At 44.1% G+C, this 144,179-nt stretch overlaps 1 protein-coding gene across 2 annotated transcripts; it reads right to left on the bottom strand.

The window, feature by feature from the left end:
- Nucleotides 1–27,729: 27,729 nt before the first annotated feature.
- LOC144752186 (adrenodoxin-like) lies at nt 27,730–98,036 on the bottom strand. 2 transcript variants are annotated; one of them, XM_078640123.1, is made up of 5 exons: nt 97,799–98,036; nt 66,976–67,103; nt 41,169–41,298; nt 30,962–32,665; nt 27,730–30,749 (listed from the first exon to the last, which is right to left on the bottom strand). In XM_078640123.1, exons 1-4 carry the CDS (start codon nt 97,966–97,968, stop codon nt 32,545–32,547), a joined length of 549 nt encoding a protein of 182 aa, XP_078496249.1. In that variant the 5' UTR covers nt 97,969–98,036; the 3' UTR covers nt 27,730–30,749; nt 30,962–32,544. The 2 variants fall into 2 exon arrangements, with proteins under 2 accessions (XP_078496249.1, XP_078496250.1); XM_078640124.1 differs by having other exon boundaries at nt 27,730–30,859; nt 97,799–98,029.
- Between the last annotated feature and the right edge of the window lie 46,143 nt (nt 98,037–144,179).

Below are 144,179 nucleotides of genomic sequence, written 5' to 3'. Positions count from 1 at the left end.
TTGTACAAACAGCTACAAGGGACTTCCATGGGCACCTGCTTTGCTCCCAGCTACGCCAGCCTCATGGTGGGCTGGTGGAAGAAGCAGGTGCTCTCGAATGATAAAACTGAGAAATGGATCTAAAATGTGATAAAATGGTTAAGATATATCGATGATGTGTTCTTTATATAGGAAGGTAATGAAGCAGAACTGAATGTATTCATTGGCCTATTGAATGAGAACTTTATTAATCTCAAATTCACTAAACATTACAGTAAGGAAACAATCAACTTCCTTGACCTTAAGCTTACTGTAAAGGAGGGCACCATCTGAACCAATCTTTTTAGATAGAAAACTACCAGTAATTCCATTTGTATGCCGTGATGGAGCGAGGTTCAGAATAAAATTTTGTTCTGACTCGCAAAGTTAAACTTCCATAATATCATAATCGTATTAATCAGTGTATGTTGAAAAGTACTAATCAACCTAGTTTTAAAATGCATTACGCGACACAAGGGACTAATTTATGTGCTCTATGTTGCACTTGCAAGTGTGTTGAAAATAATAAACTAACTGTTAGGATCTTGCTTCATAGAACTGTAAGCTTGTTGCTAGGAGCTTAGAATGTTATAGTCTGAATAGTGAGCATAACAGTGGGAGCTGTGGAAGGAGCTGGAGGTCTCTTTACTTCTAACCATTAAAGAACACTTTTAATCATCATTTCTGCATTGGAGTCATTTTACATTGGCGACGAGGACTTGAACTCTGGCAGGGGACAGAGAAAACTACAACGTAACCTCCACCCCTGGATGATACCATTGGATTCTGGTATACATTTCACTCCTCCATTTGGACTTCCTATTTTTATTCCCATTCATGGCGGTATGTACTTCTCCTTCTTGCTATTCTTAAATTGCTGCTGAGATCCTGAACATACCCGTCTGTTAAATAGTTCAATTGCCAGCGCAATAACTGCTAAGCGACAATTTATAAGAACGTTATTGACTGTGAAGCGAAGCGTTTTACTCTGCATGATTCAATTGCCAGCGCAATAACTCTAAGCGACAATTTCTAAGAGCGTTATTGACTGTGAAGCGAAGCGTTTTACTCTGCATGATTGGAGTCTTTCACATAAAATATTGGGAAAATGCCTGCTGTTTTACTTCTACGACGGCAACTCAAGTGCATCATTTGAAATATCAGCTGCATCGCCTGCGCGTGCTTACCAGCCGACGCCGTTGCCATCGCGTGATCTTTCTTGTGTCTTCGAGCCTTCGCCACCGAGCCTTCACGTCATCAGATGAGGCCGACGCTGACTTTGTTCACGTAGCTTCCCAGGTCAAGGGACGTCAGCGTCAATCACGTAACTCCTGCGTGGCAGCCATCTTGGTTATCCTCGGCTCGGCTTCACAACATCACTGTTAACGCGGAAATAAACGGAGATAACTGTGTCTCGTCACTGTCAACGTGGAAATAAACGGATGGGCAACGAGAACTGAGACTGTCAGAGGAATCATAAGAACTATATAAAGGTTATAAGGAAAAGGATTATTCTTCTTTATTTACTTTGATTGTCTTTCCTACTAATTTATTTGGCTATAGATTACTATGGGTGATCAGACTTTCTCAACACCCCCTTCCTTTTTACCCTCTCCCGGTGAACCTTCCATACCCTGGAAAGAATGGAAGAAATTGTTTTTAAAATATGTCTTAGCTTCTGGGGCAGACAAATATAGTCCTGTTCGTAAACAGGCAATATTACTTCACAATTTGGGAGTAGAGGGTAGGAGGTTATATGAAGACTTGCCTGAAATTTCTTTGGGTGTGGGTGATGGGCAAGCTAGTAATGTATATGAAATGAGCATGCTGATGTTGGAAAAAAGGTTTATTGCTAAAATTAATACTGTTTTGGAAAGACATAAGTTTTTCTGTCGTGCTCAGAAATATGACGAAGATATTGCGACTTATGTAGCAGCTTTAAGGGGGTTGTCTTTGAATTGTCAATTTAAGGATCTTACTGATTCCCTGATTCATGATCAGATTGTCAGATGCACCAACAATAAAAGAGTGAGGGAGAAACTGCTTATAAAAGATTGCACTTTGGAAGAAGCAATTCAAATTGTTAAAGGTCTGGAGAATACTGACTTATGGATTAAGGAAATGGAGATATTCCAGTAACTGAATGCGGGGTCACCCTATATGACCAGACCATTTTCTTAAGCTCCTCAGCCCACGACAACCCATTCGCTAAAGATAACTGAATATTCTCCATCAACAATCTATTAATCCTTTCAACAAGACCATTTGCTTGAGGCCTAAATAACGCAACCTTCTCATGACAAATACCCATACCATCCAAAAACTCCTTCATTTCTCTCGATACTAATTGCACACCATTGTCTGAAACCAAGGTTTTCGGTATGCCTTCATTTAAAAACGTTCTTTCCATAAAACTTATCACCCTTCTAGTATCAATGTTCTCTGCAGACTCTATCACGAACCATTTTGAATGATAATCCACAAGGACCATTATAAATCTATTCTGAGCACCCAATTTATAAATCGGACCCAGGAAGTCAATCGCCAGTTTCTCCCAAGGACGTGCTGGAAAATCAACACAGGAAAGAGGAGGTTGCCTAATAATTTTCGTCTTATCACTTCCAGCACATGCATGACAATTCCTGACTAAATCATCTATTTTACCATCCATGCCCGGCCACCAATACGATTCACGGATCCTTCTCTTGGTCATGTTCCTCCCCAAATGACCTTCATGCGCTATATTCATAATTTTGGACCTGAGCTCACACGGTGGCACCAACCTGTTCCTTCTCCACACCTTACCTTCAGAAACACTCAATTCAGCTTCTACATTGAGAAAACCCTTTAGACGAGTGTCATTAGAAGATTCCTTTGACCATCCTCCAGAAACATTTTCTATAACCGAAAGAAGCATTTGATCATTTGCCATGGCAGTTTCCCATTGTCCTTTATCAAATGCTAGAATCTCATCACAACTAAACAATGGATCATTGATTTCTGACTCACCATCCACCAAATTTATAGGCATTCTAGACAGATAGTCTGCGATGACGTTCTTCTCTCCCCTCATATATTCCATTTCAAAGTTGTATTCAAGCACAGATAAAATCCATTTAGATATTCTAGGAGTGACATTTCCCTCCAAGCCTCTTCCTCCTTTAAACAAATGCACAAGGGGCTTATGATCTGTCCGCACCCTAAAAGGTAAACCCCAAAGAAAATACCTGAAATGTTTAATTCCCCACGTACAAGCGAGAGCTTCCCTCTCAATAACCGAGTAAGAGACTTCAGCCCCCTGAAGTCTTCTGGAGGCAAAACCTATAATTCTTTCTACACCATCAGATATTTGAGAGAGAACAGCCCCAATTCCCACAGCACTCGCATCAGTGGTAATCAAGGTTTTGGCTTTGACGTCAAAGTGACCTAAAGTAGGTGCATGTAGAATTCCCATTTTCACACATTTGAAAGCATTCTCACAAGCTTCATTCCACACGAAAGTTACACCATTCTTCATCAATTGTCTCAAAGGCTCAACCACATTCGAAAACCCTTTGATGAACTTAGAACAATATTCAGCTAATCCCAGAAAAGACCTCAGCTGATCTTTAGTTGTTGGTGTAGGAGCATCATTGATTGCAGAAACTATACTTTTTTAGGTTTAATCCCTAGACCTGATATCTCATGGCCGAGATATGTCACACTATCTCGCTTCAACTGGCATTTTTCCTTTTTTATTGTCAACCCATTGGTTTCCATGCGTTCTAAAACTTTTGTCAATATCTCATCATGGTGATGACAATCTTTTCCAACTACTAACACATCGTCTTGAAAACACAAAACATTGTCAATTCCAACTAGCACTTGCTGCATCACTCTTTGGAACACCGCTGAGGCCGACGCCAACCCAAACGGCATTCTGCAATAACGAAACGCCCCCAGCGGTGTTACAAAGGAGGTGAGATGCCTCGACTCCACATCCAAATCTATCTGGTGGTAGGCTGCAGACATGTCAATTACACTAAAACACACACCACCACCCATGGCACTCAACATTTCAGAAATGTTTGGTAAAGGTTGCCTATCAACCCATATATTTTTATTTAAGTCGCGCAAGTCCACACAAAGCCTAATTTTGGCTCCCCCATCCTTAGGCGCGACCACAATGGGAGCGAGCCACTCAGATGCCTCAATCGGTTCTATAATTTTCAGATCAAGTAATTTATCTAATTCTTGTTTAAGGGGTTCTCTCATTAAGTGTGGCAAATTTCAAACTTTGTGAACCACTGGTATTGCTTTCTTCTTAAGGATAATTTTGTGAGAAAATCCTTTCAATTTTCCTAATTTATCTGTAAAAACATTAGGAAACTTTCCCATGACATCAGTTTCAAAAGTATCAACACTTAGAACAGAAAAAGAAGATACTGGTTTAATTGCATTCGGATTTAAGATAATTCCTAGGTCTTTCTGGTGGCGCCAACCAAGCAAGTTGGACCCTTGCTTAGTAAGATACACACGTCCAAAAACCTTGTTATTTTGAAAAGTTATTACCATCCACTTGAGACCTAGGATATCTATAGTCTTACCACCATAACCTACTGCTTTTATGTCTGGTGCACTCCAAGAACTAACATCACAATCATTCTCCCAAATTTCAACATATGCATCCTTGGACAATAAAGTATATAAGCTTCCAGAGTCTACCAACATGTTAACACATCTGGTCTGAGGATGCTTAGGATCTCTACAATCAAAATTAATTAAGCAATGTGGCTTCTCAAGCTTATCAGTACTTTCTGTAGCTACATCAACCAGACATATGGGTTTCTCTGTGCAAAGGCAATCTCCATCCTCTAACCCATCTACACACAACATGAGTTTTTCAACGTTTTCACAACAATCGTCAATTTCATTAACATATTGTGTCTTGGCATTACAAGCCTTAAGTATATGTCCCCTCTTTCCGCATCCTCTGCATATGGCATTCCTAGCTGCACAACGTGGACTAGACGCAATATGCCCAGGGGCACCACATCTATAGCATTTCACTGGACGCAAGTTATTATTTTTGCCAATATTAGGAGGACGGTAACCTGGAGACTTATTCGTAGTTTTAGCATCAAACTTCCCAACTTCCTTAAGAATTTTAGTCTCATCCACAGAAGCTTGAGTCTGAGAAGACTTTCCATTAGCTTCAGCTTCTCTGAAAGGACGTGAGCCAGGTCTGAAAGGGGTTCCGGGTTGGCTGAAGAACAAAGAGTGTGTTTGGATTGACCGTTCGGCTGTGAAAGATGGTGTTATCAAAAGGCAGTGTGGTTCTGCACTTTCATACAATTTAAGAATGAGGGTGAAAGATTCGGATATAAATGTTGGTGATTGGGTTGTGACGAAAAAAAAAGGTTTTGTCATAAAAGGGGAAAGCAAGTACTCATATCCTAAACAAGTGAAATTTGTAAAAAAAAATGTTCTCATCTTAAATGATGGTTCTGCATGGAGTTGTGGTAATGTTGCAAAATGTAATTCCCCTTGATTTTAACTCTTTTTACTTTTCTGTATTTTCTTCATTTTTAGCTTGTATTAAAAAGAAAATTTTCTTGTGCTGTATCATATTGTAATGGGGGAGATGTGTTAGGATCTTGCTTCATAGAACTGTAAGCTTGTTGCTAGGAGCTTAGAATGTTATAGTCTGAATAGTGAGCATAACAGTGGGAGCTGTGGAAGAAGCTGGAGGTCTCTTTACTTCTAACCATTAAAGAACACTTTTAATCATCATTTCTGCATTGGAGTCATCTTTACACTAACCTTGTCTATTGTCTTTGTCAGTATTAAATGCGGCTGTTTAACTAATGGCATGTGCTTATTTTGTGTGCTTATGTTATGTTATGTCTTTTCGTCTTTATGTGGCATCAGCTCATGGAGGATTCTTTGCTGCCTAAATGAAGAAAGTTGTTATAAAACGCAGCTTTGTGTGCACAGCTAGGTAACATAAATTAATGGGTTAATAATTAGCAAAGGGGGTGGGTAACAGAATGGCTCTCAATTCTCTAATTAATTAATGTCTTGTGTTTGTTTGAATACTAGTTACCAAGGGAGAGGATTAAGGCCTAGCGTTTTAAAGATGGTGTTTAGAATCCTGTCCAGTGTGGAGCCCTGCACGTTCTTGAGAAGTGGAAACTTTTGCAATATCGACAGTTGTCAAAGAAATATGATGAATAACTTTTGTGCAGGACGTGCTCTGAGAGTGACAAAATCAAGGACCGGATGCGGCAAGTCTGCCAAGCTAAGGAAGTAACGGACTGTTACTTGAAGAATGTTGCATTTCCGAGGACGCCGAATGACATGTATTTTGTCGGACAATGAAGTCAAAGAAAAGGCTCGGTTTTGGGTTGAAAACGTGATGAGCTGACATGGACTGACATCTGTCAGCCAATAGGAACTCTGGATGGCAAGAGAAAGAATACATTTTAGTGAGATTAGCTAGACAGAAAAGGTATAAAACTTGGCCCCTTTGACAGGAGGGCGCTGCTCGCTTTCCGATTCCTGAAGGGCGTGTCATGCCGTTGGACTCTTTTGGCGCATGTAAGGATAATAGGCCCAAATGATTTTTCCCTTAGAGGTGGAGCAAAGAATAGTTAGGGAAATAGCTTGAGGGATTGGAAACTGTTATTTTGCCTTAAAACATGCTTAATGATTTGCTTTAAAATGTCAGTCTAATTGATCATTCCTCATTAAATGCTGCTTATTTGCTAATAAAATAATGATTTATTAAATAAAATGCTTTTTCTTTAAAGAATAAAGTTAATAAATTAGATTTTGATTTGACAAGCTGGTCTTGTTTATTCATGGTCTAGTTACCATTAGCTGATCCATTTACCTTAGTGACTTAATTAAAATGATATTTGCATAAAAACCATGGTAAGAGTTGATAAACTGCAGATGTGTATAAATGTGTAAATAGTTTGTGAATAGGTTCTGATTAATTAGGTCACATGATTCAGTTGCCCAAAAATTGTCTCGTTAGTTTATGGGCCTTGTGAGTGATTTATGATTAATGGTGAGTATCATGGTGTTGGGTAGCGTTGTTGAGACAGTTTTTCTATAGGGGCGCTGGATCAGCCTCTAGCAGCCACCCACCTAGCTTCATATGGGGCATACCCTACTGTGAGTTTTTAAGAGGTAAGAGAAACTGTAGCACTGCCTCTGCATACAAACTAAACATGATATGAAAGTGAGGTTCCGAGAAAGAGGCTACCCAACTAAAGCACTGAAGCAGGCGGAAGTCCGAGTAAGAGAACTTTCGAGGGATGAGATCCTGTCGAAACAAAGCTCTACCAAAATACCTAATGAGAACAAATTAGAACCCGTTAGGTTTAGCACAAGGTACAAAAGCCATGCAGAACAGTTGTGGGAAATACTGGAGTCCAGATGGGGGATTTTACGACAGCAGCCTATCTTAATAAACAAAGTGGGAACCAACACCTCTATGACATACAGGAGAAGTACCTCACTTAGGGACATCCTTGTACATAGCCATCTCCAGACCAAAGAGACTAACTGGCTAAAATAAACCAAAGGTTTCCGTAGGTGCAGAAACTGTACATTTTTTAGACACGGTGGCAACGTAACTGAAGTTACCATAGAGAGAGTTAAAACTACATGGAAGATCCCAAGATTAATTACCTGTAGTACTAATTTTGTGGTGTATACCATTGTGTGCCCATGTGACCTTTGATATATTGGCTCTACAACTTATCCGGTGGAAAAACGGATCTTAGAACACTGGACTGCCATAAGCAAAAAAGACTACAGCTATAACACAGCCAGGCACTTCACTGATAAACCTGATGATGATTGGACACAGGCCAAATACTTTGGCCTTGACTCAGTTAACCTCAACCCCAGAGGTGGCAACCATCAAGCGACCCTGCGCAGATTAGAATCCCGTTTTATCCTGCAAGCCGGCACTAGGTTCCCAGGAGGGCTCAACTTAGATACACACTCACCTATAAAATAGTCTTGGGTGTTACCCGATTTACAAGCTGTAGGCCTCACGCATCGAAACCCCTCCTCCCCTTTTTGTTTACTTTCACTTTTTGTATCAGTGTGTTAGCACTGTATTCTCGTAAGAACCCTTTTAATTCAACATTGAGAGATAGTACTGTTATCACAGGATGTTTTGGAATACATATCTGACATTGGACCTCTGTGAAACCAATGGCATGAATTTTTCAGTTACTGTGCAGATGCAATTTAGTGATTATTGTATCATTAACTATGTTGTTTACCTCTTCATTGCAGGTATACTGGGCTGTGGTTATACTTTGGACTGATTCATCTCCGATAGAGCTATGCGCACCCTGAGTGGAATGACGACCTCGGTTATTCTCCCATCTCTTAGACACAGTAGTCACCTAGAAAAAGCCCATCTTGACCTAGGCACCATACTATCCCACATTAATAAGTTAGGTACTATACCTTCATTTTAAATGCTCATGCATTCGACCGGGCACAACCGCGCGAACCTGGGTCTCCCCCCATGAATACGTTGGGTACTATACCATAATTTTGGGTGCTCTTGCACTCAGTGGGGCGCTTGTGGCTCATTCCAGGTTATGGACACCAAACAGTAACAAACCCCATGTCTCCGTTGACAAGGGTATTACTCCAAGCACGTCACAGTTAACATTCTGCACCTTTTCCTACATACTAGCGGGCGAGCAGTTCTCCCCGTATGTGAAGTACACACCACCTATGCTATATACTTACAACTAGACCCTTAGACATGCTGTGTAGTTTAACAATAATGAGGTATACAAATTTACTTATCATTGTTCTTTCTATTTTGGGATGCAATATTTCTTATATGTCTATGTGTTTGACACATGGTGTTCACGTTCACTAAGTTTTTGGGATTTATATAAGGTCTGAGGTGGGATGGGGTCAGGTGACCAAGACCACGGACATGGTCGAAACTTGTCTTTTTGCCATGAAATACCTGATCAGCGGGCTTGTGGCGTTGTTTCCGTCTTCCCTCGAAGCATTTGGAATATATCTATATTTATATTCATATATATTGTTTGTATTACAATCCTGGTTCGTTTCAGCTCTCTAATGAACCTTGTTCACAGGTGAGCTAAATCTGTATTTCAAATGACCACAGAGATGCTTTTATGCATGAATCCCAGACTGCCATGTTCTTACGTACTCCGCTGATCGTGTATTCCTTTACAGTGCGCAATGAAATCCAATACAACAATTAAATAATCTCACACAGTGGCATATTGCACTACCTCTATGGGGAGCAGGCAAAGTTGACAAACATGTCATCTTCACAAACTTGAAAACTTGTGAAAATCTTAAAAATTTGCAGATGAAATTTTCTTTAAGCACAACACTAGAGATATCATGTAATTTGTAACGACTATCTCTAGTCTAATTGTGCAGTCTTGTGGTACTTCGTGCACAAATAAACCAATTTATCTTGGACATATTAGTAGTTACACTATTTTATTTCCCATCAGTCCATAAACATCAGGAACACATTAAATTGACTACGGCGAATAGGTGATAACCATTAGCAATCGGAAGCAGAAGTGGCTGGGAGCAGCGAATGGGTGAGCAAGTGAGCTGGGAGCAAAGAGAAATGAGGGGTGAGGAGCCTTTGACCCGGGCCTGTGCCAACCCCGCCGAGCCGCCCCGCGAACAGTAGCGGAAGCTTGGGGGTGATATGCGTATTGCAAGAGAAGGCGGCAGGCTAGTACAGCCTAGATCAGAGTAAAGCGTGGAGCGACAAGTGTTGAAATCTAGTTTGTGAACTGAACATCATCTGCGCCATCTTGTCCATTTCCTCAGACTCACGCACAAATATGCACAGCAGCCATTTTAGGTGCCATGGCCTCTCTGCCTACTGCCGATAGCCAGCGCGTCTCTCCCCCTCACTCCCCGGCCTTGCAAGCATCCCCCACCCGCGCCCTGACAGCCCCCGGTCTCTCCTGCTTGGGCCCTAAACGCACCTCCAGCGCGACCCTGCCTCCGAGCCACATCCCGTGCTGAACCCCCACACTCTTTCATCTCATTCATAAAACAGGCCCTTTGATAACCTCTTCCTCCTTGCCCGATTGTCCGGCCTGATCCCAGGCCATCACTTAGCCCAACAGATGCAGTTTATTGCCCCTACAGTAGGACCTCGCCTCACATCAAAGGAGCGGGGATTAATCAATGCCCTCACACCCCTAGATCCGACCGATCGCCCGCATTTCTGTTCCCAGCGGAATGTCTAGCTGCGCGATAGCCATCATGCTGAGATTAGGGGTGGGGACTCCTACTGTAGATATGTGTGGGAACGGGCCTGAACCGGGGATTCCAAAGATGCCTTCTTCGTACTTCAAAGCAATACCACGGATGTCACAAATGTAATAAAGCCATAAAACTGTGTATAAGAGGCCAGGCCTCAGAGATGCGGTTAGAGCACCTCAAAACGATACCTCGTTGTCTGATCTGATGTGTTCTGCTCTGTCGGAAATAAACTCCTGTTTCCTGCCTTCCAGTCTCCAGCGCCTGCCTCTTTATTTGATAATCGTGAGTTGGGTGAGAAGCGGCTAACGCCGGGCAAACCTTGAAAGGGGTAATCGACCTGATCTGCCTGAACCCTTTGTTTACAATTGGCGTCCCAAACGTGGGGCCCATCAGCGACACGTGGATCCAGTGGGAGAGGTCCTGACGACGGAGTGAACGACTGCAACGATCGGGAAGTGCACCTGCCCGATAGACCCTCGTCTGGCAGCCGATCATCCGAACTTCACTGGTTCCGAGCAGACCTCTCTCGAGTGATCTACGGTCCTGACTGGGAACCATCAGGAGTGCCGCGACAGAAGATAGAGGACGATCGGGCGCTGGAATCGGAAGACAGGAAACTGTCCATGCGGTCCGGGTAAGGTCGTGTAACACGACAAACTGTGAAATATTTGATTGATTGATTGGAAAATACTAGTATTACTCTCCGAATTGTTGGTTCTCTTGGAGATTCTCTGTCTGCAGACGGAGAGGAATAGAAAGTATTCTCTCTTCCTTTGCAGGTAGTGAAGGGTAGGTAACGCAGGCCTTTGCCCCCGTTGTAATCCGTCGTGCCTATCTTTCTCCCCCACTGATTGATTGGTTGCCCGAACATTGTTTGTTCGAGGATTGCTTTCTCGAGAATTCTCGGTCTACAAACGGGGAAGGATAAAAGTATCCTGTCCTCCTTTGCAGATAGTGAAGAATAGGTAACGCAGGCTTTTGCCCCCGTTGTAACCCGTCGTGCCTATTTCTTTCTCGCCACTGATTGTTCGATATTGGTTCTTTGGAGGTATTCTCTGCTTACAAATAACGTGGAATAGAGATATTCTGTCTAGTCTTTGTAAGCAGTGAAAGGGTAGGTAGCGCAGGCTTTTGCCCCCGTTGTAACCCGTCGCGCCTATTTTATTCCTCATTTGATTGATTGATTGTTTGCCGAACATTGACTGTTTGGAATTGGTTCTCTCTCTGGGTATTCCCTATTTGCGAATACTGTAGAATAGAAATATTCTGTCTAGTCTTCGCAAAGTAGTGAAGGATAGGTAGTGCAGACTTTTGTCCCCATTGTAACCCGTCATGCCTATCTTCTCCCCATTGTTCAGTAGTTGGTTCAGCCCGGACCGCTTATTAGAGGTGGATCATCCGGCTCCTCTGGAGGGCACCCCTAATAAGGATATGTTTTTAAAGTATGGACTAGTCGCCGTAGCTTATTGTAAGTTATGGCATAAATATACTAAAAAGGATCAAGAAAGTCAGTGGCCACTGATGGGATCCTTCGATGACGCAAAAATAAGCGTGCTGGAAACAGCCCTTTGTAACAATAAAACAACGCCCACTATGCTTGATAGTTTCGGCATGTGGCGCAAAGAAACAGAGCAACGAAAGAAAAGAGAAGAAGCAAGAATAGGAAAAGAGTTACGAAAGGCAGCCCACCTGACCGCTAAGAAACTAGAAGAAGAAATAAAAGAAAGAAAGGAGGCCAGACAAAAGCAGGAATCTGAGTCGGCAGGCCAATGCCCTGTTAGGACCCCCTCTACGCTCTACCCTGAGCTACCCTCCAAACAACGGGCGAACGATGAGTTACCGCTAGGTCCTCCGATCATCTACATGCCCCCCCCATATGCCCCCTCCCAACCTCTAGCACAGCACCTGCCAGCTCTGAGTGCAAATGAGAATGACCTTGGAGCTGGTACCCCAGCCCTCACGGCCTCCGCACCGGCCGCATTAGTAACGACATCAGATGAGCTCGAGGCTAGCAAGCAACCACCAGCCAGACTGAATAGATTGAGCAAAGATGTGCGGGATGGAATTGACAAGATAGTAAAGACACTGGTAGAACGGAAGGAGAGAGAAGAATACACGATAGATATGCACAATTCACATGCCGGTAGCCACAGACGGCATTTCGTTTTATGGTTTAGCTACCACACCCTGAACGCATATGAGGATAGGTATCAGAATCAGGGTCCTGCTAAATTGACAGCTTTATATAGAAAAGTCAATGTTGGAGACGAGGCTGAGCACGACGTGACGGACCTCTTCATGCAAACGCTTGAGGTCTTCCGCCACCTCATGGAACAGAAACCAGAAGTTAAGATTACAGTCCCTGACACGACTGGGTCCTCATCAGAAGTAGCCAACACTATGATGCCTATCAGAGAAGCCGCCCCCTACTGGGTTCCCCCGCGAGGTCAGGGAACAAACGACGATATCAACCACGCAGATGCGAAGGGGAGGGTTGTGTACAACTGGGTTTATCAGCCATGGGATCGGCAAGATATTTTAACTTTTAGGCAAACCCTGCCTGATTTGAGAAAGAACCCGACAGCATTTTATACCGAACTAGGTACAGCCTTGGGTTCAACAATAATAACTCTAGCGGACATTGACTTGTTTTTCGGGTTATGTCTGCCGGCTGACGTGTGGAAGTGGTGTCGGCCGCCAAAAGGATGTCATCGACGTATTGTATCAACACCACTCCCTCCGGTAGCTGAACGGCGTCCAGCTGCCTCTTGAGGGCCTGGCTATAGATGCTGGGACTTTCTGTGTAACCTTGGGGAGCTCTACAAAATCTATATGAGCGGGATTTTAACGTGAAGCCGAAAAGGTAGCGGCTGTCTGGGTGGATGGGGATGGAGAAGAAAGCCTTCTTGAGGTCTATTACAGTGAAGGTGGTGGCTGTGGAAGGAATCAGGGTCAGAATGGTGGCGATATCTGAGACTACAGGGTACTGAGGTACAACTACCTTGTTGACCTCTCGAAGGTCGATGATGAAGCGGTACGCTTTCTCATCTCCCTCGCCCTGCTTCTTCACAATGGGTAGGATAGGGCTGTTGCAAATGTTGCTGACTACTTCCTCTACCATTCCTGCCTCTACCAGGGACTGGATTATCATTACCAATGCCTTCTCACCTTCGGGCGATATCCGATACTGTGGGAGTTTTGGGAGTATCGCATCTTGGCGAACAGTTATGCGCACGGGGTCGATCATCATTCGTCCTACGTCAGCGTCAGTCTTAGCCCACAGATACAGAGGTAGAGAGTCAAGTAAGGACGCGTCAGCGTCAGAGATGGAGAACATGTGTCGTGCGGGACGAGGTCTGAGCAGAGTCGGGTTATCGTACAGAATGACTCGAACTCCGTCCTGTGAACACATGATAGTAGCTCGGAAATGCTTCAGTAAGTCAAGTCCCATAATGGCATTGGGGGTGTTGGAGGAAAGCAAAAACGTCGTGTCAGTGGGGTTACTGTCTAAGTCGAAGGAAACCGGTGCGGATAAGGGGTTAGTGGAGGGCGTTCCATCAAAGCCTATTGATGTTATGTGTGAGCCAGACAAGGGTGCCCTTGGAATCAGTCGTTTAGATAACGCACTACGTGTCGCGCCAGTGTCTACCAGGAATGGAGACTTTGTACCTAGGACCTTAGCGGTGACATAAGGACCTTGCTGGTCAACATAGAGCTCGACTGGATCCCTTCCTTGCCCTTGGCAGTCCTATGCAAAGTCGCGGGCATTGTCGCAGTCAGACTGTTGGCACTGATTCTGCCGGGGACGGTCAAACGTGTTCGGTCTGCCAGATCTGTCATTGTTGGTGTCGTAGGTGTGCCCTCGTCCCTGCCCTCTAGTCCTGGGGCCATTCGTCATGTCCCTCGTCTCTTTATTTTTAATCATTTCCAGAGGAACCGGACATTGAGACTTCCAATGGCCAAATCCTTTGCAAAATGCACACTGGTTCTCATCGAGGTCTGTTCGTGGAGCGCCGGGTGTGGGTGTGCGGTCTCTAGGGGGTGGATTTCTAGGGGCATTCGACTGGTAGTTTCCTCTATACTGTTCCCTTCCTGTCGTCACTCCTTGCAATTGAGCAATCATCACTCGTTCTTTCAAGTCCTTTTTCTTTTTCTCTGTCGCCCTATCGTTCTCGTTCTTTTGGTGTTCGTAGTACTGAGCCATCTGAAGGATAGCTGCAGGTTTGGAGGCCCCCCAACTACTCTCGCTCGTCTGTAACTTTTGGGAGACCTCTTGCGATAGACCCTTTACGTAGTTTTGCACGAATAGGTGTTGTCCGGTTGCAGTGGTCATGTCTTGGCCACTGTAGTCGGAGAACACCGTCGCAAATCGGGAGAAGTATTCTGATACGTCTTCCTGGGGTTTCTGACGGCAAGCCGTGACTATCGACCAGTCTACCTTCTTCTCTGGGATCAATGTCTTTAGTTTCTGAACTATTTTGTCCGGGAGTTCCAGTATGTCTTTTACAGGTTTCTTTCCGGGCTCTCGCTGTCTATCTAGTTCACTGAGTTGATTCCAGGTATGTCCGAACAGATCTGTGTGGTCGGTTTTCCGGATTTGCTTCCACACGTCAGCCGGCAGACATAACCCGAAAAACAAGTCAATGTCCGCTAGAGTCATTATTGTTGAACCCAAGGCTGTACCTAGTTCGGTATAAAATGCTGTCGGGTTCTTTCTCAAATCGGGCAGGGTTTGCCTAAAAGTTAAAATATCTTGCCGATCCCATGGCTGATAAACCCAGTTGTACACAACCCTCCCCTTCGCATCTGCGTGGTTGATATCGTCGTTTGTTCCCTGACCTCGCGGGGGAACCCAGTAGGGGGCGGCTTCTCTGATAGGCATCATAGTGTTGGCTACTTCTGATGAGGACCCAGTCGTGTCAGGGACTGTAATCTTAACTTCTGGTTTCTGTTCCATGAGGTGGCGGAAGACCTCAAGCGTTTGCATGAAGAGGTCCGTCACGTCGTGCTCAGCCTCGTCTCCAACATTGACTTTTCTATATAAAGCTGTCAATTTAGCAGGACCCTGATTCTGATACCTATCCTCATATGCGTTCAGGGTGTGGTAGCTAAACCATAAAACGAAATGCCGTCTGTGGCTACCGGCATGTGAATTGTGCATATCTATCGTGTATTCTTCTCTCTCCTTCCGTTCTACCAGTGTCTTTACTATCTTGTCAATTCCATCCCGCACATCTTTGCTCAATCTATTCAGTCTGGCTGGTGGTTGCTTGCTAGCCTCGAGCTCATCTGATGTCGTTACTAATGCGGCCGGTGCGGAGGCCGTGAGGGCTGGGGTACCAGCTCCAAGGTCATTCTCATTTGCACTCAGAGCTGGCAGGTGCTGTGCTAGAGGTTGGGAGGGGCATATGGGGGGGGCATGTAGATGATCGGAGGACCTAGCAGTAACTCATCGTTCGCCCGTTGTTTGGAGGGTAGCTCAGGGTAGAGCGTAGAGGGGGTCCTAACAGGGCATTGGCCTGCCGACTCAGATTCCTGCTTTTGTCTGGCCTCCTTTCTTTCTTTTATTTCTTCTTCTAGTTTCTTAGCGGTCAGGTGGGCTGCCTTTCGTAACTCTTTTCCTATTCTTGCTTCTTCTCTTTTCTTTCGTTGCTCTGTTTCTTTGCGCCACATGCCGAAACTATCAAGCATAGTGGGCGTTGTTTTATTGTTACAAAGGGCTGTTTCCAGCACGCTTATTTTTGCGTCATCGAAGGATCCTATCAGTGGCCACTGACTTTCTTGATCCTTTTTAGTATATTTATGCCATAACTTACAATAAGCTACGGCGACTAGTCCATACTTTAAAAACATATCCTTATTAGGGGTGCCCTCCAGAGGAGCCGGATGATCCACCTCTAATAAGCGGTCCGGGCTTGCACAGACATAATATCGACTCCAAAATATCGTTTGGACAAAATATCGAGTAAAAAATATCGTTTGGACAAAATATCGACAGGACAGAATATAGACAGCCAAAATATCGTTTTTAAGGTAAGTGAAGTAATATCGTTTTTATTTTTAGGGTTCAGGGTCAGTTGTGGGTTTTTGGGTAAAGGGGTATTTTTAGGGTTCAGGGTCAGTTTTGGGTTTTTGGGTAAAGGGGTATTTTTAGGGTTCAGGGTCAGTTTTCAGTTTTTGGGCAAAGGGGTCTTTTTAGGGTTCAGGGTCAGTTTTCAGTTTTTGGGTAAAGGGGTATTTTTAGGGTTCAGGGTCAGTTTTCAGTTTTTGGGTAAAGGGGTATTTTTAGGGTTCAGGGTCAGTTTTCAGTTTTTGGGTATTATTTTATTATATTTTGTTACTATATATATGTTTAATAAATATGAAATAAAAAAATATTTATTTAACTTTCATTAATTATTTAATTATTATAAGTTAATTTAAGTAATTTTAAGTATATTTTAGTAATTAATTATTAATATTAATTTAATTTAACACTGTTTTTAGTAAATACGATATTTTTTACAACTATATTTTTGTAAACGATATTTTAAACTCGATATTTTTGTACTTACCTGTTTGTAGATAGAAACTCGATATTTTGACTGTCGATATTTTCTCAATGATATTTTTGATGGTCGATATTCTGTCCCTCGATATTATTTCAGTGATCCCTCAGGACATCGGTGCAAGGAATTGGGCGTAGCGAAGCAAGGTAAGGTAAGGTGCGGCGGTAGAAGAGCTAACAGCCGGTGCAAGTGAGCCCTATCAGCCACTCTCCCTGCCTGGCACCCCACTCACCGGCCAGCAGACGATCCACCTGGCAGGATTGAATGTGGCTGGCAGGATTGAAGGTGGCTCAAAGGTGAGCCAAGCCACTTCACTCATCCTAGTATGGTAGCACCAACAACCAGACTTGGAGAGCACCCGTTGCATGAGACGCTCTTCCTCAGCAGGACAGCAAGCCAGGCTAGTGCTGTGGTTCCCTACGTCGGGAGGAACCGGCCGGCATTAGGCCGGTGTAGCTTGCTCTTTCTGTGGTGACCACCCTGCACCCTGACAGTTGTGTAGCAGATCTTGCATGAGGAAATCTTCCATGCATTGTGGAAGAGCACAACTAAATATTGCAACTGACTACCACAGTACTAGCTCACTTATTATGCAACAAGTGCTAGGCGCCCTAGTTTATAGTAACTGCTGTCCTTTAGCTAAGCATAGAACATCTGGTAATCCAACTTATACTGGTAAAGTTGTAAGTGCACGGTCATGCCCCTCCCTGCACAGGTAGTGTGTGTCAGAACACCGAATATTTCCAAGCCGGGTAGGCGCCTTCCCTGACCAGGAGCTTTAGCATTTGCCTGATTCAGCAATTGTATAGTTTAGCCAGCAGTCACTTCAGCATCAAAGTACTTGGGCATCCAAGATACTTTTATTGTCAATACTGAGTATATTCATACTTTGTCAACTAAACTACGTACTGGTGAAAAGGAACCCAAGATCAGGCCAGGTCAGACTACCATATGCCCCTCAGCAGATCCACCAGAATAAAAAGTCCCACAAGAAACTGACTTCAACTGGAACAGCAACAATTAATAAGTCAACTGTGGCAGCGGGCCAGGCGAATACTTTAATATCACCCCTTCAAACCCTCTTTGGGAAATTAGGCAATATTGGAAAATTAACATTTTTTAAAGATCCAGCTGCAGCTATCTTCTCCAGAACTGAAAGTATAACCCTCTTATTCCACAAAAACCAGACTCTTCTACAAAGCGTATGTACCAGCGACAAAAATCCAATGCAAAAGAGGACGCACATAACAAAATCAAAGCAACAAGCAACTCACAAAGAAACAACATAATTGCCATGATCCAGGTGCAGGTTCAGACCTCAAAAAGCCATACTGTGGCAACTGAATTAGATCAACAACTTCCCCAACTATTTACTGAACATCCAGCTTATAATATTGTACAGACATAGGCTATGTCCAAAGGATCAAATTATCTATAATCAACAACAAAAAGTGTCCTAAACCAGATCAAAACCTATTGCTTAAACATGGGAGATGGCTCTGTAATTATCCTGGGTCTGCAAAAATAATGGAAAACGCTGATCTTATAAAAGCCCTGGAAATCAAAATCATTAATCAGTCTAACAATGAAGAAGCATTTGCTTTGCTGTCAATAGAGATCCTGAGCCAATCTCCCCGACCGTATCAAGCATTCTCAATTAATTCTTTAATTCCAGTCCTCCTACCACAACTATGGAAGTTGATGATTTTAAATTCGAGCACAAACTAAATGGCAAAAGAAACATGCTAGGAAGACGAGAAGGAACGCCAATCGTCCATTGCAAAAACGCGATTACAGAAAAAACCTAGGGGCATATTATCAAGGGCCGGTGTTAAAATTATCGCTGTTTTATCGTCAGGAAACTGCCGATAAAACGGCGATAATGGGCTTGATAATACGCCCTTGTTAATTCCCATAGAAGCCCATGTTCTGGTGTTAACCCCTTCGCTGCGGGGGTTATTTTCCCGCTGTGCTGGGGGGAGAGGGGGCGCGCACGGCGCCCGCATGCTCATGGCGAGCTGAGCTCGTCATGAGGCACGGCGCTCCTGTGCTCATGACGAGCTCAGCTCGTCACAGGTGCATTACCTGCCGTGGAACGCTGAGCACAGCAGGGGAATTATCCCCGCATGCGAGCGTTCCACGGCTCATGACTAGCTGAGCTCGTCATGAGCACCAGAGCGCCGTGGCTCATGACGAGCTCAGCTCGTCATGAGCATGGAAGAGGTTAACATGGGCTTCCATGGGAATTAACAAGGGTGTATTATCAAGCCCATTATCGCCGATAAAACGGCAATAATTTTAACACCGGTCCTTGATAATATGCCCCCTATACCCTATGTTCACTGTCAAAGAGAAACTTCAATCCCGCCAGCAATAATCATCCCAAAGGCACCCATAAAAGCTACAGTTACTGTGTCACCTGAAGGACAAGTTTCAAAACTACCCTCCATGGATCTATCGGAAAAGTTGCCACTATTTGCTGACAGACCAGGTACTGTGCAGAAGACCCAGAAAATAAAAACTGACATGCATGGTCAGAACATGCAAGATCCGTCTCTACCAATCATCTCCACGGTCACGGCACTTGAGCCACAATACAAACCAGAGATTATCTCAGAACCATCGGATACATTGCAATCAGAGCAAACAACCTCTGACAAGCAATGCACAGTGGAAGAAATTGAGCAAATCAGTGTAGACAGGTCACATAAAATCCAGCTTACTGACAAATGTAACATCCTCCAGAAACACAAGAAGGAATAATTCGTACAGGGTCATGTCTATAAGCAGTAACTCAGCAACTGTCTTAAGAGTAACAATGGTCCTTTCAAACAACTGCAGAACAAAAGGACATGAGCGCGCATTAACAACAGCACAGGCAGATAGGATCATTTTGGTTGCTTACCGCCTATTAGAAGGCAACTCCTCTGATAAGCAATATTACGAACATCATGACAGGTACCTCCACGTAAGCAACAGAGAAATGGTAAAAGCTAATACTTATAAAACAGAGAGAATAAATTCTACAACGCAGTTATGAAATCCCAATTGGGAATCATCCCAAAATCCCTCAGAGCTCAGACCTCTTCCCCGATACTAATAGTGACTCCTGGCAAATCATGGTAACACCTCAATAGGAGTCACAAGGAGATATTAAACAAGGCTGTTCACATAGATAGCTACTGTTAGATGTGGGGGTCTCTAGTTGGCAATGGTAGGTACTTGTGACAAATAGGGACCCATGCCTCTAGTCAGGGTAAGGGGGTACACTCCTAAAATAACCCCTGCTTACCCCCTTGGTAGCTTGGCACGAGCTGACAGGCTTATCTCAGAGGCAGTGTGTAAAGCATTTGTGACCACATACAGTAATCCAGTGATAACAATACAGATGGACACCACACAGTTGTATATTAAAAATAAGTATTCTTTATATAGACTTAACACAAGACCACAAACGACAAAAATCCACAATACTTTACTTAAAATGGTAGTTTTAGCTTAGTTCAGTACAGTTCTTAAGATGCGACACTTTAAGTCAATGTACCTTACGATGTGTGACGCTTCCACAACAAAAGTGTTGCAGCGATGGAAATGCGACAAAGTTCCGGTGCAAAGAAATAAAGACGTGAAGATCTTCCAGATGCGGCATGCTTCTCCGATGATGTGAGAAGTCTCGGTTCGATGCGTCAACTGCAGCAGCGACACCCTTGTTCAGCGATGCGACGGCAACAGCCTTGGCTACGGCACTCTTCTCCGACGTTTGCGAGACGCTTCCGCGCAATGTGACAGCTACTGCGGCGACATCCAAGATGCGACGTGAGCAGCTCCGAGGGCGGCACGCTTCTCCGTGGATGCGAGGAGATTTTCTTGATGCGGTGCAGTGCGACAGCTACAGCGGCGGGATCCATGATGCGACGGCAGCAGCAGCGATGGCGACACGCTTCTTCCTCTTTGCGAGACACTTCTCTCGATGCGGTGCAGTGCGACAACTACAGCGGCAACATCCAAGATGCGACGGCGACACGCTTCCTCTTCATTGCGAGATGCTTCTCTTGATGCAGTGCAATGCGTCATCTACAGTGGCGACACTCTCCTTCGGATTTGCGACGGCAGGCGCTGCAACGGCGTCACACTTCTTCCTCTTGAGTCTCACTTCCAGCTCTTTGAGACACGCAGTCCCTCAGAAGGCCCAAAACAGCAGCAGGCACTTCCAAAGAACTCTGGGAAGTTGGGGTTTGAAGTCTGTTGTCCCTGAGACTTCAGCAGGAGGCAAGCTCTGTTCCAAGCCCTTGGAGATCCTTCACAAGTTGAAAATAAAGCGCACAAAGTTCTTTCTCCTTTCTTTGGCAGTCAGACAACCACTGCAGGTCATCCCCCAAGCAGCACTTCAGCTTAGGGATAGTCTTTCCTCAGTTTCGTCAGGTTCCTCTCCTCAGCAAAGGTTTCTTCTTGTAGTCCAAAAGTGATCTAATTTCTTGGGAGCAGGGTCCCAAATATTTATACCCCAAAATCCTTTGTCCTCTGAAGGCAGAGGGGCCTTTGCCCAGTCCAAACCAGTTCTGGAGCACTCTGTTTCCATGACTCCTTCTTTCCTTTCACAGTGCAGGGCAGAAACATCAGACACCCCACAGGAGGTGGAGCCAGTATTGTGGAGGAAAGGCACAGCACTGGAGCACTCTGTTGACATGATTCCTTCTCTCCTTTCACAGTGCAGGGCAGAGACATCAGATGCACCACAGGGATGGAGCCAGCACTGTGGGGGGCAGGCACAGTCCTATTCAGGTCCCAGGTGCAAATCCTCCCTCCTATCTAGATGCAGATCTCTCTATTCACCACTGGGCTGACTCATTCTGTCTCTTGGGACCCACAGCCCTGTCACTCAAACTCCAGACAAGGAATACACAACCTAGCAGAGGCAGGCTTGGATGGTTTAGACAAGAAAATACCTGCTTTATAAAAGAGGTATTTTCAAACACAGAATATTAATAGTAAACCAACTTCATTAAATGATGTATTTAATCATTCTGAGTTCAGGCCAACTAAACTCGAATTTATACCATGTTCCCTGAGTCAGTTAGGATTATAAAATGTAATAATCTAACTTCCCATTCTGGCCTATGGAGAACAGGTAGCCTTGCAATCAATAGTGAAAAACGAAAATAGATGTCATTCACAATTAGGACATGCTAAACACACCAGGGCATGTCCTACCTTATACTTACAATGCACCCTGCCCTTGGGCATACCATAGGGTGTCTGATATGAAGAAAAGGGAAGGTTTAGGGACTGGAAAGTGGGTGCACTTGCCTAGTCAGCATGGCAGTACCAGAAGGCACACAGGCCCTGCAATGGCAGACCTGAGACACACATTTACTGGCTGCTTCTGTGGGTGGCACCACCAGTGCTGCAAGCCCACTAGCAGCATTTGGTTTACAAGCCCTGGGCACACTCAGTGCACTGTACTAGGGTCTGACCAGTAAACCAAATCAGCCAATCATGGAATCACTAATTCATACATCAATTTACAAAAGGGAGAGCATATGCACTTTAGCACTGATCAGCAGTGGTAAAGTGCCCAGAGTCATAAAACCAACAAAAACAGGTCAGACAAAATAAAGGAGGAAGGCAAAAATTTCAGGGATGACCCTGCCAAAAGGGCCAAGTCCAACAGCTACATTATGCCACATCAAATCAACTGATTTAATATCAGCTAGATTCCTGCCACTCGTAAAATAAACCTTAACGTTGTGGAATTCGGAGGAGAAAGTCATTCTAATAAACAGTGTAAATAAACAATTTGAATTGTGAGGTATACATCTTTCTAAGCCCACAAAACAGTGCTATCCATCTCCCTTGCTAACCTTGGCTCAAAGGCAAAGCATCCACACTGGTACCTCCCCGGTATATTTGATTTTATAGAATGCTCGTGGCCCAAAAGGTAACAACATCAAATCAAACGAACTAGCAATAGATGAAAACCAATGGCACTGGCTGGCATGAACCTTAAATGCAACAAATATGCAATGACCGGCAAACCAAGTGATAAACAAACTGAATGAAAACACCTTTAGTATCCTCTCCTAGAACACCTCAGGAGCAGAGCTTAAACTTACAGATAAGGTATTGCAAACCACCTGGGGCAAATATGAAATTATAGCCTTGCAAGAGACCGGGCTGTCCTGCCCGCTGCAACTAGCTGGCAACACTCTTCACCAAGTGGACGCAAATAAAAAAAAATCAGTTTGGATGGCCTAAAGGGGGTCCATCAGTCTACATATTAAATGCATTAAAGGTTGAATCGAAGCAACTTTCAACTATAACCTGATATTTAAGCTTAGCCTCCACCATGACCATTAGAAAACACAAGTAATTTCTTATGCTATGAACTATATATTCCCCTTTTCCCTTCTTCCCTCCCCTTCCTTCCTTCCCTCCCGTATATTTAGTTTTCCTTTGATTGACGATAATACTCTGCGATGTAATTATTTGTGACTGCTTATTTTTGATTATTCTCACTCGCTTGCATGTAATTTAATGAATTACTTTATCAGTGTTTTGTATGTATTTCTGTGTTTTCTCCACTGTCAAAATTCAATAAAATCTTACTGAACTAAAAAAAAAAAAAAAAAAAAAAACACGAGTAATTTTGTTTAATATCTACGCTCATCCAAATGCACAGAAAAAATCTTTCTATTTAGGAACTTACTACATTAGATAGCCGAAGTAAGATTCAAGACTTCCACTTGGGAAATAATGATAACAGGCAACTTCCATACGCATCTAATGTATACACCGATTGAGGATGGGCATTTGGCATCCGAAAATGACATTTGGGCAGTTCATCCACATTTCAACCATCCCCAAAAATTACCTAACCGAATCGGGAAAGAATTGGTCACAGCACTGGAACACTGGGTCCTGAGGGTAATTAATGGCAGAACAGAAACAATAATCCTCAAAATTTCACACATTATGAACCAACATCAGGTCAATAATTGATCATACGATTCTCTCCTCACAGCTATTACAACAGCTGAGAAAGTACAAAATCAAATGCTCGGCAGATAGTGATCATTCATATAAACATCTGGAGATCAGCCTAAATCCTGATAGACATCCTTTGGCACTCGCAGTAATCGGGGGAAGGGAAACAACAACGTTGATACAATTAATGTGGTTGCATCATTCACTACCAAATTTTGCCGCCAAGGCGCAAGTGACAATGTAGGATACTATAGCCTCATCTGCCACTCCAATAAATGCCTAGATATGTTTTACGACACAACTGCTAATGCATGCTTCAGCATTACCATCCAGAGCAGGCCAAATATCCCAACGGCCGGGGGCATTGATGAAAAAATCCCTGGATCTAAGAAAAGACCTGAGAAGGGAAATTAGGAAGGTCAGGAATCCTGGTACAGCAATGATTGCATGGGAAAACTCTGGCAAGAGAGGAGACGAAAGTCCGAAGATTTCTAGGCTAAGCTCTTGTTCAACTGTAAACGATCAAATACCAGAGCATTCTGGATAACAATTTAAGACATTGGCAGGGAAAGAAGAGTTATAAACCCCTCATGTGTCACAGAAAAAGACTGGGTGGCTTACTTGATGAAGACCTTTGCCAGTCGAGAGTGCTCCTTAGTGCATGAAAATTGTAAAGTAGTCGAATCAGACAGTGTTAAAAACCCGGTAATGTCGCCATGGAGCAGTAGTCCAACTCTCCGGCATACTCACAGTGCATACCGTCAAGAGTGGTAAAAGTTATTGTGGCTGGTAGAAGCGACAGGACGCCAGGCCCTAATGACATTCCACAATCTATATTCAAGCAAGATCCTAAATACTGGGCCAGCCCGATAATGGCACTGTTGAAAGACGTGGAGTCCATGCGAATAACCCCAAAGAATTGGAGGGGATCGATAATAAACCCAATTTTGAGTGGGGGGATCAAGCAAATCCAGTGAATTACAGGCTAATTGTGCTTACCGGTTAAGAAGCCAAATACTATGCCTCGCTAGTCCTGGAAGATGTACCCAATTGGTCTAACACCAATAACTTGATCCCACTCCACCAGACAAGGTTCAGGAAAGGTTATGGTGTCACTGTCAACATACTAGTAGTAACAACAGTTGCTGCAAAATGTAATCCTGGAAGAAAAAACTGCTTCTCTGTTTTATAGACCTAAAAGCAGCTTTTGATCGAGTCGACAGAGCCCTATTGGGGGGAAAAGTAATGCGGTGCGGCCTTTAAGAACACAGCCTTAGAGCTATTGAGTTATAATACACTGATACATGGATTCAAATCAAGGTGGCAGACGTAACAAGACTGTCCAGGCAAATACCTACAGCCATTGGTCTCAAGCAAGGGTGTGTTCTTGACCTGCACCTGTTTTACCTTTTCATGGCTGATCTATCGCCCCAGCTCGACCAGGTAAATTCTCACCCTCCGAGATTGGGAGCATTGACCATGACACACCTCTCATATGCTGATGTAATTGTACTGCTGAATCATACGAAGGTGGGTCTCCAAAGATCAATCGAAGTACTTTCAGTATTTGCTAAGATCAATAAATTATTAATTAATGCAACTAATACAAAAACAATGTCAATATGGGATAGACCGAGCATCCCTCTTAAAATCAAACTAGGAAATCCAAACTTAGAAGAGGTTAACAATTACAAGTACTAAGGCTAGCAATTTGATAAGAAATTTAACTTCCAGACACACAACTAGTATATGGTGAGAAAAAAGCAATGCGTTAACTCACGCCTTTTGTGCTCTTGCCAAGAAACCCAATGGGCCTTCCTTTTAGCCCCTGTTAACAATCATTACTGCAAAATTGCTACCAACGCTGGCCTAGACGAGTGTGATTATGCCCCCCAAAGACGCGCAAATCCTGAATAAACTCCAAACAAATAGCTATAAACATGTTTTTGGGTTTCCCAAAAACAGTTCACCCGCGCAAGTCCATCTCAAATTTGGGCTAACACAACTAAGCATGGCAAGAAGATATCACACTATTAAAACTTGGCACAAAATTCGAATCAATTGATCTAGCCCTTTGGTCTAATGGCAGTCTTTGAGGAATGATGCAAACTCTGATGATAAGGTGCTAATAGCTGCTTCGATCTCCCCAACCCAATGTCCCCTTGCAGCCCAAGAATCTGTTGGGGGTCCAGTCGCGGCATCCCACTATCCCAGAGGTAAGTATCCAAAATCTGTTGATCAACATTATCCAGTTTGTTATACACCCTTTGATAAAAGGAGATACATTTCTCAGCTATCTTTTGCGGGTGAGTATGATCACCCTCATTATCCCCCAGAATACACTTTATAACGCAGCTGACAGTTTTATTAGATATCTGGTGTGCCAGGAGACGGCCAACTCTCTCATCATATTCATACTGAAATGCTTTGTGTTTCTGATAGCTAGCAGCCACCTTCCCAGTTATCCCCCTTGATTAAGCATTTGCAACCTATCATTTAACCTCAGATATATGGACTGTTCCAAAGGGTCTCTGGAAAGAATTGCCTGTGCATGCTGTATTTCTAAATTCAAACAGTCCTACCAATATTGGACCAGTTTGACTTGCCACGTTTCCTTTGTTTAAAGATAAACCAAAGTGTTAACCTCCTAATGTATGCTTTCATACAGTCCCACACAGTGGCAGCTGTAGAGGTGCCTTTATTAATTCATATGAAATCTATCAGTAAAGTTTTTAAATAGCCCTTGTAGTCCATATCAGCGAGGAGATGGCGAGGAATTGTAAATGGATGCCGCCTTCCCACCCACCCCCTTCTGGCAGAGTCTGCATAGTCAGTATGATAACATTATAGTCAGAGGTAACTGTAGAATATATTTCAATTTTAGCCCCCTCTAGCATCTACACTTTTACAAGTATCATTTAGATTTGCGAATACTACCTATGGGGAGAGAAATAATAAGTGTACCCCGGTGTAACAGGGAATACTGTTCTCCATGCATCCTCTAGCCATGCAGCCTCATTAGTTTCATGATTGAAGCTTGGGTTCTAGTCATACGAGTAGTTGCTTGGCGGTTAGTAGAATTAATATTGTGCTTCATTACACAGTTAAAATGCTGCATGACAATCAGATCTCCAGGCCAGTCCAGCAGTTCTATGCTTAAGTAATCAAAGACCATTGGATCTTCGATATTGGGACCATAGAGCACACAGATTGTATATTTCTGGCCATTTATTGCTAGCCGGGCAATAGCCCACCTTCCCCTGCTGTCTGCAAATTCTGATGTCTGTTGTCCGGTTCTAACTATCAAGTTTCTGGCCTTCATTATAGCCACCCTCCTGTATGGAAATTGTTTGTGATGAAAAAATAATGCTGTCATACCCTATTTGTTTAAAAACTTGCCGATCCTTATATGCCAGATGGGTTTCAGTTATACCCAATATGTGTGGTTTATAGACAATTAGCTCCTCCCACATTAGACAGCACTTTCTAGCTTGATTTAACCTAGCAACATTCCAACACATTCATTTCAAGCTAACCATTGAGGTACTCTAAAGTTAACAGCTCCTTACCTATCTTCAGTGTCAAGAAGCTTCCCTGGCCCAGATTTGTATTATTACTCTTATAATTAAGCGACAATTTTAATGCAACACAAACATAAATAATTGTCTACTACAGTATGATTTTATATTTTAATTTGTTGATTGTCAAATATTATTCTATGAAATCAATAATTGAAGTGGAAATGAAAATTTCTCTGAAAACTGGCAATAACACACAAATTATTGAATTTTAATAGCTTCCCTTTTAAAATATGTAGCATTTGGTAATATTGTGATGATTTCTATTAACTTATAACAATAAAATTGACTCAGAGACTACAGCATATTTACAATATGGTTTTAATATATTCTTTTCTCCGTACACATAAGCTAAAAAAATGCCATCTTTATTTTGCTTTTGCTGTATACATGTATGTACATCACACCACATATTCATTACACAACAATTAGAAAACTTTAGATGAAGATACTTTAGTCATATATTTGTATTTTTCACTAATATATATCTATGAAAGAGCTCATTTTAAATGAAAAAGCACACTTGAATTGAATTCACACCAGCGAAGTATAATGGTTATATGGTAAAATATATAAAAACATTATTCAACATTATTTGTAAATCAGTATAACAAGTTCTGTTAATCTAGCGCTGGTGACGTGTACAGTGCAGGCCAAGAAGTGGGATGTCATTTCATCATTCTGAAGCTGACACTTGCCCTCTTACATAGAGCAGTGTAACACCGAATACACTGAAATACGTTATTTCAGGTGTGTTTCCAATTCATTTTTAAGACAGATTCCCACTGACAAATTTCACAGAATTTCCATACATTCTGCTTGGGAATATCCCAAAAATAAACTTAAATTCAGAAAAGAATTGTTAACAAACCCATGCAAAGAAAGTGAGGAACACAAAAGGTTTTGGTGTCAAAAATTGCCATATTAAAAGTCAGATATCCTGCAGCACATTGACATACACATTAAAATGTTTGCAATATTTATATATTCCAATCGACCATGTGGATGTATTGGAAAAGGAAGAAGAAACAAGAAAGAGGTAAGAGAGGTGTAGGGAGACAGACAGAGAAAGAGAGTGTTCCCTTCCCTTCCACCGATTTTAGTACCAACTTAGTAATGCAGTAGACATTGGAGCACATGAGTTGTACCTTCAACATGTTTTAGCATTCATACAAGCCAAACTGGTCTACTCTTTGTGGTAAAGTCAATGTCAGGCACATTCCTAGGTCTGGTGCACGAGAAGCTGCAGCTTGTAATGTACTAGGTGGACAGCTGATGTATTAGTGTGTCCAAGTGTTTACATTGTGCAAATGTTTGACATGCATACCCTTTACTAGGGTAAGTAATTGACTTGATTGTAATGGCTTATACCTATGGGGTGATGGTTTGTGGTATGTGATTGGGTCTGTTGTGCAGGAAGAACTTCCGCTAATTTTTATCATACATCCACATACAGAACTTTCTTTTTTGTGGCAAGGAAAGATGCAAAGCTATCGTTTAGCGCCTGAGATCAAGAAGGGTGGCTGTGATTGGCTCTTTGCATCTGAAAATTATCCAGAACATCAAAGAGCTTCCAGTGAGGAGACAATATAGGTCACACCACTCTATAAATTACCGAACTGTGTTTATTTACAGTTTTATATGGTGTATGAACTACTTGTTAGTGAGCACAACATTAAAAAATAGGATTTCCTCTTACAAAGAACATATATAATAACGTACCTTCTAAATGTGGATAGGAGAAGAGGTATGTTAGAGGGGACAATCCAGGCTGGTCCATAGTTGGCTGCAGAGACATGATACTGATTTCACAGAGAGTGATGGAGCAAGAAGATGGCTTACACATGGAAAGAGACAAAACAACAGAGATATAGGTCTAATGGGCTTGAATGTTTGAATAGGTTTTCATGTTTATGTAAAGATAAAGCACATCTTGACATCTAATCAAAGTTAGATGGCTGCCCCTGATTGTAAGCTTTTGAGTTTTTTTAAAATCTAGTCTTGTGAGTTATTTGCTTCTTTTTTTGTTTCACTGTTCAGATATTTTGGCTTGTTCGATCACAGTTATTCAAAATATAAGATGTGAATGGCTCTGAAGATTATACATAGCAGTTTATATTTGATCTACATTGTCCATTAGCAAACTGCTACCATGATCCACAAATCAATTATGTTATTCAATTCTCAAAATGAGGGTGTCCACGGTCAGACTTAAGGTCTTCTTTGTCTTTTCATGCCAAAGTAGAAAACTTCTTGCCAACATGTTTCATTCCAATGGTATAAAACCAAGGAACTTCCTCAGGGCTTATAGTAAGTATTCCACTATCTATTAATAAAGAGATGCTCAGACGGAAATAAAACAAGCGTGAAACCTGTCAAAATCACCTTCCAAGAAATGCAAAATCAGTCAATGATATAGGTTCCTGTCCATAGTCAGCTATATCTCTTGACTTCAAAAGGATCCTTGGCTCACATGTGACTCAAGGCCTCATGTGTTTGACATTTTGTACAGTGTGGGGTCACAATAAGTAGTAAAAGCACTAATGTTGTTACTCTGAATAAAAATGATTTGCCTACTCAGTAAGGGAAATGACTTGAGTTTGGACCAACAGGCAGAAATTAACCGGTGTCAGAAACAATTTTTAGGTATTTGGGGTGAGCAGAGTAGCTGTAGTTGATTGAATTGTGTGGTTAGCTTGTGGTTTCATTCAAAAGGAAAGCTTGATCTAGACACCAATAAACTCAACTGCATTTCTAAGAAATGGGTAGAAGTCATCAATTTACTCTTCAACTAACCAGGTCTGTTGAAATTAAATTTGCGATGTCTGCAAAGAAGAACTCGTATTATTATTTTTATTTTTAGAGTTTAACTCATCGTACAGCCATCTATTCTCTTTTCCCTTCTACATTTGCCCCCTTTATTAATTTTGGCACAGCTTTGCTAATGAACTTTAATACCTAAACAATTTCCTGAATTTCCCCAGGGTGCTTTTACAACAAATGGAAATAAATAATGTTGTAAATACACCAGACAATAAGGTCCCTATTGTGCAACATGGCACATATTTGCAAAATATTAATGCCCAGGTATTAATTGGACTGGCCCTCCTGCAGAGCTTTTATCTTGCTCTGAGAATTACCCTTCACTACACTGATTCAAAATATGGGATAACATTTGGGTTCACTTCTAGAGTAGTGTTCAAGTGACTTCAATCACTATTCTGGACATGCCCTCAAATATTATCCTGCATGGTAAATAGTTCAAAGTATATGAGGTTTGGTACACACATAGGGGCTTATTAGGATAGCGGATTTTCCGCATCCTCTGGGCCGGCGGAAGCCACCGCCGGCCCGGAGGATGCGGAAAATCCGCTGCGGACCCCCCAAAGACCCACCGGCACATTAGGATGGCTGGTGGGTCCTGGTTTCCGTCCGCTGCTTTTCCGCCGCGGTTGGCTTACAACCGCGCCGGAAAAGCTCTAATATGGTGACGTGTCTCACAGACACCGTCAGCCAGATTAGGATGTGAAGTGAAACATGCTTTTCCGCGGCGGCATTTCCGCCGTGGAAAAGCATGTGTAACTTCACTGCGGGGGCCCGTTGCGGGCCCCCTAGGTGAAGGGGGGGGGGGGTGGGGGGTGCACATGGGGGGTACCAATGGTACCCCCTTGCATTTGTATGCAGAAAGCGGCAGGCACCGCGCGGTGCCTACCTCTTTCTGCATACAAATGCAACACCTGAATTTTGACATTGCTGCGGGTGCATCTTGAAGCCGCACCCGCCGCAATGTTAGTAATAGAGGATGTGACCGCCAGGGTGGCAGTCACATCCTAATCGCACAGGAGGGAACGCCGCAGCCCATGCGGACGTTCCCTCCTCCTCAGTGATCGCGGACGGACGAAAGTCCGTCCGCGATCATAATCGGCCCCATAGTTAGGAAGGAATCATACCTGATGACAAAAGAGTCATAAAGTGGTACAAGCCTAAGCAGGTAAACAGAGTGGGGCGATGGTGTGAGTAGTGCATCTAACCAGATAGACAGCAAGTACTCTTAAAATGTCCTGAGAAAGGCTAAGCAATTTGTTTAAAACCTGCCATATATGAAGTAAATAGTAGAAGAGATGGACCTAAGGGAGTGTTTCTTCACACACCCCAGGGGTAAACGTGAGATATGTAATGACAGAAACAAAGTTGTACAGGTTATGCACAAACTTTATAAACATTATTAGACACAAAACCAATCTCCTTTGACCTTACATTTTTGGGTTGTGTTGAACTGCCCCACAGAAGTAGGTGGAAGAGAAGAAATGATGGAAACCTTTAATGTAAGATACCCTAGAGCTACAAGGTATGCAGACTATTAAAAGTAGGACACTTATGGCTTTGTCATCAAGTCAATATTTGGCGTTATATTTTTAGGTTGAAATGTTGACAGCACTGAGTGAACAAAATGCCCACAACCGAATGATTTTGGAATTTTTAGTGCAGCCATACAACTAGGTCAGGGTATATATTGTGTAATATCTGGAATTTCACATAACGCTTACTATGCAAAATTGCCCAAATAATGGCATTATGCCACATTGCACAATTATGCTGCATTTGCAGAAAGTTTACCTCGAGCACTAAAGCAAATTGCCAGAACACGAGTGGCTGTTGCTCGCGCCAGTTGTTATTTCATGCTATATTTTCATTGAGAAATGCCTCCTTGCTTCAAAAATTGACACAAGGAAAATTTTACAATAACATATCGTGTTAAATGAAGTGTTTGCATTTTGCATAATTATATGTATTTTTGTGTGATTTTCCCAAAACTTCACATAAATGCAAATTACGCATATTTTGCACACCCTACAGACATCTTAGGATTTCCATTATCCATTAAAGATGGCCCTTGCTAAATTTCACAGGTTTTCATTGCTTTACATCCACAGCTCGAGCTTTCAAACTGAATTACACCTGCCTCGGCTTTTCCAAACCCTCCTACTCTTCTAGTTTAAACGCCCTAGCCAGTACAGAACTCCATACTGCCTTGTGCGCTTAGGCACAATGAAAATCCAATATACTGCAGGCTTTATGGCGACCCTCAGGACAGCCTTGGAAGTTCCAATGGACTTTGATTATTGATGGCTCTTTTGTCCAATCTCTGCCTCCCTCCTGGCATCGGCCACATCAGTGGGAACTCGCACCGTCAGTCCATCCATCGCCTTCTTCATGCACACCTGGCAGCCAAGCCGAGACCTAAAACAAATTAGATGTATTAAGAATTTACAAGCCATGGAGTATCTTTCCAGTTTATTGGCTAACTAGCAAATACATTCCAAAAATGAATTACATTTTGTCCAAGATGATAGTTCTCGTAAAGCATTTTAAGAAATCTACGGTACATGCTGAGGTTGAGATGCGCCACATATCACTGAGCATTGTGAATGACCGCTGACACCGCTGACACCTGGTTTGAGAGGTCTAAAATGAGTTAAGCACACTAAAGGTAGCCTGATCTTCCTACATTTTTCCATTGAAGACTGGGCTTCTGACATTACCACAAAACTCATAGGAGCATATTTACTAACATTTGAGACAACACAGCGCAGCAACCAAAGTGCAAGGATGTGGGCGGGAAATCATGCATAGGTTTTTTTGGAGGAGCGGAGCTTGCCTGGCTCTAAGATGGCCGCAAGTTAGAGTCTCTCTGCCAACTTCGGCGTAAAATCCTTTAAAATTCAGCTCAACAAGCATGATTCTTACCGCACTACCACTGTAATCGGCTGCCAGTACCACTGTAATCGGCTGCCAGATGAGGTGGTAGCTTCAGGATCGGTGGCGGAGTGCCCACGTTGCCGCCGCACTACGCACGTCACAGCCCTGTGCCTTCGCTCAAGAAGTGCAGCCAGCCCGGGCACCGGAGTCTGGAGTATACTGGGAGGAAGCGCGCGGTTGTGCAGGGGAAGTCTGCTGCAGATTGAGGCTTGCTGGAGAGCTGGCTGCCGGGGCTACTCGATCCAATGGCTCCATCTACCCCGAGTGACGCCATCGCCCGGGCTGGGCCTGCACGGCGACTGCTGAGGGGAGCGTTGGAGAGGGCCTCCGCTCTGGGAGACCTGCCGAAAACTGTGATCCTGGATTTGTGGTGTTGAATTGCCAGGTGTGAGCAGAGGGCGGGGCTACGGCCCGACTGCTAATCTGTCTCCGGCTGGGCCGGCCTGTGCCTTGGGACAGTTTTCGGTAGGGCTCGGTAGGTTGCTCGGGTGGGTCCACCGCGCCTGGCCTCGCTAGTCTGCTTGGTGGGCCTGCGCCCTATATGAGTCGATGGGAGGTCCCCGCCTTTAAAATCACCAGCCCGGTGACTCTTGCCCTTTGTGGGCCTCATGGGGCTGGTGGAGGCCAGGGCTGCCTTGTGTGTGACTGGGGAGTTGTCCCCCCATCCCCCACTGGAACTGCTGTTCCTGCAGAAGGGCCCCAAACGCATAATACACCGGTGGGAAGCTCATATCTCCGCTTCCAGTCAAAGTGTGAATTTTCGTGCTAACTAACCCACAGCAAAATACAGGGCGAGGGTTGCGGCCCTCTCTCATTGCAACGCCAACAACGCCAACATACATTCTGAGAGGTTTCAATAAGGGAAAATTGAGAAATCCCAAATAAAACTGCAGTGTGAACCAAGGAAATCACAAAGGCAGAATGAACAAAATAAACATGCCTCAGAATCGGGTTCCGAGACGCATGACTCTCCCTCTGATCATGACTTGAAACAAATCTTGGCAACAATACAACACAGTCTGAACAAGATAGATGGGACAATTGATGTGTTAACCTTTCATATGGACAGGATGTCCAAAAGACTAGACAAGCACACTGAATGTTTAGATGCTGTAGACAAAAGGGCCTCTGATGCTGCAGATACCCTTAACACTACTACCCTCTCACATACTGCCATGGATAAACAGCTTTGCCTAGTGCGAACTAAGGTGGAGGATTCGGAAGCCTGATCAAGGCGGAATAACATTCGAATTGTAGATATTGCAGAATCCACCAATATCCCCAATATGGAACTTTTTGTTGAACTGCTCGCTGCACTATTGGGAAGGGACAGCTTTTCCACTATATTCATAGTGGAGCTGGCGCATCAATCGCTTGCCCCCAAACCGGTCCCTGGTGCACCGTCACGCCCAATCATAGTGAGGGTCCTCAACAACAGGGACCACGGCAGTGCTCTGGTGGCTGAATCCTTAGCCTGTGCACTACGGGAATATCACAGTCACAGAGGACTATGGTTCCCGGGATACAACTTAATAGTTTCAGCTTATGCTGGTGATACTTTGCTATAAGTCCGTGACCCTGAGACACATCTTAACCCCATACTCTCTGAAGTTGTGCAGTTTGGGCAGCTATCAGGTCTTAGAATCAATTGGACTATAGTACTAGCGGAGAACTATGGGAAAGCCATTTCTAAGTTAGAAGATGATATCAACAGATGGATAAGCCTGCCACTCTCATTGATAGGACGTATCTCACTAATAAAAATGATGGTATTATTTTATTCCTTTTTATAAACATTCCCATGTTACCGCCATGAAACATATTTGATACCCTGCGAACACAGCTGATCAGGCTAGCTTGGGCTGAGAAGCAGCCGTGGGTAGATGGGAAACACTGACCTTGCCGTACTCTGCGGGGTGCCTAGGTCCCCCTGATTTAGAGTTGTATTATCGAGTTGCACAGGCCTCCCATGCATACGGCTGGCTACATGGACAGCAGGACCTACGCCATATGCACAGAGAGAGGCAAGCAGCGGATCCTTACACGCTTCCACAGATTCTATTTAAGCCCCCAGTCCGACGACATGGCATCCTAGACTCCTCAAAGTCCACTACACATGTCTGCCCAAAATTATTTTTCCGGGGACTGAGAGGCAGAGACAGCACAAGAAACTGCCAAGGAGCAGGTACAGCAACTCTCAGCACGCCCGAAGAGGTGATCACTGATCCCTAAAATGGTACTTTTAAGGCCTTTCTCTATTCTAGAATAATTATTCTATGAATCCGACCTGATACTCAAGGTCAGCACACCACTCTTTCTTTCCTCTCTATTCTAAATAGAGATATTCGGTCCTGAAGAAAGCCAACTTGACCCATGCGGGCAACCTGTGGCTGAAACATGTCGACCTTTTTATGGACATAACTCAGTGCGGAAGCCCCATAATTCAGCATCCTACGCATGCCAACTCTTTTAATTAGGCATTCTTTTCCAATATCAATTAAACTGCCAACACTGGTTTTGAAGCCTTTTTAATTATACACCCTTCAATTTTCTGTTTTTGATTACTGAATCACTACTGTACTAACCAGTGGTTCACCTCCGGGTGGAGGAAGCATACAATCAAACCCTATGATGATGCTGTCACGTTGCTAACAACAAGGCGGAGAACCAAGATATACCGCCTATCGAACCTTTGTACGTGAATGAGGGTTTTTAATCGGCACCTGAACCGAATAAGAGAATAAGAACCCTGGTTACTCAGGACAAGTGATCCTTCCCCCATTGATTTTTTTGTACATTGCAACCAAGGAAGCTGAAAGGATCCCATACTTTTCCTTCTCCCCCCCTCCTGATAGAAAACCAAAATGATTAGAGTCACAAGCGGGTGCTCTTATGTATTCACCACTAACGCCATTGGACTGGTGCTATTGGTTCTCAACAGGAAGGGAAAAGGATGCGCTCCATACACTGAAATTGCTGGCCATACTCAAGTTGGATGATATTTTCCATGATGGGGTTGTTAGCAGGTGGGACGACTTGACTATAGGGAGGCCTGCGCTCTCGACATTAGACCAGTTTCAGTATCTCAGAGTTAGACATGCATGGCATGAGTTACTTGGTGATGATATGCAGGAGCCAGTTGCAATGCCTATGTTTACACATATTATACGCGCAGATTCCCCAGCAAAGCTGATAACTGTACTTTATTCCCTCTCACAAGAACCTAAGAAAGCTCAATTCCTTACGGCCCGGCAAGAATGGCAGACAGATCTAGGCCTGATGATAGATGATAATTGCTGGAAATACTGCTGCGAGGTTACGAAGCACATATCTTTGAATGGTAGACACCGGTTAATACATTTAAAGTATATCAAAAGGATTTATTATACTCCCTAAAGACTGTTTCGCTACAGTCTGCGTGAGACTGCCCAATGCGATCATTGTGCAGAACTGGAAGCTTGGTCCTACACGTGGCATGGCAATGTCCTGATATTTTAGCCTTTTGGGGAAAGTTTTCTCCGTCTTGAGTGAAGTTATGGGAAATGTCCTAGAACCAAGCCCACTACTAGCGCTATTTGGCTATGATAAGGAGATAGATACAAGCTGTAGGAAACTAGTGGCAATGGGCCTATTACTCATCAAGCGTAGAGTGGCTATGCACTGGACTAAAGGGCCAATACCACTTATAACAGATTGGGAAGCTGACATGCTTTACTGCAATACTCAGTCAGACACATACAATGAGCTGTTACCGCCGCAGTGCCGTCCCAAGGGCTTCTGGGTGTATACCAGCCATACCTAATTGGGAAAGAGACAGGGGAACCTGAAGGCGGGAACAACTGAGTTGGAGCACTAATGGAAAGTACCTGATATGTTGTGTAGGCTGCTTTCCTTAGTTTCAATACTTAATTTGAGCCCAAGGTTACCGCCCCCCCAGTGGCATTGCTTGTCCCTCCTGCATTTTAATTAGTTCCAGACCAATACTATGTTTAATATGCCTATAATGAATGCCATAATTAATGCACAAACTGTAGATGTTGTAACATGTCCAGACTCCATTGATACCTGAACAATCATTGTTGAATATGCTCTGTAAAACTCAATAAATAAAATTAAAAATTAAAAAATCATAGGTTTTGTAATGGGAGGGTACATTTTGAAGATTCCAGTACAAAATACTATTCCTACACCTACTTTAAGAATGTTCCGTGTCTGTATGTGTGCTGTACTATCCAGCACACAGGCAAAGATGGAAAAATTTGGAGAAAAGAAAACACTTCTGCCATGTTATGCCTGCCTTGAGGAAATGTAAATTTCTGGTGCAAAGGCCTATCTACCTTTTTAGTAGATAGGGCTTTGCATCAACATCCATGTGTGGGTGTATGGGAATGCCCATGTGCCAACAATGGTACGCCCTCTGGTGCAAAACAGCACAAAGTTGTACATAAAGCTACTTTGAGGCATTTTAGGGGTACTTTCCAGCAGAAAATAAGTTTTGCCCTGGAAAGTAAATTCCAATGTTATACTTTATGCCGGTTTCCGACACTTTTGTGATGCAAACCATGCCAACGTGTTAGTAAATATGCCCCTCAATCCCGATTCCTGCACAATCTCCTGTTTGTGCAAGACATTGACTCTCAAATTCAGAATAAGAGTCAAATACTGAAAAGTCTTAATTCAGCACACCGTCTATCTATTATCGCAATTCCTACACAGTACAAACTCCCTTCATGCTCAGGCACCATTTACTAAGGCTGATACCCAATGTTAAGGTATGATGACTATGGGCCATGGAGGTAACATTTCTGCTAATGCAGGCTTGAGCAGTTTAACTCCAGATGAATCATATTTGGCTTACTGCTCAATTTATAAAGATCTATGAGGCCTGTGATTTGTGTGTTTGTAGCTCAACAGGGCATGCTTAGTTTTCAACAAAATGGGGCACCATACTGCTCGGTAGTAGATAGCTTAAACTTTATAAAATTAAACAATCTGTATTACAGTAAGGTAGACTCAGGTATGTGATGGTAACATTTAACAAGTCATATCCAAGGCTACCTGAAGACATAGTGAGACCATAGAAATGGTAGATGGGTTTGCTTCATAGGTGTATTTTAACAATAAAAACAGAATAGGGGATATAAATGACAGGTTAGGCTAGGTTAGGTTAAGTTAGGCTATGCAAGGCAAGGCATTCTGAAAGGAGTCATGCTGAATAGTCTTGACCCCACAACGCCAATCCCTGTTCAAATTCTGCAGTTAGGGTTGAAGCAAGTTAGGCGCATCCTCTGGCACGTCAACTATAAGAAATACAATGAGGTCTCCGAAGATGCCAGCTAACGGAGTAAGAATCAAGCAATGATTTTAAGGCTAGGACTTTAAATAGTCCTTTCATGGAAAAGGCAGCAGTCCAACTCCATTGGTTAATAGGTGAACCCCAGATCACCTTCCTGTCTCATCATTGGCATCGCCTCAGTTTTATTGGAAATCAGTTTAAGACAATTGCATCTCACTCAACTACAGATCCCTCTCCTGCTCTGTAGAAAAAGAGAGGGTAAAACATTCAGCCTGCAGTCCTGTTGGACTGCAGTCAACTTGAGAAACATCTTGAGCATAGATAGTCAGGAATCATCCACCCTTGGTCTTCACCGAAGGCTCTTTTCTGTGCCTCAGCTGTACTTATCTTCCTTCCCAAAATATCCTTCTCTGTCAGCATTATATTGTCCCTTCGGCACCCCAAACCTGCAGATGCTATGACTAACCTACACATGTTTGAGCAATCCTGAGGGTTTGGGGAAACCAAGCAGATTACTAGCTGCTTACATTGCTTCCTAGCCATCCGACAATCATCTTAGAGGCAGGAAGTTCTACGCTTCTAAACAGTGGGTTCGAAGAAACATTAGAGGCAGAAAGTAGAAGAAAGCAAATACAGAGAGGTTGTGTCAAGAAATAGGGATATCTAATCTATTCATAGTGCCATTGTCCATAGGCAGTTGTGTGGTGCAGGGCTGCAACTCTTGTGGCCTCGGTCCACTAAGCCATGTCCATTTCTGTTGCAGGCAGAGGGAGCATGCATGGTTGGGAACGTGTGTGTGGATGCAAAAAGGCATCTGAGGGAAGGGTTTAGTGTCATGCCTGGGCTTCAGGAAGGTGTTCTTCAAGGACTTTGTTTCGGAGAAGACAATATATCAGGTAGGAAAGATGAAAATCAAGTATACTGCCAAGTGCAGAGTATTGTGTCGAAAATTAGCAATATAGTAATACATACATATTTTTACGTGGAGATACATACTCCACTTCTGCAACTATAAAGTGCTCTAAATGCTTGTTATTATTAGACCTAAAGTTAATGTACCCAATTTACCAACATTGGAAAAGGCTGAGCTGGTTTTGCTGGGATTCATACACGTGAACCATCGTTAAGAACTTTACTATAGTTGTGATTTCTTTTTTTCATTTATTCTTTAAAAAATAATGTATAAATTAATTAAATATATTTTAATTAATTAATTACTTAATGCACACTGAATGTGTTTTACCACATTATTTTATTAGTTCCATGTTAAGAATACTTACATTTAATTTACGTTAATATGTTACATATAAATAATTATCTTTAAAGTTGAAGAAACTTTAAAAACTTTTCACTACACTTTCCCAGAGGGAGAACCCCAGCACAATGGTGGAGGTCTCTGCCTATGTGCAAAACGTTACGAGTAATAACTCTACACTCATGAATCCCACTGTAGGAGGCTCCACTAGGGGTGCGGAGGCATGTAAGTGTAGTCGTAGGAGTGAGTTTAAACTGAGAGACAAACGCTGAACAGAGAAAGAGCTGCAGAATGGTCAACAGATGCTGCAGCCAAACAGGTCTGTATTGCAAGTGAATAATGTATTGCGAGTGAAGGATCTATTACGAGTGAAGGATGTATTGCGAGTGGAGGATTTATTGCGAGTGACGGATTTATTGCGAGTGACGGATTTATTGCGAGTGACGATGTATTGCGAGTGGAGGATGTATTGCGAGTGGAGGATGTATTGCGAGTGGAGGATGTATTAAGAGTGAGGGATGTATTACGAGTGAAGGATGTCCAGGACAGCAGGTCCAGTAACACTCTGAAGGAATCAAGTGGCTGAAGCACAATAGACAGAATTTCAATAGACACTTCTGCTTGGAGCAATCATCAAAAAGGTGGGGATTCTGAGGAGACAATGCGCATAAATTTGCCTTCTGCCGCTGCCCTTCTTCAGGGTGAAAGAACTAATATTTAGACACAGGAGGGGAGAATGAGAAGACACTGGGATTTATTCATCATTAAGAAATTGAACATTAATTAAGGATTAGCAAGGGATGATGCACATCTGAACGTGCACGTAGTAAGTTCCTGAGCGATGGTGCAAATTTGAGCACGCTCTAGTATTTGATGACTGAAGGTGTAAATCTGATCATGTACAAGGATTACTGACTCAGTTCCAGATTACACAATCTGGAACCATATTTGAAATTAATGAATGATGATGCTAATCTGAACTTCCATTGTGAATTAAGGAGTACAAAGGTGAACATTTACTAAGAGTCACTGAGAGCCGATGCAAATCAGAACATGCACTATGGATAACGAGTGAAGGGAAAATATGGAAATGTAGTAAGAATTACTGAGTGATGGTGCAAATCTGCCCATTTACTTATTATGGAGTGATTGGAAAATCTTGTACTAATACAAATATTTAACACTCTATGTTGAATTTCTATCACAACAATATCAACATGTATCACTATATTTATGTTACCTACTGTTCTAGCAATGTCTTCACCTTCCTGTGTCTAGAGACAAATCAAAACCCAGACCTCTAGAACTACTGGCTTTGTCAGTGCTTGTTTCGCTTCTGGTTATTCCCCAAACCACATCCCAACATGAAAGTAAACTCTCCGACAAAGGTTTAGAGAAGTTTATCCACAAACAATTAGGCAGCTGCCACCTACGTCCCAGTGAGTCCGTATGCCAAGTCCAGCATGTCCATCTCCTCGTCTGTGACGGGGTCCAACTGGTCATAGATCTTCTGTTCGAATATGAGATGGCAGGTTGAACAAGCCAGAGTCCCTTCACAGGCACCTGCGGCAAGAGGAAGCAAGAGCTGAGTAATTCTTCATCAGAAAGGAACTTGACAGCAGAAATAACACTCATGCAGACTGGAAAAGTGTTTTAGTGGAACCACTCCATTCCCATTCTTGCCACATGACCAGTATTGTAGAGGATACGTTTGGGAAGCACAACACCACAGAGGCACCCGGCCAGTTGGTAAAAGGTCCACTTTTACCTTGAAGGTGGAGAGAGGCATTAAAAGAACAAATCATATTTTGCCAAAATAAACTGTGAACCTGAAAGTTGAACGAATGGATGGGACAAGTATACCTTCCGTGCATCATAAACAAACCTATCCATCCCATGTACAAGGTGACCTACCCGTTCCATTCCTCTTTATCCATCCTTTCCTGCTTTCATCTGCTGACCACTGTATATAGCAGGCCTTCGATCAATCCTATGTCTTCCAGCCTTCACACACCCAGAACCTCGGGTAGCTTGCTTGCACGTGGACCAGAGCTGACATGTCTCCCCACGTAGACTTATTTTGCTTCTAAACCCTCATGTAACTAAACATCAACATGATATTTTATTTGTCTATCTTTTTCACATCACACAGAACCTCCAAAGGTGTCAATTGCCCTCCAAAACATCTGAAGGCTTGGTGTTATCAAATATACCTCCTTAGCCAGATAAGGCAGATAATCAGTATCCTGCCAACATAACGAAGGAAAATTATATCTTTGTGCCTCACCCATGGCAGTTTCCATACAAAATCTTCTCTGCTCCATTGTAAACTCCTTCATTGTCCCATTGATGGAGGTTGGTGTTTTAGCTCAACTTCATTCTTTCAAGGGGCAGTAACTGGGTCCATTTAATTTTTGCTTCTTGCAACAAACTCACTCACTCCTCCAAGTTATCTTTACTTTTTTTTTGTAATCCTAGAACCTCATGTACAAAGGTGTTTTGCAGCCTCTAAGCCTGTGATCTGCATAAAAGGAGGGTTTCTGACTGAAAACCACCTTTTTACAGTGCATGAGGCTGTCATATATGGGTTGCCCAGCGCAGCATCCCAGTGCAGGTGGGAGGGGAGAAATATTGCTCAAGGTGATTCTCAGGTGCACAGATTTCCCATACACAGTAATCTTTTGGACTTGTGAATAGCTTTTGAGACCCAATTAGGAGGTCTGTAGAACAGACGCCATTACCCCATTTGGGAATCACAATTTAATATATCAATGCTTCACAACCACAATTGCAGTCGCAACCCAGTGATCAGATATCAACACCTCAAAAGGGGTGGTATTTGATTTGCAATGGGGAATTTATATTGGTGGGACAGCTCCCCTTTGGGAATCATGTCAAGCAACTTCGGGGAAGTAAATAAACTATTGCCTGGTCCCTCCAAAAGTGTCTCCAAATGGGAATGTATGGAATACCTGAAGGTGTTGAAGGATCCGACATGCACTCTTTCTTGAAATCTTCAATCCCTAAGATTGTTGGCCTGACAGACATTTCAACTCTCAATATTCAAAAAGCCCATCACATAGGCTCTAAGATCACTTCTTCAAAGTGTTCATTTAAAGCTAGAGGTATCATAATTCTGTTACTGGAGTTTACTTATCTAATCAAAGTCCTTTTGCAGCCAAGCAACAGAAGCAAATGCTCTGGTCTGGTCTTAAGTTCTTCTTTTCCTAAGATGTATCAATAGTAATGGCAAATAGAAGAAAAATATTTTTAGACGTAAGTCCAGAGCTGAGATACATGAAAGCTAGATTAGGGTGATGATGGTGATCCGTCAATGTGATGATGCAAAATATAAAAAAATCATAATACACAACACATTTACTGATTAACGACACCAAAAGCTGAAAGAACACTTTGTTCATGTTAAAGACAGTGACACATGAAACGGCGACAAGAGTACTAGAAGCACAGTAAACACATACAAAGTAATACTAATACATATAAACGAGTGGCACTAATGAGAAATACTTATGAAAATGGTATTTATTAATGTTTACTGATGAATCAATGTTGTATTAATAGAGTGGCCTACTGGCCATGTAGAAAAGTCAGTGCAAAAATGTGTAGAAACATGGTATGAACTTGAAACTTTGCATAATACTGCTAGAGATGCTATAGTTTAAGAAAAGTGACAAACATTTTGTACAGTTAATTAAGAAAATTATATACTTATATGAATATTTCAAAAACAACTGGGGTTGTAGGGTATTTCTAAGCTTGGCTATTTTTATCTAATAATATGTGGTGAAAGTTCTACTTTATTTCTTACTTCAAATGATATATTTGCATTATATTTGGTATTAATGAAGACTTTAACTCATATAAATGTGGTCTGCCATCTTAAAGGGTTCTTTCCAAATGTGCTTTCTCTAATGCGGACAGGTCTCTTAACCTAATACAATGGGTCTTTAACACCTTAACGGCGGCAGCAATTTTGCGGAAGTGCGGCACTTCCGCAAAACGGGCGGGGCTTCGGCCATTGGCCGACGGCAGCACTGGGGAGGTAGTGCTGCCGTCGGCCAATGGCGGACGGCAGCACGGAAGGGGTTAATAGTAAATGAATGTTGCATTATTTGTTCAGTACATGTGCAACTTTTCAACATTCCTAAACGTTTTTTCAATGTTCACAGAGAATTATTCCTGTGAGAACTGGATTTCAGCTGTTGCTCTAGATGGAAATTTTGCATTTCCTTTTTACAGATGTGAGGCCCATGTGGACTTTCAAATCTCCTGTTTCTATGACTGTTATGGGAAAACATATTACTGTTGCGAGTATCCTAGGTGATGTTATGTGAATCTGAATATATGACAATCTTTCTATGATGGTGTGATGCTACGTCACAAGGACTTTGTTAGAGACTTTATAAAAGAAGAAACCCCAGAGGAGGGGCAGTGCTATACTTTTTCTTTTCCCCTTGAGGGAGGACGCTATGTTGATCAACTCTTTAAGAACCATCCTTTTACTTATGGACTGCCTTGCTGAATGCTACAGTCAGTATCAGATGGACTCACTTTCTTTCCGAACAAATTAATTTCATATGACTTTTCCCTATACTGATGGACTAGCCCTTAATGGACTCTAAACCTGAACCCTTTCTAATAATTTTTTCTTTAGGATTTTGAGCTGCTAGGCGATCAAACTATCCTTCTGCATTTAATGGTAGTGGGAATCTAGGTTAGAACATTTAGGACCTCATTATGATGTCGGTCGGTGGTCCCGACACCGCAACTAGGATGTGACCGCACATGGTGCGGTCGCAAACTTCCATTTTACAATGGGAGCTTGAGTTGCAGTCCGAAACTCCTTGCAGCACAAGTTCCCATTTTAAATGGAAGTTTTTGCACATCCCTGCATCAAGTGGCAGCACCTCTCGGTGCCTGCTACAGAGTGCAGGGATAGGGCAACAACTGTAAGGTCTGGGGAGAAGGAGGCCCTGCTGGGGGCCCCCAAAGTCACTTTCCGACAGCCTTTCCACGTCAGAAAGGCCGACATGGAAAGGCAGTCGGAACGCGACATCATAATCAAGACTGTGGAAACACTATCCTTAAGGGATTATGAGCGGTTACTAACTAGCCGACGAACTTATTGAGCCAGCCAGAAGCCAGTTTGCCCAGCCGGTTTACACTCCGGCCGCCAAAGTTGTAATTCAGCCGTCGGAATGTTAGCATTCCATGTCAGTCGGAAAGCCTCTGTCCGACATCGAAATACGGCCCTTAATGTTTTGTTCTTTAAATGACTATAAGCAAAATCTAAAAATCTTATTAATACACTTATGAATGAGGGGATTTGCTTTGTAAAACAAAATTCAACTGCTTCTTTATTTGTACGGATATTTGACTCAACGAAGAATTTTTGAAGATAGAATTTGCGCAAATTTACCAATTTAGGACAAATGTATATGATATGATCAATAGTTTCAAATGTGTAACTACACAGATGACAAGAGTTGTTGTTCCTGCGAATAAGATTCCAAGATTTCACAACCTGTGCCAAAGGGATGTAGAATCTCAGGAATTTTCTTTTCATTACAGCTTCTAGTTTGGAATCAAGATAACGTTGCTTGCAGTTGAGGTATGATTTATTAGGTCTCGGCTAAGCGCGCGGAAGCGCGTTCTCGCCGAGAACCTTTTGTCGCCGTGTCTGCTTTCCAGGAGACAATCCTGGCCGCGCGCATCGCCTTGGAGGCGATTTGAAACTGTCACGCGCACAAGTACGAGCGCTCAATTGACACACACACACGAGCGCCCCTGCACGCATGCACGCACCAACACATACAGAGAACCCACCCCCGCCGTCGCATACACACACACACACACACACACACACACACACAAGTGCACCGAGACCCCCCCCCCCCGCCCTTCGGAACTTACCGGCCCAATCTCGGGGGACTCCACTCTCAGCACGCGGCAGGGGCAGGCACCATTCACGCTGCAGCTCTTCAACACTTGCGCAACATCCTACTGCGGCCCCGGGGCTCTCCACCGCTCACAGGAGCCCCGGGCCGCGAGACACATTTCCTCCGCCTGCCTCCTCTTCCGGTCCGAACGCGGCCCGCCCCCGTCACAGGCGACCTTGCCTGATTTCCGGTGCGGCCGCGGCAGGATTCCGGGGGCAGTAAGAGTTATTTTTAAGCTCCAAGACCCACGCATGCGCACACACAGAGAGACAGTCCCCACTGTCTGCTCTCCCCATCACGGGAAACAACTAAAAACAACATAATCCATTTTAAATATGCAGAGATGGGAGATATGCGATTTACATGAGTGTGGCCGTTCTGTTCCGGTTACCTGTTTAGCATGGTTGCACAATGACGCTTGTATTGGTCCTTTTCAGTGGACCTCACACACTGACCGCCCCCCCCGCGAGCTCGGCATCTACAGGATACACAGGATGGCCCCCCCCCACCCTGTCCACCTCCAGCCCGGAGCCCCCTGCAGCCCCTGCTTCCCGGCGCTGCAGAGCGAAGCCCCCGAAAGACGAAAAAAAAAACATAGGCTTTCGCCGGCGGGCAGAATAATAAAGGTTTAAACTTGGTGCCTGAAGGGCTGGATTTATATGGGTAATGCAGGACGCCCCAACCAGCCACCGTTTTGCTTACAGGATGTGGTACCTCCTTTTGGGCCACAGCACTTTTGCATGTTTCCTGTATTTACCACAAACACCACCCTCTCTCGCAGTAGAAATAAAAATAACGGGATAGGAAAATGCACATTCCCGTGTCCTCTGTCCCGCTTTGTTGAGCAGTGCACCCTGCACCCCCACGCCCATTACTCTCAGTACGGATCAGACAGGGCAGTACCTGCAGCGGGGGCAGCAGTTGCAGGCTGTGGGTGCTCCGCTCTGGATGCCTCTTAACACCTTTATCGCGCGACTGAGTTTGGTGCTGAAGCCCCCCCACGCTCAGACAGGACCCCCAGGGTTGTTTATCATGAGTGCCGTATGGAGGGGGCTGAGCGAGGGGACGGAGGGGGTTCGGGGCACTCCCTTGAATGCCTCCCTGGCAGCCTTGCTCCACGGACTGTACTTGGTGCTGAAGGCCTACCGCTTAGATCGGACGTTCGTGGTTCCAGCGCCTGGTGAAAGCGCCTCGGTAGGGGCGTGGAGGTGTGGCAGCGCCCAGAGCCGAGGGCCCGTTCTGGCGGAAGGGGAGTACACGGGGGGGGGGTCTCTGACAAGATGGAGTTCGGCCCTGAAGCTTTCCCTCTCACCCCCACACCAAGTTCGTTCATTCTCCAGCGCCTTGTGAAGAGCCTTCGCGAAGGCGCTAGTTGAGGCCCCGCTGGCAGCTCACACAGCCGGGGCCGCTGTCATTACTAATTTAAGGAGCATGAGTGTTCGTCACAGCCTAGGTCGACCTAGGAAACTACACGCGCTGCACCCTCGTTTAGAGATGAGAGATTGTTGTTGAGTTGGTTACCAATTAACACATCTGTTTTTATTGGGATATGTTTGCTGACATTTATGGAGTATCAGAAACCCGAGAGCATGGGTAGAACCAAATTTAATCGGCTGGGAAACGGTAACTTGAATAGCAAGCACCCTCAGCATGTCTGATATCTTTTAGAAAAAAAAATACAATAGCTGAAACCCTGTAGGTGGTCTTACTTCCAACAAGTAGCATTTTTTTCAGGTCTTTGCGCATTTGGTTGTTTTTGCACAGAGCCGTTGGAGGTCCTCCTCGTCGTCTGCGCGTCAGTTTCCCTAAAATGAGAGAAAACATTTTTTCCCTGGTGTGCTCCTTTCCAATGGTCATATTCCGCTGCTGCGTTGTGCAGCTTCTCTTCTGGGGGCGGGCACTGCCAGCCACGGTGGTTTCCTAATGGTGAACTGTGCTTGCTGCACATCATGTTAATCGAAAAATCTGAAATAGTACTGTTTGATATGGCGATCGATAGGTGCCTGTGAAAGTAAACCCCGTGGAGCCTGGGGCGGGCGCCCCCTGTGCTCGGAGCCCCTTCCGTCCCTATGTGAAAGGGGAGCCACGCCAGTGTTCAGGCTGAGGGAGGAAGGGGGGGGAGTGTCCATATAATCCTCCAAAGGCGCAGTTTGGGCGGCCACCTACCCAAATAACTAACGTGCCGAGAGTGTGATCGTTAGACAGGAAGACAATCCCGCGAATCAGGCGCGCCGCGTGGATGAATGAGCGGCCTGGTTAAAAATAGCCCAGGCCCTCGTCGTCAGAGGCGGGGGCACTGGAGCTGCATAGCAAGCAGCTCTGCAGAGGCAGGAGGTAAATAATTGACACGCCGTCTGGCGAGGAGTCTGCTCGAGCCAGGCCTCTCGCGTGGCTGTGGGTGAAGATGATGTGGGGGTCCGAGGTGGGGTTTGAGCGCACTGCTCGCGTGTTCTTTGCAAGGGTGGGTTGGGTTAGGTAGCACCTGTTTTAAGCGTGCGGCTAGTTCCTCGGTGTAGACCAGGTGTCCATATATTATCTCCCATGGATTCTCGTCTCACTGCTCTCACCTGGTCTTTGTGCACCACAACCGCTTGAATGGGGCACACACACTTTTCCTTCTGTTTTACCCCGTTTCTACTTCTGTTTCGCTTATCACTTCTTGCTCCCGCCCTCATTCACCATGTCCTCCTCAGTCATGCCTTCTTCCTTGCTCTATTCACCATGCTGTCCTCTCCTCTATTTATTATTTTTTGCTTTGCACCTCACACTCCAACACTGGTCTATGCTTCAGCGCCCACAGTCGTGATCTTTCTTTCTCCCATTACCTCCCGACCTCTCGGTCTGCTGAGATCTGACAGTAGTTCCTTAAAGAACCACTCATTCTCTTTGACAAAAAGTGTCAAGCAGTCTTCAGAACTGTCTGTCTGTTCACAGTCTGCCAATAACAGCTGTGAGCAACAGCATACTCTTGCACACACTCTCACTGCTCACCAATTCAGTGTGCTAAAAAATGTATGCAACGCATTGTCAAACACAATGCCAATAACTCAAACTTAATTGCTGCGAGACCTATTGCATTGTAAATGCTTGTTTAGTAAGTTGCTGTGTTTGTAATTAAGTGGTGACTTCAAATTCCCAGTGTAGCAATTTAACTTCATTTTTTTTTTTTACCGGGTTCTTCCATTCAGTTTGGGGCATAGATAACAGAATTTCCAAGGCTTGAAGATTGTGATGATGAATTACTTTATTAACGCCATCCAAGTTGAGGTTAGCATTTTTATATCTGTTTTGTTTCAAGTCCTCCAGAATTAATCCTTGTATGGTGAGGCTGTTGGCATTAACAAAGTCACATAAGGAATTCACTATTGAAGCTTTATGAAGCCTCTGCAAAGATTTTATGTTTAGTTCTAGCCTTATTTTACTTCGCAGGGTCGAGGTTTGCAGTTTCAAATGTTGATGAATATTTTGCATAGAATTTAATTTCAACTGTGTTAATAGTTTTTGATTAAATAGCAAGGATGAATATAATAAAAAAAGGGCTAAGTTTTGATGTTAGACCCATCCTTTATTGACTTATTCTTCTTCCTCTATTTCACATTGAAAACACACTCAGAGCTTTAGCAGTTTCAATCACATTTTGCTTCTTGATTTTCAAACAAGCTAGACAGGAAAGTCCAAACTCGATGTTTACTCCCCTAGTATGCATAGCTGTATTACTGTTCTATAATTGTGTTTCCCAGATCCCAAACCACTGGTTTTACTTTTTTGTTGAATGTTACAACTTTTGGTCTTGCAAAGTTGAGATGTAAGTCATTTTCTAGGTTGTAGGCATTGAGAGTAGACAGCTGAAGCATTAGGGCTTTTGCGGTTCAGGAGAGCAAGACAATATTGTCAGCATAGGCCAGACAAGTGATGCCATAATTGCTAAGGTTTGAAGGGAGGCCATCTAAATACTTTGGGAGGTATGAGATGTACAGCAGGAACAATAGCAGGTCCAAAATACAGCCTTGTTTAAGGCAGTATGAGGTATACATTTATGGTGACAGGATGTTTGTTGAGATCAGTTTAACTCTTACCCAGGTATCCTTGTGTAGCTCTCTTCTAAGAGATGAAATAGTGCTCTACTAAGAGATTAAGTAGATTTGGATCAATATCCCAGTTCAGCAATTTGTTCGAAATTTTGTTGAGTTTTATGTAGCGCAAACTAGACCAGAGACATCGGGTATCAGAGCACTTTACATAGCACCAGTTTCGTTACAGAAGGACACATTCGTTTTTGTAAGGCACGGGGAGATTAAGCGATTTGTCAGAATCACAGGATGTTGAGCGTCGTTGCCGAGACTCGAACCCGGTTCTCTAGCTTCGAGATTGACTGCTCTAACCGTAAGGATACATCCCGCCCCATCAGGAAGTTGTTCAGGCATGCTAGTAGCAACTCCAAATGAGTGCCATTTGCTGTGGGTAACATGATGCATAATAGCAGCAGTCATATGCCAGGTAGGCCAAGGAATTGGTTCTAGCACCACAATCATTAACCCAAAGACGTGCACAAGTGATGGTGGAAGTTTCAGTTGTGGTAAGACGTGCTCCTGCTGTTCAACTGAGATATGAGATTGAGGTTGATATTAAGGATGAGATTGAGGATGAGATGAGATGGGGTAGGTCAGAAAAGCATCTCAGAGACCAAATAATTGTTAATGTCAAAAGCAAAACAAATCAAGAGCAGTTATGGATGTTAGGTGACTCTAGTCTGAAGGATACCTTCTCTAGAGTCTAACAGCCAGATTCATCAACCAAAATTGCGATCGCAATAGCTGCGAATTAGCTATTGCGATCGCAATTTAATGAAAAGCAATTCATGATTAGAAAAAGTTAAAAATTGCGAAATCGCTAAAAGAAAATTGCGAAATCGCAAAATAATTAGCAGAATCTAGGAGGGACCCCTATAGCGAATCGAACTTTGCGAGAATCCATGGATTCTGCGAAATATTTTGCGAACTCGCAAAATAATCGCTAACGCAGTTCATGAAAACTCGCAAATTGCGAAAATTCAGAAAATCGCTATTTGCGACACGCAATTTAAGGAGAACCCAAACCAGGTGGTAACCATGGAGAAAAAAAATTAGAAAAAACATTAACTAGCCACAGGTGCAGGCCTGATCAAACACACTCCTACTGTGTCTTAAGGAGACACAGTAGGAGCATGAGGACTCTCATAATGCCTGGACTCTACATGGTGGTCAGGCGGCGAAGGCTCCAGCAAGGAACAGACGCAGGATCCAGGGGCGAATATTCCGCCAGCGGATCACCCTTCTGAGCCAAACTGCGGAGCAAATCTACTCCAAGTACCGCCTGAATGGGGCAATTATCACTAACCTGATCCGGGACCTAGACCCCCTGATGCAGCACCCAACAAGGAGGACCAATGCCGTGCCCACCCATGTCCAGGTCTTGTGCAGCCTGCACCTCCTGGCCTCCGGAAGCTTCCAGGGGATAGTTGCTGTTGCAGGGGGGATCTCCCAGAGCACCATGTCCCGCTGCCTAAGGAGTTTCCTGGAGGCAATGCTGACCCGGCTACACCATTACATCACATTCCAGACCATCCAACAGGACTTGAATCAAACCAAGCTTCATTTCTACAACATTGCGCAATTCCCACATGTAATAGGATGCATTGACTGTACCCACATCCACATCTGCCTACCTGCACAAACAGAATACATGTACCGGAACCGCAAGTCCTACCACTCCCTGAATATCCAGATGGTGTGCAACGCTAAGACAATCATCCAGGACATAGTGGCACAATACCCGTGGAGCACACATGACTCCTTCATATTCCGGCACAGCGGCATGCACACATGACTGGCCAGGGGAGACTTTGGTGAAGGACACCTACTAGGTAAGTACACATGCCACCAAATAGTACACTGTGACCATGTAGCTGCGCATAACAGGCACTCACCCTCTGCTCCTTTCATTCAGGTGACAGCGCCTACGGTCTCCGTGAGTACCTCCTCACCCCATACCTCAACACTGCAACACCACAGCAACGGCGTTACAATGCTGCACACATACGCACAAGAAATTGCATTGAGAGGACATTTGGGCTTTTGAAGAGCCGATTCCGCATACTTCACAAGACTGTTGGGGCCCTCAAATACGAGCCTGAGGTCTGCTGCCACATCGTGGCCGTGTGTGCAATACTCCACAACATTACTACCAAGCGCAGGATACCTGTAGAGATCTCTGGCAGTGAGTCGGAATGGGACAACCGCCCACCTGCACATGGGCGTCATGCACGCGGGGAGAATCCTGCAGAAGGACACAGGCGCCGCAACCAAATCACTATTAACTGTTTCTAGTGCACCCACTCCTCTCACCCCACACTTCACTCATGCATGACAATTGAAATAATGACATGAGTCAGATTAACTGGTACTGAATATATGTTATTGTTTTGTTCACAATAAAGTGGCAATTTTTCACACAGTAACATGAGAGCTATATTGAGTCATATGTCCCCATGTATGTGAGGAGGGCATGCTTGTCTCAGCAGCATGGCCCTTCATGGTACAAAAGAAATGGTCAATGAGGCCTCCGGGCGGACGCTCCCAGTCGCCTTTCCAGCTCTTCCTCAGCATTTGCCCGTGAGGCAGCAGTGGGCCTGGTGCTGCGGCAGGGTACTATCACCAGTGGCACCGATTGGCTGCTGTGGCTTGAATTTCCCTCACTTGCGTCATCCCCCCCACCTGCCTGGCCATGGCCAGTTGCCTGCAGACCCTACACTGCAGTGGTAACTTGCTCCAGTGCCCTTGCGACATCCTGGCAGCATTGGACCATTTGTACTTGCATGGCCAACGAGCGTCGTGAGAGTTGGGAGGTGGCATTCCCTATGATGTAGTTTGACTGCGTGTACGCAGACAGGCGGGTCGGCAGCTGGCGGTGGCGGCGCCTGTTGACATCCCGCTGGGTCAACATGTCCTGGGTGTTGTCCTCCACTGCAGCGGTCATCCTCTCCATTCTGTCTGAGGGCTGTTCAACATTCCTAGCGGTCTTGTGAAGCTGTAGGTGAATTGCTGCGAGATGACGGGCCTGCTTCTGGTGTATGTGGAGCATACAGCGCTCAATGGAGAGGCCAGGTACCCGCACATTCACCCCCCTGCCAGCGCGTGGTGTTGTGTCACGCGGCTCCCTCACCAGTCCGCTGGACTGTGTTCTCACAGTGGCAGTGCGCCGGGTTTCTTTCCGTGCTGCAGCTGTTGTTGTCAGTCCCACTGGCATGTGTGTCACACGCTGCGGTTGTGGCGCGCCCGTTGTTGCTGAGGTGGCACTGTCCACAGGGGCAGGTGGTGGTACTACTGCTGGTGCTGCAGCTTGCCCTGATGGTCCGGGTTGAGGGGAAGGATGGACGTCTTCCTCGGTGTCCTCGGGATTGTCATCTATATGCAGTGCCTCGCTATCAGTGCTGGGTTCTTCAGTGCCACCTGTGATGTAAAGTGGACGTTGATTAATGACATGTATCTTGCACATGGACGGTTGCTACATGCATGCAGGCTAACATTCCCTGACTGGCTTTAGGATTGACTCTCACTGGACAGGTCTGGCTGTATGGGGCTAGATGGAAATTGTGGTGAGAGTACATGTCCCACAATGCAATAGGGCTTTTCTGGTGAGCATGGGCTGCATGACTGGGGTTTCTCATGGGTTGCTCTGGGGTCATGGCCATTGTTAGGGGACAGGGTCGCCGTCGCATGGCACTTACCTTGGGAATCTTGGGTGAGTCGGGAGGAGTCCAGCTGGGTTCCCCCCACGCATGCCTGGGTGTTCAGGGTGTCCTCCACAAGGTCCTCAAGTGGGGTGTTGGGTGGGACAGTGGCCTCTCCTCCTCCTGTTGCGACACGCTCCCCAGCCTTTCTGCAATCCTCTCCTTGGCACGCCCTCTGAGGTCGTACCACCTCTTCTTTAATTCTTCTATGGAGCGCTGGGTCACTCCCACGGAATTTACTTTGGCGCGGATGCGCATCCAAATCCTTCTTTTGTCCGCCTCAGGCACCCTCCTTGAGTCCTTCACAAAGAGCCGGTCATGGTCTTTGCTCACTCCCTCTATGAGGTATTCTAATTCTTGTTCAGAAAACTTTATTTTGCATTTCCATTCTGAGGAACTGCCCCCTGCTGCTTCCTGGGACATTTTCTGCAGTGGGGTGTCTCCTGATTTTGAGCTTGAGGTGGTCTGGAGTGGAGCTCTGGACAGTGCTGCTTCCACTTCAGGCCCAGTATGCAGAATGAGGGTGGGAACTGCCTGCTTCCTGGTTGTGATGTCATCACTGTGCTCGAAATGTGACTTCCCATTTTTGCGATCTCGCAATTAGCGAGATCGCAATTTGCGATTTCGGTAATTGCGAGTTCGCAATTTCAACAAGGAAAACGGCCGATTCTGCGAATTTTATGAGATTTTGGGGAAATCGCAATTGCGGCCGATTGCGATTTGCTTTTTTTAATCGCAATTTTTCATGCATCCCATTCTGCGATTTCTAAATTGCGATTTGGTATTTCTCGCAATTTAGAAATGGCAGATTATGGGTTTGATGAATCTGGGGGAAAGCAATTAAACAGTCCAAGAGGTGGCTGAAATCTCTTAGTGAAAGGAAATTGGATTATAAATGTGGGGATGTTTGTTGTATAAACAATTGAGTGGTCAAGGAAGAGGGCACTTTCAGGAAAAGTGAAATACAATAAACCTGTTATAGGTGCTCAAGAATGCTGTTCGGGTTGCCTCGACTGCTCAGTGTTATAGCGTGTTCTCTGCAACATGCTTAAGGGCATGGAGCTTCCAAGATGATATCTTGATGTATTTACAATGGGTGTATTTCACCCATTGCAAACAGCCTTAATCTACCGCAGAAGTGAACATACATGAATGATTTAATTCTGATAAAAAATGTACAGTAGATACGTACATACTGCGTTATTGTCATTATTTTGAACTGTACGTCTGTGTTTAGGCGTGTGTGATATTCATGCCCTATAATTTCTTGGGGTATTACGTATGCGACACTCAGTACGCTGAAAAGTAACCTATGAGAACCTGACAGAACCATTTTTTGTCTATAATAATATATCCCCAGGTTCTGAGGGACACAGGGTCACCCCGTTTTGTTATTTGTATTCCAGGAATGAAGCAGACGACATGGGGAATATTGTGTGTACTAGACTTCAGGAAAAGGGCTTACTTTAAAAGAAGAGAACTGTAAATGGTTTTGTGAGCAAATGGACTATTCGGATCACACCATTTCTGATGATGGCACTAAGAGGCACTTGTTTCCGCGGCAACCAAGAGTCCTGCACTGGACAATAAGGAAAAGTAATTATAATTCTCTGGCTTGTGTGAATATTAGAGTGAAGGTGTATGTAATGTTGCTAAGAAAATTATGCTGCTGAGGAAGGTGGTGCGAAAATGGCAGATTTTGAATAGGCACAACTTCAGTACAGCAAGAGGTATTTGATCCCATAAGAAAAGTCATGGTTAATGTCCCCACACTTTCTTTATGGAGAAAAACGGATAATCAATGTGGATGCAAGCATCAAGTGGCAGGAAATTAATCTTGGAATGTTGCTTTTGAATCTGGGACATTGCCGGTTGCCGAACGTAAATGCAGGTATTTAAATGCAGTTACTTGCCTGTCTATGGGCGATACAGCATTTTAAGAACTACATTTAGCAGAGGTAGGGGGGGGGGGGCACATTTTTGATTTAAAAAATGGACCACAAGCTTGTAGTGGGTATGCGATCATCAGAGGGAGGTTGGGATGCCTTTGCAGTTACTGCTAGACTGACATCTCGCTTACAGGAATTCAATTTAGAAGTTTAATGTGTTTCTGAGAAAAAGAATGTCATGACAGACTTTTTGTCCATGCTGCCCATTCATCCACCAGAGGGTTTGGAAGAGTTTAATGAGGAGCGTTATGTAACCACTTTGGCAAGTGCTGCGAGTGTTTTCTCGTGGAATTTCTGAAGCAGTTTGGCTTGAGCAGATATGCTTGTTGCGGGACTGAAGTCTGTCCGTCTGTGGGTAGAAATAGGTTAGACTGGAGACTGACGAAGGCCTTTAGTTCAAGGATGAGAAGTGACTTCCGCCGACTGGATTAAGGGAAAAGTTGCTTGAGGCAGCTCATGAAATTGATTCTGGCTAAGTACAGGTATACAGTACCATTCCATCAAGACCAATAATTATATGTATCCCAGTGAATTAGATATACAGGTAGATGCATCAAGCATTTTTGCGAGCGCAAACGGTGCGAATCGCAAAATTCGGCTGTTTGAGATGCATTAAATAATTGCGAGTTCTCAAATTGCGATTGCATTTAAGGAATCGCAATTTGCAATTCCTTAAATGCAATGCATGAACCATTCCAAGATTGCAAATTCGCAATCTGGGGCCGCTATTTACCGCGAAGTCAAACTACGTGGTAAATAGCAAAAACTTGGAAATATGCCCTTCAGTGCATTTTTCTAAGTTGTATGTTACACACACACACGTCCTTGGGACATGTGTGTGCACAACACCAGTGAACATTACCATTTCAGGGGTGCAACAAGGTGTCCTTTGGACACCCTGGCACCCTTGAAATTGCGGCACATTTGCGATTCGCTAATTGCTAATCGCAAATAAGGAATGACTCCCCATTCATTCCTAAGGGCCTTTAGGCCCATAGGAATGAATGGGAAAGCCATTCCTTATTTGCGATTAGCAATTAGCGAATCGCAAATAAGGAATCAGTAGAAATCGCAAATAATATTGCGATTCCTACATGCATCCCGTTTTGCGACTCTTTAATAGCGAATCCTTAAAATTCGCTCTTAAGGACTCGCAAAACATAACTTTGATGCATCTGGGGGTTAGCTCCCAATAAGTAGGATAGCCTTCATTTTAAGCTGTGAATGTAATTTAAAATGTGCGTCTCTCTGGCGTGTATGCTCAGGAAAATTCTGCCTATTCGCTACAAACCTGCTTAGGTACATCAACAGGTTAGAATGAACTATACAAGTGTTAAATCCCCCAAGTATGCATGAATAACAAAATCGGAATCCGCGATAGGACACCTCTGTTAAGCATTACACCCAGAGGATATCTCTTGACAAATACTTAGATTGAACAATACCATTCGATTTTAAACGATGCACAACAGCTAGAGGATTGCAAAATAAACTCTAGCTGAAATCCAACTAGTAAAACCATGAGCATTTCTTTGTGCATTATGCCTCAACAAATCAGATACATGATACCTTAGCCATTATAAGATGGGGCACAGATAATTATAGTTGGGGCTTTAAGTGGGCCGGGTCTCACCGGTGCTGATCACCTGCAGGTTTTTAAAGGGGGCTTCAAAACAGGTCTCTATCGGGCGCTGTTTTGTGTCCTGGCACAGGCGGTCCGTTTTTTCCCCAGACTGCCGTGACAGCAGGCACATGGATGTGTGCAGCTCACAGTGCTCACTCTTCACTAGTGGAGAAGTTACGTCATGACATCATGCCAGGTGAGTGTTCTCGGGGAAAGGAAATCCTTCATTTTCCCTCTGGATTTCTCTTCTCTTTTTGAAACTCAGGATCAGCAACAATGTCGTGGTGTCACCTGTGCTTTAAGTGGAAGCTTTTTTAATATTATATAAAAGCTTTAGTTGCTGCTTATTTATCTTGTGCAACTAACAACCATTGACAAAACCAATAGTTCTGACTTGTTGTAGGTATGGTGTTACTTGTTATATCATATCTGGATGCAATGACAGAAACAGCAAAATACAAGTCGGGCGGCACACTATTGTAAACACAGATTTTTAGCTTATGTGTTTTAAGCCACGCCCTTAATTACATTGCCCACACCCCTTGAGAGACCCCACAGTTTTTCATCCCACTTAAAGCCCTGAGTATAGTGGAAACCCTGCCGGTTAGCAGCGCAACAGTCCAACTATTATCTCTATTATGATTTAACTTCATTACGTAAACGCCCTTCGTGTGCATACGCCTATCGTTAATTTAAAAATAAACTAGCGTCCTCGCTACTTGGCTCTTCACAGTTGAAAACGCGCAAGTTGGAGACATAACCAACTGAGATCTGCACGACAATGCCAACGGGTAAGACAAGTAAATCCCCTTCTTCCTTTTTCTATTCAGGACAGAGTCTCGAGATCACCTTAGTTGCTAAAATATTATTTAAATAAAGAGGTCGCCATTTCTTGTTATGAATATGTTTTACATTTTTTGTAGGATTGAAACTTCAATAGGGATAACAAACACTAAAGCAGTCCAAAGTCTCTCTGCAAACGCAGGAAATAAGCGTGATATCTATTTTATAAAGAACAATAGAAAACAAACATAAGAAGGTAATAAAAATACATTATTGCATCCCTCCACGTTCAAAAAACATTATTGTTAACTTATAACTTATTATACAGCAATATGATGTTGGAACTATAGTTCCAACATCATATTGCTGCATCTGAATCCTCTGTCACAGTATGGTGGAACGAGGATTATAACTGGTATTCAGACCAGGACATATTGAGTATCGGTACTTTCAGCAAGAATGAGAGTTCAGAAGGAAATCAACCTCATCCCATAGTGGGTGGAAATAAAGGTATAGAGGCATGCAATCACTATGGGAACTAGACTGCATACATGCACTATCGCTAAAGCATGAAACCACACATTGGAATGCTACACATTTCTTTTTGTGCCCGTTCACATTTGATGGGGTATAAGGTAAATCACAGTACACAACTATCTTGGCCAACACATTTTGAATGTTTCTTCCTTCTTCCTCCTTTTTTATTGTTCTGAGATAATTTCCTTTCCCTGGAATTTTATCTTATTCTATTTTTGGTGAGGGTTACACTAGTTGAGCAGCAACAACATTGGTGTGGATATATTGAGTTTCGTGGATATGATTAGACTGGCCAATTATAAAAAAAAGATTACATTGTTTACAGATATCCCTGTAGTGGTGCAATCTAATTCATGAGATACCATTACAGTTGGTCATGAGGAAGGTGGAGTCTATTCATCTTATCCACCGAAACGATCGTAGACCGAACTCCATAACTCCAACTTACAACACGGCAACGGTTGAACAGATAAACACGTTCCGGTTGTTATTAAAAAAAGTGATTGGAAAAATAGCTGGAAAAAATTATGAATCGCATAAGTGTGGGAATGAATGTGTGTGCCTGTGAAGAATGAGTGGTTTGGCTCATGTGGTGACAGATTGCAGTTATGATTTAGTATAAAAAGTCTTTTTATGAAATAATTAACATTGGGAGCTCAAATTCCTTGTGTCTTAAAGATTGAAAAGATGGTATACATACATGAAAGTAAATGAACGACTACTCTGTATTGTTTTACACTGCATAATAATGAATATATTGTTTTAGCACTACATATAGGTTATCTAATTGTCTATGGTTTCAATTCCACTATAATATATCAAAGAAGATAACATTTCAAAAGAAATTAATAGTATAAAAAATAAAAAAAAAATAAACATCATTTCAAATGATACAAGGAACAAAAAGTGTAATTGATTAGATCTTGTACATTGTGGCCAGTGTTGGGAGCCATTACAGGCCCCTATAAAAGTAACCTAGGTCAGATGGGAAAGTTTAACAAAAAACAAATTTTGTTGACTATTTACCCATAGTCCCAGACCTCAAAAAAAGTCTTGCATAGTGTACCTTTTTTAATAAAGATGTTTTACGCAGTTGTTTAACAGTAGGTAGTTGCCTGGACTTGTAGTTCCTTCCACCCACCAATTGTTGTATTTATTTTCTACATCACTCTCTTTTCTTAATTGATACCCAGGTGCACTGAGCTCAAATTTCTTTTTTAGCCTCTCTCTGGTTGGGGCAGGCGCATTATTGTTTCAAATGGAAGCACAAAAACATTTGGTTTTCCAAATGAAAAACTCAATAACTTAATAGTTCAAGTCTCTTCAACAACAAAAAAGTTGTCTTAACCAATGCGGAAAATAGTGAATGGATAAACTGTTAAACCTGAAGAAAAAAGCTAAAAGACTGGAGTCATACGCTCAGATCATGTTAGAGTACCTGAGAGCAGGGATCATCCCTTCGGGGCTAAGAGTAAGAAATGTCCCTGTCCTTTTCACAGAAATATGTAAATGTTTAGGGACATGATCACACATAACAAACAGATGTACCTGGGGGACTGGATGATTCTGATTGTCAAGACTGCTAGAGAAGTGGTTATCATTAGAAATCAAGAAATTTTAGAACTAAATGACTGAGGAATGTCTTATGAAGAAAAAAAACTGAAAAAGTAAAAAAAGATATCAGGTGGTATCGTCAGGAAAAGGCCTACCATACCTCTCAAAAAATTACTATCAAGAATGGAATAAAGAAACAGGACACAATGACCACAATAGATCATCAAGGAAAAAGGAGGTCATTTTCGCGGACACATACTCCTCAGAATCAGAAGGAGAACACTCTGGAACCTCAGGGAATACTAATTCAGATCAGATACTACCCAAGGCTAGACAAGGAATTAGACTGCCCAATTATGAACAATTATATTATTTACAGATATCCCGGTAGTGGGCCAGCCAATTCATGTGACACCATCGCAGTTGGTCCTGAGAAAGGTGGAGTCTATACATCTTATCCACCAAAACGATCATAGACCGAACTTCATATCTCCAACTTACAAAATGGCAACCGTTGAAGAGATGAACACTTTCTCACTGTTATTCAAAAAAATGATTTTTTAGTTGGAAAAAATCACGAATGGCTAAAGTGTAGAAATTAATTAGTGTGCATATGAAGGATGCGTGTTTTTTCTAATTTGGGTACAGATCGTGGTTAAGTGAAAGTTAATGGACTAGCTTGGAAAGACTTTTTGGGTTCTTAATTGTAGTTGTACCACATTACTCCTCACAACATCAGTCCATTTACGTTGCTTACAGGGAGGGAGCAGGCCTCAAAACAGTGTCCTTAGTGGTTTCAAAGTAAGATAACTAGTGCAGGATTTGGACCAAAGCAGGATATGGGTGCGGATAGATTTGAGAATGATAAGGATAGCATTGTTGCTAAAGAGGAGAAAATGAAAACATGGGATAATAAAAAAAAAAGTTTCCGCTAAAGAACCTGATTTTGTGTTGCGGGACTGGGTCAGGATTCATTAATCAGTATTTGTTAAGAAGGGATCTTCCAGGTATGGCAAACCTTCTGCAAGTGGTAACTGGTCATCTACAGAGCGTAGTGACTCAGGATGATCTAGTGTGAAATGGTCATAGGGTTGCAAGTGTGCATCTGTGTGGGAGCCTTTACCTTCCAATGAGAATTCTGTAACACCATATGAGGCAAATGAGTCTGTTCCTCTTGATGAGTCAGTAACTTGTTCCTTGTCTGATTGAGGAGTTGCCGGTTGTAGTAGGCCGTGTAGAAGGTGAATCTGTGGTACACACTTTCTGAAGGTTCTATTGGTGAAAATGTGAACTTAATGGCTCGCAACCGAACTCAGCCTTAAAAACTAAAGGATTGTGTTTGAATATTTATTAATTCGTACTCTTTCGATGCTATTTCCATTCTTCTAATTATGTTCTGTGCATTTTCCTCTCCAGTTTTGATTATCTATTTCCATTTTATGCTTTATTTGTTTTTTTTTTTTGTTGTTTCTTCTTTTGCTGTCTTATGGGGGGAAGGGGAATGTACCACATGCAGTTTCTAATGCGCAGTTTCTATTCCTTGTAATTGGAATGTTGCGCATCTGGGCTCCACACGCCCTGCTCCTCGAACACGCAGTAGAGAAACACTGAGTTCTCAATTTGAATAAACAGCTCTACCTGGATCTCCAGTTTTTCTGAGTTAAATTTCCACAGAGTGCCTTGTGTGTAGATGCAGTCTGGGTTACAGCAGTATGTGTGCTATCTTGTTCTGTACCTGCAGCCAGCTCAAACCGCCCACAGGAGTGGCCCTCATAATTCAAATTTCCAAATTCTCATTAGCACCCCTCCCTTTGCTTTGAGCTCTGATAGCCGCCACAGCGGAGTACTTGTAGGGGCACACCTTTATTTGGAAAATCCAAGAGGCATATTTTGTGTTCTCATTTGAAACTCTTTCAGTTGCAACTTAAAGCACAGAGTCCTAAGGAAAGGAAAGTAGCATGACTAACACATTATCTCTTTGCATTAGCATTTCAGCGATTGCTTTTGAGCCCTGAGGACAGCTGCTTTCTTGGCTGCCTATGAGAAGGATTATTTCATACGGGTCTGGTAATGCTAAATAGAGGCCATGCTACTTGACTGGTTTAGCAACCTTTTAGAGCACAGTGCTGATCACTGAAGGTGAACCATGAGTTTTACATTATTTGGGTGATTTTCACTTGATTAGGTGAGAAGAAGGTCCGGTGTCGTGCAAAAATATGTTAGCGAGTGTGGAGAAGGTGGCAATTAAACAGGTGTGCCAATGGTGCTAGCAAAATCGAACATCCAGTCCGAATTCTGATAATCTGGCATAAAATTGTAAGAAAGGAGCCAAGTCTCTCTAATGATAAACAAATTCCAGGCATTTATGAGGGGTCTCCTAAGGACACAACATAGCGCTTCATGGACATATACATTTAGCATGTAATTTGGTGAAACAAGTGATTAGATAAGACTGGGGTTGAGATGAGATTGAGGATGAAGTGAGATTGAGATAAAATGAGATGGGCAAGATAGAAAATAAGATGAAATTGAGGATACAATGAGATGTAGATTGTAGGGCTGAGATAAAACGTGGATGAGTTGAAATTGAGGATGAGATCAAATGAGTGAACGTAATGTGAAATGATATTGATCACGTGATGAGATAAGATTGAGGATGAGTTAAAATAAGTGAGGGCTCTCCTGAGGACACAACATAGTGCTTCATGGACATATAAAGTTTGCATGTAATTTGGTGAAACAAGAGATTAGATGAGACTGTGGTTGAGATGAGATTGAGGATGATGTGAGATTGAGATAACATGAGATTGGGCATGGTAGAAAATAAGATGAAAGTGAGGAAACAATGAGATGTCGATTGTGGGGTTGAGATAAAATGTGGTTCAGTTGAAATTGAGGATGGGATCAAATGAGTGAACATGATGTGACACGATATTGATCACATGATGAGATGAGACTGAGGATGAGATAAAATGAATAAACATGAAGTGAGATGATACTGATCACGTGATGAGACTGAGGATGAGATATAACGAGTGAACATGAAGTGAGATGATATTGATCACGTGATGAGACTGAGGATGAGATAAAATGAGTGAACATGATGTGAGATGACATTGATCACGTGATGAGATGAGACTGAGGATGAGATAAAATGAAATGAGATTCATAATTAAATGAGCTGAAATAAGTTCAGGATGACATGTGATGAGCGGAAATCACTTCAGGATGATATGAGCTCGGAATGGGATGATATAAGCTAAAATGAGATTAACTGAAATGTAATGAGATGAGCTGAAATGAGTTCAGGATGAAATGAGATGAGCTGAAATGAGTTCAGGATCAGATGAGATGAAATGAGTTCGAGATTAGATGAGCTGAGATGAGATGAGTTCAGGATGGGATGAGATGAGCTGAAATTAGTTCAGGGTGAGATGAACTGAAATGAGTTCAAGATGAGATGAGCTGAAATTAGTTCGATATTAGATGAGCTGAGATGAGATGAGTTCAGGATGAGACGAGATGAGCTGAAATGAGTTCAGGGTGAGATGAGCTGAAATGAGTTCAGGATGAGATAAGATGAGTTCGAGATGAGCTGAGGTGAAATGAGTTCAGGATGAGATGAAATGAGATCAGTATGAGATCAGATCAGATGTAACATTTTATGGTAGAAGACTAATGAAAATTAAGAATTAGAGTTTTTTTTAGTTTGCCTTGAAACGTTTGAATTTTTAAAAATATTTGTTAATTGTCAAGTTTATTGTACCAACAGCCCCAAAATACACTCCTATGTGTGGTGCTTGTATGGAGAGATACAAAAAGATATATCCAATGATATGTTTATGTAAACATGTAGCACAGATTGCATGCTTGACAGAATAGAGCAATGAAGAGCCTTAGGTTTTAAGAAAGTGGTCTGGTGGGTGATATTTATACATTAACTCGAGCTGGAAGGTCTGCAGGACTTGGGCGGTCACATTCAAGGGGAACCTGTCAGATCTAAAGTTGACACATAGCATGTCCTTGGAGTCTCCAAAGTACAGAAGTGCTGAGTCGTGATACCTTATCTCACATTGCGCAGCAACTGATTTATGCCCACTAACAGCAGTTGAATTTTGTAAGACAGCGGCAGCATTAATATATTTAGGAGATAGTAAGGATGAGCAACTGTGTTACAAGGTTGCAAAGTACGTCAAGGCAGCCTTGGCAGCCAGACTCAGGGGAAAAAGGGACTGATGAGCACTTTAGACTGAAGAGAGATGATACAGTTGCCCCATATAAATATTTACATATTTTATTATGAATACATCAAATATCCACTGGAGTAACAATCATGGAGTAATTCAAACGTCACTACATTTCCATGAAACCTGTGCCTCAAATATAAGGAACTATATTAACCCCTTGTGTGCTAGTGACGAGCTCAGCTCGTCATAAGGGACGGTTGAGCTGCCCTCATGACGAGCTGAGCTCGTCACAGCCGTTGGAACGTTCGCACGCGGGGATAATTTCCCAGCTGTGCTGAACGTTCGAAAAGGGGTGTGGCTGTGACGAGCTCAGCTCGTCATGAGGCCAGCTCCGCTGTGCCTCATGACGAGCCGAGCTCGTCACCAGCACAGCGACGCCGCGCGCAGCCCCCCTCCCCCCGCACAGCGGGGGGAAAACACCCCGCAGCTAAGGGGTTAAATCTATCTAGAAAAATACCCAAATAAGTCATTGCTGTTCTGCCAGTCTCATGGACCACCGTTTGAGTGAAGATCTTGCGCAACAGTGAGCCAACAGTGAGCCACAATTTGATGCAGCGATCACACTCTTGAGGGAACAGTGGCTACTACTGCTGCTTCAGAGAGGTGGGACAAAAGCAGTCAGGTACCATGAGTATGAGATATGTACAAAAGCTGTTTCAGGGGATTCATTTGGAAGGGATTCACAATTCTGGGCTTCATTGCGAGGTCCCATTATCTCTCCTGGTGCACCTGACACCCCCCCACCAACTCCCCCTCCACATTCGGCTTCGTTCAGGGGATAACAAGTGGGACCGTGAGGGCTAACACCAGAACCTGGGCTGCTATGGGAATTCACAAGGACATATTATCAAGCCCATTATCCCGTTTTAGCGGCAGTTTCCTGGTGCTAAAGCCGCGATAATTTTATTGCAGGTCTTGGTAATATGCCCCATAGTATACTCCTCTTAAGAATAGAACAGCTCCTCGTTGTCATCTGCTTCTGCACCAATAAGGAAGAGGGAATCGGTGAGAGTGGAGGAACATGTATAGGTTTGGCCAGCTCAGGTGGAAGGAACACTTATTATACTAGTTAGGGAAAAGACTTTGAGAAGATTAGTTCCACAAACTCTCAACTGCTCTGTGAAACCAAGATCAGAAATGGAAGATGGACAAATGCAGCACAATGCTTTCAAGGTGTGATAGAAGTCCAGTCCAGGCAATGTCAGTCATGTACCTTCTGCTTCAATGTTCTATATTATCAACCAGGAAGCAGACAGGGGACAACCTTCACAGCTGCAACTCAGGGAATTAACGCATGTCCAATATACCTACACATTTTTGGAAACATTGAATTGGGTGTATCATAACTAGACTCAGCGGGCTTATAAATATTCTGCATGCAGGATTGTGTTTGAATTGCAAGATAACAGGTATTTTTCTTGCCTAATTTAAAAGTATTATATCATTGTTAGCAGTAATAAGGGTTGATTCTGCCCAACTTTACAGACATGTTGCATTTCAACAAATCTACTTAATTCAGACATCACCCCGCCTTATCGTTTAGCGCAACACTCAGAAAACGTAATGGGCACAAGGAAAATGCGCAGCCTATGCACTGAGGTGCCACGGATTAACTTTGCAAATACGTTGGGCCTCATTATGATGGCAGCAGGACTTACGTCCGACCGCCATCATATCGAAGACGGGACCCCGCCGTCTTGCTGTCGGTGATCCCGCCAATGAGGTTACAATGCGACCACCTCCAAGACGGTCGCAATGTCTATATTTTGTATTGTGGCGGGTGCTGCAGGCTGTAGCACACACTGTAGTACAAAATATAGACATAACACATATCCCTGCACTACGTGGCAGGCACCATGCAATGCTTGCCACATGGTGCAGGGATATGTAGGGGGACACCATTGGTGACCCCAAAGCCCAAAACAGAGGGCCAGGGAAAAGGGGAGCCCCCAATGTCCCTTAGAGGTCGTAGAAAGATGTCTGAGAGTTCTCTTCACTTGGCGTTGTTGCCTTCATCTACTCTGAAGAAGAGGGAACCTATTTACTGTCCTAGATCTGCAAAACCAACATTGTTTCTTCTTTGGAAAACCTTCACTGCATCAGCTCAAAGGAATATGGCATTCTTTCAATAAGTTTACACTTATTTAAGTAAGAACACACTTCCAAGTCAGTAATTTTTAGAAAACTGAACTTCAGCAAATATGAACCTGGCCCACTTCACAGCAAAACTAAACCGTAGCAACTATGGAAAATATGAGCATGAGAGGCTTGTTTTTAAGGTAATCATGTTGGCTCATGTCATTTACGTACATTCCTAGATTGTGGTAAAACCACACTATCCCATGTTAGAGAGGTGTACAAAGAAAAGCAGTGTTTAATGACCAATAACAGTTGTGGATATTCCAGGAGAGACCACTATAAGCACAGATCTGTGGTAGGGCTGTAAACAGATGTTATTCACAACTCTTTGGTACTGATATGTATCTGCTTGAAAGAAATCAAAATTGCTATTACAGTGAACAAATTCTATCAACAACATCTTACACAAACCTATACTTTTCCTACTCGTGGGTCAAGCTCTAGCCAAAACCTTGGCTTTGGGCATGCTTTCAGTTAAGCTGACCTTATCCTAAGGAACACATATATCATATCCAAAGAATAAGGCAAAGACACCTTACCTTAGTGCTCAATAAAGATTTGTGGATTCAGTAGTTGGTACCAACTGAGCTTTGGAGCTTCAATTTGGTGACTGTGTCCAGAACCTATCCACAATTGGAGATACAAGGAGCATAAATAAGAAAAACAGGATACAACTTACCATAGCCCTCAATGTCCAGGTTTTGCTTCATGACCACGTCCAGTAGGCTCTCCCCCTCGCTGGCAGCGGCTGTGAGGCACTCTCCATCCCGGTTTATGAAATGCACCGTGATTTTATCCTCAGATGCGCTGCAGAGAAAGATGCAGCAAGTTAGACGATGCAAATCAAAAAGCAGTGTCAAACCTAGAGACTGGTACCTATGATGAAACCTAGAAATTTAACGCTCCAATAATTCATCCATTAATACTGGGTATCACAAAACAAACATCTACAAAGTGATGCTTTTCTATTTCTTTGGCAGACACTGGTAGTATTTAAAATTGGTGCTGGTATTTCTAAGGCACAGTCAGATGTTAGCAAGAAAACGTCCATTATGTCCTATTGAGAAAGTTAACAAGTGATTTATTATAAAGTTCAATTGAGTTCATTTATTATAAAATGCATTCGAGTTCCATCTGTGGCCCATATATACATTTCAACATACAAAAAAATGTTTAAAGTGCATAAAATGATATACAGTCCTTATAGGCATTATGGTTAGGGTATTTATGCATGACTGGAGTGTCCATTTGCCAAATTGAAAAAGTTGAGTTAGGGCTTCATATCTCTTTAAGTGAGCCTTTGTCTTTTGTAGTAAAACTCAATCCACGTATTTGGCTTTGCTCTCAGTGAGAACTCCTCGAGTATAACGTTGATATGTTTCAGCCTACAACATTTCAGGTCTCATCAGGACAATTTACAAGGGCATGTGTATAAGTCTATATCCTGTAATTGATCATCCTTAGTCTGGGTGATGGGCAGTAAATTAAAGGAACAAAAATTGTGCAGAGCAGTAAGGATCCCTTAAAAGGGGCAAAGAAGCCCTCTCGGTGGCGCCTCCTACGCTAAGGCGGAGGAGCAACGCCCCATTTCTTTTTGAGTAGTGCAAAAAAATAAAAATATAATGATAATAACAAGTGTTATCATCATTTTATTTTTCTATGCCACTCAAAGCCATGGCCGACTTTGGAGAACCCTGCCATAGATGCAAGAAGGATAATTAACCATTTAATGCCCATCACCACTAAGACAGAGATCTTGACCTGTGGACAGTAGCACAAACACCAGCCTACGAACATAAAGCCAAAGAACTTGATGACCCTCCAGCTACATCAAGTTGAGTGAGCAATCTAGGCTCAGATCTATCCCTGATACGACATACCAACAGAGTCATAAAAATATCTTCTCCACAAAGAAACCACTAAGACAAATCTTCCCATACCTCAGATATTGACTAAATCTAGAAGATAACCTCACACTCAGGATTTCCAAGTTCAAGTGTACCCCGGTTCATAATATGCAAAATACAATGTATCCAAAATGGTGCAGGACTCCCCCTCCCCTCTACTTTCACCTTAAGAAAAGATTATACCAGTACTGGAAATATTCCACTTGCTACCTGCTGCTATAATAATCAATGTTCAAGGCACTTTGCATTGTCCACAGAGCCTCTCAACAAAAGGACCAGTTTATCTACAAATTAAATGTTATCAGTACAAACTAAAAAATACAGTGTGCTCTAGGCTAGCACTATGAATCATTATACTACCTTACAATAAGAAATCCAAGCAGGCTCCACTTTTGTGGTACAAGCCATCAAGTTCTGGAACTCATTGCAAGCCAAGATTTGAAGTAGATAATTATATCAACGGCTGACACGTGGACAGAACCCAGAACAATAAAACCTTTCAGAAAATATGCGTGCACTAGAGAGCTATGGAACAATCCCAAACAGTACACAATGTCAAGAAGATAGGCACCATACCCTATGTGTCGACCTCTGCCCACAAAAAGTCTCACAATAACCTCAAAATAGTGAAGGAATATGGTATATACCCCCATCATAATATACGACTTACAACTCAAAATTACCAGCTGATACTCTACCACTGAAGACATGTGACCAGTCGAATGCAATCTTGGACTCCAATCAAAGTGCCAACTTCACCTCACAAACATAGTAAACAATGTCCGCTCTACCTCATATCTTCAATCCCAAGATGGAGAACAGTAACGCTAGCTTTTCTGAGCGTTCTCCCAGCCTCAATCTGACATAATTAATGTCACCATATGATGTCATGTACTAACACTACTTGATCCCTTTTTAGGTCAAGCTAGACAGCGCATTCGCTGTCTCTTCAGGACCTGATGTAATCAGTCTGTGGGCTTCAAGTCCATCCCGTTTCTTCCGATTGCTTCTATGCCAATGTCCTTTAAAAATCATTGCTTGCTAATGGTCAGTCCTGCCACTTTGTCCCTCCTTCCTCTCTTCTGTTCCACCCGCAAAGCAGGGGCTTAGTACTGTCTCCTTCCACTATGGTTCTTTATCTGTTCTGTGGAGGACTATTATTTTCTTGGTGTTCTGCTCTGTTACTGTTTATCTGTGTTTAGCTTCAGCGCCCTAGCTGCTTACATTCAAATATAGCATTCTTCCTCCCACCTCCTCTTAATGCCGAAGTTGTGTCACAGCTGCCTCCCCTACCGTGGCTCCTGCTTGTAATTTTTATCATCAGGCTTTTTGTACATTTCAATCTCCACCATCATTTGGGCTTTTTTCTAGCTGGATATCTGCTTGGTTTTGGGCTTCCTTTAAAGGGGGATTGGGTTTGTTTTTTTAGGATTTGCCTGCAAGAGTTTACATCCCGCCCCTCTCTTTCCTGGCTTTTCATTGGTTCCTGTGCAGGCCACTCACTTTACCTGAACGAAACCTCTGCCCCAGACATCGCAATGGCCATCCCCGATGGATATAAGATCTCCCACAGAGACCGCGCCAACGGAGTCGGAGGAGGAATCGCCATCATCCACAAGAACACCATCAAAGTCTTCACTAACACCGACGACACCCTCACCATCGCCGAACACATGCACTTCAAGATCCACACAGACCCCAAGACCACCCTCAGAGGCACTCTCGTCTACAGACCACCTGGCCCACGCCCCCAATTCTGCAACTCAATCGCCGACTTCATCAGCACGCACGCACTTACCTCCGCCAACTACATCCTCCTCGGCGACCTGAACTTCCACCTGGAAAACAACAGCAACTCCTCCACCCTGGTCGACAACCTTGCCACCCTCGGACTGAAACAGATCGTCACAACCCCGACCCACACCACCGGCCACACGCTCTATGCCATCTTCTCCTCCAGCCCACACGTCGCCTCCGGCCACGCCTCCGAGCTCACCTGGACCGACCACCACTGCATCTACTTCACCTTCCAGAAACCCGTCACTCACCACCGCACCCCACAGATCCCCCGCCGACACTGGGGCAAAGTAACCAAGGAATACCTGGAATATCACCTCGCAATCAACCCATCGACCAGCCCCACCGACCCAGAGGAGGGGGCCCGCACCCTCAGACACTGGATAGAAAACTGCACCAACACCGTAGCACCAGTGCGACTACCCGCAGACAGAGACACCAGCCAGAGACCCAGCTGGTTCACCCCAGAGCTCCTGGCCTCCAAGCGCACCTGCCGGAAACTCAAAAACATCTGGCTCAGCGATAGAACACCTGCCAACCACGCAACCCACAAAGACGCCAGTCGCAACCATCACCGCCTCATCAGGACCACCAAAAGAGCCTCATTCAAAGACCGCCTCGACAACAACGCACACAACAGCAAAGAGCTCTTCAACATCGTGAAGGAACTCTCCAGTCCCAGCTCCTGCACCAACGACATCCCGCCGTCGCAAGCCCTGTGCGACACCCTCGCCGCCTTCTTCCACCACAAAATCACCAACATCCACAACAGCTTCAACCCCCAGATGAACCCAACGAAACCCACTACGACGAACACACCCAACCCCACCGACCACGACCTTCTGACCACATGGACCAACGAGAGCACCGAAGACATAATCAAGACCATGAGCACCATCCAATCAGGCTCCCCTTCGGACCCTCTCCCCCACCACATCGCCAACAAAGCCAACAGCCTCATCGCACCCCACCTGAGTAAACTCATCAACCTCTCCTTCGAAACCGCCACTCTGCCTGAGAGCTGGAAGCACGCCGAGATCAACGCCCTAGTAAAGAAGCCCAAGGCGGACCCGAGCGACCTCAAGAACTTCCGGCCCATCTCCCTGCTCCCGTTCCCAGCAAAAGTCATCGAAAAGACCGTCAACACCCAGCTCAGCCGCTACCTAGAAGACAACAGCATACTGTACCCCTCCCAGTCTGGCTTCCGCAGCAACTACAGCACCGAGACCGCCCTCATTGCCGCCACAGACGACATCAGAATCCTCCTCGACAACGGCGAGACAGCAGCCCTCATCCTCTTGGACCTCTTCGCCGCCTTCGACACCGTCTGCCGCCACATACTTCACACACGCCTCTTCGATGCAGGGATCCGAGACAAAGCCCTGGATTGGACCACCTCCTTCCTCACCGACAGAACCCAGAGAGTCCTCCTCCCCCCGTTCCAATCCAGTACCCCCAAAACCATCTGCGGCGTCCCGCAGGGATCGTCCCTCAGCCCGATGCTGTTCAACATCTACTTGGCTCCCCTCGCTCGCATCGCCAGACTACACGAGCTCATCATAATCTCCTACGCCGAAGACACCCAGCTGATCCTCTCCCTCACCAAGGACCCCCTCATCGCCAAATCCAACCTGCACCAGGGTATGAAGGCCGTCGCCGACTGTATGGAGGCAAGCAGGCTCAAGCTGAACACGGACAAGTCGGAGATCCTCATCCTAGGGCCCAACCCCTCAGCATAGGACGACTCCTGGTGGCCTCCATCCCTGAGAACCCCCCCACCACCGACCAACCACGCACGCAACCTAGGGGTCATCCTCGACTCTACGCTCAGCATGACCAACCAAGTCAACGCAGTCTCCTCCTCATGCTTCCACACCCTCCGCATGCTCCGCAAGATCTACAGATGGATCCCAACAAACACACGGAAAACAGTCACCCTCGCCCTCATCAGCAGCCGACACGACTACGGAAACGCCCTCTAAGCCGGAGCCCCGTCCAAATTCATCAGCAGACTCCAAAGAATCCAGAACGCCTCCGCACGCCTGGTCCTAGACGTCCCACGCAGAGACCACATCACCACTCACCTGAGAGACCTACACTGGCTCCCCATCGACAAAAGAATCACTTTCAAACTGATGATCCATGAACACAAAGCACTCCACAAGACCGGCCCAGCCTATCTCAACAGCAGACTCTCCTTCTACGTACCCAACAGGATACTCCGCTCCGCCGACCTTTCCCTGGCGGCCGTCCCACGCATCCACAAAACCACCTCCGTGGACAGATCCTTCTCCCACCGCGCCGCCAAGACCTGGAACGCCCTCCCACTCCTCCTACGACAGACCACAGACTTCCCGGCATTCAGAAGACTGCTCAAGACCTGGTTTTTCGACCACTAGCTGCAGCTCCCCCCCTCCCCACCCAGCGCCTTGAGACCCTAGTGGGTAAGTAGCGCGCTTTACAAATTGATTGATTGATTGACCTCCAGTTTCATTGGCTGTAGCATATTTTCGTGCACTTACCAATGGTTGTTTAGTATTGCATGCGTTATTGTATATGAAATCATTATGGTAACCGATTTTACAGACATTTTGAATTTCAACAAATCTACTTAATTAAGACATACCCCTGCCTTATCGTTTAGCTCAACACTCAGAAAACGTAATGGGCACAAGGGAAAACGCCCCGGATTAACTTTGCAAACACGTTGGGCCTCATTATGATGGCAGCTGGACTTACGTCCGACTGCCATCATATCGGAGACGGGACCCCCTGTCTTGCTGTCGGTGATCCCGCCAATGAGGTTACAATGCGACCACCTCCAAGACGGTCGCAATGTCTATATTTTGTATTGTGGCGGGTGCTGCAGGCTGCAGCACACACTGTAGTACAAAATATAGACATAACCCATATCCCTGCACTACGTGGCAGGCACCATGCAATGCTTGCCACATGGTGCAGGGATATGTAGGGGGACACCATTGGTGCCCCCCAAAGCCCAAAACAGAGGGCCAGGGAAAAGGGGAGCCCCCAATGTCCCTTTCCGCCAGCCTTTTCATGGCGGGTTAACTGCCATGAAATGGCCGGCGGGGAGGGAGATCATATTCCCTACGGCGGTGTCTGGCAGGCACTTCCACCATTGTAGGGATTTCAGCTCCCTCCGACACGCTGGCGGGCTCAAGGAGCCCGTTGGACACATGGTGTCGGTCTTTCCGACCACCATTGTAATATGGTGGGCGGTAAACATGCTTACGATGGCGGTGCTCACTGTCCTCGTAATCAGGCCCATTGTTTTGTGTATTAGAATGTGAATTGAAAGCAGACCATTTCAGCCGTGACGTAGCAGAATATTAACAGCCACAACCTGCTTGACAATTGACCAATTGTGGCAATAAAATGGCACTGGGCACGAGCCTAGCCAAGCCCCAGCTTATTCATAGAAGCTGCAGCTGTCGCTCGCTCTGCTCTGCGCGCCTCCCCTCCAGCGTCTGCTATGTATGATCTTTTGGTAACGTATGCCCTACTTACAGCTTTTGTCTACTCCAGCCGCGTAGCTAGGGGGGGCGAGGGGGGGCGGTCCGCCCCAGGCGGCACTGTTTTGGGGGCGGCCATGGCCGCGCGACTCTGGTGGCCCTACGGCGGCCGCGGGAGTAAACAGAAGTGTGTCCCGGCGTTGCGCGCATCAGAAATATGACTAAAGGGGAATAGTGTGAGGCGGCAGCCTATCACCTTTAGTCACACTTCTCGCGCGCGCAACGTCAGGAGAGGACGCAGTGACGCAATTCTTTTTACTCTCGCGGCCGCCATCCAATAGCCACTCAGTGTCTAATAGTATGGCGTCGATGCGTGGTGTCACCCGCCCTTGAGACTCGGTCTCACAATCCTCATTTGCGCGGCAGTGGCACCATCATGAGAGGCCTGGCTGCCTGGCTGCATCGGGCGCTACGTGCAGTCAGGAGACAGCTCAAGAGCCTGCACCTACAGTCACTGACGCTTCGCAGTGAAATTTAATAAGGTACTGTGACTTATTCTCGTATTTATTTCATTATTTTTTATTTATGCCTATTTATATAGCGCGGACTTTACCCGAAGGTGTCAGAGGGAGCGCTTCACAATAGGAACAGTAATGATACATGAGGAGAAAATTACAAGTGAACAAATTACAAAAACAAACATTAAATTACATGAGGCAAAAGTGACAATTGTGAACAAACAAAATACATGAGGTTTGCAAACGGTGCATTACAGGAGGAAAAAGTGACATGTGTGCAGCTTACAAGAGAAAACAAAGTACAATTAGAGGTATAATACTGCAATAACTGACCGACAATCAGGCACAAGAAGAACAAACATTACATAGGCAGTGGTGGCTCTTGTGCAAGTATCAAAAGCAAACAAAATGTGAGAGGTAGCAAATAGTGTGTTACAAGAGAAAGGTGGCGTGTGCATGCATGTAGGCTTTCCTCATGAATGTATTAAGAGAACAGCGCCAACATCATACTGAAAGGGGCACTGGCTGCAGCCCCACGCAGATCTGGTGGGTCTCGTTTTGTTTTGATTGCTAGATGATTCCAGGCGGAAACGGGCAGCTGGATTATTTTTACCGAATTACCCTGGCCTAGGCATGTCAGTTGCACAGTGGAAATCCTAGGGGCAGAAAAACCACAAATATAAGAGAATCGTGGAATTCCTTATTTGTGCAGAGCCTGGGTAGTCTTCATAATCAGTGCAATATAGCCGTAATATTTAGTGTAGGGTGACAGTAATAATAATAAAAACAAAGTAGGAACAGACTGGGCTATATGGTCATTGCCTTGTGGCCATTGAAATCAGTGCAGAGTGGGCAGCATCTGCAGTCTTGTTAGGAGTAAGGCCACAGTTCTCTGCCTCTCCCAGACTCAAAACTAAAAGTTGTTGTCAATGCTGTGGGTTTCAACCCTGATTGTTCAAAATATTGAATATTGAAATATTAACCTGAAAATCGTACTTTTTTGGGCACAGAATGTTGGCAAAAATGCTTCCTGCATATGCATTCCTGTCACCTGCATTAAGTTGGTGTCACCCTCTTTTTATTTCTATTGACCCACTCAACAAATGAAATGCCTTCATAGACTTTAAAGGGGTCATCTGCTTTTCAAACCTACATCAGTCTCTAAAAAAGTGTTCATTCTCCATTCATCATAATGGGATCACCGTTTTATAAACCTGACTTCCCCCGCATTTTGGGGTCAATATGTTGACAGGCATGCATATGAATATGAAAATTGGGCTATACTACATCCCTTATTTGAAAATAAAGAAAGTAACCCCATCTCTATTTGAAATTATGCAAAATAAAAGAGGCAAAACATAGGGTTGCACAGTTATGAATTTCAGGCCTAGTGCACAAAAGAACGCCCTAAAATTGGGGTTCGTTTCTTGCAACCAGTATGTAATTTTTTGAAGCAATTTATGTACTAATGGATAGTTTTGCAAATTTCTGTTCTGAGGGGATCGCAGTCTGACCTATCTCATGAATATTAATGAGATAGATCACAAATTGTGGCTTACTCTGATTTGATGCCATCACCGGGATGGCGGCCTGCTGGGCACAGACCGCCAAATCTGTGTTTGCATCTAAATAAAGTAAGCTTTTTGGGCCAGATGTAGGTAAATTCAATTTAGCGAGTCCTTAATAGCGATTATTACCGAATCGCTAATACGGACTCGCTAAATTGAATGCAGGTAGGAATCGCAAAAATATTTGCATTGCATTTAAGGAACCGCAATTTGCGATTCCTTGAATGAAATCGGAAAATAAGGAATCGCAATTTTTGCGATTCCTTATATTGCGAGTAGGTTTAATCTTACCTACATTGCTCAGATCCAAATTGCGATCGCAAAGGCTAAAAATTTGCACATTTCGGCGTTTGAGGTCGCTATTTGGCTTCCTACATCTGGCCCTTTGTTTCATGCAGCTCGTTCTCCTTAACAGGGTTGTGTGTAAAAGTTTACTCTTTTCAAAACGTTTATTAGAGAGTTGTCCGGGATTCCCTGGACCACTGCATACCCCCCAATAAACTTTTATTTTAATTCACAAAGGACAAGGGGTCCCCTTGGAACTCCTTCCTGTTTGCAAATGGCTCACCACCTAATTCGGTGGTGGGTAAACTTTCATTTTTTTGCGACCGGATTACAGGCACAAAACACTGATACATCTCTTTTCCAAATAGCGATTCCCTATGGAGGCACAAACGCATTTTAGGAGTCAGTAATCCAGAACGCCTCGGCGAGACTCATCCTCGACATCCCCCGACGCAGCCACATCTCCGGACACCTGAGAGATCTGCACTGGCTCCCGGTCAACAAGAGAATCACCTTCCGCCTCCTCACCCACGCACACAAAGCCCTACACGACCAAGGCCCGAGCTACCTCAACAACCGGATCAACTTCTACACTCCCAAGCGCCTCCTCAGATCAACCAACCACGCCCTCGCCGCCGTCCCCCGCATCCGAAGAGCGACAACAGGAGGAAGATCCTTCTCCTACCTGGCCGCCAAGACCTGGAACTCACTTCCCACCAATCTGCGCCTGACCCAAGACCACCTCTCCTTCAGGAAGAAGCTCAAGACCTGGCTGTTCGAGCAGTAGCGGCACCCCCCCCCCCCTCCCAGCGCCTTGAGACCCTACGGGTGAGTAGTGCGCTCTACAAATGACCTGATTGATTGATTGATTGAGTAATAATTTACAGACTCCTAAAAGTGGTGTTTCTACATATTAAAAACTTTTTCCGCTGTTTGTAAACAGAATCGCTGTTTGCAACCGTAAAAACATTTTGTACATCAAAACATCTCTGCTTAAGTTGGATGAACATTTTCTAAAGCTGCAAATAAATAAATGTACCAGTAAAAAAAACTTCTGCTGTGTTCCTATGACGACAGCACAGAAGAAGGTCACAGCTCACAATCTGTCTATCTATCCCATGCAAGGCCATCTTTCCAAGAAAGTTATATGGAACTTGACCAGACTGAGTTAGAAATAGAAACTTGCGTCACTAGGAGACTTTGGATTTTAAAAAATTGGATTGTCTCCAATCTTATTATCTCTTTGTTTTTTGGATTTCAAAGCATGCTGCAAACTGGATTAAAAGGTTCATGGCTGGTTTATGTGCCTCAGACTTCCTCTGGCTCTTTGGTTAACTCTTTCAACAGCTAAATTATACCTGCATCAGTGCCTGGTGCTTCAAAAGGTTTACTTTAAAATGTATTTGTTCATGCTGATTCAAAATAAAAACACCCAGTGACATTTCAGCGATACACTTAACTTGCTTCAGTAAGGCAACCATTTAACCTTAAAGAGCAGAGGCGATACTGACCCCAAATAAGTATTTTGCAGTGCCAGAGGTTCCTGTCCTAAACCATGAAACGGAGCAGGAGACACAGCAAAAGGACTGCGGCTGCAGCTGATTGGTTCCCGTCTCTCAGATGAGCGAACGATTGTTGCGCTCCAGAAAGGTATTGTAAGTCCTCATTGGATGGAAAAAGAAACACATGGCAACGTCTTCATCCGACTCTCACCGTAAAATTAAAGGGAATGTGGTTCAGGGGGCAAAGAAAGGAGTAAGTCAGTATACAGTTACACTGCAGTTACCACTGAGCTTTTGCAGGATAAATGTTTTTTCAGTCTGAAAAATGTTGGCTTCATTTGACATATGTGCACAGCATTTTCCCCAAAAAGATATTTGACTGTGTCAGAATTCTCTTCACCATGATTTGAATAGATTGGTCAGGGGGGACAGAGACTGTTTGAGGGGCCCACAACGTGGGTTTCACATTCAAAATCCCATAAAAATTATTGCACGCATTAAAAACAGCTAGATCGCTTTACACCAAACTATGCCAGAAGAAATGATGTGGTTCAGCTTGAAATTTGGTTGTAGAAAGGGGTGGGTGAAATATTTCAATCCACCGCAGGAATTGGTAGAATTTTGGCCACCAAAATCAACTCGAGCAGCTGCACCCTGTGGCGTGCCGTATAGGGTTGTTCGTGCTGATGTTTCAGCGCAGAACGAGCTCCTGGGGCTAAATCACAGCGTGAGCAGTGCGACCTGCCTATTTCCACCCATTTGCTGAATCTCGCAGAGTTTTTTTTTTTTAACACCTCAGCAATGCGCAGAGTACAACTCTGCAAGTTCCGCCCAGGCCTGGTTGTAGATTGCAACTCTTTAGGAGTGTAGCTACTTAAAGACATTGTAGGGCAGAATACAACCAACAGGGAATAATGATTAAGAGTACAAACCATGAAACTTGATTTGAAGGGACATGAATTAAAACTTTACACACAACGCCAAAGCTGACATCATAAATGACCAAAAACGGACGCTAAACCGGCGATAATGTATTTATTGCCGCCTTGTTAATATGCCCCTAAATGTTCTCCTGGCTTCATACAAGAAGAGTGTATGGACTTAGATACTACAAATAGTTAACCGAGGCCTTAATCAGCAGACATGAATGGATGGCTTGCATTTGTCTCAAAATCAATCCTTCCAAAACAGAACTATTCAGTAATAGGAACTCCAGTGAAAAATGGAACTCAATCTGTTGGCCTTCAACAACAGGCCATGTACCTACCTCAGCAAAAGAAATTCAGAACTTGTGCATTTTTATTGAGTCTGCTCTCTCCTTAGAAACTCATAACTCAAAGGTAACAAAGGCGTGCTTGTGGCATATCAAACTTTTGAGAAAAAAATGACCCCACACTTCACCAGCATTTCAAGCACCTGTAGTTGGAGCTTTAATACAATCAAGGCATGATTAAGGTTATGCAATCTACATGGGTCTACCTGAAAAATCTTTTCAAAAACTACAGCTGGTGCACAACATAAACGTTCAATTATTTTTAGGATAGAGATGCAGAGATCATATCACTCCCCTTTTATGTTACTTCACTGGCTACCACCAAAGAAAAGAGTAGAGTGTAAAGTGATGGTTACAGCGGAAAGGATTATCCCCAAATCCCTACATCCTTTTTTGCCCTCTAAATGTACGTTTTTTTCACCCAGTCTTACTTTCCATTCCGTCACTGAGTTCCTCCACAAAATACCCAAAAGCAAATCGGTCTCAGATAGAGCGTTTTCAGTAGTGGCCCGAAATGAGTGCAATATACTTGTTAGAAATTAGGTTTCTGGTTGGCTAGTGTTAGACCTGGCATCTTTGGCGTGGTTTCCCCTGACTTTTTTTTGCCTCTAGCTCCTGTATTTTTGATGCTGTGCTGGATTTCGTTTTTGCTGGTTTAGATGCTTTGGGCACTTTGCCACTGCTGATCAGTGTCAAAGTGCAAGTGCTCCCTGAGTAAATTGTTATTGTTATCCATGATTGGCATATTTGTGTTACCAGGAAGTCCCTAGTAAAGTGCACTAAGTGTGCCAGGGCTGGTGATACAAATGCTACTAGTGGGCCTGCAGCACTGATTGTGCCACCCACATGAGTAGCCCTAAAATGCTGTCTCAGGCCTGCCACCGCAGTGCCTGTGTGCAGTTGCTAACTGTCATGCTGACCTGACCAGTGTCCACACTGGCCAGGCCTAACCCTTCCCTTTCTGTACACATTGGACACCCCTATGGAAGGCCCTAGGTAACCCCCTGGGCCGGGTGCAGTGTATGTGAAAGGTAGGGCATGTCCTGATGTAGGTGAAATACCCTGATATTGAAATACGGCCAATTTCGTTTTTCACTATTGAGAGGGCTATCTTGCCCATAGGCTATAATGGGGAATGCTGTGTATAATGTTTACCTGCATATCTTCCCATAGGAGCAAGATAGAAAAATAAAGTCTGGTATCCCTGAACTCAGAATTTGATAACCTATCTTTTAGGAAGGATGGTTTTTAAATCCTATGTTTGAGAACAGCACTTTTAGAAAGTGGCTGTTCTCTTGTCTGACCTTTCTGTGTGCCTTGGCTTGTTTGTGAATTGACTGTCTGGTTTGTGAGTGACAGGGGCTGGGGAGCCCCCAGGAGGCTGAATGAGTCAGCCCTAGGCTAAATAGCTGCACCTGCATCTTGAGTGGTGGGAGGGGATAGCACCTGGGCCTGAATAGGGCGGTGCCTGCCTTCCACAATGCTGGCTCTACCTCCTGCTGGGCGGCTGACGACCCTGCCCCTCTCTCTGAAAGGAAAGAAGAACCCAGGAAAACAAAGTGCTCCAGGACTGACCAGAACTGGTTCTGACTAAGCCAAGGCCTTTCTGCCTCCAGAGAACAAAGGAAAGACTGGTATAAAAAGGGCTACCCATACTACAGAAAATTAGATCCTGGAATCAAGAAGGAACCTCTGCCAAGGAGAAAGCTGGAAGACTGAAGAGGAAGGACTGTCCTGCTGTGTGTTTGTGGGCTGACCTGAAATTGCTTTGCTGCCAAGGAGAGGGGAAGGACTTGGCTGTTGCTTTGTCCCCTTGCTTGAAAAGATCTCCAAGGGCCTGAGGAGAGCTGGACTCCTGTTAAGAAGTCCCAGGAACACAAGGACTTCACCCCCAGCTTCCCCCCTGAACTCTGCTGGGTGAGTTCTGCCCTTCCTAGAGTGCTTGATCCGCTTGTGGGGCCTCTGGAAGTTGTGCCTGCTGTTTGGGGAGCTGGATAAGAAGAAAAGAAGATGATCTGCAATTTTCACGCATCACTCGCGTGCAGAGGGCATCGTCGGCAGTGCGAGAAAATTCCTGCCGCCGCGAAGATTGTCGCAGCGCCTGTTGCCGCTGCAAGAACCGACACATCGTTTGCTTGCGGAGCGCATCACCCCGGTGCAGGAAGATTCCTGTCGCTGCGAGTATCGTCGCAGAACCTGTCGTCGCTGGGTGAGATCGTCGCACCGCTTGCTTGCGGACCGCATAACGCCACTGCGAACATCGTCGCAGAGCCATCGCATCGAGGGGCCGCGAGAGGAGAAGATCGACGCTGCACCGCGCATCGCCGTCGCACCTTAGATCGTCGCCGTCCCGAAGATCATCGATCGTACCTGTGCTAGACACTTCCTACCGAACCTGCGCACCGGAATCCATACAAGGTATCGCATCCCTCCCCATACAGACCGGATTCGTCGCAACATGCCCGCTTCATGCAGCGGGGCTGTCGCATCGCCTCCCCAGGGTCTCAGGAGTGACACTTGTTTTTCAACGCTGCAGCTTCCATTTGGAACTTTTGTCGTATCTACGGGTACTTTGGGCTAACCGTGACGCAACTGTGGATTATTTTGACGCAAACCCTAGAACTCTTTTAAAATCATATTCTTGAACTGTGTATGTTGGATTTTTGTAGTTTTGGTCTTGTGTAGTTTAGATAAAGATACTTTATTTTTCTAAACTGGTATGAAGTCCATTTGTGGTGTTTTCACTGCGAGTGTTGGTACGAATACTTTACACTTTGCCTTTGATAAGCCTGTCTGCTCGTGCCAAGCTACCAAGGGGGTGAGCAGGGGTTATCTAAAGAGTGTATCCCCCTTGACCTGACTAGAAGCAAGGGTCCCTATGTGGACATTTGTACCTACCTCTGCCAACTACAGACCCTCAGATCTAACAGCTAGGGTATGCAACTAAGCCAGGAAGAACTCACCACTCTAGTCTGTGGAGAAGCGTGGCTCAGTGGTTAGAGGCGACAGACCCGGAAGCTGAGATCGGCCGTGGACCAGGGTTCGATTCCCCGCCTCGACGGGTCTCGGGCTCAAAAATTCCACGGACTCGACAATTCTCGCTCCGGTGCCTACTCAACTCATGGGGTCACACTCTGCGACTCTGGGCAATAGCTTGCTTAATCTCCACTACGGCCCCTCGCGGCGGGATGCCTGGCTTTCACCTTGTGGATACCCTGCTGGGGTATCTCACAGGGGAATACCAGGATGGGTTCCCTAAGCAAGCGCTTAGATACCGGGTCGGTGATTTGCGCTATATAAATACATGTACATTTACATTTAGTCACGGCAAGGGAGTTACATACTGAAGATAACCCCTGCTCACCCCCTTGGTAGCTTGGCAGAGCAGTCAGGCTTATCCCAGAGGCAATGTGTAAAGCATTTGTGCAACACACTCACACTGCAGTGACACACTAGGCACACCACAAAAGAAACTCCACACAAGGTTATACAAAAATAGCCTCTGTATTATTATTAAAATCAATCACATATATCACTGTGCCACTAGACACTCGTCATGACTTCACAGTGATTAGATAAATCACTAGACCAACCAAGCCACTGTCATAACTATTAGAGTTAGGGTCACCAGTAACTACTGGCAGGATTGCACCAGCATAAAACATTATGCACAGACATCATCAGCAGTGCACTATAGTAACTACTAGTAGAGTGCATATGTCATCAACACATCATGCCCACTTAGGCATATGCAGATCACCATTACTGAACACATAGAGGGAAACCATGACAATGAAACATTACCACTGTCCACAAACCACCAGCGTGCACATGCCGCAGATGGTGAGTTCCAAATACCCTCAATGAAGGGCCTAGGGTGCAGCCTCTCCACACTTCTACCACCCTTTAGCTGGTAATTCTCCTCCACAGCGTAGAGCACAGAAGTCTCCGGCCCTGTGTTAAGGGAAATGCAGTAATTACCGCTCCCGACCGCGATCTCCAATAGTACTCCTCTCTCCAGATGAGGAGCGGGGGCCTCAGTCGAGGTTCACCCCGAGTCATCCAAGAAAATGCACCCCCCTCCAACAGCAGGTGATCGTGCAGCTGCCCACGACCATGCAGTGCAGCTGCGATAATGCCCGGGATGCGCCGGATTCCCACGGGGAACCGGAGACCTCTGTTGAGGTTCCACCCCGACCCCAACGATCCCGCAACAATGCCGCAAATAGGCCCACACCAATGAGAGAGGCATCCACACTGGCCACACATGGAGCAGTCCTCCGATGCAGAGGTCTGGTTCCCGCAACCTCATGGGCTAGCATACCCGGTGGTGAAATGGAGCTGGCCGCCGCTACCTGGCGGTACAGCTGGCTGCCGTGGTGCTACTCCGACCTCAACCCAGAATTTCCTGAGTCCCTCGGGCGTACCTGTCAGCGAGAATCCCAGGCCTCCAAGGTTGCTAGGGGCCCCACTCCAGGCTGTGCGACACGGTCTGCATGAAGAGAGCACCCTTACTGCTCTCAGCGATCTGCAGCGTCTCGTGCTGTGAGGGGATGCGGCTTCCTCTAGTTGCTAGGCGATGCCTGGTTCTCCCGCGGCGCTCGATTCCTCATGAGCTGCCGCATTTGGTGCCTTCTTTTAGGTAAGGTGGGGGGCTCAGCCCAGAACTCAGCTGGCAAGGGGCCCAACAAAGCGGCTAAGTTAGTCTACAGGCCAAAAGCAATCCCCAGACCCTATGCAGTGCTCCACACAGTCTCTGCAACAACAGGGTGAGAAACCTCAGCGCTCAGCACATGCTGGGTAAAAAATACGCAGGGCGGCAAAAAAGCCCTGGGAGGTCACTGGGGCAGGGAAGAGGGCACCGGCCGGCCAACACACAGGGTCACCCAGAGGAGTGGCAGTCCCCTAAGCCACCCAGCAGACAGCGGATCAGTCTCACAGGCAGATAGTCCCAAAATGGCTGTTCCTCTTGGCACACAACTGTCCTCTGGCAGTCCACGCAGTTTCTTCTCTTTTCCATGGGGTCAGAGCCCCTGTAATGTCTCTGCTTTGGGGCACTTTTAAAACATATTTACAAGTTCACAACAATCCCAAATCACAGTGTTAGTCCCAGACACACCACAGGGTTTTGAGCTAGCATTGTGGAAGGCAGGTACAGTCCTTTTCAGGTGCAGGTGCTACTCCTACCACCACTCCAAATGCAGACCAGTCCTATTTAGGTGCAAGGGACAACTCCTCCCGCTACTCTAAATGCAGTCAAGGTCTATTCAGCCTGGTGCTCTGCCACCCAGGCAGGGCAGGCCACACCTTAACCCCCCCAGGGAATGGATGGAGTGAATGCACATCCCAGCTCCACTGTCAGACAGAACCAGACGGTCAATAAACATCCAGGCAGGGCATAAACACACATAGCACGCAGAAATGCCCACTTCTAAAAGTGTCATTTCTAAAATAGTAATAATAAATCTGCTTTTACCAATAAGCAGGATTTAGCACTACTATTCCAAACATACCAAACATGGTCACGCTACCCCTCTCATGTCAGGAATTGCTACTGAAACACATATCAGGGAATCACCAATGCAAACCTATGAAAGGGTAGCCTCACAGCAGTGAGAACCCAAATAGGCTGCTTGTCACTACCATGCCACACAGTTAAGACATGTGTCCTACCTTTTACCTACACTGAACCCTGCATATAGGGCTAGGTACGTCCTACCTTAGGGGTGACTAATATATAGTAAAAGGGGAGTAGCAGACGTGGTAAACACTTTATATACATCACAGCAGCAGTAAGCTGCGAGCGCAGGCCCTGCAGTGGCATAGGCCTGAGACAGGTTTGAAAGGCTACTTCGGTGGGTGGCGCATGCAGTGCTGCAAGCCCAACAGTAGCATTTAATTTACTGGCCCTGGGTATATGGGATACCACTGTACAAGGGACGTATACGTAAATTAAATATATGTGTCAATCAGGTGTAGACCAATCTTACAAGGTTTACCAGAGAGAGCACATGCACTTTAGCACTGATCAGCACTGTTTATAGTGTCCAGAGACCTAAAACCACCCACAGCAGGTCACAAAAAATACAGGAGGAAGGGAAAAAGTTCTGGGATGACCCTGCAAAAAGGGCCAAGTCCAACAATACTTCCTGTGGAACTATGTAAAACCTATTTTTTTGTTGGACCTATTAGCCTTAGGGTGGTCTTCCCCTACACATTTTGGCTTACAACTCCATTTTTGCTGGTCTTGTTTTCGTTGATCCTAGGACTCTGCACACTTTCCCACTGCTGACCAGAGCTAAAGTGTGTGTGCTTACTCCCTTAAACATGGGAAACTTGGCTTATTCCCACTTGGCACATTTAATTTACTTATTAGTCCCTGATAAAGTGGTACTACCTGTACCTAGGGGCTGTAAATTAAATGCAAATAGTGAGCCTACAGCACTGATTTTGCCACCCATTTAAGTGGGCTGTCAAACATGTCTCAGGCCTGCAATTGCATCCTGTGTGTACGGTTTTAAACTGCCATTTCGACCTTGTCAAATAAACCTTATATCAGGCCTAACCTTTCTTTTAATACACATAAGTCACCCCTAGGGTAGTCCATAAACAGCCCAAAGGGCAATGTGCAGTGTATTTAAAATGTTGGACATGTGTTTTTAACTTATACCTGTCCTGGTAATGAAAAACTCTTACATTTGTTTTTCACTACTGCAAGGCCTACCTCTCCCCTAGGAGAGCAGGGGGTTGCCCTATTACATTTAACAAGTGATGACTTTCCATTGGGAGCATGTTGGAATATTGAGTTAGGTGTCTAAGGAATTGTAATGTAATACCCTCTTTAATGGTAAAGTTGTATTTTAAGTCACAATGTTGAAAATACAACTTTTAGAAAGTTATCATTTCCTTGTGCCAACCATTTGGTGCGTGCAGTCTGTATCCTGGGTCACTTGACTATGTCTAGCTGGCAGCTGGTCTTTGTGTATTGCTCCCTGAAAATGAGACAAAGGGGGAATAGGTGTTGACAGGTTGGGCCATCTGTGACTTGTTAGGGGGAGGAACTATTGCCTGCCACACTTGCGCATCACAAAAGCTCTGCCCCAGCACCCTCACAAAGAGTTTCACACTAGTCTTTTCTGGCCCCTCACAAGCTGGTGCCAGGACAGGCAGGCAGGAAATTCCAAGCACCTCTGGGGTGGAATCTTCTAGAAATTTCTCATACTTCAAAGCTTGCACCTGGGATAAATAGTGGACCCTAGAGCCAAACTTGTCAACTCTTCAGTACGCCTCTGGAAGACTCAGAAGTACTGCTGTGCTGCCTTGCTGCAAGTAAAACTGGTACTCTGCTGCCCTGCTGCCATAATGCCTGAGTGCAAAGAATTGGACCTGCATCTTGAACCCAAGACCACCAGAGGGACTCCAATGGCTTGTTGGCTGGCCTCCCGATCAGAGCCTCAGGGACAGAAAAAGCATCTGACTGATGTGAATCTTGCCCTCCAGGTAGTCCCTTCCCGATCCTGGACCCTTGGAAGTGGGCCTGAATGTGCTCTGCCAGCCCATCTGTGTTCCCTTGGGCAGGCCTGATGCAGCGTGATGCATGTCCTCACAGGTCCACATCCGAACCGTTGCTGTGCGATGCATCCTTGATGCAGAACATCGCCTCACAGCCCTCAGCTCATTTGTACCACTGCTGCGCAATGAATCCCCACCACGGGACTTTGCATCACAAGCCTCCATCAACAGCATCCTCAACAACGATGCAAGACCTCACATCACGAACCTCAGAGAAGGCTCCATTGAAACCACCACTGCGAACTGCATCCTCGGAGCAGGACCTCGCATCGCTGACCCCAGCTCGTCGGAACCGCTGCTGCGCAATGCATCCTCAACACGGGATCTCGCAACGTTTCTCAACCAGGATTTAGATGCTTTGTTCAGCGGGCCTAACTTGGTCCCTGTATCTTGCCCGTACTCCATCGCAGTCAGCATGAGCTTGCGACTATATTCTAGGTCCAGGGCAACCAGATAACCATAGTTGGTGCTTTGTGCTTCTTTTCACTTATACATTTTATTTAAAATGCACATCTTCGGTTCTACTGATTGGGTTTTTGTTGTTTTGGTCTCAAATAATTTATTATATTTTACTCTATTTTTCTAAATTTGTCAGGGATTTTTCTTGTGCTGTGTCTTCACCTTATTTCTGTTTGAACTGCTGAATAAATACTTTGCACATTGCCTCTAAGTTAAGCCTGACTGCTTTTGTGCCAAGCTACCGGAGGGTTAAGCACAGGTTATTTGGTGTTGATTGTGACATCACCCTGGCAGGAATTGTGGTTGCTATTTGGGTATGGCCTCACCTGCCTCAACCCATACCCAATTTTCTAAATCTACTACTTTTCCTTTCAGGAATAGGGGTAAAAACCTTTCTTTTAAAACAATAAATGAGTGCATTCCTCAGTTTTGAATTCTATGATATGATATTTTCTGTGCATCCATTGTTAATCGGGCACTTTACTAGCACTAGTAACATAGCACACTATAAGCTGTGGGCATATCAGTTTGCAAAATTAGGATGTCAAAAAAGTATTTGACATTAGGTAAGGTTAAGTTGAAAAACTCAGGTTTTTCCAAATGAGCCCTACAACTATTTTAGCAACAAATCAATATTTTACCAGAAAATTTGAATGCTGGCTGTTACACTCTTTGGTTAAATTTGCGTGATAAAAATGTTTACCCCTAACAGGTAGAAAACTAATAGCAGAATTTCTGTCTGTAATAAATGATTTTACACAGGCATGAAAGGACCCCAAACTCTCCTTGAAACAAGGTAGGAAGTCATTAGAGGGAGGTGGCTGGGAGTTTCCAGATTAGCACTGCTGACACTGAGCTCTCCAGATGATGAGTTCGAGGATACACATTTCAAAGGTGGAAACTATAGGAAATCTTGGTAGTCTTATTGTTAATCAGGTCGTGGGATATGTATGCACATTTTCAAAGCCAACATTATTAACCCGTTCCGTGCTCGCGTCGGCCTACCCCCCTGGTGCTGCGCACAAGCTTTGGCCGACACAGCCCCGCCCCACCCTTTAGAATGCCTGCACCGTGGCGGAATGTTCGCCGCGGTACACGGTTTAAAGAAAATTAGGCTGAAAGCAGTGCTTAATTTGTAAAATATAAGTGCCAGGGCCCTCGTCAGGAGTCCACTGCAGCTTGCACCACTCATTTCCCCTGCCAGCGCTGCCAATGACAGTACCAGCAAAACTACTAACCATCACGCTCCTTGTTGTGCTCATCTCTAAATTTGACAATCAACGCCACCGTGTGGCAGACTGCCATAAGTGCCGGTAGTGACAATTAGGGGCCGGTGCCAGCACCGGAAGCCACCGGCTCAAATTAAGCACTGGCTGAAAGTGGTAAACCTTGGTTTGCTATTGATTGTACGATGGGAGTCCCATATTATCTCATATGTCAAGTTATAGGCAACTTAATAGGGGTGGCCAGAGTGCCTTTATGAAATGTAAGTGTACCCCTGAAGAGGAATCAAGTGAATCCAACTGGTCAAATAATAGGCTTGAGGGTCCTTTTATAGTAATTTATGAACTAGCCACTCATTTTTTCATAAAAATATTTGAATATTTTATTAGTTTCCCTTCAAAAATGCGTATAAATCCTATATCTTTTTAGCCAAAATATTTGACATATTGTGCAGTCAGATACACAATATAGGGCCAGATGTAGGTAGGCCTTTACCGGTCGGTAACGGCCGAAAATCCCGATTTTTGGCCGTTACCGACCGGTATTGAGCGATCGATATGTAGGTGATAGAAAATAGGCCAAATCGGTAAATTTACCGATTTTTTACCTACATATCATTTACCGATTTTTGAATACCGAATCGGTAAAATTCGGTATTTAAGAATCGGTTAAATCAAATTACCTACATCTGGCCCATAGTCCGTTAATTATTCTTTTTTTTTTACTTCTTTGTTGGTAGGAATCCGTCGAGAGCTCCGCGACCCTGGGGAGTAGAACGGCGAGATAACCAGCGATAGCCCTCAGTCCCACACACGGAACGGACGGCAGTGTGGGGGAGTGTGCGGAGCGGCGGAGATGAGGAGCTGAAGTGGGCGATACAAAAGATAAAAGCATTTAAAGCCCATTTTCGAAGGCAGCGAAGGCAGTGAAAGCGAGCCCAAGATGGCGGAGCAATAAAAAAGGGACAAGAAGCCACAGCACTGAGAAGACCGCGGGCGCTCCCGGTGGAAAACACAAGTGGTAGACACAGCAAAAAGCGAGGTGAGGTGCAGGCACCCAGGGCAGCACCGGAGAGCACCGGAGAGCAAGGAGGTGGCGAGCGCACACAAGAGGCACAAGAGGAGCGCAAAGGCAGAACGGTGGCGGCCATCTTGCCCCCATCCAGAATCGCAACAAGAAGGCACAACACGGAGGTGAGGTAACAGCCCAGCGGGTGCCCCCACCACCGGCTCCCGCACCAAGAAGGAAGCAGTCGCGCGGTGGCATAAGAGCGGTGCAAGCGACCTTCCAGAGGGGGGAATGCAGCGGCGGTAAGGAGCGGCAGTAAGGCGGGGCAAAACAGCAGGGGGACCAGCGCTCAGTAGAAAAGTAGCACCAGTGCGAGCGACACCCCCCCCCGGGAGGCACAAGCGAAGCAACGCAGACGGCACCCTAGCGGGGTCCTCAGAGAACCGGAGACCGACGGCGGCGGCCATCTTGGGAGGGGCGACACAGCGCTGAGAGCAAGCCAAGGAAAGAGGCAGCGCAGCATCGCTGTCGCTCCCCCCCACAAGGGCCTCGCGGGTGCACGAGAGGGGCGGCCGGCGATCAAAGCGTGGCTGTCCCGAGGAAGGCAGACGACACCCTCAGAGAACCGGAGACCAACGGCGGCGGCCATCTTGGGAGGGGCGACAGCCATAGCGCTACGAGCAAGCCAAGGAAAAGAGAGGATAGAAGCGCAGCATCAGTCTCACCCCCCCACAAAGGTCTTGCGAGAGCCAAGGTGCACCAGGGCGTAACAGAAGGGCGGCCGGCGATCAAAGCGTGGCTGTCCCGGGGAGGCGAGGAAGGCGGCAGCCATCTTGAAAGGGGCGCACACATCAACACGGAGATCAGTGAAGCTGACATGCAAGTAAGCCAACGCTAGCATCACTGCAAGGCGGCGCGACCCCCCTGACACTCAGGAGGCCTGCTGTAAGGACAAGCGCCGAACATCAGGCACCAAATAAGGGAGAACGTAAGACCACAGAGAAAAAAACGAACATAGTGGCGGCCATCTTTGAAGGGAGGAACATTACAACAGCACAACAGGCAAACTCCACAGCGTGGAAAAGGAAGGCACAACAAGGCAGCGAAAACAACTGACGGAGACAGCGGGAACAAGGGCACAACAACCCTCGGCGCTTCTCAGTCACGGTGCGGCAACCAGCCAGAAAGCGACCCAACACCTGACCGCGTCAACGCAGCTCCCGGGCCAGTGCAAAACACACCTAGCCGCCTGCCTACGGTAGGTACAGGTTAGGCACAACGAAATGAGCGAAGGACAGAGGAGGCACAACCAAATGAGCGGCGACAAATAGGTGGGAACGCTAGACCAAACCAGAGACCAGCACCTGACCCAGAGTGGTAGCCCTGGCGTCCGGGAAAACCAGGACAAGGTCTATAAGGTGGCCAAGCAGGTTCACCTTCGGCAGCTCGGCAAAAGCAGACACGGTCACGACTGCCAAAACCACCCCACCAAAGGAAGCACAATATAACCTGCAGAAGAAAGAGAGACTGTCCATACACCAAGGAAGAAGAGGCCTAGAGACAATGAACGGCGACAACAAAAAAATTAGGAAGGACCTGGAATCACCGATCAAAATGAAAAACCTACAAGGCACAGAGTCTGCGATGGACCAGCTCGTAAAAAAAATAACTGAGGCAAACGACCTAGCAAAAGCCACAAAGATCTCAATGGACAATGTCCAGCTAGAGCTCACAGCCATACGAGCAGACCAGAACAAGACGGCAAGCAGAGTAGCGGAGACGGAAAGAAGGATCAGCGACATAGAAGATAAATCAGGCATCATGGATAAAGACATTTGCTACATCTCCAAAGTCTCCAGTGAGTTGCAGAAAAGGCTCGCAGAACAAGAAGACAAAAACCGAAGGGGGAACATCAGAATTCTAGGCATACCAGAAGAAGAGGAAGAAGGTTTGGGATCATGCGCAGCACTACTCGAAACACTGATACCCAAGCTGACAGGCATAAAATTCGAAAGAGCCTTGGAGATCGACAAGGCCTACAGGATCCCTGCCACAAAACAACCGCACATGAAGGGGCCTAGAACGATCATCTGCAAACCCCTAAGGTCGAGCCATACTGATGCGATCTTCGCCTTTGCCCGCAGAGGACAAACCCCCATCTGGAAAGGCAAGAAGATAATCTTTACCCAAGACCTTTCAAGGGGCACAGTGGAAGCACGGAAAGGGTTCCTGGCGCTGAGAGACACTATGAAGAGAGCAAAGATAACGTTCAGCTTTGTTGGCCCAGCAAGAATGAGGATAACAGACGGGCAGGACACACGTATGTTCGATGACCCAGCGGAACTACGCAGATACCTCAGGAAGCCAGAGCTGGAGGAGATGGAACAAACAACGCCCGGGACAGCAAAAAGAAGAGCATCATCAGATAGCTCAGGGACGGAAGAGAAGGGGGCAGCAGGCGGCAAATAACACTCCACAAGGGAAGCGAACAACAACTACCTCAAGGAAAAGGACAAAAAGAACCGGAGAAAAGAACTACCTCAACAATGTGATTTTGGACATGTGTAGATACACTGAACTCTCCTACCCTGTCAAACCCAGCGGAACATGGACAACCACACAGAGAGAACAACAGGGCTTTTGGACACCTGACAACCATATCCTTTGCCTAAAAGCGCAGCACGGGGACAAGGAGGGGGCGGGGATGTTTCTGACTTTTTAAGGAACCGGGGAAGCGGAGGGCGGGAACCGTTGCTGTCGCACGTTTACAGTACGTTGACAGGGGGAGGGGGGAGGGAGGGCGGAGGGGGGGAGAGGGCTGGGGGGGAGGCCCTGCTGCATGGACAATCGATGCCTGGCGGAAGTACACTTCTTTCTTTTTCTTCTCTCTCCTCTTTTCTATACCCATCCAACACCCCAGGGGGAGGCTTATGTGTGGTGGCTGCCAGCTAGCAAGCATAGAGGATAGAGGCGATACATAACGGATGCACGTAGGCATAGCGACACAAATATCACACCATGACGCCACCCGACAATAGTAGCCAGGCACAGATAGCCTCAGACATAAAGATTGTGTCACTGAACGTCAAAGGGCTCAATCACCCCGTCAAACGACGGAAAACACTAGACTACCTAAACAAACTGAAGGCGGATATATACGTCCTTCAAGAAACTAGAGTGTCCTTAGAGGACGCGAACAGGATGAAAGCCAGCTGGATAAGCGAAGTACTATGCTCACCGGCAGTCAACAAAAAGGGAGGGGTCATCACCCTAATCAGTAAGAAAGGGAAGTTCCAGGTTAACGACAACACAGCAGATACCATGGGTAGGAGGCTGATCACATCAATCAATAGAGGCGACGAGAGAGTACACATAGCCAATATTTACGGGCCAAACATGGGGGACAAAAACTTCTGGGAGGATCTAGAAACTGAACTTAGCAAGGTCCCACTTGGCGAACTACTATTCGTGGCAGGGGACATGAACCAGGCGATGGACAACGCCACAGACAGACACCCACACAGACCGAGCCATACCTCGCAAGAACAGCACATACTTAAAAACCTATGCACCAAACTCTCACTAGCGGACCCATGGCGGCTACAGAACCCGAGTGCCAGAGAGTACACTTTCTACTCGCACCCCCACAACTCATACAGCAGGATAGACTACATACTCATGTCCAACACACACACACACCTGACTGATACAACGGAAATAGGACCCATCACAATTTCAGACCACGCACACATATCTCTCTCCCTGAGTGGTAAGCATAACGAAACACCGAGCAGGAGATGGCGCCTTAACAGTGACATACTCGAAAACCCTGCCAATATCACGGAAATAGAGGAAGCGATCAAAGAATATCTCCAATTTAATGACACAGCTGACACAGGGCCAGCGACACTATGGGATGCGCTTAAAGCAACAATAAGAGGGAAACTCATAAACATCAAAGCACGCATGAACAGGGGCAGAAACAAGAAAATTAAGGAACTGGAGGAGCAGATCAAGGGGTTAGAAAGGAACCACACGGCCAACCTAACAGATAGGAATAAACTCACAACGCTAACAAAGAAAAAATATGAGCTAAACAGAATCCTAAGCGAGAGAGCAACCACGTGGATCAACAAATACAAATCCATAAACTTATGCTCGGCCAATAAAGCAGGGAAGGCCTTAGCAGGCTACCTGAAAGCCAAGCAAAGGCAGCACTGCATAGCCACAATAACAGACGCAGACAACAAAACACACACAGCTAATAAACATATCCTCGAAACATTCAGGAAGTTCTACAAAGAACTATACACCGCGGACACATCGCTAGATGCGGACGGCGGAGCAAGCTTGCTGAGGAGCCTGGATCTACCCAGTATAAGCGACGAACAAAGAGAGGCCCTAGACCAAGACATAACTAAAGCGGAAGTTGGGATGGCCATAGACTCACTAAAACCTAACAAGGCACCAGGACCGGATGGCTTCACGGCCACCTTCTATAAACAATTCCAACCACTACTCAAGGACACACTTGTCAGAGTATTCCAAGCATGTGCAGAAAAAGGCAATATGACAGACTCAATGGCGGAAGCAAACATTATTGTCATCCCCAAAGAAGGGAAAGACCCCCAATTCCCTCACAACTACAGGCCAATCTCTCTAATTAACGTGGACTGCAAAATCTATGCAAAAGTCATGGCTGCCAGACTAAATGCACTCCTCCCCGCCCTCATACACAAATCTCAGGTAGGCTACCTAGAAAACAGACTCTCGCAAGACAACACCAGACTGCTATGCCACCTAATCAACCGCACGGCCAACAGCGCGGAAAAGGCGGTCATGATCGCATTGGATGCGGAAAAGGCTTTCGACAGGGTCTCATGGCCCTTCCTCAACCAATGCATGCTCAAGTTTGGACTAGGCGAGAAGTACAGGGGCATGGTCATGTCCCTGTACAAAAACCCCCGGGCGCGAGTGGTGGTTAACGCAGCCACATCAGACACACTCATACTAGAGAGAGGGACAAGGCAAGGCTGCCCTCTCTCACCGGGTCTATTCCTGCTTGCACTGGAACCACTCCTCCACATGATCAGGTCAAACGCCCGGATCACGGGGGTGCGGATAGAGGGGCAAGCTTTCAAGCTAGCAGCATACGCAGACGACATTCTGATCACCACAAACAACCCAGAAGAGTCAATTAAGGCACTTGTGCAAACAATAGAGGAGTATGCACACGTCTCAGGCTACAAGCTCAACAGGGAGAAATCCGAATGCAAACCCATGAACTGCCACACCACCAAGGCTGTCCTGGGAACATCCGGCCTAGCATGGCAAACGAAACCCCTAAAATACCTGGGCCTCCTCTTTGGTAGGGACTTAAGAGCGACACTGGACCATAACGAGGAAGCGATGCTAAAAAAAATTAAGTCCAAGCTAGACACATGGGGCCCCAAATTCATAAGCTGGTGGGGAAGGATCGAAACAATAAAGATGATGATCACCCCCATGCTAAACTACCTGCTCTCCATGCTGCCTCTCACACTCACATCCGAATTCCACAAACGCCTAGACAAAAGCATCAACATGTTCCTCTGGGGAGGGAAAAAACCAAGAATGAGCCTAGCGAAACTCAGACTCAGAAAAGAACAAGGTGGACTGAACCTTACAAACTACAAAGCCTTCCAGAAGGCATCCCTGGCCAAACAGGGGCTACACTGGATTGCCCCCACGCCAGACTACATGCCGGTGTGGCTGGACCTTGAAAGGTGTATTCTGGGTGGCGCAGACCCAATTATGGCCCTCACGGCCCACAAGCACCCAGAAGCCAAAAACGCAATAATCCACAACACAAAGATAGCGCTGTTAAGAGTAGACAGGGAAATGGCAGTGAGTATCAAAGGCACCAAATGGGAATCTCTGTGGCATAACACCAAAGTCACATACAAAGGGAAAACACTAGATAGCAAGGTATGGCGTAGCAGAGGCATCACCACGCCTTCGCAACTAGAGGCAGGTAACAACCCACTCTCCTACACGGCACTACAGCAGACAACCTCCCTACCTAACAAGGAGTTCTATGAATTCCTCAAAATAAAAGCAGCGGTCACCAAAGCAGGACTAACGAAACAAACACCCACCATCATACAATACGCGCACAACCTAAACAAGACGGGCCACCAAACAGCACAAATCTACAAGCTAATTACACCACGCACCACAACCCTAAACAACAAGACGCTGGCATTTTGGGAGGAGACCATACATAGACAGCTGAACGAAGTAGAAAGAGCCAAACTATGGACGACAGCGTCCAAAAACAAAATCACACCACAGCTAGCGCAAACCAAATATTGGTTACTCCACAGGTTGCACTGGACACCAGCGAAACTAGGGAGGGTAGGAGCCAGTGATAGCAGCACATGTTGGAACTGCCAGAGAGCCACGGGAGATCTATCTCACATGCTATACGAGTGCACCAAAGTCAAAGCTTTCTGGGGCAAGGTCTATAACGTCATAGACACAATAACGGGCAGTAAGATACAAAGAGGACTAGCCGGGGCAGCCACTGCCTTCCTAGCAACAGAACTCCAGTCCAAAGAAGTACGAGACCTGGTCGATGTACTACTAACGGCTGCAGTGAAAACGATTTTGGGTAACTGGAAGGACACCAGCAAAGCCACTTTCAAGCGCTGGTTCAACTGGGTAACCTTCCTCCGGGGGGCAGATAACATCACCGCCAAGCAAAAGGCGGCAAATCATACGGCCAAGGAGAACATGTGGGAAGCTCTCGACGCATACCTGGAACGATAAACCCCCCCCCCTCTCTTTTCTTTCTCTCTTCCTTTTTTTTCTTTTTCTCTCTCTCAGGCCCCGCCAGGCCGCAATCTTGCAAGACCAGTACAAGTATTAAGAATGTTTTTTCTATGGATATGTAAAATTTATTTTCAATAAAAATATTTTGAAATAAAAGATCTCAGTAAAACGTCGAGTTCAGTTGCTATACACCCTTGAACGGTGTTTTGGGGCTACTTTGAAAATGTTTGACAAGTATGATTGTGGTTGCCAGTCTGGCCCAGCATGGGGCTAGCTGGCAGCAACGTAAAGTTGCCCCTACCTCCTCCTCATCGCGAAATTAATTTCATTCGCTCACTTTAAAACTACATATCAGATATGGGAAAAAAAATCTTTTTTATTTGCCTTGGCCTTTCTTAGCTGTGCAGTTTTTAGAATGCGCCTTTCCCCTTTTTGGCTGTCAGCCCCTCAATTTATCTGTGGTTGCACGAGCCTTGAACTCTTCTCCACGTGTGAGTACTGTTGCCATGGATACCGCAATAACCCTGTAAAGTTCAGGGGGCGGGTCCCTGGAGTGGGTGCAGGACATTGCATTTATACCCTGCAGCTATGACTGTGGAATCCACCAAAGCGTCGCCTGCCTGTGCGTGCTGGTTAAACCCAAACATGTTCTGCTGCGACAATGTCCTGAATAACCTGTTGCATTAATCTGTTTTTGTATTTTTAAATCAGTGTCACACGTGGTATGTGCTTACAGCATTTATTAGATTGTGTTGAGCAGCTAACTTCACCAGTGAGTGAACTGTTCACAACTATTCACAAATTGTAATTTGCAGGAAAAATGTAAAATGTCTCTTAATTTGGGGATTTTGGGGCTTTATATTTGTCTTTCTCACAATTTACGGGGTTTTACTTCGCAGTATGCAAAGGTTGTGTTTATTTTTCAAGTGCAAGAGAAAAACAGATTTGTAATTACAGATTGTATTGAACAATATCAGTCACCACACCGAAAAAGTACTATTTTTAACTTATTTTTCATCGAAAAAATGTGAAACATTCAAATGAAAAAAAAAATGCACAAAGTAACTTTTAAGAGAAGTTGCACACCAAGATGTTTTTGTTTAACAAAAATCAATGCCAGAGGAAATACAACCTTAAAACTTTGTGAAATGCAAAAACATAGATTTTGCTCAATTTCCCCAACAGAGCAGGGACATGGAGCCGACTAACCAATGGGTCCGTTTGCTTGAGGGTGGGGTTGAGGTTGAGCGCCTTTGTTGTATCCTGAAAGCCCATTGGACATTTACTTCAAGGCATTAACACTGAGGTTAAGATGCAATGGAGTGTGCAACCTCTGCAAGCTACAGATGTCTGCAGCAGGTGCCTGAGCCCACCGAGGCCGAGGTACCAGACCGAAATTCATCCATGCGGATGTTTGCGAATCCCGGCTTTTTTGTCCTAACCACTAAGTTAAATCTAAATCAATGCTCAGTAAGTAAAAGGCTTGTGTATTTCAGGGGCACCCCACACTCAGTTTTATTGTTATTGGTTGTTTAGGGAACAGATATTAGGAGTCCTCTTCTACGTGCCCTTTGTAATAAATCTAAACAGAGAAGAAGGATTAGAGCGAGAAGGAAAGAAACAAACAAACATACAAACAAAGAAAGGGAATATAGGTGAAAATGAACGATGCAGGTAGAGAAGAAGGAAGGAAGGTGGGAGGCATGTAGACAAAGGCAGAAAGAAAAGAACCAGAAAGAAACCAGGTTATGAGAAAGAGAAAGGACAAGAAGACGAAAGCAAAAGGAAAGAGGGAATTGTCATAGGTGTAGAACAACAGTGAGAAGAGAAAGGCGAGGAATGAGGAAGTAGAAAAAGGGAGAAGATAACAAAAGAATAAAGGATTGCGTAAGAGTGTAAAATATCAGGAGAGAACTTTATACTGGACAGGAGGGTGAGAGGGGGAAAGCAAAGAAGAAGGAAAAACGGGAAGAGCGAGAATGGAATAGACAAAGAGAAACGGAAAAAAGGGAAGAGAAAAGCAAGAACTGGAAGTGGGGGAAAGTCGGGAGGGGGTGTACGCACGCGAGCGGTGCACGGAAAGCAATGCTACAGCGAACGTACCCCGTGTGCGCGGCGCTGTCCCGAAGTGGGGCTGTGGAGCCGAAGCCCCGCTGACAGACGCCGTGGGGGCCCCGGGTGGCCGCTGCCAGGGGCCGCCTACACCGGGCTCCGCCTCGGCTGCTGCTGACGAGCAGGGGCAGGAGGAGTGCTGGGATGCTGCGGGCCGTCATGCTTCAGTCTGTGCTTCTGGAGGGCGGGTGGCATTGAGGTGCAGGGCTGCTGCTGAGATTTAAGTATAGCCGAGGGGCGGGGCCCCGTGCCGGAGACAGCCCCGCTGGGGTGTGTCCGTGCGCTCAGGGCCCAGGGGTACCCTATTCACACATGTTTATGTTATTTGGTGCACGTTGAAAACCGTGACAACTCCTTACTTGGAATGTTGCTACACTGTGTGATCCTGGGCAAATTGTATGTCCCCGAACCTAATTCCATCATCTGACAAAACTGGGACATTTTACAGCAAGTTTTGACAAAGCCAATAGATTTCACTTTTGAGTAGTGCATGTACCGAGAAACACAGCAACCGGTACCCCCGAAAAAAAGAAATACCTGTTTACTTATACTGTTTTATTCACTGTAAATCAAACGTGTTAGTATTACCAATATTGTGGTACTTAGCTCACCAACCGCAGAAGGATAGAAGACTGAGACAGCTTTACATGGCTTGCCTTGAAACCAGTCACTTAGGATTACTGCAGATGTCAGCACACTTACAGATATCCATGTGTAGACACACATGAACACACCTACAGATATCCATGTGTAGACACACATGAACACACCCACAGATATGTGTAGACACACATGAACACACCTACAGATATGTGTAGACACACATGAACACACCTACAGATATCCATGTGTAGACACACATAAACAGACCTACAGATATCCATGTGTAGACACACATGAACACACCTACAGATATCCATGTGTAGACACACATGAACACGCCCACAGATATGTGTAGACACACATGAACACACCTACAGATATGTGTAGACACACATGAACACACCTACAGATATCCATGTGTAGACACACATAAACAGACCTACAGATATCCATGTGTAGACACACATGAACACACCTACAGATATCCATGTGTAGACACACATGAACACACCTACAGATATGTGTAGACACACATGAACACACCTACAGATATGTGTAGACACACATGAACACACCTACAGATATCCATGTGAAGGCACACATGAACACACCTACAGATATCCATGTGTAGACACACATGAACACACCTACAGATATGTGTAGACACACATGAACACACCTACAGATATCCATGTGAAGACACACATGAACACACCTACAGATATCCATGTGAAGGCACACATAAACACACCTACAGATATCCATGTGTAGACACACATGAACACACCTACAGATATGTGTAGACACACATGAACACACCTACAGATATGTGTAGACACACATGAACACACCTACAGATATCCATGTGTAGACAGACATGAACACACCTACAGATATCCATGTGAAGACACACATGAACACACCTACAGATATCCATGTGAAGACACACATGAACACACCTACAGATATCCATCTGTAGACACACATGGACACACCTACAGATATCCATGTGGAGACACACATGAAAACACCTCCAGATATCCATGTGTAGACACACATGAACACACCTCCAGATATCCATGTGTAGACACACATGAACACACCTACAGATATGTGTAGACACACATGAACACACCTACAGATATGTGTAGACACACATGAACACACCTACAGATATCCATGTGAAGACACACATGAACACACCTACAGATATCCATGTGAAGGCACACATGAACACACCTACAGATATCCATGTGTAGACACACATGAACACACGTACAGATATGTGTAGACACACATGAACACACCTACAGATATCCATGTGAAGACACACATGAACACACCTACAGATATCCATGTGAAGGCACACATGAACACACCTACAGATATCCATGTGTAGACACACATGAACACATCTACAGATATCCATGTGTAGACACACATGAACACACCTACAGATATGTGTAGACACACATGAACACACCTACAGATATGTGTAGACACACATGAACACACCTACAGATATCCATGTGAAGACACACATGAACACACCTACAGATATCCATGTGAAGGCACACATGAACACACCTACAGATATCCATGTGTAGACACACATGAACACACCTACAGATATGTGTAGACACACATGAACACACCTACAGATATCCATGTGAAGACACACATGAACACACCTACAGATATCCATGTGAAGGCACACATGAACACACCTACAGATATCCATGTGTAGACACACATGAACACACCTACAGATATGTGTAGACACACATGAACACACCTACAGATATGTGTAGACACACATGAACACACCTACAGATATCCATGTGTAGACAGACATGAACACACCTACAGATATCCATCTGTAGACACACATGGACACACCTACAGATATCCATGTGGAGACACACATGAAAACACCTCCAGATATCCATGTGTAGACACACATGAACACACCTCCAGACATCCATGTGTAGACACACATGAACACACCTACAGATACCCATGTGTAGACACACATGAACACACCTACAGATATCCATCTGTAGACAGGTATGAACACACCTACAGATATCCATGTGTAGACACACATGAACACACCTACAGATACCCATCTGTAGACACACATGCACACACACACAGATATCCATTTGTAGACACACATGCACACCTACATATATCCATGTGTAGACAGGCATGACCACACCTACCGATAGCCATGTGTAGCCAGACACACATGAACACATCTACAGATACCCATCTGTAGACACACATGAACACACCTACAGATATCCATGTGTAGACACACATGAACACACCTGCAGATATCCATCTGTAGACAGACACACATGAACACACCTACAGATACCCATCTGTAGACACACATGAACACACCTACAGATATCCATCTTAGACAGACATGAACACACCTACAGATACCCATCTGTAGACACACATGGACACACCTACAGATATCCATGTGGAGACACACATGAAAACACCTCCAGATATCCATGTGTAGACACACATGAACACACCTCCAGATATCCATGTGTAGACACACATGAACACACCTACAGATATCCATCTGTAGACAGGTATGAACACACCTACAGATATCCATGTGTAGACACACATGAACACACCTACAGATACCCATCTGTAGACACACATGCACACACACACAGATATTCATCATCCTACAGATATTCATCTGTAGACAGACATGAACACACATACAGATATCCAAGTGTTAGCACACGTGAACACACCTACAGATACCCATCTGTAGACACAAATGAACACACACACAGATATTCATCTGTAGACACACATGAACACACCTACAGATATCCATGTGTAGACACACATGAACACACCTACCGATACCCATCTGTAGACACACATGAACACACCTACAGATATCCATGTGTAGACACACATGAACAGACCTACAGATACCCAACTGTAGACACACATGAACACACCTACAGATATCCATGTGTAGACAGACATGAACACACCTACAGATATCCATGTGTAGACACACATGAACACACCTACAGATACCCATCTGTAGACACACATGAACACACACACACACAGATATTCGTCTGTAGACACACATGAACACACCTACAGATATCCATGTGTAGACACACATGAACACACCTACAGATACTCATCTGTAGACACACATGAACACACACACAGATATTCATCTGTAGACAGGTATGAACACACCTACAGATATCCATGTGTAGACACACCTGAACACACACACAGATATTCATCTGAAGACAGACATGAACACACATACAGATATCCATGTGTAGACAGACACACAAACACACACACAGATCAGCAAACAAACTGATACATGTGCACACAGATCTGCAGGCATCCACCCGCACAGACCACGGGTCACCCATGCATGATGACCCAGAAGTGTATTATGATAGGCTGTTGGTGCTAGTCTATGTTGTTAAAATAAGAACAGAGGTGTCGGGTATATCTGCCAGGTTGCAAGGAGTCAGACAAAGCCGGGTTGGATGGAAATTATTCAATATTTTGTGGCTTATAAGTCTCTTGCCACACATTTGTGTCTTACTTCTGAGGGAACAGCCCCCATCCAATGCCCTCAGTTCCTGACCTTCCCCTCTGTTGGAAGTGTCTAGAGGAGTGACTTTGGCATAGTGGGGTGGCAGAGTCATCGTGGCTTGCTTCCTACACAACACCTTCCCCATTCCTGAGAAAGAGAAGAGAGACTACCGGGAGAGGCGGGAGAGAGAGAGAGAATGACATATAGTGAGAGTGGCAGGTCACAAGATGGTGTTCTGATTTGCGAGACGGTCGTTGACTGGTGGTGATAGCTGTTTGTGAGTGTGTCCCCTCACTGCTGGGACTGCAGTGGTGGCGGTCATTGATGACTTCAATGCTTGATGTGGAGAAGTGTGGCTCAATGGTGGAGAAGTGTGGCTCAATGGTTAGAGCGGCAGACCCTGATGCAGAGGTCTAGCCCGGGACCAGGGTTCAATTCCCCGCCTCGGCGGGTCTTGGGCTCAAAATTCCACGGACCTGATAATTCTCGCCTCGGTGCCTATTCCAATCATGGAGTCCCACTCAGCAACTCTGGGCAATAGCTTGCTTAATCTCCACAACGGCCCCCACAACGCTAAGGATGCCTGGCCTCCACCTTGGGGGTGCCCAGGAGTGGACACCTCACAGGGAAAGCCAGGATGGGTTCCACAGCGGTATTCGTACAAGCGCCTTGAATTTTGGAGCAACAATTTGGTAGACACAGTACAAAGAAGATTAGTCCAGAACACTCCATGCAGGAGACAGTGCAAAATACAACCAACAGTCGTGTGCAAGGGCAATAAAATTTGCATTAATAATTTCCCAATAAAATCTTAGAACTTTTCATATGTATGTATATATATATATATATATATATATATATATATATATATATATGTACCAAAAAATGCCCAGCATTTGAGGCCGCACAACACTGCGATGAAGGAAACATCCTTAATTAGAAGAAACAGGCAGCTTCCGATTCCGTAATACATCCTGTGGCCTGACGCGTTTCGATGGACTTTCACCATCTCTTCAGAGGCCTCGTGAGCAGGAAAAAATGACGTGCATGACTCGCCGCCCATTTTATTAATTGGCTTCCGAATGCCGAATTTGTTGCATTTTGGGCAGCGTAGTCCATTTAAGCACTATTTATCCCCTCCAGTGGGTAACATGCCCACGATTGATTGCAGGATAAATGTTTTTCAAGCCCTCCATTAGGCTTCCCGAATCGGACTTTGCCTGTTAAATTACAAATCACAGTACCATTTACAGGGGGAGGGGTTCCCCCTGTCCGCATCCATGAAGTTCTTCAGATGGTGCGATCCCTCTACGGCGTGGAGCAGCCGTATAAATATGTACCAAAAAATGCCCAGCATTTGAGGCCGCACAACACTGCGATGAAGGAAACATCCTTAATTAGAAGAAACAGGCAGCTTCCGATTCCGTAATACATCCTGTGGCCTGACGCGTTTCGATGGACTTTCACCATCTCTTCAGAGGCCTCGTGAGCAGGAAAAAATGACGTGCATGACTCGCCGCCCATTTTATTAATTGGCTTCCGAATGCCGAATTTGTTGCATTTTGGGCAGCGTAGTCCATTTAAGCACTATTTATCCCCTCCAGTGGGTAACATGCCCACGATTGATTGCAGGATAAATGTTTTTCAAGCCCTCCATTAGGCTTCCCGAATCGGACTTTGCCTGTTAAATTACAAATCACAGTACCATTTACAGGGGGAGGGGTTCCCCCTGTCCGCATCCATGAAGTTCTTCAGATGGTGCGATCCCTCTACGGCGTGGAGCAGCCGTATAAATATGTACCAAAAAATGCCCAGCATTTGAGGCCGCACAACACTGCGATGAAGGAAACATCCTTAATTAGAAGAAACAGGCAGCTTCCGATTCCGTAATACATCCTGTGGCCTGACGCGTTTCGATGGACTTTCACCATCTCTTCAGAGGCCTCGTGAGCAGGAAAAAATGACGTGCATGACTCGCCGCCCATTTTATTAATTGGCTTCCGAATGCCGAATTTGTTGCATTTTGGGCAGCGTAGTCCATTTAAGCACTATTTATCCCCTCCAGTGGGTAACATGCCCACGATTGATTGCAGGATAAATGTTTTTCAAGCCCTCCATTAGGCTTCCCGAATCGGACTTTGCCTGTTAAATTACAAATCACAGTACCATTTACAGGGGGAGGGGTTCCCCCTGTCCGCATCCATGAAGTTCTTCAGATGGTGCGATCCCTCTACGGCGTGGAGCAGCCGTATAAATATGTACCAAAAAATGCCCAGCATTTGAGGCCGCACAACACTGCGATGAAGGAAACATCCTTAATTAGAAGAAACAGGCAGCTTCCGATTCCGTAATACATCCTGTGGCCTGACGCGTTTCGATGGACTTTCACCATCTCTTCAGAGGCCTCGTGAGCAGGAAAAAATGACGTGCATGACTCGCCGCCCATTTTATTAATTGGCTTCCGAATGCCGAATTTGTTGCATTTTGGGCAGCGTAGTCCATTTAAGCACTATTTATCCCCTCCAGTGGGTAACATGCCCACGATTGATTGCAGGATAAAAACATTTAACATTTATCCTGCAATCAATCGTGGGCATGTTACCCACTGGAGGGGATAAATAGTGCTTAAATGGACTACGCTGCCCAAAATGCAACAAATTCGGCATTCGGAAGCCAATTAATAAAATGGGCGGCGAGTCATGCACGTCATTTTTTCCTGCTCACGAGGCCTCTGAAGAGATGGTGAAAGTCCATCGAAACGCGTCAGGCCACAGGATGTATTACGGAATCGGAAGCTGCCTGTTTCTTCTAATTAAGGATGTTTCCTTCATCGCAGTGTTGTGCGGCCTCAAATGCTGGGCATTTTTTGGTACATATTTATACGGCTGCTCCACGCCGTAGAGGGATCGCACCATCTGAAGAACTTCATGGATGCGGACAGGGGGAACCCCTCCCCCTGTAAATGGTACTGTGATTTGTAATTTAACAGGCAAAGTCCGATTCGGGAAGCCTAATGGAGGGCTTGAAAAACATTTATCCTGCAATCAATCGTGGGCATGTTACCCACTGGAGGGGATAAATAGTGCTTAAATGGACTACGCTGCCCAAAATGCAACAAATTCGGCATTCGGAAGCCAATTAATAAAATGGGCGGCGAGTCATGCACGTCATTTTTTCCTGCTCACGAGGCCTCTGAAGAGATGGTGAAAGTCCATCGAAACGCGTCAGGCCACAGGATGTATTACGGAATCGGAAGCTGCCTGTTTCTTCTAATTAAGGATGTTTCCTTCATCGCAGTGTTGTGCGGCCTCAAATGCTGGGCATTTTTTGGTACATATATATATATATATATATATATATATATATATATATTACCTACTGGCGGTCGCCAGTAGGTATATATAGTTAGGATTTTTTCTCTATGGGTTTTTTGAAAATTCTATGTCTAATAACTTTGGCGTTTGTGGACGGAATTGGCTGAAATTTTCAGGAAAATGGCACATTTTGTTTCTGAGCAGCCCTTGAAAATTTGGGGGGGGTTCGTCCAGTGGGGGCCGAGAAAAAAGGGGGGTCCCAAAACGTGTTTTTAACATTGAGTTTTCCATAGGGCGGTTGGCCTCACTTTTAGCCCGAACGGCTGAATGGATTTGCACGAAACTTGGCAAAATTGTAGGGACTGGTAGCCCGATGTGCCTTTTGTAGGTCTCAATATATGTGCTCCAGTGGATTTTGAGAAATTAACGTTTAAAAAAAGATATATATCTGTAACAGCGGACCGGGCAGCGGCCCAGGACGCGTACTTTTCGCGCAACGGAGCTTTGTCAAGCGAAGCTGATTGGTTCTCTGGCGTCTGTCAACATTCCAAACAGTCCGTAGCGGCCGCCATCTTGTCTCTCGGTAGGATCGAGAGACAAGAGGAGGCCAAAGCGAAGGGGCAAATGACCATAAGGGGGAATAGTAGATCCTCGCTGACCCCCTAGGTTTGATGTGGAGGTTTTAAAAGGGCCCCGCGGGGCAAAAAAAAAAAATAATAATAATAATCGAACGGCTGAATGGATTTGCACGAAACTTGGCAAAATTGTAGGGACTGGTAGCCCGATGTGCCTTTGCTAGGTCTCAATATATGTGCTCCAGTGGATTTTGAGAAATTAACGTTCAAAAAAAGATATATATCTGTAACAGCGCTCCGCTTCGCGTAACGGAGGTTTGCGAAGCTGATTGGTCATTCTGTCACTGGGCTATAGTTGGGCTACATCTGGCTGATATTTGGGCTACATTTGTTTTTTTGTGTGTCTGGCGGCCATCTTTGGGCTACATTGGGCTACATTGGGCTTCATTGGGCTACATTCGGCTAATTAGCAAATAGCTCATCGCAAACTAGGAATGGTAAAGAATCGCTATTTATTCCTTAAAGTTCGCTATTTAGGAAATGCAAAAAACTTTGATGATATATATGGCGGTTCATCTCTAACAAGATAAGAAGCATAGGGATACATTTATGATGACTGGCGCATCACCAGGGATGTGTTAGTCATTCTGTGCCGCTGTTCCGTCACCTATGGTGTGCTGCATTTACAATGCGGCGCATCATGGGGCAAAAACAGCACAGATGCGTGATGTATCTGTGCCGTAAAGGTGGCGCATTGCTGGAGTTGTATCGCAAGTGTGATGAAGCTCCAGCAAGGGTCGGGGGTGCCCCTGTCGCAGGGTTTCTGTTCTCACACAGAACTGTGGACAGAGGATTGGAACCTCGGCGAATGCATTGCTGGAGTTGTATCGCAAGTGTGATGAAGCTCCAGCAAGGGTCGGGGGTGCCCCTGTCGCAGGGTTTCTGTTCTCACACAGAACTGTGGACAGAGGATTGGAACCTCGGCGAATTAGGGTGTCCCAAAACTCACGTTAGTAATCAAAAACTCCTTAGCAAGCTAGGTACAGTGTCACATTGGATATAACAAACTCTCAATGTTTAGACAATCCAGAATATGAACTTATAGTACCTCAGGATACGTGGAACTCATGAACAGTCGGTCGTTATAGATTTCTTAGAAACCAGAAAATGGAGTTAAGAAGAACAGATGTGTATTTGAAATGTTTATTTACTAATGCCGTCTTCTCAGGCGTAGTACCTTAGATAATAAAAGTACACATATTATCAGTAGCAAAATTACCAGCATAGTTACTAGTACATAAAAAGTGAATGGTGATAGTATGTTAACATGCTGTAAATGAATAAGAGTTAGCAACACTTATAAGCAGCCGCGGGCCGTGGAGGGAGTTACGGTGAGGCAGGGAGGCGGGGAGGGGGAGAAGCAGGGTGGAGAATACAAGTACACATATTATCAGTAGCAAAATTACCAGCATAGTTACTAGTACATAAAAAGCGAATGGTGACAGTATGTTAACATGCTGTAAATGAATAAGAGTTAGCAACACTTATAAGCAGCCGCGGGCCGTGGAGGGAGTTACGGTGGGGCAGGGAGGCGGGGAGGGGGAGGGGCAAGGTAGAGAGGGCTCCACCCTGCTTCTCCCCCTCCCCGCCTCCCTGCCTCACCGTAACTCCCTCCACGGCCCGCGGCTGCTTATATCTCACCCTCCCTAATACACATATTATATTATTTGCTAAGAAGGTCTCTTTGTGTTGGTTTAGGGCGTGCCCATACTTTAGTGTCTTAGATTTGAAGGAATCACATCAGCATACACCAGCTCTCTCTTCATGTGAACCGCATCAACTGTTGTGTATGTGTGTTCGGCAAAGCAATATAAAACCCGCCTCATGCCCAGAATTGGCAGAAGTTGCACTTATGTTATGAGTATGAAGTCGTGGAGATCAGACCTCATAACAATTCTGTATCGTGTTGTTCTTGAAACTTTAGCACTCGCTGTACAGATATAGTTTAACAAGTAAAGCAGATAGTAGACCAATAACATATTATTCTCATGTAAACCACGATGAACTACTAGGTGGAAAGCTAAAGCAACAACTAAGTGTCGTGTGCAGAAGTTGCAAAAAAGGAAAAATGGCGTTTAAACCGGTAATGAGCCCATGCTAACTTAACACGGTGTAAAGATATCCAGGACCTAGATGACACCTCCTCATGATCCGGAAACGAACTGAATAAGATAATAGAAGTGCCATCTCATGAGAGCAGATTGCAAGTTTATATGTGGACGGTCCGCAAGGTAAAGCATTAAAAACTAGGAAAATTTAATGCTAAAGAAAAATAAAACAGCCAAGTACTTTATCGAGTCTTAAGCCAATAGGCAAGGTAAATAATAAAAACTTGACAAATAAGTTAATGAATTGTCAATGAAATGCTAGTACTCAGCATATCAAACATGAAAAAGGTCTATGACATAACTGTGTATGCAAAATAAGCTGCAACAGCCTCCAATAGGAAGTCACCGTCTTCATCCGAAAACAGTTCAGCCATCCAATTTAAAAGCGGAAAAGAACATACGTGCTCTCCCAGCACCGGATCCTCTATCACCATCAGAGGACAGCTCGGTGGGTTTTCAAGAAAGCTCTGTTCCAAGAAAGACTGTGCTGCCGCCAGTAAATTCCAGGGACCAAGTAGTCCATGCATCAATGCCACAGCCATAATCCTTTCGCCAGGACAAACCAACTCGTGAGTAATGATAGGAGTCATCAGCTGATTAAAGTCGACGTCAGGAGAAACCGGTCCGCAGAGACACAAATCAATGGCCCAATCGAAATCACAGGTCAGGCAGTGAAATACAGGCTGGATACAGGTGAAGTAGGAGAACCGAAAAGATAATCCATATGCCGTGCTTAATATCGCCAACGGCATTGTGCCATAATATTCTAGCATGCGATTGCGGAACAGTGTCAGCAGCTGCAGGGTCGGAGGTTGCATAGGAGGGACATCCATATTTAAAAATATAAAAAAGCACAAGAGCGTCCGCTGGTAATGCAAGTAAAAATGCCAATCCACGAACCAGAGTGCAGAAAATACAATGAAAGGAAGCAGGGATGACTCCAAAGATTTTCTCAAATGAAGTCACGAGGCCACTGGTAACAACTTTAAAAAAGTGTGTCAGGGACTTTGTGGAGGATGCGTTAAAGATAGTCGGAAACATGTTGCTGAAATTGAAAGGCAAATCTTAATTGAAAAGGGTGTGCACCTCTGTACGGGTGTTCGCTATGTGAAGTACGAAAGTTTCACGGGCCGAACTCAAGGCCACCTCTCTCTGAGACAAAAGAGCTCTTATTCTTGCCATGCCGTTGAAACGTGTCCCAAGGTTGGTATTTGTGGCCAGATTGAAAACTCCCTATGTTCATGTGTGGGAGGAAATAGAACATTTCTGCAGCAAATAACCCGTTCACTTACTGTTACGATAAAAGGAATACTTTTAATTAACTCAGAACAATCTTCATTATTGAGCATCAAATAACTACCATTTTCCAACAACTTGAACGTGGGGATGATAGCAGGAACTGGCGTGCCTTGCAACACGCAAGCCATATTTGGTCGGTGTTTGTTGCATGAACCGTGTAACTGTATGTGCCTACACATTAGTGAATGATCTGGCGTCTCAGTGCATTCCTCTCCATTCAGATAAACTTCTTGATCATCTTTGAAACATCTGTATGTGTATGGAAGCGACCAGACCTCATGAAGAAAAGCACTACCTAAAGGTTCATAACGACCTATTGGTATATATTTCATACAATTTGAAAACTTATATAAAGCAAAAGGCAGCGTTATTAAACCGTGGATAAGGCATGTTGTCAAAAAACCCGCAATCCTCTGCTGATGATGTCACTGAGCATGTCATGAATGATGTAATATGTGACATCATCAGCAGTGGATTACGGGTAATAGTATCTCTAGTTTACTCCCCTATAGCTGTCTTTATTTTAACATAAGTGTGTGTTTCCCTCCCTTATACTTACTGTTTTTGGTTCGCTTCCAGTTCGCGTACCGGCGAGCGAACTAGGAAGCGAACTAAGAGAAATAGAGGTTGGCACAGTTCCAAATATTGTACCAATTTTTTAATAACGGGGAGGTAGTTCTGAAAAGAACTTTTTTTTTTTTTTTTCTGAACATTTTTTTACTGTTTTTGAATTTTTCGGAACAGTTTTATATTTTTTGGGGTTTTTCTTGGAGGGGGCAATGAAAACGATTCATTGTAAAGGGCTCAACAGGAGCAACAAAACAAAAAAAAGAAGTATTTATTATTTTGGGCGTTTCGGACAAACTTGCATATGATAGTCAATAGCTCTGTTGATCAGAGTGATGCTTCTTTCTCCGTAGGAAATGAATCCATCGCAAAATACGCAGGTGTGTTTTACTTCACCAAATCTCATTTGTATATTTGGCACCATCTCCCTGCCCTCTGGTCCCGTTACTTCCGGTACAACAGATCTTCTGGCCATAATAGGGAGATTATCTAGGTCGTTCCGAAACTGTGCAGCACTGTAGTTGTTAGGATGCCACCTAGTCATATGGCGATGCATTGTGTAGTTTCCGAAATTGTATTTTTTGTCGGTCCCTCTGGACAGTCTATCTTGACATATAAGGCAAGTTACGTATCTTGCATTTACTTTTTTCTGACCTTTGGGAATTTTAAAAAATTGCCAAATGAAGTTTTCTTTCCGGTGAGACGTCCTGGGCTGCTCAGGCAAAAACTGCCTCTCTTCGTGCTCGTCCTCCTGTTCCTCTTCTTCTTCTTCTTGTTGAATTATAACTTGAGCAGGTGGTCCACTCTTCCTTGGATGTGGTGGAGGTGGTGGGGAAGCACCAGCTGAAGCTACTAAAGAAGCCATTGCTCAGTGATCACAAAGGGTCTTTCTCTCACAATGATGAAAGTCAGAGTGAGGAAAGAAGGAGGGATTTTCATCATTTGGGAAAAACAAGAGTTCTCAACCAATCAAAAGTGTTCATTTTAGATTATATGACCTAGTCTTACATCATTAGGAAACCAAAAGTGAAATGAACCAATGAAAAGTGTTATTACCAAGTCACATGACTTGCTGTGTTTACGTTAAGCGCTTTGCAGGGCCTCCCGGTTTGCTTCCAGAAACCTGCGCTTTGCGACTCGCTTCGCGTACCAGTTCGCTAACGTAGTACGTCATATGACGTATCACGCGACAACGTGAAACGTCATGCGGACGGGAGGCGTCACGATGTTGTTTTGTAACGCGGCACTTGCGGTAAAGAAACGTTTACCGGCTCGCGGTCTATTTCGCGGCATCAAGGTCAGCTAACGGGAAGCTTCCCGATTTGCGAAGCGGGAACGAAGAAAAAAAAATATTAAAAAAAAAAATTATTCATAAACATATAAAATATATTTTTGGATTTAAAGAAGAATACATTTTACAGCTACAGATATTAGCTGTTAAAAAACCAATGAAATTCACAGAAAAAACCATAGGTTATGAACCATATATAGTTAGGAATTAGCATTTACAAAACCTTGAAAATTCACTGAAAAAACCATAGGTTATAGACCATATATAGTTAGGAATTAGCATTTACAAAACCTTGAAAATTCACTGAAAAAACCATAGGTTATAGACCATATATAGTTAGGAATTAGCATTTAAAAAACCTTATTTTACTCACACAAAACCATTGAAATTCCATATATAGTTAGTTGCACTAACTATATATCGTGCACCCGCAATCCACTGCTGATCATGTCACATATTACATCATTCATGACATGGTCAGTGACATCACTGATGACATCACTGATGACATCTCAAATGACATCACTGATGACATCACTGATGACATCTCATTTGACATCATTCTTGTGCTAATACGATAAACCTCTTCAGACTCTAATATAACCTTAGATACACTCAGTGTATACAGACACTCACACACTGCCACTCATCCATGGAGTTACTCACACACCCAGTCAGTCATGCAAAGAAACAATCTCACCTCCATTTCTTCAACTATACAGTTAAACACACCTTACTTATTGAAACATATACTAACACATATTTACTCTCTTATACAATCCCTGATACAAGTTCACAATGATCGATACAACCACTCACTCATTCAGTGGCTCTCATGCACAGTTATTTATATATGCCAACTCTCACATGTACTGTGTTTTACATATGTACTTACTATGACATGTAGCATTGAGATATCCATTCACTCATCAATACACTCATGCACACAGTCAACTGCCCATGTAGCTGTTTCCACATGCACTCTTGAACTCATACACCTAGTGAATAAACTGCTCACACATCTATGCATAGAGTCTCACACCTTCCAGCCACCCCCACACAAACTCAATCTCCCATAGAAATACTTGGGCAACCAATTAATAACACATATAGCCTCTCGTATAGCTAATGATCAACACATGCAGCAGTTTACAGAACAACAGACATAATGATGCACAAATTAAGACAGTTTAGTCACTAACCCATGCATTCAGTGAGACACATTTAATCACTCACTCATACAGTCAGTCATGCACCTACTAAATCCTTCATCCAGACACTTATACATCCACTCAAGACATATTTTAACTTTACAGAAAAATACAGTCACTGGATGTTGTCATCAGTGATGTCATTTGAGATGTCATCAGTGATGTCATCAGTGATGTCACTGACCATGTCATGAATGATGTAATATGTGACATGATCAGCAGTGGATTGCGGGTGCACGATATATAGTTAGTGCAACTAACTATATATGGAATTTCAATGGTTTTGTGTGAGTAAAATAAGGTTTTTTAAATGCTAATTCCTAACTATATATGGTCTATAACCTATGGTTTTTTCAGTGAATATATATATATATATATATATATATATACTGTATTTCATCCAGTGTCATTCCAATCCAAGAGGAAAGATGAAGCGCGGACCCAAAGTTCTTTGTGCCAATTATTTTATTTTAAAGCACCCTGCATAAAAACCTACTTACTGCAAATACAAATTTTAGAGAAGCATCGCTTTTTAAAATGCTAAAAGCTACCAGGTATCTAGTTGCTTCTATATCACGACAAATTGGACGAATCCATTTGCGGCGAGAAATGTGGCATTCAGGGCAATAAAACATTATGTGTAACTCATCCTCATCACTCAAGCTGCACGCTGGACAGGCCTTAGAATCTTGTTCCTGACGCAATTTATGAGTAATCAATCTTAGTGGGAGGGTCCATAGCAAAAGCGTATGAACAGACTCTTGGCAAGAGGAGATATTAAATCTAGAAATTGTTCCAAAACAGGAAAGGGCTTGAAATCTAAAAAAAGAATGGTCAGGGATCCGTTTGAGCTATTTGTTATGTAGCCATCGTTATTATAAGCCCAAGAGCATGCATTCACAATACTGAGGTCCGCTTTACGAATTAACCCATTCCGTGCTGCTGTCGCCCATTAGCCAACGGCAGCACTACCTCCCCGCCCGTTTTGCGGAAGTGCCGCACTTCAGAAAAATCGCGGCCGCCGTTAAGGCGTTAAAGTTGGCTCAGCCCAATAACTTTGTAAACCCAATTTCCCCAAACATACATAAACAAATTTAAGCCAAGGAAGGGACCTGGCTCCTGGAACTTTTAATAAGTCTTTAGGTGAATCCTTGTAATGTCCTAGCTCATGAGCGGTCCAAAGAGGTTCCCAATACACAAAAAAAATTTAAAAGCCATGTCAGCAATTCTTTTCAATCCCACATCTAAATATAGCGGGGTAAGGGATGAGCTAGTTGGAACTGAAAGCAACTTCCTAATAAAATAGTTTTTAGCTGTAAATAGCGAATGAGTGTCAATCCAACGCCAAATCTCAGCGCCATAAAGCGCCGCACCTTGGGCCTTGGCGTGATAAATTACCAGAGCTGGTGAAACTGCACGTTTGCTTGTGAAATCTAATAATAACATTGTATCTATGCTCCATTACAAGAGTATTCTTATTTAATTGGCTTGTCCACTTAAAGTTCTCCATGAATCTAACCCCTAAGTAGTCAAAATGATGTACTCTTTCTAAAATTTCACTGCTGACGGGAATAATAAAATTTATGCTCTTACCCCTGCAAAACACAATAAATTTAGCTTTATTCACATTTAATTCCAAGCCCCTAGATCTACAGAAACATAAAAATGTATTGATTAAAATTTGGAGGCTCATCGGTGTCTTGGAAATAAGAAAGAAATCGTCGGTGAATAAAATAATTAGTATCTTTCTATTGTTCAAAACAGGGGAATAATTAAGCAGTATTCCAAGATGTCCACTACATAGTTCATATATAAAGAAAACAACGTTGGTACAAGAATACACCCCTGGCGCACACCACGTTCAATAGAGATGCGGTCAGTCAGTTCTCCATTTGGGCCCCATCGAACCTGAGAGTATTTTTCTACATGTAGTATACTCATAAATTGAATAAGATTACCTGGAACCCCCATATTTGCCAAAACGTGCCACAGTTTTGAGCGTGGAATAAGGTCAAACGCAGCTCTTACATCAACAAAAGCCATGTAGAGCTTTTGGTGTTGTAGTAAAACATATTTCCAATATAAAATGGTAAACCTTAAAATCTGGTCAATTGTACCAATCTTTGCCCTAAAACTAGCCTGAAGAGGAGACATAATGTTGGTTGAGTCTGCCCAATCTTAAAGTTTCTCTCAAATGTGTTTAGGGAAATTTTTGGGAGCATTATCAATTAAACTAATCGGCCTATAATTTGTAGGGTCACTTGCATCGCCAATTTTGAATATTGTTATAATTTCAGTCCCACGCCAAGATTCTGGCATATTAACCCCTGCTGCTATTGCAATAGGTAATAGATTTCAGTAAATTGACCATAACTGGGGCTCCATTTTATATAAATCTCCAAGGATTTTTGTCTGGGCCTGGAGCCTTAGCAGATTTATTTATTTTTAATCATTTTATTAACCATGAAAACAAATGCTTCAGTTGGAAACAGAATGATTATACATGATAGGTGGTTTAGCTTAGACTTATACACATCTACATTAATTTCAAACAGTCCCGCTAGCCCAACATTTCCTCCTGGGAGATCAGGGATACCACAAATCGTATGAACCCCGGTCAGGGTCCCCCCGCACCCTTAGCAGATTTTAAGCAATCAATAGATCTATATATATCTTCAAGACAAAAGGGAACAGGTGCAATCTATTTGACAGGTTTTATATTATCCTATTTTTTAGCGCATCCAAGCTGCTGTTAGTCCTCTGGTCAAAAGTGTGTCACCCATTTGTAGGGCGAAATATCATAATGGTAATTTTTAACCCTATCAGATTTAGTTTGAGCTACTCTACGCCAGAAAGACGTAATGTCATTTGTTTTACTAGTAACTAACACGCGTTTCCAGAATTTTTCATCCCAGTTCTGTTTTGCCTGGTTCAATAGTACATTATAAGTACATCTGGCATTACTCATTTTAGTCATATCGCCATCCAAGATGGTCAACATTATTGAGCTCTTGGCTGATTTACATGCTTGGTCAAACCACTTAGACTCCTTAGTAGAACCTAGATCAGTCTTGTCTGGCTCTTTCTCCCAAATATCAAATCTGAGGGACACTTCCCTGCAGAGCTGCATGGAGCATTAGGGCACAGTTGTACCAGAGGACCTGTCTCGTTGATATCTGGGTTATTGACAGTAGTTTCCCAGGAAAAGCACAGGGCCCGGACGGAATTCCAGTGGATCTATTTAAAGAGCATCAATCTTTTTGGGCCTTCATTGTCACAAATATTTTAAAAGCTGTCTAGTAGGCCCATTGGTTCATCATGGCAGGAGGCGGTTGTGAGAAGTTGGCCTGGCATATGCTGTCCACTATTCTAGTGGGCACCTTGCACCAGTCCAAACGACCTTTATTGATGGTAGGTTAAAGACAACCTTTATAGAACGCTATCCTAGTGGTAGCTGTGGAGAGCAGCCTTCAGGCTGTCTTGGAGAAATGTAAAGCAGCTTGTTTTACTAGTCTATAATCTTGTAAATGACCAAATGAAAGGAGAACCACACCAGGTATATATATAAAATACATGTATTTATTCTAAACACATCCTTCTAGTCCCTTTATGAGGCTAGAGGCAAAAGTACATTCAATAAACTTAAGAACACAAAGTAAATTAGCACAATATACGTTGAGCCCTAGGGGCGTACAAAACCATATATTAAGAAAGTGATATAAGAAACACAACTTGCCTAGACACAAGGCCTAGAGCCTGTAGAACCGCTGGGGACACCAGGAACCACCCAAGGTAGTGACACAGGGGACCCACGGAGGACGCGTGCATTGTGTGAACACAGCCGCAAATAACCATTAACTTATATGGGGAAAGTCACAGTTGGAATTTTAAAGATAAAAGGACAGTTAGGAGAGGACTTTGAGAAAACACCTTTAAACTTAAGGAGTTCTAGAGCCAACACCCACAGGAGCACTAAAGTACTCGAGTTACCTCACTCAGGGAAGCAGGGTGCATAGGTGTTTTTTGGTGTCGGGTTCCGTCATAGTTTTCAATGACGATCTGCTGCAAAGTGCTGCTGCCAAAGAAGTGGAAAGTGTCCGGTGTGATCCAAGCCTGGATCGAAGATGAGAAGAACCTGAAAGCAGAGGGGACAGGGTCACTTGCCAGGGACCTGGGGCACGATAGTCGAATGCCCACCGATGTTGGGTAATTTCAGGTAAAGAAAGTTAAGCTTGACTCTTCAACAACGAGGACCAGGAGTCGACGACGATGACCAGGTTCTGGAATCAAGCTGTCCCACAAAGGATGACGAGTGCTGCGGTTTTGGTTTATGGACTGGTCCCAACAAGCCTTGGCAACAGCAACCCATGCAGGAATCAAAGAAATGCTTCGGTGTGGACCAGCAAGGTCCGAGAGACTCACCACTTGGTAGGGAGTCAGGGCACATCTGGAGCAACCAGGGAAATCCAAGGAAAATCAGAGTTGCCTTTGTGGGGACCCACCAGTCGATGGATCAGGGATCACGAAGGAGCCTCAAGCGGAAATTCAAGAAGCAAGCTCACGGAACACTCGTGGAGTGTAGGCCCACAATCTTTGGTGCAGATGGCGCTTGGGGCTCGGGCTACAAGTAACCCATAGCACAACTTCAAGGAATGTCGAGAACTTAATGCACTAGTAAATGTGCACAGTGTCCAGGAGTTCCGGTTCCATGTTACCCGTGAGGGCTGCGGGTCTCAGCTTTGCAGGGGACACGGGTCGGCCTTTGAGAATTTTGGAAATCCTCTTCTTGGGATGGAAATACTTCGGAGTACTGGCCGGAGCATCGGAGATGCAGACCGGCAAATGCTTAGTTGGTGCCTGCTTAAGCAGGGGAGTCACTCCTTGATCCCAAGGGACATTCTTCTGTCCTCTAGTCTTTAGTAGAGCGTCAAAGTTCCAGGATTCAGTTTCAGGGTTTCGTCCTATTGCCGGGGGTCCCTTACTTATACTACGAAAGGTGGCTGGACATACTCTGGAGACCCACCTATGGGAGGGTCTGGAAAGAGGGGTGGCTATACCCATTTCCTTTGTCCAGTTTCACGCTAGAGCAGGGGCTGGTAGCCCCTGCAACCAGTTTGAAGTGGGCTAGGCACAGGGACACCAAATGTGCCCCCAGTTCCGACTTCAAAGCACTTTCAGAGTGCACCCTCCCAGCCCCAATACACTAAAGCCTGTCTGGGAGGTGGTTACACCTCCCTGTGACAGGAAACCTATTGTCCAGGCCTCCCCTGATGGAGTTTAAGTCAGCAGCAGGAGGCTGGACTCGTGTCTGTGGCTGCAGCATCCATTTGGTGATGCCAGGGCTCTTCTAAACTATTACCGGTTTGACCAGTGTGCACATGTCTCTCCCTCTCGAAGAGTTGAATTCTACCCCCGCCGCCAGGACTGGCGGGGGGTAGGATTCCAAAGTGTTTGATACCAAACACGACATGTTCTCATGCAGCCATTCCAAAGTTAGCATTTACCCCGAGGTTATAATGCACTTAAGAGTATATGGTCTGGCTGCATCACAGAACAGCCTCAGAGAATACACTCCGAAAGCTTCAGAGGGGTACAGCTCATGAATGGGCACCCTCTCACACAAAACCAAGCACTCTGCCTTCAGGATTGATAAAGCCTGCCATAGGAGTGACTAATAGGCTTATATGTGTCAGTGATTAAAGGTAGATATAGGTAACGTATATCTTAGTAAGGGGTGCATGCACCACCTTACCCAGGCTGCAGAAGCAGTCCTGTGGTGTCATTTTGGAAGGCTTCTCAGGAGTGGCATAATACATGCTTCAGCCCCTGGTAGGCCTCTGTGGTACCTATGCCCTTAGTACCTGGTGTACCATATACTAAGGACTCACAAGGGTACCCCAGTAACCAAACTGGAGTGTACCTAAAGTACATGCAATCATTTTAGAGAGGAAGCAGCTAGGCTGGGTTCCTGGATAGCAGGGCCCCAGCCAAACTAAATTCAAAATACAGTAAAACGCCAGCAAAAAGCGGGGGTAACTGTATTTCACTCACAAGAGGCTAGGGCACTAAACCAGTAGAATATAGTTTATATTAACAAAAGTAAATGTTAGCCAGTCAGTACATATGGTGCAGGTGAGTGGGGCTACGTAGATGTTAGCCCTATACTTAAGATCGATGACAGCTTTATTCGCAGGCTCTTAGCGCTTTCACAATCCTCTCCCACTGTTTGTTGCTATGCTAAGGTAGGGTTGGGCTATGTGGAATATCACTTTTAATTTCAACCCCTGCTGTCATGGCTAGGAGCCTGGAGGAAACCAGAAGATTATTTTACTAAAGCAATTTTAATGGATTGCCTCGCGCTAGACAATGTTATGAGAATTCCATGGCTGGTACACATGAAGAATTCCTTTACTGAGACAGGGGTCCGGAACATTTTTTTAAATCCTTAGAGCTCTCCAGAATCTGAAAATGATCTCGTAAAAGACTTTGTTAGATCTGGGGGTCTCTAGTTGGCAATGGTATTCACCTTTGTCCAAATAGGAACCCTTACTTCTAAGTCAGGATAAGGGGATTACACTCCTTAATAACCACTGCTCACCCCCTTGGTAGCTTGGCACGAGCAGACAGGCTTATCTCAGAGGCAGTGTGTTAAGCATTTGTGAATATACACAGTAATACAGTGAAAACACTACAGATGGACACAACACAGGTTTTTATAAAAATAAGTATTCTTTATATAGACTTAACACAAGACCACAAATGACAAAAATCCATAATACTATACTAAAAGTTGACTAAAAGATGATAAACATTGCTTTGTTCAAGTTGATGGTAAATGCGACAAAGTTCTCAACAAAGTACCTGGATGCGTAACGCAAAGTGAACAAAAGGCTTGCAAAAGGGGAGATACGTCGGTTCCGTGATCCGGGGGAGAGGTTACGTCCTGCCCCAATGCTTGCGCAGAGTAGGGGATGCGACGTGATCCTTACCGGTGCGGAGGTGATGCGTAGATTCTCGGCATGCGGGCAGCTTGTGGTGCGCAAGAATGCGCCTTTATGCGATGCGATGATCCGGTTGCCATGCGAGAAGATGGCGCCCTTGACGCGGCAATGCAATGACGATGTGGTGACGCTCTGGCAGCAACAGGCCCTGCGCCGCGCTTCTCCGGTAATGCGTTGGTGACTCTCTCGATGGCGTTACGCTTCTCCGGTGATGCGACAGCAGGCAGCTTCGATGAACACATGCTTCCAGGAAGATGGGGCGGTGGCACGCTTCTCCGGTGATGTGACGATCTCAGCTGCGGCGGCTATTGTTCTTCCTCTCGGTGCCTCGCGCTTCAAGCTCCCAGCGACACGCAAATGTCTGTCGATAGAATTCCCCGCAAGGACATTGACAGGGGAAGCTGGAGGTGAAGTCTTTTGTCCTGGAGACTTCAGCAGGAGGCAAGCACAGTTCAAGCCCTTGGAGAATATTCTGTAGATGATGAAAGTCCTTAAAAAGTTCTTTCTCCTTTCCCTTGGCAATGAAGCAATCACTGCAGGCCAACCCAGCAAACAGCACACTGGCTGAGGGGCAGTCCAAACTCCTGCAGCTTCCTTGGTTCTTCTCCTTGGCAGAAAGGTTTCTTGTTCCAGAAGTGAGATCAAGTTCTTGGGACTGGTTTCCAATATTTATACCCCAACTCCTTTGTTCTCTGAAGGCAGAGAGGCCTCTGCCTAGTCCAAACCAGTTCTTGAGCACTTTGTTTACATGACTCCTTTATTCTATTCACTGTGCAGGTCAGAGACATCAGCCGCCCCACAGGAGGTGGAGCCAGCGCAGGGGAAGGAAGGCACAGCTCTGGACCACTTTGTTGACATGATTTCTTCTCTTCTTTCACAGTGCAGGGCAGAGACATCAGACAAGCCACAGGGGGTGGAGCCAGCATTGTAGAGGGAAGGGCCAGCCCTATTCAGGTCCCAGGTGCAACTACTCCCTCCCATCTAGATGCAGATCTCTCTGTTCACCACTGGGCTGCCCCAGCCTGTCTCCTGGAATCACCCAGCCCTGTCACTCACAAAGCCAGACAAAGAATACACAACCTAGCAGAGGCAGGCCTGGACAGTTAGGCAAGAGAAATACCTACTTTCTAAAAGTGGTATTTTCAAACACAGAATATTAAAACCAACTTTACTAAAAGATGTATTTTATTATTCTGAGTTCAGGCATACTAAATTTGAATTTCTACCATGTTCCCTGAGTCAGTTAGGATTATAAGAATGTAATAATCACACTGCCCATTCCGGCCTATGGAGAACAGGTAGCCTTCAATAGTGAAACACGAAAATTGCTGTAATTCACTACTAGGACATGCTACACACATCAGGGCATGTCCTACCTTATACTTACAACGCATCCTGCCCTTGGGGCTACCATAGGGGTGTCTAATATGAAGCAAAGGGAAGGTTTAGGACTGGCAAATGGGTGCACTGGCCAAGTCGACATGGCAGTCACAGACTGCACACATGCCTTGCAATGGCAGGCCTGAGACACACTTTACATACTGCTTCTGTGGGTTGCACAACCAGTGCTGCAAGCCCACCAGCAGCATTTGATTTACAAGCCCTGGGCACACATGGTGCACTGTACTAGGGTATGACAAGTAAATCAAATAACCCAATCATGGAATCACTAATCAATACATTAATTTAACATAGGGAGCACTTGCACTGTGGCACTGATTAGCATTGGCACAGCGCCAAAACATTTAACAAGCAAAAAATATCAAAACAGAGGAGGCAATCCGTCAAAAATGGAAGGGAGACTCACGCCAATGATGTCAGGTCTAACAGACTTGTATTCAAAAAAATGTTTTAATAAGTCCAGGGATGCAGTGCAGATGAGGGATCCGTCTTACTGCGATCGAGCACGATCGTGAGCCCCGCCCTTGAGGCTTATCTCTATTGCACCCTAAATGAAAGGACCAGATTTCTCCTAACGAGGTTACGTTCTAATCTTGTCCATTTTTTAGTCACGTTTCCCACTTAAGGCTTGTGGTATTTGTCCATGTGATGGTAGATCTAAACAGAGCAATCCATAAAGCGTTCCCTAATAGGTTCCGTCCCCCTAGGCACAGCAAAAGGCCCCACTCTCCTGGGGTTGTTCTATTTTAAAATGTTCAACATAAAACGCAAGTGCTCCGATGTAAACCAACAATGTTTATTGGTAATCTATCTTCTTTGAATATTCTTCAACATATCGCTTAGTGTCAGCGATAAAATACAAACAAGGTTGTATGGTATGGAACAATCATCCATCCGTTATTCCATCCCGATGCATTTCGGGCAACCAGCCCTTCGCCAGGGCATAATTCTAAAGAAACGCATATAACACTGGCATGAGAAAACCATACTATCATAAATCCATTGTCATTAACCACCCGTGGGTGCAGTTACCGATTAGTAAAGCTAATGCAGTGACACCCTTAATAATTAAGGCGGACCAATTTAAGGTAGCCATAAGTGCATACATTCACAGTAGTACATGTAAAAGTCAGTCCAAGAATATGCTGTTTCTAATAAGTAATGAATACACATCTCAGTAATAACTGAGAATCTTTCTCAAAAGTGTAGAAATCAGTGTGAAAGCCGAACATGCTACCCCTAAATAAAACGTGCAATTCAAAAAAGTAAAAATGCAGACTCTTCTGAATCAATTAGTAAAAGTGCCCGCTTCACACCAAATACATGCTGGTTCATCATTTGCAGGATTTCAAACTTCTAACGCAATGACATAGTCCTGAGTGTATTACAACTCAGACCGTTTGACCAGCATTTACTTAAATAAAGCAACAGTAACGAAGGACTAAAGATGGTGTGACATAGAAAAGCACACTGAAAACAGTGGCCATCTTAGAACGTGTCAGTATAAATAAATACATTAAGTTGTGTGTGTTTATCCAGTTATTTTTTTTCAGATCTAAACAGAGCAGATTACACTATATGCTTTTTTGTAGACTCTCCACAACACACAGAAGACATTTTATATTCCTAAATTGCTTGGTTTTAATACCAGGTCTTATAAGGTAGCTTTTTCCCTTGTACAGAAATTAGGAACTGCTGAGTTGAGTTATGCTGTGCTTAATTTCATCAAATGTTATCTATTGACTCGGGATGAGATACTGACTGTGGAGAAATGAATTGCTGCTGTTTATTGATTTTTACTGTACTTGCATTTTAAAATCATGAGCTGTTGCTGCTTGTACTCATTGTTTTATATGTTTATCATATATCGTTCATTTCTAGGTACTGCCTGCCATTATGATTGCTGACACAGCCGAATTAAGGGGTCGATTAGGATTGCGGTGAATCCGCATCCTCCGGGCCGGCGGAAGCCACCGCCGGCCCGGAGGATGCAGATTCACCGCTGCGGTAAATGAAAAGACCCCCCGCCACATTAGGATGGCTGTGGGGTCATCGGCGGACGGGGAGACCGTCCGCCGCTTTTCCGCTGCGGTCGCATTCCGACCGAAGGGTAAAAGCTCAAATATGGTGGCGGTGTCTATCAGACACCGCCAGCCATATTAGGATGTGCTTCAAGACATGCCTTTCCGTGGCGGCAATGCCGCCGTGGAAAGGCATACGGTGTTTTCTTTGGGGGCCCGTTGCGGGCCCCCAGGGTGAAGGGGCGGTGGGAGGTGCACATGGGGGGTACCTATGGTACCCCCCTACATTTACATGCACAATGCGGCAGGCACTGCGCGGTGCCTGCCGCTTTGTGCATGTAAATGCAAAACATGCATTTTTAACGTTGCGGCGGGTGCTGCTTCAAGCAGCACCCGCCGCAAGGTTAAAGATACGGGATGTGACCGCCAGGGTGGCGGTCACATTCTAATTGGTATGGAGGGACCACCGCTGCCCCTGCGGACGGTCCCTCCACCTCGGGGGTGGCGGACGGACGCAGGTCTGTCCGCCATCCTAATAGGCGCCTAAGTATGATTTTGACTTTGATCTTGATATCTGGGTCAGCTTGACTCACTGTATCGACCTCTTGTTTGTTGATATGAATGGTACGGCCATGCCAGGGGGATGTGATCTTCCTGTGGGGTATTCCTATGCCTGCCATTAACTCATACTCAGAGAACCAAGGGCCATTGTCAGTCTTGAGCACAGCTGGCACACCCCACACTGGTAATACACCATCCTGCATGGGCAACACGACTATGACAGATGAACACTTGGCACGCTAGAGTGTTCTACGGTGACCACAAGGATATACTGTCTTGAGTCTAGGGGTCCTTAGAGGTCTGTATCACTGTTGACAACAGTGCATCCATGAGATCTGACATCCTGGGTGCTTCTGTTTGTGGGATCTTTCCTGCGCTTTGATGTGGGAGGCATCTCTGAATGATCTGCCCTACTAGGACATACAGTCCAAGAACAAGACTTTCTCTCAAAGTACCTTCTTGGTGGCTACTGTGCCACGACGGCCCTCATGAACTAGTTCTGTCACTCATCTGCATAGCGACCTTGGAGTGACTAGGAGGTTTCCTTTTTTGGTTTCTGTCAGTTATTCCTGCACAGTCTTGAATGACGGTACAAAAGGGGGTGGTGATGGACAGAGCATCCGAATCAATCAAACACTCACACCCAGTCAAAAGATCTGGGTTTAATCCATCACCGTTCTTTAGCCCACTCTGTCACCCCAGTTCAGACATGGCTATATGCAAATCAGTCTGACCCTGTGCCTCATGGGAACAGTTCAGCCCGAACTGCCAAGCCATGTCTTCCCTGGACCGGAAACAAGCTTCCGAGGACCGGTTTCTGGCATTCCAGCCGTCTTCAGCCCGGCTTGCTTGAATCCAGTGGCAAAGTGAGCAAGGGACTCACGTCTGAGCATACCCTGCCACACTTATGGTGGACAAAAGCGGTACAAAAGGGGGTGGTGATGGACGGAGCATCCAAATCAATCAAACACTCACACCCAGTCAAAAGATCTGGGTTTAAACCATCACCGTTCTTTAGCCCACTCTGCCACCCTAGTTCAGACATGGCTATATGCAAATCAGTCTGACCCTGTGCCTCATGGGAACAGTCCAGCCCAAACTGCCAAGCCATGTCTTCCCTGGACCGGAAACAAGCTTCCCAGGACCGGTTTCTGGCATTCCAGCCGTCTTCAGCCCGGCTTGCTTGAATCCAGTGGCAAAGTGAGCAAGGGACTCACGTCTGAGCATACCCTGCCACACTTATGGCGGCCAAAAGCGGTACAAAAGGGGGTGGTGATGGACGGAGCATCCGAATCAATCAAACACTGACACCCAGTCAAAAGATCTTGAATGACAGCACTTCTGCCATCAGTGTTACATCTCTGAAGAACAAGCATAGCAAATGAGCCACTATCATTCAGCAGGAGAGGGTGGCATGGTAGCACACTGTCATTGCAGACAGCACATTCTCTATAGAAATGGTCACTAAATATGCAGACGGTTTTACTGATAAATCTATACAGCACACAAATAATAATGTGTGATAATCGGGGCTCAGAGAATAGTTGTTTGCACATTACTAAGTAGCGTCTTGATTTCTTTCAATCCTTTTAAAATCTTAATTTCCACTGCACTTCAGAATTACCAAAAAGTGCTTCATTTGTGGTAAATGCTGATATACTACAAATGTATATCTACAGCTTATTTATAGGTACTTAAAACTTGTTGTGTGTTAAGAAATGGCATCCTGCAGTCAGACTTTCACACCAGCAAGATTGTCACATCTTTCAATTTACAAAGTCCTCTCACTTTGCAGTCAGAGAAAGAAAAGTAAACACCAATCTCCATGTTAAAAGAATAAGCAGCAATTTGTATAACCTGACATTTGACCTCTATCTTTGCAGAAAAGCAAACAAAACAAGATGAGAACAAAAAGGTAAAGGCTCATTACATTCTGGTTACTTTAGGGGTGCTGTAGAACCACACTGGACCCCTTCTTCCAGTGCCTATGTCACTGCTACAGCAAGACTTCAGCTATGGGACTCCAACATCTAAGATGTCTGCTCCTGGGGAAAGATTGAGTGTGTTGTACTTCTTCCTCACCCCTCAGTGTGGTTGTGGGGCATTTGCTGTGGGTGCAGATGTGGGTGGAACTTATCAGTGCTGTTGCAGTAAGTGCTTTGGCTCCATGAACTTACCGTCCACATTTGGAATCTGAAACATGATGCAAAAATTCTACTACTGGCCTACTCCCAGTTAGTCACCATCTGTTTGATGACAGAAAATCAAAGTAGGTTGCAATTTGTAACCTACCTCATGAATATTCATGAGGGAGGTAGGAATGTGAGTAACTATGAATTAGTATTATCTGAGCCAACCTATTAGTATATAGGATGGTTCAAAAGCTACTATTGAATTTGCAACACATCAGTGCCAATATTGAAACACTTTTTGCACATTTAATATTGCTAATTCTGGAAACTGGTTCATGGTAACATGGTTTAATAGTTAGGGACAGACATCATAACAAATATTATTTTTCTATTTTTTTCCCAGTAAAGACGGCTCTAAATAACACTTTCAATGTTTTTGAAGGTTAAAACATTAGGTTTTAAATGTAAATTTCACCTATCAATTCCTTTTAACCTGTGTTTTTTCAGTGGATTTCTAGGGTTTTTTCTATTATAATGGAAGATATATTCACCGTACCTAACTATAAACCTTTGTTTTTCAAGTGAATTTCTAGAGTGTTTTTAAAGTAGAGTACTATTTTATTACCATACCTTACTATACCAACCCCATATATGGTGTTGAGTTGGGCGCCCGGCCTGGCCTGTTGCCATGCCGTGCACCCAACCGATTGGTACCCTACCCTCCCTTGGACACCTCACCTCTCATTGCTGGCCAACCCCCATTGTCACACAAAGTCTCAAGACCCCTATAGTATATTTTTTCCCAGTTCCACTGTACTTCAATGAATTTTCACGATGACCATGCTGGGGATTGCGGTATCACCGCAGACTACAGTGCTACAAATTAATTTTTTTAATTTGACCCAAAGGGGAGAGCTCCCTCTGGGGACCCACAAAAGACCTACGGGGTCACGGTACCCTTACCCTACACCTTAGTCCTTATTTTTTTTAATTTCCTAGGACATGGGGATCGAGTCCCCAAGTCATAAAAGGGTAGCCACAACAGGTTGCAGCCAGCCAATTGGATTACATGTTTTGAGCTCACAGTACCACTGTACTGCGCGATAATACCTTGAAGGTAATGCATTGCTATCTATATATAAATTGTGAACCTTAATTTCTCAAAAAACTACTAAATGGATTTGAACCATATCAGGCTAACACACTTTCTAACGTTCTGCCAAATTTAGTGTAATTACGTTCAGCCGTCTTGGCTGTTTCTCCATACAATTTTCCTATAGAAAATTGCACAGGGATAATGTGTTTTTGGACTCCCCTTTTTCTTGGCCCCTTCATGACAGATCACCCCAAAATATTCCAGGAAAGAGCTGAGTTGCCTTAACTTTTTGTGTGCCAAGTTTCATGAAGAATCATAAAATAGTGTCAAAGTTATTAGCCAACCAAACAAATCTTTATCCTTTGTAAACCAAGTCCTAACTATAACTACAGTGTGGCAATCACAGCTGTGTAATACATATGGCAGAACATCAGACCCTGTGGCAAGCCCTGCTGTGCAACTTTGCGAAGTGATGACAAGCATTGTGGTCTACTACTGGTCTAATCCAAGGAAGTCACCATCTTTTTGATGACAGAAGATCAAAGTAGGTTCCAATTTGTAATCGATCTCATGACTATTCATGAGGGAGGTAGGACTGTGAGTAACTATCAATTAGTATTATCTGAGCCAACCTATTAGTATATAGGATGGTTCACAAACTACCATTACATTTGCAACAAGTCAGTGCCTATATTGAAACCCTTTGTGCACGTTTAATATTACTAATTCTGGAAATTGGTTCCTGGTAACATGCTCTAATAGTTAGGGAAAGACATTGTAAAAACATATATATTTTTCTATTTTTATACCAATAAAGGCAGCTCTAAATAACACTTTTTTATTTTCATTAAAATAATATATATTTTTTTTAAGATCAAACTAAAAATAACTAAAAAAGAGTGTCTGAACCTTGGAAGAGCAATTCAAAAAATGTTTTTGCCTGAGGCCAAATGAGCTGCCACCCAGTTCATCAGAGCAGTGGCAAACTGCTTGATGACAAATGTTACTTTGCTGCAGTCCCAATAAAAGATTCTAGTTCTGGCAAAACATGGATCGCTGTCCTGCTGTTTGGTTGCAAGGATTTCGGCAGTGCTTTAAATGGGCCGGTACTGTCCGGTACGGAGTACCAGCACTTTTTTATTTTGAGGAGGAAAGTACTGGCACTTCTCAAGAGAAATGCAATACATTCAATTGTAGAGTGCTGGCACTTCTTACAAACAAGCAGGTACTCTGGTACAGAGTACCTGCACTTTTATTTTTCCATTTCCAGCACTGGATATCGGGGTAAGTGCGTCTCCAGGAGCCACCAAGTGTTGGAACAGAGGCAGATGTACACACCCCTCACTCCTTTTGACTGTTCTTTTTGCAACCTTGCACTGACGAAAATGCCATGCATTTAGATGCTTATGCATCCCGGAAGTATCAAATGCAATTTTCACCCCCGTTCCTCGGCTGAATTTCTTGTCACATATATTGGGTTGTATGACGTTACAACGCATACTTTTACAACGCACACCTTTACAACGCATTTTTTTACAACACAACATCCATTACAATGCATTCTATTACAACGCATGCCATTACAACTAATTTTTAAAAACTACCTTTACAACGCATTCCATTACAACGCGTACTACCTTTACAACGCATACCATTACAATGCATAACATTACATTGCATATATGGTAAGTATTGGATAGTGTAGGGGTAAACATTACTATTCTAACTCCAGGGGTGCAACAGTAGGGTAAGTGTTGGATGGTAATGGTATGCGTTGTAATGGTATGCGTTGTAGTGTCATGCGTTGTAATGGTTGTGTTGTAATGGCATGCTATGTAATGGATGTTGCGTTGTAAACGTTTTTTTGTGATGGTAGTGCGTTGTAAAAGTTGCATTGTAAAAGTTGTTTCCCCATATATTGCGTATGACTTTGTTAGCAGTGACCTTCTTCTCACCAGGTGGAATTTTACAGAACTCTTAAACCATGGATTCAGGAGGGCCTCTGCTTTCCTCCTCCACCTCTTCAGTGTCTTGAGGTTCAGGGCGGTCTCCTCCTGCTGCCATTCTACAAATTTATATAATCCTCAAAAAAATAGAAAGTCAAAACAAATAAGGACAGATGGTCCAAGTGGCATCCAAATCCAGAATGTAGGAAATGGGTCTGAAAATAATTAAAATTGCATGAATACAGTCACACCAACGAATCAGATGTGGTTTTACCAATAGTCATTGCTCCCACAGTATCTTTTTCTGATACTGCTTTACTGCAACACCTAAAAATGCAGAAATGTTAACAAAAATTAAAAAATCTCTTAGTTGTTTAAGCCTGTTAGGAAACCCCTAGAATGAAAGTTGAAAACAATGACCCCTTCATAGTAAACTAGTTAAAATGTCCAGGTCCCGCAGTGCGTTTTTTTGGTATTGTGAGCCCCAGAAAAGAAAGTAAAGGCCTCACTAGAGTCACGTGTCACTCTATCATTATCTCTATGGGTTCCGTGGGGTCTAAGGGACTTAAAATGAAAGCAGCCGTCTGATTGGTCACTCAGTGTTCTAAAGTCCTCAGGACTCGGTAAAAAAGCTGATAGCAAACTCTTGCACACCAATTGCACATTTCTGTTTTGCAGAAAGAGTTTGTTGTCCAGAGCATCCAAGACCATCACAGCTTCAGGACAAACTCCACAGCACCTACCATGCAATCCACAGGCCCCTACTCCTGCTGGAACATCACAGAGTGACATTATGATAGTGCTGTCATCAACAAAGGCAGCAACCTCTGGGCCCAAAAGGTGATCTGAGTTCTGGAAATACATTACGTTTCCAACAGCACAATCAAACAGATTTATGCCCAAAATGTTCCTTGCACCTTGTGCAATCAGGTGCTGTATAGGAACCAACCTGGAAAGTGCTCTATGAGTCCAACCACAAAGCTCGGGCAGAGACAAAAAGAGCACATAAAAGCAATCTGAAAAGCTGAAGCGCAGCGGCAAGAACTGGGGGAATACAATGACTGTATCTGCAGTTTTTTGGGACATCCTGCAAAAATGTATGCAAGTCATGGTGTCACGAGAGATTAATTTAAAAAGTTGTTGCAAAAGCTATGCAGAACCATTTAAAAGAGAAACACAACCACTTGTTTAAAAAACCTAAGACATAAATAAAGTTTTATGACACAAACGTTCATCAAGAAAAATACAAACAAAAAAGATCTAATTGTTAAAAATATAAATATGATAAAAAAGTTAGAAAGCAAAAATAGGTTTAAAGTATAGAATATTTTAAGAAATATGAAGAGGCAAAGCCCTGTGACCAGTATCCTCTGCACACATCTTCAGGTGTGCTAGGGGGGTCAGGTACGGTGCGTACAGAGTGTTAGACGCCAGGCACTGCCAGAGGTCATGCCTTGTGCCCAATCTCATTGCGTATGGCTGTAGGCCATGAGTAGTAGGGGTTTCCCACTTGAAGACTGTGTTACACATGCTAAATATGTAATACTAGCTTACCTGACGCGCATTGCTGCGATCTCCTTAGAAAGGAAATTCAAGGAAACTCGTTATGCTAACATTCAATTTACATTGTGTCATTTTTATTGAAACTTATTCCTTTTAATATAGAAAACATTTCAAAGTGTCGTTTTAATTCTATTTATTTATTAGAGTGCTTGTGGATACATGATTTTTGGTTTTTCCGTTTGGTGCCTACATCAGTATTCGAAAGATTATGAGGGCGCTGGGGGTCCAATATTTAAAAAAATTATATGCCAGAAACCTTCGCGGGAGTGTACTCAACAACTGCCCAAAGTTTCCTGGCGATCGGATGAATGGTGTTTTAATTCTATTTATTTATTCAAATGCTTGTGGATACACGATTTTTTGTTTTTCCGTCTTGTGCGTACATCAGTATTCAAAAGATTATGATCGCCCTGGGGGCCCGATATTCAAAAAAAAATTACGCCAGAAATCTTTGCGGGAGTGTACTCAACAACTTCCCAAAGTTTCATGGCAATCGGATGAATGGTGTAGTAATGCATAAAGGACAAACAGACAGACAGACAGACAGACATACATTCGTATTTATATATATAGATGAAAAAATCGAGAAATTCACAGAAAAAACCGAGGCTAAAGTGTTATAGTTAGGTACAGTAAAGAGATCTTAACTTATGTAAAAAAAAAAACAGAAATTCACCGAAAAAAACAAAGGTTAAAAAAATATTATTGTTAGAAGACAGAATGGAAAAAAGAACTATTGTATAAAAAAAACACTTTCACCATTTATTCACTGCTTATGACCGCACATATTAGATAACGTTAAAATGACATCAGTGATAAAATGTCAATGACTCATTGATGGCATCATCCATGATATCATCCATTGATTGTGGCACTGTGCTATAGGCTTTCTCGACTTTAAGTAATTCAATAAGCTACACCTATGCCCAATTGTCTTTCACCAGTCAAATGATAATGAACATAGCCTTTGGCAACATGCAGGAGACATAACATATCTGTCAGCTGGCCAACATTTGGTTGATGTCACCTTCTTAGGGCTATCCTATGATCCAGGTCACAGGACAGGCCCAAGATCTAACATAGTCGGAGATTAACTAAGCCTCTGTGCTGACGCTAAACTAACGTGACACTAGGGCTAAAATATAAATCAGGATCCCGAAACATATGCAGTTGTACACTCAGGACAAGGGAACATGCCCATATGCCATGCAGGTGACAGTGCCTTCCCAAAACACATGAAAACTGGCATGAATGAAGAAATGTACTCAAGGAAGTGCTTTGCTTGGCTTGATGTAAATTCACTCAGTTGAGTTCGAGAAATTAGTTTTTAAAAAACACTTGAGGTGCAAAGGTGAAATCCGCCTCCCTATCGACGTGGTGAAAGGGCATTAATATATTTTTTTCTTCTGGGTCTCTCAACAACATCAATGGATGGAGTGGTAGATAAATTCCAGTTAAGGACCTGAGATGTGTTACAGAATGTTGCGCCAATATGTTTATATGTGGATGCAAGACCACCATGCATGTGCCAATGTATCCCTCTCCCCATCCCTTCCAACATGGATCAGGTTCCCCTAAACATTGCCTTCATTCTCATGAGGGAAAGATGTCAACTAGTCATGAGTTTGCACTCATTTTCTGTATGTTGTATACGTACAGAAATTTGGCAGCCCACTTATATATTGCCCAAAGGTTTTGTCGGGGATCTTTATTTCTAGATCCTTTCCCCAGTTCAATACATAATTGTATCTCAATAGTAGTCTAAGGGCCTGATTTAGAGTTTGTCGGACAGGTTACTTTTGGTTCCAACTATGGAAACCCGAATTTGTCAAGCCTTGAGATAAATCTGAGGTATGCGTTGATGATGTCATTGAGGAGGGGTATGGCATGGATTCCTTCATCATTGCTATTTGTTGCCACTATTCCAGAAAATTTGATGTAGACTGTGGTAATGTGTGGGTTTTGAGTCTAGCTCCAGGAAGGAGCCATTGTTTATAGTGTAGTGGGACTTAAACAATTCTTGCTCTACTTGTGCTCATAGCTTGTTTTGTAAAGCTGGTCAAATGTGGGCAGTTTGGATAAATTCACCAATGTCCGAAAATACCAAGCTCCCTGTTGCATCCTAAGTCTGCAGAGTGCAGAAATGTAAGAGCATGAGGTCTTAGAATGTGGGCAGTTGGAAGGCTCAGGGGCACGCAGCTGTCGGAGCATTGAGACTGCTTCCCTCATTGATACTGAGTAAACGTATCTTCATACTCCATTTGTCTGGTGCTTCGTTTGCGAGTGAAACTTTTCACTCCCCTCTCCTGCAGGGTGATAGAGGTGGCTTTTGTGATTGTAAGTGCCCTATCTTTCCATCCAAAGTCCAGCATTTTGTTCTGTACTTGAGCTATGACTGATTTGGTGAATTTGTGCCAATGTTTTGTTTCATAAAATTAATTTTCAGACTTACTATCCTGCCCATCAGAGAAATCTCCAAATTACCTCAGTGGTACATGTCTTTATATAATGTTTGGAGGAGAGAAGAGATATTACAGGATGGTCAGTTGATTGCTAAATACCTAATGGATTTCCAGTGAAGAACTGAAATCTTCATTCTCAGGGGTCTCACTAATACAAAAGAACTTGGCACAGAAGCTGAAATATTAAAAGACATCTTTATTAAACTTAATAAGTGAGACTACGTCGCACAGGAGCCTTTAGCACCTGAATGAGGCAGTCTAAGGAATACAGAACACAGAGGTCTTTTATATGCTTAGGATTTACAAACTCAGCATAAAAGAAAGGGGAAGTCCTAGCTTCTGCAAGCATACAAAATACCTAATATGGACATACAAGATCTGCAAAATATTAGCCAATAGAAAAACATCATGTAACCAGAATGTCCCCCTTACGTCGTGTTTCTGCCCAACCCATAAGTCAATCAACTACAGCACTTATAGGTCAATCAGTAATGGCAGAACATGTCTGTATGCAGTTAGGCCAGCTAGTGTCTGAGATTGCTTTCAAAGCAAGGACAGAGGGGGGTTTTCTACACGTTGCAGTCCAAAGGGCAGAAACACTTCATGAATAGAGCAGTCTGTGTAAAGGCAACACAAATTGATAACAAATGTAAGATGGAGTCAAAATTAAAGAACCTCAGACCCCCCTTTTGCCATTACACAGGCAAATCCTAAAATTATTTTGCAAACATTATGTATTTCAGTGACTATTGACAATGCCAATAAAACAATAAGAATCAATCTCCAAACTCCAATTCTATACAATCACACGGGAAATGCCCAGAGTCCGTCAAAGCCTCTTCTGGCAGGCTTCTATTGTCCATCAAATCCTGTTTCTGTTGTTTTCTTCCGCATGGGCCTCTTCATTCAAGCCTTTCATGAAAATGATGTTACTCAGTATCCATTGGAGTACCTTCCTGGCAAACACTCACAGCTCACTTGAAAGTCTCAATGTCTCAATGCAGTGCACCAATATTTCCTGTGCTGTGGGCACTACAGATAGTGTGCTCTTCATTGATCAAGGGCACAGATCATCTCATGCAGACCCAAGTACTATTAATCGGGGAAGAGCAACAGACTGTCACTCTTAGCAACACTTTCAGGCTCCAACACTCTCTTATTCAGTGTCAGAGGATGCTCTGGCTGCTCTTTCATGGGCACCATAATGTAGTGCCTTTTGCCAATCTCAAATCCTCCGGTGCACTGCACTTCCGTTGGGGCAAAGGAAAAGGGGTTGTGTGGCCAAAACTCAGGCCAAGGGGCTCAGGGGACTGCACACTGTCAGAGGTTAACCAGCACATGACAGGTGGGTGGAAAACTGAAGCCTCAAAAACAACAAGAATCCTTCTCTTTCGCTCTTTGCACTGAAATTCTGGTTCTGTGGCAAAACCAGATCCTCCTTCTTTTCTGATGTTCAACGCCTTCTGATGAAGCAAGCACAATACGTTGGAGATACAGTTGATGAAGCACTTTCTGGGTGTTGGGACTGTTCATCTGTTAGCTGTCACTGATGAGGATTAGAACTCATCTTTATCACCGTTCTGCAGGGTATCATTCTCCCTTTGACTCTGGAAGATCCCGCAGAACCTAGTGATGTAGAAAATGTGACACAGTTGTTTCCTTCAGTTAAGTACAAAAACAGTTCATTGTACAACAAGGGACTACAAGCAAGTGGCCTGCAATCTTTAAAGGAGTGGCCATACGTCATGGAACATTTCTGGTCTAGAACACACTGTCATTCTCAAAGGCAATACAAAGACAAAGGCAGTAGGCAAAACAGTGCCTCTAGCCTCTTTAATTGGGTTTCCATGTGAGAGCATATCCTCTACCATCTAAGGGTAGATAGCGACATGGGAATTCTATCTGAATGGATGTCCTCGCACATGGTGGCATTGTCTAATGGGACAAACACATTTTCTTTTCTCTAAATGATTACATATAGGTGTTCCTAAATTCCTTATCTAGAGCACCTCAAAAGAGAGATCACATAATACATTTTATCAGGGACATGTAGATACCTCCCTTTAAGAATTGTGCATCAGGTGGACTATGCAATGCAAAAGCTAATGATCAAAATGTGGAAACAAAAGACAAGAACTAGAGAGTCTTGGTATTTCCATTATTTAAAATACATGTGGTCCATCAAAAATTAAAGCAGCAGGAAAAAGGAACTAAAAACCAAATTAGAATAGGCATTGAATTTGTCATATTCAAAAAACTTAAGGTATCTCCTATTGAGGTGGAAAACTTGTCTTTCTATAGTAGTGAGTCGGTTAACCAGTCCATCACTACCCTAACAGTCAAACTGGGAAACATCAGAGTAGGCCTAAAGAAAATTTTTGAAAACCAGTCTGGTCATACAAAAGGGAATTATACATAATATGGGGTCTCTGGTACATTACTGCAGTCTGGAAGTGTGAACCTGAGCAATACACCAACTGGTGAAAGGAATTTGGAAAAGGGAAATGGGACTAGGTAAAAATGAAGCCTTGTTTCCTTTATGGTACAAAGCCATACACTACTTAGGAAGCAGAACAAAACTGGCTAATGTAATATAGAATTAGGACACCATGTACAAGAGTCACAAATCTATAATTTATCCTTACGTCCAATCAGGATACATAAATTTAGGGCTGCCTGTTCCTTTAAGGGAAGAGGACAGTATCGTGACTAATTGCAGATGACACACTTTGATTCTGTATATCTCTTTTTTATTTTCCTTCAAATACCATTAAAGCCACATTTGACATACACTGATGAAGTGTTGTCTTGTTTTGTTCACAGCATGAAAAATCATATCTGTGAAATTTAGTATCAGCGCATAAAAAAAAACACACATATGCCAAGCCATCAGATATACGCGCTGTATATCAAGCATGAAAAGCATAGACAAAACAATAGCATATGTAAATAAGCGGTAACACACAACACTATTGCATGCACTTTTATGCACTGTGAACCTGCAGCTCAAAACAGAATAGTCAGGCTTGCTTAATTTGTCAGGCTTAAAATCCTCACCAGGAACAATTCATAAAAGGATAAAATGCAAAAATATGCAAATCGCACGAACATTTCTGCACATAACACACAAAATATCAACTGTAACAACCATCTTTGGAAAACATGCTAAACCTTTTTAACTTTCCAAAAACTTTTTCACAGACACTCTGCGTGTCCCGTGCGCCAACACCCTTTGAGGCCCTGCTTTTCCAAGCAATAATTTCTCCATCTGTTTACACTTACTCCTAACTCCCACCTCACTGTAAGGCTGAAAAAGACAAAAAAAACCTTCCCAACTCTTTCTAACCTGCAATAACCAACCCTATTTAAAAACACATGATATATATATTACTCCTGTTAGGGGCTACAATTTATTTCTATACTTAGATTATTAAAACAGTTACTGTGAATAATTCGCAGAACATAATAACACAAATACCAGTTTTTAGAACAAATGCTTATTTGCAATGGTACTCATTTCATCTACCTTAAATGGATGGAGGCTCAGTTAGGTCCAGCAAAAGTTAAAACGTTCCACCCTGATATTAAACTCAAACCTCTGCACCAGGCACATTGGCTCACTGACCTATTTAAAAGGAAACCCAAATGGGAACAACCTGCAAATTTGTATTATACCTAAATGTATGCATTTACTGAAGCCTTAAGCACTTTAAAGCTATTGTAAATGGCAAAAATGCCCAAATTTTACCCAAATTCGACTTTGATATTTGGGGCACTAAAAAATAAATATCCTATAATAATGTTACATATTAATCATCCTCAGAATGTTCTTTACAAATTGCAGAGATTGGACATTGGACATATCTCCTTCGAATCCTGAGAAAAATGAGTTTTTCACGCCTGGTCAAGTGAAATTCTATATGCTAATGTCCTTATTATGCAGTATACCATACCTTAAATTAAATTATAATGCTAGGAGGTCACAGTATAAGTATTAAGCTTCATGAATAGTAAAAAACGAATTTTGTAGCACTTATTTTTATAACGCTATCAGTGTTGATAATTCCACATATTAAGGCTCTGTAATTCCTTGAATCTGACTTCATTTTCTTTTCTTTTTTTTTTGTTGTTTTTTTGTGCCACTTAGGCTGACGAACAAAGTGGCCTGGCCTCCCCAGGTCATGTACACATTAACCAGATTAAACTGTAAGAAACTAACTTTCGTCACCCGAAACTGACCTGCAAAGCCAATTTCCCTGATTGATCTTTATCTGAGATTGCCAATCAATGTTCAAGACATTGTTAACTTTTTAGTTTCCTTGGACTTGCCCTATCTTGTTTCAGCATCTTTTACGGTTTCTTTCTTTTTAAATGTTTCTTCATTACATGGGTTAATTATTACTTAGGAACTGAGCCAAGAATATGCTTAGAGAAATGCTTAAAGAGAGGAAAACCCTTAATTAAAATGTCTTCCTATAATACAAAATAATGAACCTTAGTTTTAGAAACTTTTTAAAACAACATTCTGAAATGCAACGTTTTCACCTGTGCAACAGAGGGGAAAATCCTGGCTAAAAAAAAATCCTGTTTATTTAGCTTGTCTCTAAGTGCTTGTAACAAGCTGGCAGTCTTTTTCAAACTAAAACATATCAATGCGTGTTCTATATTATTTTGAGTTCAGCAGGAATTTACTTCAGCTGATCTGTTTGCCTGTTAATACCTAACACAATGTATCTAAGGAAAATGCTGTCAGTTTATTTTTTGCAAAACACCCAATTTCGTTTTTGGGGCTTTTTATTCCTAGTGAATGTGAATTTACATTTTAGTTTTTAAACATTTAGACTTCTTGCTTAATAGACTAAAAACATCAAGAAAAAACACAAACACACATTTGAGCTCATTTCAGACAAACAGAAAGGGGTCAAACACTCAGGACACACAATACGGCGCGCTTTTAACCATGCATTTCGCGAATAGTGCCATCGCTATTCACTTACAGAAATTGCACTAATGGGAAAACCACATAGACATTTAAACACACATTTAACCCACATATCAATACTCAGGACAGAAATAAAGGACAGCCCACAGACTGTACTTAAACCAAACCATTTGTAAATACTAGTTGTAAGTCATATTTACAAGAAACGCTTCTCAATTGTGTTCCAAAAGACTGCAAAAACAGCCCAACAGACTGATGTATGTCCAAGAAGCGAAAATACACTCAATTCACGAGCTTTGACTAGCAGAACACCAAAAATCGCTCTGCATATCTTCATTCATAAAACTGCGCAGAACAAAGGATCCTTGTATGCATTATGTCCATATTTGAATTCCCTGGGGATACAAAATCACCAAGGAAGAAATATGTTTGTAAATCTAAACCTATTTAGATATTCCTTTAGGGGAAGCCGGCTAATCCGAACGTATACAAAGTTGGCCAACACAAAGCTCCAAATTTGCTAAGATCAGGCATCTTATAGCTCACTAATCTAGCTTCAAACTTCAAGGGACTATCTCTATCGATACACTCGTAAATATACAAGACCCTCGGTTTTTGAAAATTGCAATCTTCAAATAAAAACCAAGGACCAAACAAACTAAGACTTAACTCTTACTTTTACTAATCAAAAGGTTATCCAAATTCTAACTGTCAAGTTCTAAATGACCTAACGGTCTCTTTGGTTTTTTTTTAATACTCACGCCAAAAAGGTTCTCAGTCAGGAATAACATCATGTGGAGGATCAAAATCAGGAAGAGCAGAAATACACTGGGCTGCAGAGACGAAGAATCCCCAGAATCCCTGTGCACAGAGTACCTTCTTAGTAGAATCCTGTCTTGTCCTCCTCAGTAGCTTTCTGTCTCCTGACAAGATCACTCCCACAGAAAGTCACCTCTCTGATGAAGCCCGCATTGGCCGCGCCATCTGAAGAACTGAACTCTTCATTCTCAGGGGTCTCACTAATACAAAAGAACTTGGCACAAAAGCTGAAATATTAAAAGACATCTTTATTAAACTTAATAAGTGAGACTACGTCGCACAGGAGCCTTTAGCACCTGAATGAGGCAGTCTAAAGAATACAGAACACAGAGGTCTTTTATATGCTTAGGATTTACAAACTCAGCATAAAAGAAAGGGGCAGTCCTAGCTTCTGCAAGCATACAAAATACATAATATGGACATACAAGATCTGCAAAATATTAGCCAATAGAAAAACATCATGTAACCAGAATGTCCCCCTTACGTCGTGTTTCTGCCCAACCCATAAGTCAATCAACTACAGCACTTATAGGTCAATCAGTAATGGCAGAACATGCCTGTATGCAGTTAGGCCAGCTAGTGTCTGAGATGGCTTTCAAAGCAAGGACAGAGGGGGGTTTTCTACACGTTGCAGTCCAAAGGGCAAAAACACTTCATGAATAGAGCAGTCTGTGTAAAGGCAACACAAATTGATAACAAATGTAAGATGGAGTCAAAATTAAAGAACCTCACCAGTCCTGGCAAACCCAGTTTGAGATAGCAATTCTTGAGACATTTCCTATGGGTCTGCCTGCCTGAGCCCTGGGATATAGAGTCTTTAACTTGCGCCCAGAGGCCTCAGCTGTTTGGTCAAGTGGAGATTGACAAGCTATAGGGACATTTCTGGGTTGGTTATAAATCATAGGATATCATTTTTAGGGCTCGGCTGAACGCGCGGAAGCGCGTCTCCGCCGAGGCTCTTTTGTCGGCGTGTGTGTTTCCCAGGAGACAATCCTGGCCGCGCGCATCGCCTTGGAGGCGATTTGAAAGTGACACGCGCACGCGAACGAGCGATGTGGCCTGGCTCTGTCTCCTGGGAAGCACACACGCATGTGCATACACACACACAAGCGCCCACGCACATACATACAGACACCCAACCCCCCGCTCACATACACAGACGAGTGCACCCCCCCTCTCCCCCGCCGTCGCACACATGCATACACACATCCATACACACACACACACACAACGAGGGAACCGAGCCCCCCCCCTGGCCCCCCCACCCGTTTCAACTTACCAGGTGAACTCTGAGGGACTCCGCTCTCCTTCTGGTGTCGCGAGACGCTTTCACATGGCCTTCTCTTCCGGTCCGGACGCAGCCCCGCCCCCGTCACAGGCGACTTTGCCTGACTTCCGGTGAGGCTGCTGGGCTCGTGAGTAACAGTGACTTCCTTGTTTGTGAATGCAAAGCAGTGGATGTTGTAGGCAATATTTAATTCCAACAATTAAAGGATTATCTGTGCGTTTGTCCAAGAAATACGGACGAGGGAGTGCAGCGAGTGCTGAAGACGCCACGCGCCTCAAAAATTGTTTACTCAGGCTTTAGAACTCAACAAAGTGATATCAACATGGCAGAAAGGTAAAAGCATTATTTAGGATACATAAAAAAATATGGCACAGCGCGACACGGTCTCCTCCGTGTGACACACGGTGACTCATGCGGGGTTCCCCACTCCTCCTTCCTCAGAATCACTTTCATGTTATCACTAGTGACGTGTCACAAGAGGCGTGTGTGCGAGGGAGGGGCGGCCCCCACACGTCTATTTATGCTCCTCGTCCCTTGAAGCTTGACCTGAGCCCCTCGTCTCAACTCTTCCAAAGCCTGGGCCTCGGACATAGCAGCTGACATCACCTGGACAGATCAGCTCCGCCTCTTAACCTTACCTGCAGCGCCTGGACTTTGGGCACAGCTCCGCCTCTTAACCTCACCTGCAGCGCCTAAACCCCGGCCACAGCTCCGCCTCTTAACCTCACCTGCAGCGCCTGGACCTCGGGCACAGCTCCGCCTCTTAACCTCACCTGCAGCGCCTGGACCTCGGGCACAGCTCCGCCTCTTAACCTCACCTGCAGCGCCTGGACCTCGGGCACAGCTCCACCTCTTAACCTCACCTGCAGCGCCTGGACCTCGGGCACAGCTCCGCCTCTTAACCTCATCTGCAGCGCCTGGACCTCGGGCACAGCTCTGGTGCGGAGGCACTGCTCCTGATCTTATCTGCCAGACCTTGGCCTCAGGCACCCACCGACAACCCCAGGTAAGTGTTTACGAAGTTTACCGCCTCTCTTCTCTTATAGAATAATATTCCAGGAAGCTGGAGATGGACCCGGGCCCCCTGAACATCAGTGATTGTGCCAGGTTGGTGTCACCCTCCGCGATGACATCTCCATAGCGCCTAGAAGAGGTCTCGGCTACACCACATCCCTCAGAGTAATTGTACGGAGTGTTTTTTGTCATGATCGTGCTAGCAGCTGGCTCAGGCAGTCAGTGCATGTCGGAAAATGACGCGTTCGAAAGTTAAACACGTAGGGTCACTGAGACACAGTACGACGTAGGGGTCAGACCCCAGAGAAACCCCCCCAGGGCATGATGTGGGCAGGAGCTCCAGCCCTGATTGGATTAGCTTTCCTACCTGCCTAAGGTGGCACTCTCACCAGCAGCAATCCACCTACGTCACACACGTGACGTCACTGTGACACACTCAGTGCTCAGGGAGACATAACACAGGCCCTCCCAACGCAGCAGTACGAGCACTAGAACAGCAGAGAGCACCAAGGTCATGCGTGAGCGCTGTTTAACAGACTAACACATGGGTCAAAGCAATGGAAGAAGAAACATTGGCAAAGCCAATAAGTCTTGCCTTTTGGATTTGTAACTGCAGACCTCTTGGATTTGCCAAGTCTTTTTACCCATGCAGTTTGACATCAGCAAAAAATAAAATATTTGTTTGGTGATACTGAAAGGTTCGGCAAAAAATTAAATAAAAAAGTTTGATGATGTGCTTGCATGCATGTGTCATCAGAATGTGTGTCTATGATTCATGACGCTACGGTGGCCAAGAGTAATGGCATATGTGTGCACATGCATCACCACTAAAGTGTATACAGAAGGCATGATGTGAGTGCATTTTTTTATTTTCCATTCCAAGATGGAGGACCCTTCTTGGAGTGGTAAATTAAAAAAAAGAAATATAATGTGTGTGAAAAGCCTTTTTTTAGGAAACGAGCAGCCTTGCAGCAAATTGCATCTGCTGGACCCAGCAATGGAGGAGTCAGTTTTGGGGGGGGAGTTGGTTGGCAGACAGTAGGAGCCTGCACGTTTGAGGGAGCAAAGAGAGCTTTGCAGTAGGGTTGGGTGTTGAAATATCATAATACAAAAGCAAGACTGGGGGAGCTGAGGGAAACAACGAACAACGGCAGGGATAAGTAACATGGAGAATGACTATGGGTGGTTTGAGAGGGCTGCAGCACACGAAGGAAAGAGTAAGAATTCCCTTGAAGTGTTATAAGCAAAAGATAAAAATATTTCAATGAATGTGCTAAAGGCTAGAGGGTCAACCTCGAAGCTGGAGTAACATGTTTGAGTCTCGGCAGGGGTACTCAACATCCTGGGATTCTGGACAGATCACTTCATCTCCCCGTGCCTAACAAAATGAATGTGTCCTCTCTACTTCTCTCTAATGCTCACATATTGCCATTGTAAATGACAATACCATTTATTTATGTTTTTAAAAAAAAATGAAAAAAAAGTCATGATCAGTGCCAATAGCTCTACCTTTAATAATGCCGAGACCATTGCATTGTAAATGCTTGTTTAACATTGTCCTCCGTGTCTCCCACCCTGATGCCCCTAATGTGAAGATCATATAGTATTCTCTAAACCAAGGGTTCCATTGCGAGTGCGAACATGCGGGGTAATGAGGATGCCACTGTCTCATCTCCCTATATATGAAGGGGTTACCTGAGTGTTCTCTGTTTTTCTTAGTTCTGGTAGAAAAAATCTTGTGCTGGGATTGGATATATGTTTTTAGCATTGGGTCCAATCAAGTTTTGTGTAACACTTTTGATTTGTAGGACAAATGAACATTGTTGAACGCCTTCTCTGCGTTTAGCAATGGAAGGATCATCAACTGTTTGGTTTGTTCGACCACCTCTAAAAAGCTAAATGCTAGGCTTGCATTATCTACTAACTGTCAAATTTTAACAAAACCAGAATGTTGAACAGATATCAGTTTGGGCCGTATATCTGGAGTCTCTTTTCTAGGATAAAGGCAAACAATTTTGTGGCACAATTCAAAAGTGACGATACAAACCAAAGGGATCAATGAAACAATATCGATGTCAAAAATATAGAACTACAAGAATATCGAGTAAAAAATATAGAATGCAAAAATATCGAACTCCTATCTCCAAACAGGTAAGTACAAAAATATTGAATCAAAAATATAGTTGTAAAAAATATAGTTAGTCAAAATATCAATTTTTTTAATGCTTTAAAGTAATTAAAAATTAATTAAATAATAAATATAATTAACTTAAACATACTTAAAATACTTAAACAACCTTAAAATTAATAAATAATTAATGTAAGTTAAAAAACATCCAAATTGATTTGTTAATACATATATATATATATATATATATATATATATATATATATATATATATAAACGTAATAGTATTTAAAAAATTACAATATTTTCACCGTAGGATAGCGCAAAGGGTAAAATTTACTATTACTACTCCAGTGAGTGCAACAGTAGGGAAAGTGTTGGATAGCGTAGGGGTAAAAATGACTATTCCCACTCCAGTGAGTGCAAAAGTAGGGAAAGCGTTGGATAGTGGGAGGGTAAAAATTACTATTCCCACTCCAGAGAGTGCAACAGTAGGGAAAGCCTTGGATAGCTTAGGGGTAAAAATTACTATTCCCACTCCACTGAGTGCAACAGTAGGGAAAGTAAATACTTCATATAATAATTTAAAAAAATGAAATATTAATACCAATTACAAAATATTTAAAAATGATTACCAATGTAATATAATATAATAATTAATCAATTAAAAATAAAAATAAAAAATATTTATTAGGAATCATTACCTATTCATACAAATTAATTACCAATTTACAATTAATTAATTAGCAATTGAAAAAAATTAACAATTAATTAAAAATAAATACCAATAAATAAATTAAAAAATGTAATTAATTACAAATAAATTACTTTCCACCCTATTCCCCTATAAACCCACAACCCGCTACAGTAAATAAATTAACATTAACATAATTATCAATTAATCAATTAATAAAAATTAATTACCAATTATAATTTAATTCATTACCAATTAAAAATTAACTAACAATTAATTCAAGATAAATACCAATAAATAAATTAAACATTTAATCAATTATAATTAAATTACTTCCCACCCTATTCCCCTATAAAGCACAACCCGCTACAGTAAATAAATTAACAAAATTAACATAATTATCAATTAATCAATTAATAAAAATTAATTACCAATTATAATTTAATTACCAATTAAAAATTAACCAACAATTAATTCAAGATAAATACCAATAAATAAATTAAAACATTTAATCAATTATAATTAAATTACTTTCCACCCTATTCCCCTATAAACCCACAAACCGCTACAGAATTACATTGCGCAAAAATTAAATACCATAATATTCATTACTTAAAATAAATTATGAAATAAATATACACTTTTCACACATATACTAAC

The sequence above is a fragment of the Lissotriton helveticus genome, chromosome 4_2, assembly GCF_964261635.1.
Source record: "Lissotriton helveticus chromosome 4_2, aLisHel1.1, whole genome shotgun sequence".
Classification (NCBI taxonomy): domain Eukaryota; kingdom Metazoa; phylum Chordata; class Amphibia; order Caudata; family Salamandridae; genus Lissotriton; species Lissotriton helveticus.
Note: the sequence above shows the minus strand (reverse complement) of the source record. Positions and strands in the feature narration are given on the sequence as shown.

What these genes read in the sequence shown, in the direction of transcription:
- LOC144752186 (XM_078640123.1), bottom strand. Translation starts at nt 97,968, where the DNA reads ATGACGGCCCGCAGCATCCCAGCACTCCTCCTGCCCCTGCTCGTCAGC. An exon ending in GACAGCGCCGCGCACACGGG is followed by an intron (nt 67,104 to 97,798) that starts GTACGTTCGCTG and finishes CTTTCTCTGCAG; the next exon opens with CGCATCTGAGGATAAAATCA. An exon ending in CCTGGACATTGAGGGCTATG is followed by an intron (nt 41,299 to 66,975) that starts GTAAGTTGTATC and finishes CTCTTGCCGCAG; the next exon opens with GTGCCTGTGAAGGGACTCTG.